At 44.5% G+C, this 141,350-nt stretch overlaps 6 protein-coding genes and 1 non-coding gene across 10 annotated transcripts; 3 read left to right on the top strand and 4 right to left on the bottom strand.

The window, feature by feature from the left end:
* Window positions 1-1,245: 1,245 nt before the first annotated feature.
* Window positions 1,246-21,239, top strand: CLTB (clathrin light chain B). Of its 2 annotated transcripts, XM_047730035.1 has the most exons (6): window positions 1,246-1,640; window positions 7,356-7,402; window positions 15,676-15,793; window positions 16,041-16,152; window positions 17,824-17,877; window positions 20,782-21,239. In XM_047730035.1, the coding sequence occupies exons 1-6, from the start codon at window positions 1,454-1,456 to the stop codon at window positions 20,951-20,953; spliced, it is 690 nt and encodes a 229-aa protein (XP_047585991.1). In that variant the 5' UTR covers window positions 1,246-1,453; the 3' UTR covers window positions 20,954-21,239. The 2 variants fall into 2 exon arrangements, with proteins under 2 accessions (XP_047585991.1, XP_047585992.1); XM_047730036.1 differs by lacking the exon at window positions 17,824-17,877 and having other exon boundaries at window positions 1,253-1,640.
* A 2,132-nt stretch (window positions 21,240-23,371) lies between these two features.
* On the bottom strand, window positions 23,372-24,399 carry HIGD2A (HIG1 hypoxia inducible domain family member 2A). Its single transcript, XM_047730034.1, has 2 exons — window positions 24,158-24,399; window positions 23,372-23,786 (listed from the first exon to the last, which is right to left on the bottom strand). The coding sequence occupies exons 1-2, from the start codon at window positions 24,309-24,311 to the stop codon at window positions 23,620-23,622; spliced, it is 321 nt and encodes a 106-aa protein (XP_047585990.1). The 5' UTR covers window positions 24,312-24,399; the 3' UTR covers window positions 23,372-23,619.
* Window positions 24,400-24,493: 94 nt separating this feature from the next.
* Window positions 24,494-28,971, top strand: NOP16 (NOP16 nucleolar protein). 2 transcript variants are annotated; one of them, XM_047730037.1, is made up of 5 exons: window positions 24,494-24,712; window positions 24,803-24,911; window positions 26,248-26,317; window positions 27,874-27,980; window positions 28,541-28,971. In XM_047730037.1, the coding sequence occupies exons 1-5, from the start codon at window positions 24,606-24,608 to the stop codon at window positions 28,682-28,684; spliced, it is 537 nt and encodes a 178-aa protein (XP_047585993.1). In that variant the 5' UTR covers window positions 24,494-24,605; the 3' UTR covers window positions 28,685-28,971. The 2 variants fall into 2 exon arrangements, with proteins under 2 accessions (XP_047585993.1, XP_047585994.1); XM_047730038.1 differs by having other exon boundaries at window positions 24,522-24,712; window positions 26,232-26,317.
* A 1,962-nt stretch (window positions 28,972-30,933) lies between these two features.
* Window positions 30,934-40,542, bottom strand: ARL10 (ADP ribosylation factor like GTPase 10). The gene is made up of 4 exons (XM_047730686.1): window positions 40,249-40,542; window positions 39,391-39,592; window positions 35,855-36,030; window positions 30,934-34,500 (listed from the first exon to the last, which is right to left on the bottom strand). Exons 1-4 carry the CDS (start codon window positions 40,429-40,431, stop codon window positions 34,327-34,329), a joined length of 735 nt encoding a protein of 244 aa, XP_047586642.1. The 5' UTR covers window positions 40,432-40,542; the 3' UTR covers window positions 30,934-34,326.
* A 6,568-nt stretch (window positions 40,543-47,110) lies between these two features.
* On the bottom strand, window positions 47,111-47,213 carry LOC125101432 (U6 spliceosomal RNA). The gene has a single exon (XR_007127841.1). It is a non-coding gene; the product is annotated as a U6 spliceosomal RNA (small nuclear RNA).
* Window positions 47,214-49,893: 2,680 nt separating this feature from the next.
* Window positions 49,894-64,056, top strand: KIAA1191 (KIAA1191 ortholog). Of its 2 annotated transcripts, XM_047729139.1 has the most exons (9): window positions 49,894-50,113; window positions 51,174-51,290; window positions 51,550-51,636; window positions 54,002-54,180; window positions 57,856-57,982; window positions 60,076-60,200; window positions 62,073-62,179; window positions 62,369-62,511; window positions 62,618-64,056. In XM_047729139.1, exons 3-9 carry the CDS (start codon window positions 51,609-51,611, stop codon window positions 62,824-62,826), a joined length of 918 nt encoding a protein of 305 aa, XP_047585095.1. In that variant the 5' UTR covers window positions 49,894-50,113; window positions 51,174-51,290; window positions 51,550-51,608; the 3' UTR covers window positions 62,827-64,056. The 2 variants fall into 2 exon arrangements, with proteins under 2 accessions (XP_047585095.1, XP_047585096.1); XM_047729140.1 differs by lacking the exon at window positions 51,550-51,636.
* Window positions 63,840-134,888, bottom strand: SIMC1 (SUMO interacting motifs containing 1). The gene is made up of 10 exons (XM_047729138.1): window positions 134,614-134,888; window positions 108,104-109,510; window positions 104,872-105,104; window positions 104,060-104,129; window positions 92,788-92,942; window positions 84,364-84,516; window positions 82,369-82,497; window positions 71,608-71,764; window positions 71,416-71,500; window positions 63,840-64,994 (listed from the first exon to the last, which is right to left on the bottom strand). Exons 1-10 carry the CDS (start codon window positions 134,740-134,742, stop codon window positions 64,732-64,734), a joined length of 2,781 nt encoding a protein of 926 aa, XP_047585094.1. The 5' UTR covers window positions 134,743-134,888; the 3' UTR covers window positions 63,840-64,731.
* Window positions 134,889-141,350: the final 6,462 nt, after the last annotated feature.

Genomic DNA, 141,350 nt, shown 5'->3' with positions numbered 1-141,350 from the left:
TGTGTGATGATCATGGAGTAGTATGCTTGGACGGGGTTGTGCAGGGCCTTAAGTGTTTTTATTTTTTACACTCCTCATAAACAACTATATTTTCATAAGATTGAGACCTACATCAAAGTATTACTGAGCCAAAGGGAAATTCCCTTCACCCCAACCCCATTAGGAAAACCACTACTCACAGTTTAGGGCACATCTTTTCCTTCTCTCTTCTAGTTCATAGTTGATCTTCAAGTCTCGAAATCAGAGAGAAAAATCCCCAAGTCCAAATCTGATGGTGGTTCTCTGGGTTTCCCGGGAAGAGTTTTTTAATGTGTTTAAATGTTTAATGTTGACACGTCAGAGCACCTCACCCATAATGCTGTGATGGGCCATTTGCCATCTATCGGTCCCACAGACTGTAATCTCTCCTTGACCAAGGCTGGCTTTACTACTCCATTTTGTTGCCCTGGTGCTTGGTGTGGAGCTGGCGGGGAGGAGGCAGAGACTGTTCTGAGGGCTGCTAGGTGGAGGAGTGGCAGGCTCCCTGGACAAACTACGCCTGCCCTTCTCCAGCAGTTTCATACTTCAGGGATATTTAAGGGATGCAGCCTCTAAGGTAGAGGCCCAGTCAGGTCATCCAAACTCTGGCAGTCTGATCTGAAGCCACCCTAAATGCAGAAAAATGCATAAGAAATGTGCCTTAGCAACAAGGCCCAGAGGGGACAGCCCTGGACTTGCAGGAAGGAGGCAAGAGGTGGCAGGAGACAGCGTCACCTCTCTAAGCCTCCTTCTCCACCTCCTATAGAGGGGAGGCTCACAATAATAGGATTCATAACATTTGCCCAGCTTAGGCAAAGAAACTTGTAGAATGACTCAGGAGCAAGATCCGGGCAGCGCCTCACCCTCTCGGTGCTCCCCAGGCCGGGGTCGCCGGCCCGCAGTGAATAAATTTGGTCTTTCTCAGTCCAGTTCATACTGAAGGGACTTTTAAGGGGCCCAGCCTCTTAGTAGGGGCCCAGCCGTCTCATACAAACTCTGGCTGGCTGAGCTGTTCGTGTCCCCGCCACCTCGCCCCGGCCAGCTTGCCCCTAGACGCAGCGGGCGCTGTGTCTCATCCTGGTGTCCTGGCAAAGAGCTGCCCCGGCCTTCGGGTCCCCCGGGCTGCGCCGCCGTCCTGCTGCCGCCCTCCTGTGGCCGCTGCGAGGCGACCTCCGGCCGCGCTGCGGGCCCCCTCCCTTGGCCGGTGACATCACCGCATTCCCGTCCCGGCTCCTCCCGCCTGCAGCTGCAGTGACAGGCGAGCCGGGCCCGGTGGCGGAAAGGAAGTGTGGGGCCGCCGCGCCGAGCCCGTCCCAGCCGAGGCCGGCTCCCCGGGCGGCTCGGGTGACAGTGTCGCGGCCGCCGGGCGCAGCGCGGGGCACGCGCCGGGCAGAGCCGAGCGCCAGGAGGACGCTTCAGTAGAGACGCGGGGAAAATGGCTGATGACTTTGGCTTCTTCTCGTCGTCGGAGAGCGGGGCCCCCGAGGCGGCCGAGGAGGACCCGGCGGCTGCCTTCCTGGCCCAGCAGGAGAGTGAGATCGCGGGCATAGAGAATGACGAGGGCTTCGGGGCACCTGCCGGCAGCCATGGGGGCCTCGCGCAGCCGGGACCCGCGAGTGGGGGTGAGTCAGTGCAGGGGCCTGGGAACTGAGGGGCCTGGGGATCGCACCCGGGTACCTGGCGGCGCAGACCCGGCCTCAGGGCCCTGCGGGGGAGTGAAAAGGGCCTGGTGTGGCGGGTCAGGTGCAGGCCTGGGGCTGCGTGTGTTTGAGAGGGACCTGGTGGAAATGGGGAGGAATCTTCTTGGAGAGCTTCATCTGAGGCCCTGCCTGGGGCTGTGAACCTCGTGGCTCTGCGCACAGGAATTTGTCATGACATTTCAACCCAGGGCCAGCTCCACCGCTGCCTGGCTCTGAAATCCAACAGAGTCCAGCTCTCAGAGTCCCTCCCCAGCTGTGCCTTGGTCTGGTCGTCCCAGGCCCCCACCTAAGCCCTTTGGGTATGGGCAGAGCCACAGACCTCCCAGCACCTCAGTTTTAGCTCTTTCCTACAGCTGGCAAAGCAGGGGACGGGACACTGGGTGCTCCAAGAACTCACAAACCTTCCTTGGGAGACCACCTGCATCCTGCTGGACTAGGCACTTTATTTACATTTAGTCACTTCATATGTGTCATTAAACCCACTTCAGAGAAGGCAAAACCGAGGGTCAAAGGGTACACTACTGAAGCAACTAGTAAGTGGGCAGTGAGGATTTAACCTGTTTCTGTCAGACCAGAAACTCAGTCTCCTCTTGACCACACTGTCTTCCATATGCCTGGCTCTGGGTTAGAGACCAAGGCCGGGGGATGGGGGGGGGGGCAAGGGCACAAAGGGCTTCAGTTAGATGTGGTCCTGCCCTCCTGGGGTTTCTAACTGTCCATTAATGGTTGTCTAAAGGTGGTCCAGGGCTACTGTGGTTAGCTTTAGATCCGGGCTCAGGGCCTGCTCCCTGTGATACCATGTTTATCAAGGATTTTCCTGTTCTGGTTCTGGCTTGAAAGGACAGTTTCTTAAAATATTTAGTTAAAGAGTAGATACCTTCATGGGTGCACCCAAAACAGCCTGTGCTTCTTGTTGATGTTGTTGTTTTGGTGGGTGTTTATGGGCCTGTTGGAATGAGTGATAGCTTACATATTTTTTTAAAAAAGTTTATAAGTTAGGTTCCTTATAGTCATATTTGTATTTATTCAACCTTTATTGAGTGCCTACTGTGTGCCAGGACCCCTGGGGATACAGAAATGAATATGACAGTTTCTGTGGCTTGAGGAGTTTGATATATCTTTATATCCCTTGATAGAAGAAATGTAACAAGTGTGGGCGCCTGGGTGGCTCAGTCAGTTCGGCGTCTGCGTTTGGCTCAGGTTATGATCCCGGAGTCCTGGAATCAAGCCTCGTGTTGGGTTCACCGCTCAGCGGGGAGCCTGCTTCTCCCTCTCCCTCTGCCTGCTGCTCCCCTGCTTCTGCTCTCTCTCTCTCTTTCTCTCTGTGTCAAATACATAAATAAAATCTTTAAAAAAGAAAAGAAATGTAACAAGCTTTTTGTAACATCTAAGAAATTAGAGGCGCAGAAAACCTGAGTGTCTTACTCAAAGTCACACAGCCATGAGTGACAGATCTGGGACTTCAGCCTAGCCTTCCCAACTCAGGGCCCCACGCTCTTCCAAACGCTGTAGCAGTCACCCTAGGAGGTGATGGGCAGGAGGGGTGGCTTTTGCTACCCAAGCAAGCCAGAAGTGGAGAGCTTCTGTGGCAGCAGCTCCTGGACCCTTAGCACAGATCTGCACACATCCCAGGGAATTCGGAGGAAACGCCTGCCTCTATTCATTATTCACTGGTCCACACTGCCTCTGTGAAACCACCAGCTTTCTTGGTCTAGCTTGGCCTCGAGGAGGCCCCACTGAGAAGAACGGATACCAGAAGCCCTTGACAGAGACGGGCAGGTAGAGCTTAGGCCGAATGCAGCCAGAGGCATCTGAGAGTTTGAGCAGGTTGTGGCCTCTCCCAGGACAGTGGGGTTCCAGGGGGTGACAGCCTAGATGGGAGTTTCCCTCTGTGGCAGGATTGGCCCCAGACCACAGACGGCAGGGGGAGAAGCAGAGACATGGCCCTCTGAAGGTCTTCCAGACCTATACCTGCTGAAGCTGCCAAAGTTCCGGGTCAGGGAGGTATTACAAGATGGTGGCTCAGTAGGTGGTCAGACAGGATGGAATTGATCTGACCTACCAAGGCCTCGATGGTGTTGAGCAAGTAATCTTCCCTGACCAGTGGTGAATGCCAGAAGCTCAGATGGGGTGGAGAGACAGTGCCTTGGCCTGCTGGGAGCTGGGAGAAGCTGGCTTCCAGAGCTGCCGCCCATCAACATGTCTGAGTCTGTTCTCCTAGATGATGCTCCCGTGCCAAGTGCCCCCCTATGGGGCTCCCTGCTACCCTGGGGTGTGGGGAAGAGGTATCTGGTCTAGATCTGAGCCTGAGCGGCATTGAGTCTCTCCTCTGAGGCTGTATCTGGTGCCAATCAAAGCAATGGACACTTTGTTTCCATTCATCAGCCTTGGGGAGGGCCTAGCAGGTTTACATTTTCACACCCAGATTTCTGAGCCCCAGCCTGGCTCTGCCTCTGACTTGCCCAGTCAGTTCCTGGCAAGCCTGTTTCCCCTGCTGGGCCTCAGTAAGCTCCCAGGAATGTTCTGGACCCTGTCTGCCCTTGTTGCCAAAAGGGGTCAGGAATCTGAGGGAAGCAACGCCCAAGGGGTTATCCATGGCACTCGTATCTGCCGCGGTCCTGTTCTGCAGGCCTCTGACTGCGGACGTGTGATTGTAAATGTGCAATAATCAGAAAGCACTGTGGGAACAGATACTCGATTCTATGTGTGGGTAGATGTGGATTCTCAAAGCGGCTGAGATTTCATCTCCAGAGGAATGTCCACAGGACTGAGAAACCGAGGCAGAGAGACTTTCTGAAGACCAGGGGAGGCACCGAGACTGTGGACCAGGGGCCCAAGACTGGTCCGGTCAGAATGGGGTGGGGTAGGGCAGCTTGCACTTCAAAGAAGGCTAGGCGTCCCACCTGGCACATCATCATGAATGGACACTGATAATTTTAGGCCCTGAGGAGGCGCCCCAGGAGAAGAAGCCCCTTTGCAGATGTTGCCACTAAAATCCCATGGTGCCCCCCTTTGCCCCCTGACTCAGGGACTGGGCCACCCGTGCAGGAGTAACCCCAGCTGAGTGAGCAGGGATGACAGGAGACATAGTTGGTCAGAATCAATCACTGTTTGAAAATTTCTATCAACCGGGGATTATTTCCATTAGATTAAGGATCCCTCCCTTCAGTACCCAGGCTGAAATCAGTGTAACTCCTGCTCACAGCCCTATCTGGCTGGAAAAGGGGTGCTTGTCCGTCTGTCGGAAGCTCATGTCACTTCCTGTAGCTCTTTGCTGGGAAGCATCACAGTTTCTGAGAGGCCTTAGGCAGGCCTTGCAGGTCACGGTAGACTCCCAAAGAGCTGTTCATCGTCCATTTAGCCAGCATGCCCTGCTCACCTGTTCTGCACAGAAGCCCTTAGGAACTGCATAGGATACAGAACCCGGCTTGATAGGGAGTGTATGACCTTTGGGAGGTCACAGATAATTGCCTAAGAGGGTGGGGAAATGCTGTGCCATATTGTGGGATATCCCAGAGGTGAGGCCTTTCTTCAGGGCCTAGAGAAGCAGGGGAAGTAATGGAGGGCTTCCCAGAGGAGGTGACTTGTGAACTGAATCTTGAACAATAACTGATGCCAAAAGAGCATTGTGTTGAGAGAGGAGAACAAAAGCCATGGGGAGCAGACTGGTGTGTTTGGGGAAGAAGGAAACCAGAATAGGTTATTGTTGTTGTTGCTAAAGAGTTTTTTGAATTTATGTATTTGACAGAGAGAGAGAGAGCTAGAGACCACAAGCAGGGGGAGCAGCAGGCAGAAGGAGAACCTGGCTCCCCGCTGAGTGAGGAGCCTGATGTGGGACTCGAGCTTAGGATGCTGGGATTGTGACCTGAGCCGAAGGCAGACACTTAACCAACTGAGCCACCCAGGCACCCCCCAGATTAGTTGTTGTTTTTTTTTTTTAATGATTTATTTATTTACTAAAGAGAGAGAGAGAACATGCACGCTTAGCAGGGAGTGGCAGAGGGAGAGAGAGTCTCAAGCAGACTCTGCCCTGAGCACAGAGCGGGATGCTGGGCTTGATGAGCTCAATCTCACGACCCCAAGATCATGACCCCAGCCGAAACCAAGAGTTGGATGCCCAACCGACTGCACCCCCCCGAGCCTCCCCAGGATAGCTGGTGAGAGGGACTTGTGGGAAGCGAGGCAGGAAAATGGGCAGGGCCAAAGGGTAGAGGTTCTCATGTGCTATAGTTTGAGGTTTGATGTACTCGTTCAACAAGTATTTATTGAGCCCAGCTATGTGCCAGGCACTGTTTCCGATGCTGGGCACTAGCACTGAGTGAAACTAAGTCCCTGACCCTCACGAGGGGCCATTCAAGTGGGGAGGATAGATAGTAAGCCCGTACACAAATAAGCATACAAGCCAGTGGTAAGTACTATAGAGAAATACTGCAGGGGCGGGAGGGAGGGTCCCGGAGCAGCAGGTGTCCCAGAGGGTCAGGGGAGGCCTCTGCTGAGACAAGGTTTGAGCAAAGGCAGAAGGGAGTGAGGGAACAGCCCACGTGGTGTGGGTAGGAAGGCCTTCCAGGCCGAGGGAAAGTACCTGCTGGTCCCCAAGGCAGGAGCCGACCCTAAAGGCCACTGTGGTCCGTGGGAAGTGGGTTTCTTTTTGGCTTGCTGTAGTGCCATAGGTAACTGTACGCTTTACAAAATATCAGTGCTGCTGGTTGGTTTGAAAGAGGGCTGGGAGAGGGCGAAGTTGGAGTCAGGGAGGGCTGTGAGTGGATAAAAGCCGTCCTTTCTTTTTCTGATGTATTTATTCATGTTTATTTAACACATACGTTTCCGAGCTTTTACTGAGTAGCGGGCGCTGGGTACGCGTCTGGGAAGGGCAGTGGTGAGGAGCAAGGACCCAGGTCTGGCCTTCTAGGTGTCTGCCACTAGCAGGGTAGACAGACTGGACAGGGGACAGAGAGCAGAGGGCAACCTGGAGGGTCACCGTTGCAGCAAAAGACACAGGAATTTGTGACTAATCAGCTGCCAGGGAAAGGGACCAGGAGGAGTTATTGTTGAGGGCAAAAGAAAATCCTTTTGGGAGGAGCAGAGGGAGGAAAAATAGGCCAGGTACTGCCTGGTGGGGGCTGCCATTCCTGCTCTCCCAGGCGGAGCAATTGCTTGAGGCACGGCAGGGACAGGCAGCAGAGCGCTAGGCCCCTCTCCATAGCGCACGCAGACACCGCCCTGAGCCAACAGTCCTCTGCCGGCTCACTGGGCCCAGGCTCCACACACAGTCAGGCCATTCCTAGCCATGGCCAAGCGTAAATCACTTTCAGGTAGGTGAGGGGCTGTTACTGACTGGGTGGCTATTGGCAATCACCTCGCCTCTCTGAGCCTCAATTCCAGTATCTGTAAAATGGGTAGATAACTTCATCACAGAGTAGTGGTGAAAATCAAATGTGACAATGGCTGTGAAAAGGGTTTGTGAACAGTCATGGCTTGAGCCCAGCTTATTTATGTATCCAGTATGTCTACATGGGGAGCAGATGTTATGACACGCCTGGACATAGACGGAGGTTGGCTTGGGGCACTAATGTAGGACCATCTTTGTTTGCTTTAAGCTGCGCAATGAGTAATGCCATTTCTTTGTTCTCTTTCCAGCTGTTTCTGAGGACTTGGGGACCACGGTCAATGGAGACGTGTTTCAGGTAAGCAAGATTCTGTCATAGCAGCATAGGGACTGACAGCTGGGCCTCGGTAACTTATGGCCCCATCAGTGGTAGTATTAGGGCTCCAAGTTATTCTGTTCTGCATTGGAATGGGAACATAGGCAAGGCTTTTGACATGTTTTCTTTCTTTTCTTTTCTTTTCTTTTCTCTTCTTTCTCTCTCTTCTTCCTTCCTTCCTTCCTTCCTTCTTTCTCCCTTTCTTTTCCTTCCTTCTTTCATTCCTTCCTTCCTTCCTCTCTTTCCTGTTATGTAGGGGAAAGGCACAAAGAATAAGGACCACTATAAACTGGGATTGATGCGTGTGGCCTCAGGTTGCCCATGGTGATGTCTCGCAGGGAGAGATAAAGTGGCCCAGAGTGGCACAGTGCACACTGGGCCCTGCATGCATGCATGCCACTGTTGGAAAGCAGTGGCCATGTCTGAGCATTTTAAGTGGGCAGGTCTTTGATCCAGAGATTCCACTTAAAATCTTCCCTAGGGAAAGAATTAGCAGAGGACTCCCAGATTTTTGTGGGATTATTTACAATAGCAGACAATGTGGTGAGCATAGCATGACATACACAGGAGTTGAGTCACTATGTCCTACATGCAATTAATGTAACATTGTATGTTAACTGTATTCAAATAAAAAGGTAAAAACAAAAAAAACCCAAACCAGACAAACTGCAATGACTTAAGTATCCAGCGTCAAGGGCCTGGGCAAGTAAATTGGAAAACTGCACTGCCATTCAGAAGAGCAATCAGAGCTTTCTGTATTGATGTGAAAAGATGCCCATGATATAACAAGTGGAAAAGTCTCTTGTAGAATAACTTACACAGTTTGTTTTTTTTAAGATTTTATTTATTTATTTGACAGACAGAGATCACAAGTAGGCAGAGAGGCAGGCAGAGTGAGAGAGGGGGAAGCTGGCTCCCCGCTGAGCAGAGAGCCCAATGCGGGGCTCGATCCCAGGACCCCGAGATCATGACCTGAGCCGAAGGCAGAGGCCCAACCCACTGAGCCACTCAGGCGCCCCCAGTTTTTTCTTTTTCTTTTTATTTTTTTTTAAAGATTTATTTATTTATTTGTCAGAGGGAGAGAGAGAGAGAGAGAGCACAAGCAGGCAGAGTGGCAGGCAGAGGCAGAGAGAGAAGCAGGCTCCCCGCTGAGCAAGGAGCCCGATGTGGGACTCGATCCCAGAACCCTGGGATCATGACCTGAGCTGAAGGCAGCGGCTTAACCAACTGAGCCACCCAGGCATCCCATTTTTATTTTTATTTTTTTTAAAGATTTTATTTATTTATTTGACAGAGAGAGATCACAAGTAGGCAGAAAGGCAGGCAGAGAGAGAGAGAGAGAGAGAAGCAGGCTCCCTGCTGAGCAGAGAGCCCGATGCGGGACTCGATCCCAGGACCCCGAGATCGTGACCTGAGCCGAAGGCAGAGGCTTAACCCACTGAGCCACCCAGGCGCCCCCCATTTTTATTTTTTATTGGGCCACTTTTTTATTTTAGAAATATGTTTCCGCAAAATCTCTGAAAGGATGTGCCCCAGCTGTTAACAATGGTTAAGAGTGGTTAGCCCCCAGGTTGAGGTGGGGAGGGGTGAGATAAGAAAAGGAAAAGGCTTTCACTTTCACCGGATTGGTTTAAAATTCCTCATAATGAGGGGCGCCTGGGTGGCTCAGTGGGTTAAAGCCTCTGCCTTCAGCTCAGGTCATGATCACAGGGTCCTGGGATCGAGCCCCGTATCGGGCTTGCTGCTCAGGTGGGAGCCTGTTTCCTCCTCTCTCTCTGCCTGCCTCTCTGCCTACTTGTGATCTCTGTCAAATAAATAAAATATTAAAAATAAATAAATAAAATTCCTCATAATGATCTTATACTACCCCCCCACCCTAACACACACACAACTCCTAGTAAGGCTGTTTCTAGTTAAATTACTTCTATCTGTACCCACCTCCCCCTTCCCCACATTCCTACACAAATGGATTTAAGAGTCCTTACTCTGGGAGACCTTGGACCACAGATGGCATCCCCAGGATCCTGCAGACGGAACAGTCTCCCCCTCCCCCATGCTTGGGCAGCATAAAGTCTTCACTGGATGAGGCTTACTTCCCACTGGACTGGGCTGAAGACCCTTGATGCCTGGGGCTGCAGCTTCAGGATCTCCCGAGCCCCACCCCACTGAGGAGCTGGCCTCCCAAGTCCTCAGTGGGGAATAAACAATACTTTCTTATGTAAGAGGGCTAAGCTGGTACCTTACACGGGGAACCTAGCCAAGTCCCGTTTCTGGAAAATTACTCAACTATCCGCAAGCTAGAAAAGTCAATCTCCAAGACTTTGGGGGCTTTGTGTCTCCTTAGGCCTGAGAACACCCAGTAAGCTGTGTTTACTCCTCTACAATCCCATAGATCATGGAGACCCGGGCAGCCCCTATTCTGGGCACACTCAGAAGGACTTCACTTGACCCAGAAGGTCTATATCCTAAAGTGGACCTGGACCTGGAGATACACTTAGAACTGCAGAAGTATCTAGAACATTGTGATCAACCTAGTTTCCCCTTTCTGTAGCTAAGGATCTTGAGGCGTCTTTGACCCTGACCATCCCCTGCCAGCCTCACTTTGTATTTGGTAGGTACAGGGAACCCCGTGCCTCCTTTCCAGTGTCAGTGGGAACTCTTATTCTCACGTGTGTTTATTTGCAAATCATTCCACTCCATGCCATCCTAGAATCCTTACAGGCAGGGGAGGGGTCAAGAATGAGGTGAGTCACTTGGTGACCAAGCTCAAGTTCTCTTAGATCTCCTGCCCCTGATCTGGTGCCCTCTGTCCCACCCCTTATGCTGGAACTGGCCTGCCACAGTGGCTGGATCTTTCGTAGAAAGCCCCTGCAGACTTTTGTAGGATTGACCGTAGACCCGGGTCTGGTTTGTGCTGCTGGAGGTGGGTGGGGGGAAGCCTTGAGTGAACATGCCCAGCACTTTCAAGGGTCCTGGGCAGAGCTCTCTTGCTACATTTCTTATTCTATCCTGGCAACATCTGGGCCACAAGGGGGTTCAGCTATAAACCTGGCCCTCGAGTTGTAAGGGTAAGTCTGCCTACACCTATTCCAGTCCCATCTTGCATTGCCAGGGACAGGGATAGAAAGCCCCTGCAGGCCTCCCTCCCCCTGCACAAACTCCCCCCACCCCCTGCATTGCCATCATCCCCCTCTGAGCTACTTAGGGGAATCAACAGCGCAGCTTAGCTTTAGCTGGACAATCCCAAAGACGGATATGCCTCATCCTCCTGGCTGTCTCTGGAGCTGCCAGCCTGCCCCACGGAGGCTCTCAGGGTCATGTCCAGCAGAGGGGTCCCCCAGGACGGGGGGTGCCAGGGAATTGGATCAAGATAACCCTGGCCTGACTGTAGCCTTTTGGTCCCTGCCCCCTTCCCTGTCGAGCTTGGGGGCTGAGGGGAGAGGGGGCACGGTGCTCAGAGCATTCCTGCAGTCCCTGGGGAGCCCGCCTGGGCTGCCAGCCTGTAGCTGACCCGCTTTCCTCTCTGGGGCACTGAGTGATTCAAGAGGAGCCCTGCTGTGGCCCTCGACCTCAGTGCTCACTGGCAGGGCCTGGGGCAGGAAAATGAGTCCAGCGGGGCCAAAGAAGAGGAGCCAGCAAACAGCTTCTCAGGACTCAGTGCGCCGCCCACACGGCTGGGGCTGTGTGCCTGTGTTCTTCCTAGCCCCGCTGCAACTCCCGGCCGGGCGGCCGGGTGTGCGCGGGGTCTGCCCGGGGTCTACTGGGCAAACGGTGAGCCGCACAGCTCCGCAGACCCTCGAGGTGCGCGTCCTCCGCAGCTTACAGCGGACCCCACATCTCACTCCCATTTAATACGCGATGAGACACAAGGAGCCCAGGGAAAGGACTTCTCAGAGGTCACATATCCACTTAGTGGCAGGAGGGGACCTAAAGCCCAGGCCCTCTGATGCTGTGTGCCGTGGGCTTTGCAGACAGCCGCTGGCCCATTCACTTCGTCAGCGCCCAAGACGTGAGTGCTGCGCACTGTGTTCGGGGCGGTGGATGTAGGCAAATCCCCCATTGTCCTCAAAGAGCTGGCTTCTGACAGAGGACAGAGCCCTGGAAGGAACTGATGATAGTGCAGGATGGTAAGGGCTCGGTTACCGGGGTGGTATCAGGCGCTAGGCGTCTGAGTTCTTAACAATGTGTCAGGCATCACCCAGGAGCTCTCCGCGGATGAGCTCATTGCATCCTCCCAGCACCCCCGTGATGGAGGTTCCGTCATTACCCCCATCACAGACCAAAAGGAGGATGCCCAGGGAGCTTTCATAGCTGGCTCTCATTCCGCAGCGGGGAGGAGCTGGGACTTGAACCGGGATCCTGCTCCAGGTGCCGCACTCACTCACTCAGTGAGTGCCACCGGGAGAGGCTGCTGGAAGTGGGTTTCCAGGCTGCCCAGGGGCACATGGGTAGTCTTGGCTAGTAGGAAAGCACGTGCAAAGGTACAGAGGCTCACAGGCGCTCTCTTTGGGCCTGGCCTGGGGCCAGTGGAGTGCTGGGGGATCCCAGAGAGGCCAGAGCATCACAGCTCATGTGATGCGAGGGGAGTGCCCCTCACCCCTACCGGCAGCGCTGGGCACAGCTACCATGCAGAGCCTGTTAGTGGGCCCTGCTGCTGATGCACAGATGGGGGAGGCCCATCTAGCTTGGCCAAGCTTCACACCCTGGACCTCCGGCATGGCTGCCTCTGGGCACCGTGTGCTTGAAACTACACTGAGCAGTGCTTGGGGATACGTGGTGCCCTTGGATGTGCTGCTCCAGGGCCCAGGAGAAGCACCCATGGGGGTCCAAGTGGCTCTTTGAGGCTGCCCCCGCACCCAGGCTGGGGTGCTGTGGTGGGCTGTGGCAGAAGAGTTTGGAGTGAACCAGAAGGCCTGGGCTTCAGTTTCTGGCTCTTCCCAACCAGAAGGACTACCCTTAGATTGCTCTCTGAGTTGATTTCTCACTTACCAAAAGGGGATTAGAGGCCCTGCCCGGCTGTCCCCCACTGGCTGCTGGGAAAAGTGCTCTGACGCCCAGGGAAGCTTCCTCTAAGTTATCTGGCCATGCTTCTCAGTGAGCTGAGGGGTGGTAGTGTGTGGGTGTGAGACATGGGACATGAGGCAGGGAACAGTTGGAGGAGCAGGCACCCTCTCTGATCTTGGGGAAATAGACTTATCAGGGAGACAGAGAGTGTGTCAAAAATCACATGACACAGAAGTGACTTTGGTCCCTGCTGCTATGTGGCCAGTATGTTTCACATCCGGGAATTCAGTTGGAGTCTCAGCTCTGCCAGTTCCCAGCCCGGTGACCTTGGGACTCTGGAGCTAGACTTTCTCTACCTACAAAACACTGATGATAAAACCCATCATGCAGGGTTGTAAAGATCAAAGAGAACTGTTTAATTGTGATTTCTCTGCAAGATTTAAAGCACTATAATCTGGGCATCTTAATTTTAGGGTAGGCTTTATAGGGATGGTGGGCCTGAAGGACACCAGTGTGACCAAACTCCCGCCCTTCTGGAGAAGAGACCCTTCTCCAGCCCACGTCCCCTACCCCTTTCCCTCCCACACCTGCAAACATCCTATACTCAAGAGTTTCTCAAAGGAACCAGCCCCCCGGGGTCCTTACGCTTCCAGTCTAATCTGAAATGGTCTTTCCCTGTCTCTTCCCGCCCTACTCTGCCCCAGACTAGAATGACCTTGTGCCTGCTCTTTACCTGGCTTGTTTTATAGCATGTACCCTAGCCTGGTCCTCGCTTGTGAGAGACTCCTCCTGCCAGACTCCCAGGGGACAGGTGGTCTCGTTCATCCATGGCCCAAGCCTGAGCAGATGCTAATTCATTCACGAAATGTTCTAGAGATCCTCCTACAGCCAGGCCTTCCCTGTTCTAGATACTATACAGAGACAGGTGGTCTCAGTCCTTATGGGGCTCACTTACTTGTGGCTGGGGTGGGAGGTCGGTGGAGACAGAGAGTAAACATGTAAACAAGTCATTTCAGATAGCCACGAAGAACATGAAACACAGCCCTTTAATAAACACATATACACATAAGTAATTGCAGTTGTCTGCAGATGGGACATCCTATAGGATGCCGCCCCCCCCCCCCCCCCCCCCGCCAGGGCCTGGTCTCAGGACAGGGTTGTTCCCAGAAGGGGGCAGGGTGGGGCACACTCATTGTCAGTAACCAACTTGTGTTCTCCAGATTAGAGCCCTGGAAGGGCCCCGTTGGGTGTGGTGAGAGACTGTCTGAATTGAAGTGTAGTGCTGTGCCAGAAAGAATAGGGCGGTGCTCCAACCGTCCCACCCAGGGGTGGGCCTGACCCCAGGGAGTGCCAGGCTACCCACCCTGCCCTGGGCCCACCCTTCCCTCTGCCTGGAGACAGCTGGAGACAGCAGTCCTCCCATTCCTGCTGTGTGCTCCTTCACTGGGCTGCCCATACCCCTTTGGACAGGCATTTACCCAGCACATCTGGCTCCAGGGGTATGCATCTATGAAGCCACTGCTTACTGAGCACAGGTGTGTGCCAAGGACAGTGGGGAGCATCCCTGGGTGGAGGGCGGCACCAGACACTGTCTTGTGGGGAGAGGATATTAAACACCAATGTTCCTGACTTTTTTTTTTTAAGATTTTTTTTTTTTTATTATTCATTTGTGAGAGAGCACAACTTGGGGGGAGGGGACAAAAGGAGAGGGAGAGGGAGAAGCAGACTCCCCCTTCAGCAGGGAGCCTGATGCGGGGCTCTATCCTAGGACCCCAAGATGCTGACCTGAGCCAAAGGCAGATGCTTAATCCACCGAGCCAGCCCTCAGTCCCTGTTGCTGACAGTTTCGATGAGGGATTGAAGGAGGAGCACAGGGAGTGGTGAAAGGATGGGGCAGGGGTTCAGAGGCTATAAATGAAGTCCTGCTCTGCCCACCAGGAACTCCTGGTCCAGTTGGGAGACTTGAGCAGAATGTGAAGGCTGTAACAGAAGCACAGAGAAGAAGGAGTGTGAAATCTGCTGAGGGGGATGGATATCCTAGAGCTGGCAACTCCAGACAATAGAAGATTTCATCAGCTGCAAAAGGGAGGGGACGGCAACACTTGCAGCTAAAGCAGGAGGAGCCAGAGGCTTGAGGCCGCAGGAGTGTGTGGGGTGTGTGCAGACTGGAATGTGTAGGGGGGAGCGTGGGGTGGCAGGAGATGGGGCTGGACTGGAAAGGGTCCATGGCTTTGCAAGACCAGAGGGGAGTCACAGCCTTGCTGGGTTGAGCTCTTAGTCCCCAGCTCTTAGGAGTGCCTAGCTCTGGCAGGGCTGCCCAGGGAAGTGGGCAGAGCCCCAGCCTGGGAGTCAGAGGCCTGGACACCGGCCACGACATCATGCCATCACTCCTGGCCTCAGTTTCCTCCCCTAGAAGATGAGAATGAATAATGATAATAATTCTAGCTACCACTCACGGAGCCATCACTCCACACTGGGCCCGCTTCTAGATGTCCTACAAAGACGGTCCTGCTGAACCCTCAGAACAGCTCTTAGAGGTGGTTTTATTATTATTCTCATTTGGGGATGAGAAGACTGAGGCTCAGCGAGGTGGAGCAACTTGTTCCTTGTCTACGGGCATCTAGTCAGCCGTGAAGGTGGGATGTGGACCCAGACTGTCTGCCTGCAGTCTCAGCCGTGGTCATCCTGCCTGTCCCAGGGCTGCTCACTCATGTAGCAGATGTTCACTGAGTGTCTTCTGTGTGTCAGGCTGGGCAAAGGGGACAGGGCGATGAGCAGGCTAGACAAGGACCCTGATGTCACGAAGGTAGACAGTGGACAAGCAAACATAAAGTGAGGTCATTTCAGACTGTGTAAGTGTTAGCGGGTTAATTAGACAGCAACAGAGACTTTAAGAACAGTAACACAAGGGACTCACTGTGTGCCAAGAAGTATACAAGGTTCTTTGCATATATAAATTCCTTGCCTTCTCCTATCAGCGTGAAGGGGTGGCTGTTCTTACTGAGCCCGCTTCCTGACCAGGAAGGTGAGGCACACAGAGGCCCCGTCACTCGCCCAGGTCCCCCATGGGGGAGCGTTGTTGGCAAAGGGCACAGCAAGTATAAAGGCAGGTTCCGGTCCCAGGAGGCAGCAGGTGGGAGCTGTTGGAGCCGGCTGAGGCAGCCACACGTGGGGGGTATCCGGTGCTCAGGCAGCAGTGGCAAGAGGGCGGGTGCACAGGCTGTGCACACTGCTGTGTGTTTGTGCCCTAGGAGGCCAATGGTCCAGCAGATGGCTATGCGGCGATTGCCCAGGCTGACAGACTGACTCAGGAACCCGAGAGCATCCGCAAGTGGAGAGAGGAGCAGAGGAAACGGCTGCAGGAGCTGGGTAAGGGCAGGCCTGAGGCTGGAGCGGCTTCCAGCCAGGTTGGCTGTTTGGGACATGTGGGACTGGGGCAGCCTTAGGGTACAGGGTCATCCTCCTAGCCCCCTGCTCGCACTGCCTTAATGTGGGTATTGGGTGAGCATGGGCCCTGAGGCTGCCTGCCAGGGGCTGAGGGGAGGACTAGCCAGGACAGCTGTGCCCTCACATTCCTACTGGAAAGCTGCCACTTACTCTCCTGTTGGGGTCACAGATGCTGCCTCCAAGGTGACAGAACAGGAGTGGCGGGAGAAAGCCAAGAAGGACCTGGAGGAGTGGAACCAGCGTCAGAGTGAACAAGTCGAGAAGAACAAGATCAACAACCGGTGAGAGGAGGGGACATGAGAGGAGCTATGGGGACACCAGAGGAGCTATGGGGACATGAGGGGACTATGAAGACATGAGGCCATGTGGACAGTGAGAGAAGTTACGAGATGGGGACTGTCTTGTGGATGGGTGATTTGGGGGCAAGAACATAGAGGTAAGAGAAGCTGAACCCCTCAGGGTTGCTTCCTCAGTTGCCTGTGGAGTTCAGAGCCCTTCAGAGGTGGGACACTGTTGAGCTGTCATCTCAGCATGACATAGAGAAGCAAGTTCTGCGGTCAGCAGAAGAGGTCCTGGGACCCCAGCATGGGAGCCAAACTGCCCGGGCCCCCACAGTTAGTGTCACAGAGAGCACAGGCCTGGCCGGAAGTGAAGAACCAACCCAGGGAAAGGATTTTACCGCTTGTAGAAGTGGCAACACTTCAACCCAGAGAGGCTAAATAATAAAAGGAAGTTGGTGGCCTGTATGACCCGAAAAGGCCAGGGGTAGGACTGCAGGACTAGACTTGGGGGCTCAGATGAAGTCAACTGGCACTCACTTTTACTGTCTCTCGACGCTGCTTTCCTCTCTTGTGTGGGAATGGGACAGGGGCCTGGGGGGAGAGATGGCCACCATCAGCTCCAGACTTCTGCTATACTCTTTTGGCAACCTCTGTGAAAATAGCATCTTGCTCCCAATGGCTCCACTGGAATCCTCGACCTGACTCTCACTGGTTTGGTGTGGGTCCTGTGCCTGTCCCTGTGACTATACCCGGCAAGGGACTCTCTGATGGATCCCGCCTGGGCAATGGTCCCATTCTCTGGGTTGTGCATGGGGTCAGTCTCACCCAAACCACAGGGACTGAAGTGGGGCCAGCCTGATCCTGCCAAAGGCAATGAGGTTGCCCTTCCTGGGAGGAAGGGGCTGGATGCTGGGCAGGCAAAGACAGTGGATGCCCACCAGAGAGCAATTTCAGGGAAATGGTCTCAGACCACTTCTGAGACCCTGGCCAGCAGCTCTGCCCTTGGGACTGTGTCCTTCGAGGTAGTTGGCTGGCTTGGGAAGGCAAGGCTGGCCCTGGGAAGCTGCTGTGGGCCAGGCTCTGGGTTGGGCACTGGGGAGACTGATTGGGGAAGGATGTAGTCTGTATCCGTGAAGAGCTCATAGGAGAGAAGCACACATGTGCACATGAACTCACCAGTAGGACTTTCTACAGGAAGGCTGTGGAAGCAGGGGGTGTGGGTGGGGGAGGGACCTCTGTGTCTAGGACCTGAGCTTTGAAGGATGACTGGAAGTTCATTAGGGCAGGCTTGGATGAGGGCGTTCTAGACCAGGGAACAGCATAATGTGAAAGGCTGTTGTCTTGGGCACTGGGGAGTGGTAGGAGAGAAGGCAGGAATGAGGAGTCCCGTGGGGAGGGCCTCCAATAATGGTGTTGGACAGATGGGGGTTGGAGCCTTGGAAGGCTTGTGAACAGGAGAAGTAGCATGATCAGGGCAGTTTTAGAAAAGGTGCTCAAGTTAGCCCAGGATCCCTGCTCTCCTTTCTGGGTCGTGGATGACTGCTGAGACTCACAGGACTATACTTCCTAACGCTCTCCAACTGGAAATACTAATGCTGTCTCCCTTTCTCTTTAATCCTCTGCCTGTCTGTCTGCCATCTGTCTTCCCCCACCTAACCTTCTCCCCTCAAGGATCGCTGACAAAGCATTCTACCAGCAGCCAGATGCTGATATCATCGGCTATGTGTACGTGTCTTCTTTGCTCCTCTGTCAGGGGGAGTGGGAGAGGGCGGGGGCCTCTGTGTATGCTTTGAGTGTCCTGCTTGTTGGGTATAAATGAGTGTGGCCAGGCGGGGAGCAGGGGGCGGGGATGGGGCAAAGATCAGAGCAGGAGGTAGTACAGGCACCCACCTTCACCTCTGTCTTTGCGGCAAGTGTTTATTGAGGATCTATTCCGTCTGAAGTCAGCTTTGCTGAATCAAAGCAGAGCAAAGAAAAAGAATGCACTGGCTATCTCAGGTGGGAGGGGCAAATGGCAAACAGCCCAGCTCCGTCCTTCTGAGATGCTTCTTAGGGTTGGGAGGTGGGGTGAAGGAGTCTTCTGTTGAACAAAACATCGAGTGCCAGAGGCATAAAGAAGAGATGCTTCCCCAAATACCCCACATATTCTGCTCCTAACCCCAATGCACTGCTCCTTCTCAAAGCCTCAGGCCAAGTTTGGTGACCAGACCCTGCCTAGACCATGGCGGGCCCCTCTCTCATGTTCCTGTTTTGGGGGCTAGCCAGGACTATGCCTAATCTGGATCTGAGATGGCAGATGGGGCCCCTGTTGATGGATGGTTGACAGCCTGAGGGTACGTTGGGATGGTGAAGGGGAAGGAAAAGCAGGGATGAATGAGTGATGCCCGCCATGGGTGCATGTGCCAAGTATTTGGTGTCCCTCACCCTGGGGTCACCCTTAGCAGGCCTCTGATGCTGTCTAGGCTGGCATTTCTCTCGCAGGGGCAGAGGGCCCACCAGAGAAACAGCCTTGTGTTCCTTCCTTCTGTCCACTGTCCCATCTGTCCAGTACTTAGTGGGACTTGCCCAATGCCAGTCTGTGTTGGAACAGGAATAAGACATGGCCTGGCCCCACAAGTTGCTCATGGTCAGGACAGCATTGTCCTAAGGGCCATGTGGAAGGGGACACCGAGGCCTGGGAGCCACCGTCTGCGGGGGGAGCCAGGGCAGGCTTCAGAGAGGCAGGCCCTTCAGCTGGACCTTACAGTGTGAGAAGGGATGAGCTTGGTGGTGATGGTGGGAAGAGGGCGGGGCAGCCTCTCTGAGTGGGGCATGGGGCTGTGGAGATGGCCGGGAGCTGAGGACAGGTCAGCTTGGCGCTAGTTGCAAAATGCCTGTTGGGCCAGGTCTGCCAGCTGGGGCTTGATCCTGAAGGCAGTGAAGATCTATGGGAGGCTTCCGATGGAAGAGTCAGGGTGACCGGAATATCGGTGCTGGGGAATACGCTATATAGGGGGTTCAGTGCTCTCACTGTACTTGAGGAAATAGCACCCGGGGGGGTCCTGGAGAGGGGAAGAGCCTGGACCAGTGCTTCCCAGACTTTTCTGTGCCCTAAAATCACAGGGGGACCTTATTCAAAGGAGATTGGGATTCAGTAGGGCTGAGGCAAGGCCTTGAGTCTGCATTTCCAATGAGCTCCATGGTGAGGCCAATACCACTGGTCCATGCACCACACACTGAACAGGCAGTTTAGAGGACAGTCTCCTGCTGATCTAGCAGGGACGGCTCCTAAGACAGCACCCTTCATCCCACCGGTCATCCAGCTCCACACAGTGCTTTACTCTTTCCCAAGCCTGCACACACCTTGCCACTCTTGTGAGATTCTCAGGCTGGTGAGACAGATCAGCAAGGCGGAGGCTCTGTTCCTCTCTCTACAGGTTAGGAAATGAGGACACAGAGGGAAAGGAAGATCACTAGGCAGAGGCCAGGTCACCGCCCCCCCGCCCCGACCCCAGAGCCAGCTCATCCTTGGCACAGCCTGTGCGGATCACTGGGAGAGCTCCCTGCCTGGCATGTGGCAGAGCTGATCCTGCTTGATACACAGAAGGGGCCATAAGGAGAAAGAGGCTTTCCAGGAACCCTTGCTGGCCAGAGGACACAGACCCAGCCCTCTTCATGGAAGATATTTTAATTGTTTTCCTCTTAATGAGTCCCGTATTTGGGTTTGCACTCTACGTTCTATTTCTCCATTGTTCCTTAATCAGTGGCTTCTATAACTGTCCACCAGAACTACTGATGAAGAAACCCCCAGTTTTCAGCCTAACCTGATTCCAACCAAAAGCAGATACTTCCATGGAGCATTCCCCAGGCTGTGGCTCCACGGAGATGTCATTCTGGGCTAAAAAGAGCGCTATAGCCAAATAAACTTGGAATGTGGTGGATTCTGTCTGCATCTTACAGTCTGCCTGGGAGGTTCGGGGTGCACCCTGGCACATTAGAGGCTTTGGAAGTTTTGCTTTGAAGATCCTCTTTAACTGAATTTTCCATGTGTATTTGACCACAACCCTTTTCCGGAGAACACTTACAGGGTCCACAGAACACCGAGGCAATGCTGAATCAGGTACTTCAGTTAGTAAGGTGGTTAGTTAATGTCCTACCTCTGCTAAGTTTCTGGAAATGTTTAAAATAGTTGAGGTACTGCATTAATTCTTCCAAGGGTCTTTGGGTGTTGGGATTCCCAGGTTGGGAACTCTGGCCGGAGAGGTGATGATGAGTGCTAGGCTGGGCAGGGGTAGGGGAGGGTGAAGAGACTACCATAGCTAGGCTGGCAAGGGAAGATCATTCTGAGAAGGTGAGGCCTGCACTCAGACCTGAATGAAAAGAAGTGACAAGCTATGAGCAGGCCTGGCAGAAAGCATTCCAGGGAGAAGTGACAGCAAGTGCAAGGCCCTGAGGCAGGACCAGAGTAGGCTTCCTCTGATGCCAAGGCTGTTCCTGGGGGCCTGAGGTCACAGGGCACAGGGCTAAGAACCCTGGATAGACTACCTCAGAGTAGGCCGGGCAAAGCAACTTCCTCAGTGGGAGCAGAACATCACTGATTCAGGGGAAAGGCAGACAGCAATGAAACCTCTGTCCTGTTTCTACCTGCAGGGCATCTGAGGAGGCTTTCGTGAAGGAATCCAAGGAGGAGACGCCAGGCACAGAGTGGGAGAAGGTGGCTCAGCTCTGTGACTTCAACCCCAAGAGCAGCAAGCAATGCAAAGATGTGTCCCGCCTGCGCTCGGTGCTCATGTCCCTGAAGCAGACACCGCTGTCCCGCTAGGTGCCTGTCACAAGCATGGCCACAAAGCATGGGCTGGGCCTGGGCACAGGAGGAGCAGCTGCTTCGGCCAGGGTTGGGGGACAGTGCCTCCAGCAGCTGCTACACACAGCCTATCTGTTCCCCCCCATCTCCTGGGGCTGGGAAGGGGAACCCTCCCCACTCTCACCCCATTCTCTCCTGGCCCTGTGGCCCAGCCCCTCACACCTCCTCTCAGTCCACAAAATTGTGACTGTCCCTCCTGATGTTTTTTTTTTTTCTTGGCTTAAAGGGTGTGTTGTTAACTCTTTTTACACTTATTTATTATCATTCTCATTTCTCTGGAAGCCATAACTGGTGTCAGGGCTGTTTGTGCTTAGAATTTTCCCAGCTTCATGGCCTTGAGAGAAGGTGAAGCTAGCCCCTTGGAAACCGTCCCAGCTGGAAGTAGGTGTCCCAACTTGTGTATGTCTGCTTCCTCCCTCTCCAGGAAGAAAAACAACCTCTAGTGGAATGCTTTTGCAATCTTGATCCTTTCTGATCTTTGAATAAGCCTGTGAGGTAGGGACTCTGTTGTCGTCATCACATAGCCATGGATACCAAGGCTCCCAGAGAGTAAGAAGGTTTAAGTGGGAGCAAAGAGGCAAGACCAGAGGTTCCCTGTGGTGGCTCCCTCTAAGCCCGGGTCGAGGTTGGTGAAGGTTGCTGCTGCCAGACTCCTTTCCTTGGTCTGGCCAGTACCCTCTGGATGTGGAAGGCTCAATGCTTTCCCTCCTTCAGATAGCTGTCCCCCCCCTTGTAGATCTGGGATAAATACTCAGCGACCATACCTTCTTCAGCAGAGGTTGCAAACAGGCTGTGTTTAAGTCACTGTGACCTGTACAATGTTTAAAAAGATTTGAGTAATTGCCAACTGTCTTTATTTCATTAGAGATGCCATAGCAAAGTACCACAGTGTCTGGCACAGAACAACAGAAATTTATTGTCTCACTATTCTGGAGGTCTGAAGTCCAAAATCAAAGTGTCAGCAGGGCTACATTCCATCTGAAGGCACTAGGGAAGGAGCTTCTGGCAGCCTCAGGCATTCTTCGACTTGTAGGTGAATCACTACAATCCCGAGTTGATCTTCATATCATCTACGCAGTCTTATCTTTGTGTCTAAATTTCCCCTTTTTATTTATTTTTTTAAAATATTTTTATTTATTTATTTGACAGACAGAGATCACAAGTAGGCAGAGAGGCAGGCAGAGAGAGAGAGAGAGGGAAGCAGGCTCCCCGCTGAGCAGAGAGCCTGATGTGGGGCTCAATCTCAGGACCCTGGGATCATGGCCTGAGCCAAAGGTAGAGGCTTTAACCCACTAAGCCACCCAGGCGCCCCTAAATTTCCCCTTTTTATAAGGAAACCAGCCAGAATGGATTAAGGCCTACCTTAATGACCTCATTCTAACTTAATTATCACTGTAAAGACCCTATTTCCAAATAAGATCACATTCTGAGATACTGGGTTAGGACTTCAACATATCTTTTTTAGGGGAACACAATAACACCAACAGCTAAAAATAATGGCCTTCCTCTTTAGAAGTGCCATAGTCCTCACCCCTTCCTTCCAGTTCTTGAATCCATCACCACAATGTACTGCTTCACATTTATAATCTCTGCCTTACAACTGAGAGACCATGATGGGAGCAAGAAACTTAGTGGGGCCCTACTCATACACTTCTCCACTTAGAAAGCTAGAGGGTGTTAGGGGCCCAAAAAGTGTGTCTTCCTTACTTCCTCTTTCCTTTCTGTCAGCTTGCAGCTGGTGTTGAAATTGATGGAGTCATACATGGAAGGAAACTGGGTCCCATCGAATCAACACTTTAGATCTGACCACAGTCCAGGAATACTTGAGACTTTGCATGAATGAGAAACTCACAGGTTGCCTCGTGTAGAGTTCGCTCAAGGTCTCCAGCCCCTTTTCTTCCTTAATCCTAAAACACTGGCAAGCTTTGTGACTACGTTCTTACCACTCCACCATGCTGCCTTCTCTGAGGCTCAGTTTCCTGTTCTTTAAGATGCATCAAGAACCAAGTGGGGGTAGTCTACATCAGTGGAGCCTAGATGCTCTCAGGAGGTGGGAGTGGGGTGAGGAGCAGAAACAAAGTGGAGGGCAGAACCTCCCTTCCTGGGACAGGGCCATGGCCAGCCTCATCTGAACAAAGGGTTTCCTGTTGAAAGTCTGAAGATTGTTGGAAAGATCATTTTTCCCCCCCAAAATAGCATCACTCTACCGAACCGAATATCTACCTTTAACAAGTTCCCCCAGGTGACTGTTACCACAAAAGTTTGGTAATCATTAGACTATAGGATTTCTAAGGGCCCCTATAGTCTTTAGACAACCTCCTAAAACCAAAGACCAAAAACCCTGGGGGTGCTAGATTGAGAATGAAATCACCAAACTACAAGTGGTCAGTTTATTAAGTAGGAAGTGAAGAGAGTGGGGCACAAATGCAAGTATGCAACACCCAAACTGAAACGAATCCGAGATTCCTGAAAAAAACATCTGTCAGTTACACAATTGGCCACTTCCTCCCCCGCTGATAGGGGGCCCTGTCAGGGGAGACGAAGGAATAAGTCAGGTAGCGGGGCCGGTGGTTGCTCCTGGGGCCGGGAACGATCTGTGTAACGTTCAAGGCCAGGTCTCGGACTCAGGATCGAGACCTCATAGCAGATGCAGCCAGACCCAGCAAGATGGCTGCGACCGTGAAGCCCTGGGCAGCGATCCGGGTGCGCATCATGAGCTGAGAGCGCCGGCTCTGACCCCGGTGGAAGCAGTAGAGGCCGTAGGTGAGGGCGGCCGCCGTGCCCAGGCAGCCTGCGGAGGGGACAAAGTAAGTGGGGGAGTAGCACGTTCCGGCGCTGGAGGCCCCTCCCCGCTGTGGGCCTCCAGTACTCGGAGTCCAGAGCTCTGAATAACAGCTGAGGCAGAGCGCGTCTAGTAGGAGGGTCTGGTCGAGGAAGGGTCCTCCCAGTTACAGGGCTCGCCCAATCTCAGCCCCCCAAGCCCAACTCCTGCTCCAATCAGGATCACCTCTCACCACCCCACCACCCCACCCCCCCCGCCTCGGCGCCACCACTCTGGTCCGCTCTCACTCCCTTCCCCCTTAGCGTTCCCGGTCCTCACCTAATTCATTCCCTCAGACATCACTATCCTCTCCGTCTACAGTTCCTACAACACCTGCTTACCTATGGGTACCATTGGGTTCTCACGGGTCTTGCGAAGAAATTTTTCCTTGAAGCTTTCCTGAGTGCTGTAGATACTGGGGCTAAAGCCCTCAATGACTGGGGGCTGTGCTGGTTCAAAGGGTGGCCCCGGAGTCACAGGACCAGGAGCCGCCATGTCCCGGGAAGCTGCTTTGGGAAAAAATGCGAACGCTAAGCTCCGCCTTCTGATGAGGTCATTGAAGTGGAGGGGGGAAAAAGGGATTTGCTGAGCTTGTACGCAGACGCCAACCCCTCGTTGCATTCTGGGAGTCGTAGTCATTATAGTAATCTGCATGATGTCTCTATAGGGTGGACTACATTTCCCGAAAATGCCCGAAAACCCTTGCGAGCATCCACAGGAAGTAGTCTGAGACACGAGGCGCTGCGTGAGAGGCATCCAGTTAGAGTTGTCGGTTCGGTGGTCAAGGAAATGCCCAAAGCCAAGGGGAAGACCAGGAGACAGAAGTTCGGTTACAATGTTAACCGGAAGCGGCTGAACCGGAATGCTCGACGGAAAGCAGCGCCACGGATCGAGTGGTGAGGGGACCGGGGTTTGGAAGGCAGGGGACCTCCGCTGGGATGGCCGGCGAGATGACGGTACCGCGATCTCTCTCTCTTTGCCTGTAGCTCCCACATCCGACATGCCTGGGACCACGCCAAATCCGTGCGGCAGAACCTGGCCGAGATGGGGTTGGCTATGGACCCCAACAAGGCGGTTCCCCTCCGTAAGAGAAAGGTACTGACATGGCAGGGTCCCCGCCCTTCTTCCCTGTTTGCCTCCATACCTAGCTGAGTTTAAGAACTTCTTCCTGTGGATTGCCACGCTTACGCCTTTCCCGGGTTTGCGACCTTCCTATAGCCAGCTCCGGCAGCTTGCACTGACTGTGGTTGAAGGGCTCTTTACTACCCCACTCCTACTTCCCAGCACACATTGGACCTGGGTTGAAGCTCCCCTCTTTTCTTCTCCACTCATTTTCTTTATCCCTCCGAAATGAACCTGTTTGGGTCCCTTGGGATCTCAATGGTATGTCTCAGGATTTATCTTTTTCTGCCCTTCACTTTCCTAGTAGGGACGCCCCAGAGTTTGGGATTTTTACTTGCTCTTACTTACACCTTCCCCCAGTCATCTAATTATCCTTGGTCTGAGGCTTCCTTAGTTTCTCCCAAATAAGTCTTTTTCTGCACCACACTTTAAAAAATAGAACTCTTTTACCCAGTAATTTCTTTCCAGCTTTAACTCATAGCACTTGTAAATACTTGATGGTGTTTTATATATTTATTTGTTTATTGCATGTGCCTCTTTCCCTCAACATAATCTTCTTGGGGACAAGGACCTTGTGTTTTGTCCAGTGGTGGTTAGAATATAACTAGTGCTCAATAGTTAACCTAATGAATGGACTTGCTGATTGGATTTGTCCCATTGCTTTTACTTACTTATTTGAATAATTTTTAAAGATTTTATTTATTTATTAGCAAGCTGAGAGTGGAGCTCGGGAAGGGCAGAGGAAGAGGCAGACTCCCTGCTGCGTAGGGATCCTGACACGGGGCTCCATCCCAGGACTCTGAGATCATGACCTAAGCTGAAGGCAGATGCTTAACTGACTGAGCCAAACAGGCACCCTGTGCCATTGCTTTTAGATAAGTTTCTTCGTAGCCCTTCATGCCAGAGGAAAATGGCACTACTGTTTCTTGATCAAATGTGAAGTTATAGCCAAGCACTGTCAGGTTGCTCCTCTTCATAGAGAAGATATCTGATATCTTTTCATTGTAAATTACAAAGAGCTTTCATGGGCATTGTTTCATTTGATTAGCACACATGAGGTGAGGTAGGCAAGGAGCATTATGCCCATTTTTTAGATAGGCACAGAAAGATGACTTGCTTCCTTGAGTCCCTTTTGGAAACCATAAAGCCTCCGGGGCATTGGTTCTCTCAGTCATCTGTTCCTGCCTGAATATGTGTAGGGATTCTTATGGATAATCATTTGTGTTGGGATGGGCAGGAGCCTCTAGAATTTTCCCTCATCTAAGATTCTTCCTTTGTCTACTGGTCTCAGAGGCTCTGTTCTCTGCAGGTGAAGGCCATGGAGGTGGACATAGAGGAGAGGCCTAAGGAGCTTGTGCGGAAGCCCTATGTGCTAAACGGTGGGTGCTGTCCACATTCCTCTAGGTCACCTTGCTGCCAGTCAGGGCCAGAAAGGGCCCTCAGATGTCTTCATTTTACAGTTGGAAAAACTGAGGTTCGGAGAGAAGAAGGGAGCTGGTCCAGGGCTCACAAAGTTAAGACTGTCTCTGACTGGGATATTTTCAGTCTACTTAATAAACTCAAACATGTGAAGTGAGGTCAGAAATGTTCAGGGAGGATGCCCCCAGGTGCCCGAGAGGATAGAAAAGAAACCAGTGTCTCAGGCACATGTTCAGCTTGTCATGAATTTAAGGATGAACAGATTTTTATAGATTCCACCATCTTACTTAATCTTTTCAGTGACAAATCAGTTTCATGTTTATTAATGCTATAGAGACTGAATATTAAAACAGAGTAAATTCTGCAGGGAAGCAGGAATACTCTGAAATTCTCCACTCATCTTCCTCTTATCTGTCCAAGATGTTAGTGGTTCTCCTTAAGTTAAAAGGGTTTTAAATGGCCAGGCATTTGATAGAGAATTTCTTGAGTTCCTATCAGTGATTCTCGTAAGAATTCTCATAAGAATTACTGCAAAGGATTGCATGAATAAAATCAGGTGTATTTTCTGTCAAATTTCTAAACGTTTTACTTCTCATTTTTTAAAAGTTTTTTTTCACTTCTCATTCTTTAAAGAATTTTTTTAAATTGTGGTAGAAAACATATCACATAAAGTTTACCATCTTAATCATTTTTAATTATATAGCTCAGTAGTGTTAAGTATGTTTATGTTGTCATGCATTAGATCTCCAGAACTTTTTCATCTTCAGAAATGGAACTCTACCCATTAAACAACTCCCCATTTCCCTGCCTCCCTCCCACCCCAGCCCCTGGCAACCAAGTCAAAGATAATTTTGACTATAAGCAATTTAGCACTTATCCCCTGGATAACATTTGACCACCTTGTTTCCCTGAGCTGTTTTTCTCCTACTTGAGAAATGGGGAGTATTTGCCTACCTATTTAATTAATTAATTAATTAATTTTAAAGATTTTATTCCAGGGAGTAAGGGAGAGAGTGAGAGTGGGGAGAGAAGTAGAGGGAGAAGGACAAGCAGACTCCATGGTCAGCATGGATTCGCACATGGGGCTCAATCTCACGACCCATAAGATCATGACCTGAGCTGAAACCAAGAGTCGGATGTCTAACTGATTAAGCCACCCAGATGCTCCTGCCTAGCTATTTTAACAGTGAAGCCACGATTCGTGGTAGGCAGTGTATCTTCACCTTTGTCCCTAGGACCCAATACTAAGTGGAGATTATTAATTTGGTCCCTGCCCTTTACCCAGCTGAGACCCAAGAGAGATGACTTACCTTTTAGGTAGTTGCCACAGTGATAGATGATTGTGTCATAGGCAGGGCCTGGAATCCCAGGGGCTGAAGAGCACTGAATTTGGGGCTGGAGAGGCAAAGCCCATCTGATGGCCTTGGTTTGGGATGGGGTGAAAGGGTGATTGGGCAACTCAAAAAGTATGGGAGGCAAAACGTCATTTTCTGTGTCCTGGTTTCTCTCACTGTAGACCTGGAGGCAGAAGCCAGCCTTCCAGAAAAGAAAGGAAACACGCTGTCTCGAGACCTCATTGACTATGTGCGCTACATGGTGGAGAATCATGGGGAGGACTATAAGGTGAGTGGTTCAGGCCTGGCAGGAAGAACCATTTGGATCTGTTAGGAAGGTGCCCTGGACCGTTTGGGGTCTGATCTTGTCTCTTGCCTAAGACTGAGTGCAAATGAAGGAAAGAGAGACTTTAGGAAATTGATCTCATGGACAGATGCTTGTAGCCAGAATAGACTGATTGGCCTGTGGTTCATATTCCACTCAGACATGTAGTTTTATTTGCATGGTATTTTTAAAGAACTTGAACTAGGTGCCATTTTAATTATGAGAGTTTTCGAATTAAAGTTAATATTTTTGACTTCTCTTAAAAATTGGAGGATCTGACTGCACTGGATTCTGGTGCCCAAGTGGGATCAGTGAGCTATGGGTGGAGCATTAGCCACTCATATTTGGCCGCAGCTCCTGCCTGGTTCCCAAGGGTATTTGCACCCATTTCCCCACATACCCCATGGTTTTTGAGGTGAGGAACCTGGACTTCAGGGACACTAAGTGGCTTGCCCAGCTCAAGCAGTACTAGAATTTGAACCTTTGCCTGTCCAGCCCTCCTCAAGTGGCTTCTCCCTTCTTAGGCTATGGCCCGGGATGAGAAGAATTACTACCAAGATACCCCGAAACAGATTCGGAATAAGATCAACGTCTATAAGCGTTTTTACCCAGCGGAGTGGCAAACCTTCATTGATTCTTTGCAGAAGAACAAGATGGAGGTTGAATGATTGGCTTATGCCTACCCTAGGCTGAGGTCTCCTCCTGGACCAGAGAAGCTCAAAGCCAGGGTTTAAGGCAAGGAGGGGCATGTGGCTAGATGAGGCTGGTCAAATCTCATGGAATCAGAAGGTTACATACACATGCACATGCATGCACACACTTATACTCCCCTTTCTGAAGGGAAGGAACAGTCTCCAAGAAGCTTCTGAGTGCCCTGAGAAAAGCCAGAACCTACTGTTTTCAGAGTGGGTGGGTGGTTTACGTATAGCCTGTACATAATAAAAAGACTATTTTACTTCTCTGGTGGTTGTGTGTTCCGTTCCCAACCAAGCTCTGGGACTGTCCCTGTGAAAACCCACTCGGCCGGGCAGAGAGGCCATCCAGCCCTTAATGTGCCACAGTCCTCCTCCCCTTTTAGGTGTGGCCTCCCTCCTCGTGTCCCCTGTTCTGGTTCCATTGCTCTGCTTGGTTTCCTGCACAGCATTAAGCCTTCTACACAAGCCTGCTGCTAACCTTGGGCTGCTTGGGAGGTATGTCTCAATAGATTGGCTCAAGGGCCAGAGGGGAAGTTTGCTGCCTCCTTATGACTGGCCTTCACTACTCGTCTTGAGATTGCTTGCTCTGAAAGGAACCCGAGGCCCCCAAGTCCACTGAGACTGGTGGACTGCTGAATAGCATCTGTCTGCCAGGTACTGGGTACACACTGTGTGGCCCTTCTCTGGGGCAGGCCTGCCTAATTTGGCGATGTGAGGTGATGACACATAACATGATCACAGGCACTGTGGGGTGGGCACTGGGCATTTTCTGCTCTTGATACTTTATCTTGAGCTATTATAATACAAAACCCCTCTCATTCCTAATGTTTCGCCTAGAAGGGCACCTCAAATCTGGTTCTCCTTATTCCTCTTAAAAAAGATTTGCTGTTGGGGCACCTGGGTGGCTAGTGGGTTAAGCTGCTGCCTTTGGCTCAGGTCATGATCTCAGGGTCCTGGGATCGAGTCCCACATCGGGCTCTCTGCTCAGCGAGAAGCCTGCTTCCCTCTCTCTCTCTGCCTGCCTCTCCGTCTACTTGTGATCTCTCTCTGTCAGATAAATAAATAAAATCTTAAAAAAAAATCTCTTAAAAAAAAAAAAAGATTTGCTGTTTTTAGGGACGCCTGGGTGGCTCAGTTGGTTAAGCCGCTGCCTTCGGCTCAGGTCATGATCCCAGCGTCCTGGGATCGAGTCCCACATCAGGCTCCTTGTTCTGTGGGGAGCCTGCTTCTCCCTCTGCCTCTGCCTGCCACTCTGTCTGCCTGTGCTCGCTCTCTCTCTCTCTCTCTCTGACAAATAAATAAATAAAAATGTTTAAAAAAGATTTGCTGTTTTTATGCAGATCATTTCACATAAAGTCCTGCAGGGCGTGTGGCTTCACCATTTTACAGGTAAGGAAACCGAGGCTTGAGATGCCAGCGTGAGGTCTGAAGTCAAGTCAGTACAACTGCTAAGCCTGGGTTTTCACCTGCTATATCCTCCCCATCAGCCCCTAAAGGCAGCCCATCCGTCCCACGCTATCAGGGCAGGCTGGAAACAGGGCCCCAGAAACCCCTCCTATGCTGGCTTAGCCCCCAGCAGTGAACTGGCCCTTGTAGCACTGTGCACAAAGGCTTTGGAATCTAGTCTCCCGGTAGGGGATTCTGTATTTTCTTTCAAGTATGCTCCATGCCCAATTTGGGGCTTGAACTCGTGACCTTGAGATAAAGAATTATATGCTGTACCTACAGACTGAGCGAGCCACTAGTGAGGGCTTTTATTTGGCCTCATAATGTCCTCCATGGCATTCCAAATTCAGGCCTTTGACAGCTGTCCCTTTGTTTCTTTACCCAATTCAGGTGCCAGTTTTGGAAAGCCTTTTCTGCCACTTTCCCCCATCCTTATGCTGTGTAAGTGTCCTGTTGTCCCTATGCCCTAGCCTTCCTGTAGCAATACATACCAGTTACAACTGCTTTTTAATCAGCTTGACATCCCCTGGCCGACTGGGCTTTAGTGCAGGAATCTTCCCTGGGCATCCGGAGCTGAGCCCAAGGCAGGTGCAGGGGGAATGCTCCATTCTGACTTCTGGCCCCATCAGCTAGAACTCCCAAGGAATGGCCGCCAGGTACAGATACAAATGATCGTGTTACTGAAACTTCTGGTACCATCCCCCATACCTGCCCCTCACTGGAACTATAAGCACGCAGGATATACTCCTCAAAATCAGAATTCAAATGAAACCATATTTGAGTTTTTGGCATTTATTGTGTGTCTCAAACAGCCACTTGGTCTCCCTTAATGCAATCTGTCCTTGACAACCCTGTGGGTCTGGGTTCACAGGGCTTGGGGTGGGACAGCAAGGCCTCTTCACTTCCAGATCTTTGATGGGAATTCTCCTTATGTACCTCATGGGCCAACCTCGCAGAGGCAGCAAATGAGGAAAAGTTGGAGGTTCTTCGCACAGCTAATAGAAACAACTGAAGATGTGTGAGCCAACAAATGTGACAGGAAGATGCTCAGACTATTCCAGGCCTGAGATCTGGGCAGGTGTACCAGGATGAATACCACAGGTGAGTTTCAGCAGCTAGTTCAAAGTGCTGGCAGTTGCTATTAAGCAAGCTTAAGAACAAAATGTTTTCCATAGACAGGTGGAAACGTTGTTTTGCAATCTAGTGTTTCATCCACGCAGACAGGCAAGTCCTCAGATTTTCATCAGCACCTCTCTGTGGAGGGAGGGGAGCGCTGTGACGGGCTGATTTCACCACCCACCCCCGTCCTTACGGCTGGATACCAGTGTGTCAGTGCAAGAGGTACCAGAAGAGGCTCCTGCGGATAAGCAGCCAGTCAAGGTGGTGGTCTTGGAGCCTTCTTGCTTAGACCATTCACATGACCAAGCTTTGGGCCAAGTCGGCCTCTCCTCAGAGGGCTGGCAGCAGGTGAGAGGATGGAAAAGCAGAAGCCACATTGCATTAATTCTTAAGATCAGAAGCCGTTGGTGCCAGGGTGAATGATCAGGCATCGGTTCAACAGGCAGGCAGAAGCAGAAGCTTCTTTTTGATATGGAGTGCCCACCTGCTCTCTCAGATCCAGAGCCTGCCTTCCAGTTGCCTTCCTTAGAAAAGAAGAAGGGCTGACATTTGACCCATATCCCATGCTCAGGTAGGCTGGGAGCTATAGTGTTGGGGCAGTCTTGCGGGGAACAGCGTCACCCAGGCTAGCTCAGAAAACTCACTTTGAGATGAACTCCACAGATAATGGCTGGTTCCCAGGAGCAGGTGATCTGGGCTGGTGAATCAGAAAGTCACATTCAGGAGCAACTGGGTAAGAGCAGCACGGGCCAGGCACTCGGCTATTCATAAGAGAGGCCCGTTCTCCACTTTGCCCAGTCCTGGCAGAAACCAGAGCGGTTGAGCACTGTTGACACTCTGCCTGGACGACAGGCCAGCAGTCGCACCAGAGGAGTGCAGCAGTCAGCCACAAATGTGATGAGGCACACACACAGGTCAAGAGAACATCTATATTCTGCACAAGCATCAGGGTGGTACTCTGGACCTTCAGGCCCCCTCAGTGGCTTGTGTCTTCCAGTGTACCACTGGGACCTGTCAGTTCTGGGAGTGGTCTTCAGAGGTCACTCATGTAGAGATAACTATTCAAGGTCAGTCCCCTCACTGCAGACTTTGAAAACTGTATTACATAACGATACTCATTAGACCAAAGGGAGATCTTAATTAGAAAAGGGTCCCCTACAATGATGCTGGTTCCAGAGGTAAATGTCAAGCACTGGAGAACAAGGTGAAGTTTATAGAACAAAGACGTAAAGTTTCACAATCTTTAAATGTCAAAATGAAAAGCTGTCGGCAAAAGTTCAAAGGGTACTCTAAAAGTCAAGTCATTCCTTAAATATTTAAGATAAAAGCAGTCAAATCTCTTCTTTCTTCTGCAGAAAGTTAATTAGAATTTCAAAGGACAGTGATTCTGTCATACACCCACAGCCCAAGAGCACAGCAGGCCACTGTAACTCGTCACACTTCTGGACTTCTAGAGCGTCCATCCCACCTTCCTCCCTGTGCCTCTTCTTGTGTAGGCCACAGCATGGAACTGAGGCACACTGAGTCAATGTCAAGTGAAATGAAGGCACATCATCTCTATTCTCAATTAAAAAGCAAACTGAGTTGGCTTGGCTATCTCTGCTAAAAAAAAGTCCATCTGTGGCTACTGATTACTCAGCGCAGACAAAAGGCTCCATCCTTAGCCTGCACTAAAGTGTCAGCATATAAATAAACTGTGAGTGTGCACTGGAGAGAATAGAAATTCTGTCCAACTTTTGGCTGGGGAATCAGCAGGTCCAGAAAAACTGAAGTACCCAAAGCCTCAGGTATCCTGTTGGCTGATCTGCTAATTCCTATTTTTGTTTACCTGGATTTACATGATTGAAATGTCCTCTCCTACAGTCACCAGCTACATGGGAGGGGATTGTGTCCTTTTGACATATTGGGCCAAGTGGCAGTTTTAAGTTCATGTGGGTCAGGTAAAGGGGGATGCTGATTTTAGCTGTAAATGTTGGGGGAAAGCTAGAGCTTTGTCTCCACTGACACGTGCAGGTTATCACACGTCTCACAATTCTAGCTGTTTTCCTCAAAGACACAAATTTTCCATGGCAGTCATCTGGGGCTTTGATAACAGCACCTAGAAACAGAACCTGAGACTTTGGTCTGTTCCTTGTATGAATAAATAAATAAATAAATAATTAGAATGCAGTTCTGAGGCCAACACCGAGCTCCAGGTGACCGTCTTCTCCTCAGAGACATAGGCTCCTTCGCCAGACTTCTGTAAACATGGGCACTGGCATAGAGCTGCAGTTTCTGTCCCCAGACGAGGGGGAGGAAAGCCCTCCGTGTCTCTGCTCAGGGCTGAATACCACTTGATGCTGTAGTCTGGCAGGCAGGCCTTAGCTTGCAGAAGCAGGGAGGTTTCAGAAAACTCCTTGCTAGGATCTCCAGGTTCGTCCCAGCCCTTCTTATCTTCATGGCTGGAAAATCTATCTCCAAGTGAGAAAAAGCCAAGGAAGCCATCTCTTTAAAAATGATGGTCCCAGGGCCAGAGAGGCAGAGATAGCACAAGGCCTCGAGCCAGCCCGGTGGAGCTGGGGGTGCAGGACATTGTGGGCCCTGGAGCCAAGGCTCACTGTGTGCTGCCCAGAACCTGCCTGCGTGACGGGCATGAGGTCACCAGGAGGGAACGGTTTTAGACTGGGAGTACTTTTGACGCTGTCCCGATTCTCAGTCACTGGGACCTGCAGAGAGGAGAACCGAGCCCACTGAGCACCTTACTGTACACATCAGAGAAGGAGGTGCCTTCAGCGGTGAAAGCCCGATCCACTTCCAGCCTGGAGTGAGCCAGACACTATGCTCTTCCACTATCTGCCTCACCCGCCTCCCCACTTCAGCCTCATGGCCACCTCACCGTTGGAAGGCTTCTGTGCGGTTCCTGGCCTTGCCCAGGCCCTGCTCTGGAGGGTGGGCGGAGAGAAGGGCAGTCCTGCTACATGGCTCCTGCCTCAGGCCCACACTGGCAGTAGACAGGAGGAGTGGCAGGACTAGGGTCTTCAGGGTTGGGTGGCAAGCTGGTGATAGCTGGCCTAGGAGAGAAGCTCCAAGAGCAGTCTCCAGATATGCACGGTGCCAGGGTTTTCAAAGCCGGGTCCTGCAGGGGCGATGCTGGCTGCCAAGAGGAACACCTCCCGCTGGCTATCGATAGCCCGCAGGCCCAGCTCCTGCTGTAGCTCCACCATACTCATGGACTCACTCAGGTCCTGGGATGAGACAGAGAAGCCGGTTGGAACAGAGCTCACAGTTTCCCAGCACCCACACTGTCATCCATGAGAAGAACTGTTCTTTGGCTATCCTGGGGAACACTGGGGCCTAAGTTCCCAGAAGTGGCCTCTGGGCCTCTTGGTCTAAATTCTCTCATCTCTGACTTTCCTTCGTACCAACCTCTTTTCATACTACCACTAGCCACTGCGGTGAGAAACAGCTCTTCCTATAAGCCAGGCATTGTGAGAGGCACTTAGAGTTATCCTCATAATTATAGTTTATAAGTAGAATGATGATGTAATTCATCATCCAAACCAGGGTACTTCTGAGACTTAAAGTGGACACTATTAATAATTATACCAGAACAAGAGCCATAAATGGGGGCCATCCCAGGCAGACCAGAACATATGGTTACATGCTTATAAATGATTGTCAAGGATATCCTGATAGGCAGGGGAAACTGGGATCAAAGACATATAGCTTCTCTCCAAGTCAGGTTGGAAACAAATGCCATGGCTCGCAGGAACGTGGGCCAGGCCACAGGAAAAATGACAGAACTCTGTACTGTGGCAAAGTTTTACCTGGCATGTACTGAGAGTGGCACCTTCAGTCTGTGATGCTGAGGGTGGCTGGGCCAAAGGCCCAAGAGAAGTAGAGCATGGTTAAGAGCAGAATCTTTGAGGAAGATCTGAGTTCAAGTCCTGGCTTTGCCACATACCAGTTTTAATTTTGGGCACTGAGGATAATAACAAGGCCTATCATGGGGTTTTGTAGGATTTAAGCGAGGTCATGACTATCAGGTGCTTAGCCTGGCACACTGTAAGCACACTTACAAATATTATTTGTTATTGTTATTGGAATATGTTCCACTTATCACTTCCCAGCTTAGGTCTTTGATCTAGAGCTGGAAGTCACAAGGACATGGCAGAGTGGAAAAGGCACAAGTTTTGGAGTTAGACATTGTAATTCCACTATTTTCAAGGTGTATAACCTTGGGGAGATTACAGAACCTCTCTGAGCTTCAGATTTCCAATCTGTAAAATGGATCCTGTAGGATCAATTAGAAGCATAATGTGAAATGTCATTCAAAACCATACCTTATATATAGTGGATGCTTAGTATTTTTCTCATTTCTTCAGGATAGTGGGTGACAGGGAGGTGAGGAGGAAGACAGAAAATGAGGATCAGGGATGAGGAAAAAGCACAGGTAGAAGAGTTGGGGACAGTATCTCACCCGAGTGCTCCAGATCACAGGCCTGGGCCTGAATCTCTCCCCTGTGCTCCCTGCCCCTACCCAGGGATCAGTGATCAAGCCCAGCTGGTCTAAGCCAGCCTCCCTCCCATGGTCCTCACCTGCTTGTTGGCCACCACAACGACAGGCAGGTCAGGGTCCTTGTCCAGCAGCTTGTGCAGTTCCTGCCGGGCCCAGGGCAGCCGCAACCGGTCAGCTGAGTCCACCATGAAGACCAGCACGTCTACTTCATTCACAAACTCCTTCCAGTAGAAGCGTAGGTTCTGGCTGCCGCCGACTGAGGAGAGGCCAGGGGCCAGCTCAGAGCCTCCCTGGGCCCCGGCTCTCTACATATAGCCCCATACCATCCCACTTACAGCTTCCCAAGGCTCCACCAACCAGGGGCAAGGAAGACCACAGGTTCTGGAGCCAATCTGGTTTAGCTCTGGCTCTGATAGCTGGGGCTCCCTAGGCAACTCACTACCTTCGAGTAGCAGCGTTCTCCTCACTGAACTTACCTACTAACAGGTTGCAGGAAAACCCAAAGGTACCACACACAATGCGCCTTTCACAGACTAGCATACAAGGTGCCCATTAAATTGTACTCTCTGGTTCTTTTTCCTGAGCTGCTTCCTGCCAGTTCCTAGCTTTCTCTCCCAGACAGTAATGGTGTGGTCAGAAGCCAAGACTCCCTGCCCAGCCTATACATAACCATTCCCCATTCAGTGTTTCATGTTCAGTCTGGTCACCCCATTTTCTTTCCTTGAAAACAGCATACTCAGTCCTACCACCACATGGCTGCCCACATAGTACCCCCAACCTGGGTTGCCTTCTTGTCCCTCTGCACAGTCCCCATTAGCCACACTGCATCCTAGAGTTTCTGGATATACTTCTGACACTTGAGGACTCTGTGCTCTTTGAGAGTTAGAGCTGTTTACATCTGGATCCCCCCAAAGCCCTCAGCACAATGCCTGGCACATAGCAGGCACTCAACAAATATTTACTGAGTGCTTACTAGGTGCCAAGCACTGATCTGGGTGCTGGGGATACAGAGGTGAGGCAGACAGGGCCCTGCTCTCAAGGAGCTCCCTCTGTAACCAAGACAGACACAGCAATAGCACATAAGCACATTTCAGAAAGGAAATAAAAAAGAAAAAGTGAAAATGGCTTGGGGTGGCTTTGGATTGGGCGGTCTGGGAAGGTCTCCCTGAGGAGGCAGCATGTGAGCTGAGTCTGGGATAACGAGAAGGAGCTAGCTAAGGGAAGAGGCAGAGGAAAGCATTACAAGCAGAGTGAAGAGCAAGCTCAATGTGTCTGAAACAGAAGGCAGCCAGGGTGGCCAAGGCAGTACCAGAGGGAGAGGGGAAGAAGCCACAGCTAACAAAGCTGGCCAGGGCTTGACCACATGAGGGCTGTCAGGCTACAGTGAAACTGTGGGGGACCCACTTAAAGGTTTTATGCAAGAGTGACATGGGTTTCTGAAATATACTGCTGGCTGACAGTAGGGTACAGAAGTGAAAGCAGGAAGACCTGCAAGGAGGCTATTATAGTACTGAGATGATGGTGGCTTGGACCAAGCAGGCAGTGGTGGAAGTGGGGAGACGTGGACAGATGCAAAATCTGTTGGAAAATAAAGCTGAAAGAACTAGCTAATCAAATGGATAGGATATAGAAAGTGGGGCGAGGAAGGGAAGAGTCATCAAGGATCAACAAAGGGCTCATGCTTGGCTGGCCTCCAGGCCAGGCACTGTAGACTATAGCCAAGCGAGTGTCATGGGAAGGGAGAGTTCCAGGGCTTGAATGGGAGATCTGGGTTAGAATCCAGGAGTGAGGGACGCCTGGGTGGCTCAGTTGGTTAAGCAGCTGCCTTCGGCTCAGGTCATGATCCCAGCGTCCTGGGATCGAGTCCCACATCGGGCTCCTTGCTTGGCAGCGAGCCTGCTTCTCCCTCTGCCTCTGCCTGCCACTCTGTCTGCCTGTGCTCACTCTCGCTTCTCTCTCTATGACAAATAAATACATAAAAATCTTAAAAAAAAAAAAAAAAAAAAAAAGAATCCAGGAGTGACTCTATTGAACCTTAGACTCTTGGGTAACATGAAAACACCAACCCCATTCTCCTAGGTTTGGGGGTTACTATCTCTGCCAGAGTGGGAGTCAAGTGCAGAATCCCACTTGACCCTTCTGCATCCCTGGCACAAGAAAGGGAGACAGGTAAAGTCTTGTTTAAAGGACCAAATTCCAGGTGAATATCAACATTTGCCACAAGCAGGGAGGAAAGATATAGCCAGGCCCTCAGAGTCTGATCCCACCAGCTGCTGCTTAACTAAACCCACCTAGTCTTTATGGTCTGAGCCCTTTGGCTGGCAGGAAGTCCACTACTCTCTCACACCCAGTCTGCAGCTGGACACAGTTGGCTAAGTACTGCTGTCTTCTGAATAGCCCCTTTGCCAACCTCTCCTGGAATCCCAAGAAGCCTAACACTGAGGACAGGGGCGGCCCAGACCCTTTCTGATCACTCACTCAAGGAGTTCTCCCAGTTACTTGCTTGAGGCTGGGTGCTCGGGACCAAAGCTGGATCAGACTCATCTGTGCCCCAGAAGCCTCGTCAGGGACATAGGCTGGTATGCAGCAAATGCCAGCTCAGAGGAAGAGCCCTTAACCTAGCCTGGGAATCAGATAAGGCTTCATAAGGATATCATGTTTGATCTAAATCTTTTTTTTTTTTTTTTAAGATTCTTTATTGTTGGGGTGCGTGGGTGGCTCAGTGGGTTGAGCCTCTGCCTTCAGCTCAGGTCATGATCCTGGGGTCCTGGGATCGAGCCCCGCATCGGGCTCTCTGCTCAGCGGGAAGCCTGCTTCCTCCTCTCCCTCTCTCTGCCTGCCTCTCTGCCTACTTGTGATCTCTCTGTCAAGTAAATAAATAAAATCTTAAAAAAAAAAAAAGATTCTTTATTGTTTTATTTTTTAGTAGGCTCCACACCCAATGCGGAGCTTGAATTCATGACCGTGAGATCAAGTCGATGCTCTGTGGACCAAACCACCCATGTGCCTCTGATCTAAATCCTGAAAAGAGGTATAGCAGTTTTTAAAGGGAAGAAGGGCTTTCCAGACTGCGGGAACAGTGCAAGCACAGACAGAAGAAAGAAAACAGTAAGAACCTTTCAGAAACAAGCAATGTAGCAGCATGCTGCTTAAAATCGAGAGCCTCCAGCCAGAGAGTCTGCATTAGCAGACTGGCAAGCTGGGTGAGCCAGGATTTTATTTAACTTGCTGGGCCTCCCTTTCCTCATGCATGTAACAAGGGTAGTAACTGTTTCCAGTTTTTTGTGGAGTTGTTGGGAGGGTTTTATTAAGTAATGCCTGGCAGATGTTTGGAAACTTTAGCTTTTGGAATCTCAGTGTTAGGCATGTGAGCTTCAGTTGGGGTAAGGGACAGGCAGTGACCAGGCTGGAATTGCCCAATCATGAATGGCCCATCATGTCAGAATACAGAGCGTGGACTGTATCCTGTGCCCCAGAGAGGCAGGGGAAGAATATCATACAGGGATGTGTCCTGCTGAGATATACATGCTGGAGACACACCCAAGCAAAGACCCGGCTTGGGTCCAAGTGAGGTGATGGGGGAGACGGTGTGTGTGTGTGGGGGGGGTCTGCTCACTCTCTAACAGGTCCACCTCGAAGTCCTTGGTGGGCAGCCTCACAGAGTTGAAGCCCCAGGTGGGGATGTGGCCTTCCAGCGGTGGCTTTCCGGACAGCACGCGTAGGAACGTGCTCTTCCCCGAGCCGTCCAGCCCCAGCACCAGCACCTCACGCTGCTCCAACTCCTCCAGCGCTGGCTCTTCGTCCTCCTCGTCTTCAGGCTGTGGGCACAGGTCAGGTTGCGGCCGGCACCCTCCTGCCGGACCCCCGAAGACACCAAAGGACCCATCCCCGCCCTCCACCGGTCAACTGGCAGGAAGGCAAGGCCTGGTGCAGTGGGACCAGCGCTGCCTTCAGAGTCCTGAATCCCAAACCCCGTTCTTCTGGCTTCTCCCGAGTGACCTCGGTGAAATTTCTTCCCCCAGCGAAGCCTCAGCCTCCTCAGACTGACAGTCCCTACGTCCCAGGGTCGCAGGGGACACCGAAGGTGATAAACTCGCATCTCCGCCCCGCGCCGGGGAAGGAGGCGGCGGCCTCTCCCGACATGCCCTGGGCCGCGGGCTGTGCGCACTGCGCAGGCGCCAGGCGAGCGCGGGCTGGACCCGGCGCGGGCTCGACTGAGCTCCGGGGCCGCGCCCTCGGGGCTCCCGCGCCCACGAAGAGGCCCGGGTCTCGCGGCCGCGCAGGGCGGTGCCGCACACCCTCCGAAATGCCCACCCATCCCTCGGTTGTGGGACTCACGACGGCCCGGCTACCACTGCGCGCCCTTTCGCCAGGGTCTGCGGCGCCGAGCCCCGACCTAGGCGCTTCTGCCCTCGTGGGGCGTCACACCCCTCAGCCGCACACGCGGAGGCCCAGACCCTCGCCCGGCACTCACGTCCCACTCGTCCCACTCAGGGAGGCGGGCAGTCTCCGCGCCCCACCAGGCCTCGCCCCGGTCCCAGCGCCGCTCGCGTCCGCGCCCGAAGTAGGCCTTCCAGAGGATGAAGAGTACGGAGCCCAGCACGGCCGCGGCGCCGCCCAGCGCCAGCACCAAGGGGCTCAGCGGCCGCGGAGCCATCGGACAGGGCGAGGGGCACGGGTGCGGGCAGCACAGGCCGAACCAGCCGGCCCGCGGAAGATGGCCCCGCTGCGACTGCGGCGGCCGCGCCCACCCACCCAACACCAGCCCCACACTACAAGCCCCACAATGCACCACTGCCGTCGCGACTGGCGGCTCGCGCCCGGGCTGCTGGAGTGGGGGGCGCTGAACCGAGCGCTGGCACTTCCCACTCCCACTTGCTACGTGAGGCGGAGAGCTGAAAGATGTACCTGGGGAGGACGGGAGTCGGTGATGTTGGCATCTCCCGAGCACTTGCTGTATGCCTAGTGGTTAGCTGACCGATGTTCTCGTTTACTCCGTAAAACGGTGTTTCCTAGAATGGAAAGCGGAGGCTCAGTTCGCACCGTAGTGCATTGGTGTAGCCGGCACTCAAACCCCAAGCGATGTTTCCTGGGCATCTCAAGACTTCGGGGATCAAGTTGAGGCAAGTCACACGGCTATAGGGTGTCAGGTTATGGAGTGGCAGAGACGGAACTGGAACCCGGGTCCCTGACTTTTAGGACTCTACCCTCTCTTGGCTGCTTCTCATACCCCAGGAGCTCTGCTCCCTTGGGATCCTGGGCATGCTAATGAAGCAGGTAGGATTAGGGGTCAGTGTTCAGATCTCATCGCCTAGTCCTACTTGACTTCCAGTGGCTGCCAAGGTTTCCAGGTGTAGCAGGAGAAATAGTCTGGGGTACTTCAAAGGAGGACTAGGTAAGGGACTGCAGAATGGATAGGTGTTTTTCTTGTAAGCAAACCCAAACCATCTTGATGACCAGGAGGGACTCTGGGTTCTTTTCTGGTCATTTGCGGGTAATGCTCAGATCTCTTTTGTTTCAGAAACTGTCCTCCCTCACTGGTACTACCTTTCCTTTTCATTGCAGTCCTACTTCGGATAATGTTCATTTCCTATTCTTCACCCAGCCCACCCAGGGAAACTGCTCTCACCCGGTATCTAACAAATGCTTCCCTGTTAAATCCGTTGGTAACATCTTAGTTCTTATTTTGCTTGATCTTGCAATATTTAACACTGTTAATTCTTAGCAGAGATGCCATTCAAAACCTGGCGGGGGTGCCAGCTCATTCCTTGAGGGATCACCTCCCTGGTGAGACAGGAGTGCAGGATTCCCAAAGAGAAAAATTAGCACTAGTGAGTATCCTAAACTTTGTGGTCGGAAAATTTAAAAAAAAAAAAAAAATTAAGGGATTTAGTCTTGGCATTCATGTAAGTTTTATGTCGTTTCAAAAGACAGAACCTTAATCCCTTGAGCGCAAAAGGCTCCTGGAGATCTAATTTGGCCTTACCTTACCTTTCCTGCCTCCTGACACACAGTGGGTGATCATCCCCTTGTCTCTCAGCTGGAATTCAGTCACCCTGGTGGTCACAGTCTCTGCCTGAAGATGTCTGTCCTTCCACTTGAGGATGACAGACCAGGCCTTTGTCTTCTTGGGGGTCTGATGTGTTGAGTATAAGAATGAGGCCCAGAGTTCACACTTAACATATTTGGAGAATTGAATCAATTGCACATTCTCCTCCCTTGGCCTCTATGACACATTCTTTTCTTGATCTTTTCCCTCCTCTCTAACCCATCCCTTTCAGTCTCCTTTTGCCTGGCATTGGCTGTCATTAGCTGAAACTAACTGGACCATTTGGCAAGGAAACTCTGGAAATGGAATTGTCAGGACTTAGCCCCCTGTCATGCAGAGCAGAGCAGGTGAAGGGTGAGGAATGGAGCTGTGATTAAACAGGCATATGGCCAGCACAGTCCACTCCTTTGCATCCAGTTTTACTCTTATATCCATTTTTAACTTTGTGCTTCCACATTCCATGATGAAATATCTATTAGAAAAATAGTCACTCTTTACCTTCTGAAAAAAGAGAAGACAAAGTCCCATCTGTCAATATATCCATCTCTGGGTGATGCTAATTCCTCTTCAGTCATGAACCCATCTAGATATTCTACAAAGATTAAATTATAGGGGTGCCTGAATGGCTCAGTTGATTAAGCATCTGTCTTCAGCTCAGGTATGATCCCAGGGTCCTGGGATCGAGCTCCATGTGCTCTCCCTCTCCCTCTGCCTGCTGCTCCCCCTTCTTATGGTTTCTCTCTCTGTCAAATAAATAAATATAATCTTTATAAAAAAAGATTAAATGGGGTGCCTGTGTGGCTCAGTCGTTAAGCTTCTGTCTTCAGCTCAGGTCATGATCCCAGGGTCCTGGGATTGAGCGCCACATTGGGCTCGACAGGAAGCCTGCTTCTCCCTCTCCCACTCCCCCTGCTTGTGTTCCCTCTCTCGCTGTGTCTCTCTCTGTCAAATAAATAAATAAAATCTTAAAAAGAAGATTAAACTGTAAAGATAACTATTGCCAACTTTACTTATACAGTCCAACTTCCATATTACTACACAGCAGTCTTTACAAAAGAAAACCTGGCAATGTCATTTTCAGGTTAAAATTCCTCAGTGGCTTCCCATCTCCACCAGGATAAGTACTACAAGTCGCTGATGATGGAGCAAGAAGGGCAGCAGGGAACTGACATTTAACCAACTAGACATCAACTGTACATTAGGCTTTGTTCTGGTGTAAAATATACTGCTGTGCAAACATTTGTCTGTCTCCATCTTCTGAGAATAGTTTTCCTAATGATTGAATTAACTGAAAACCTGCCATGTTTTTGGGTTTTTAAAAGATTTTTATTTATTTATCAGAGAGAGAGAGAGAGAGAGCACAAGCGCACAAGCAGACAGAGGCAGAGAGAGAAGCAGGCTCCCTGCCAAGCAAGGAGCCCGATGCAGGACTCAATCCCAGGATGCTGGGATCATGACCTGAGCCGAAGGCAGTGGCCCAACTGACTGAGCCACCCAGGCATCCTGAAAACCTGCTATGTTTATATGACACTTGGCATGAATAATTAGTCAGTAATAATTAGATCAAGCTGAACCAAGGAGACTGTTCAATGGGATTCTTAAATGTGGTACCCAGCATCTTGAGATCCATCTGTCTTGGGTGGATTAAGAAGTAAAACTTATCAGCTATAGGTAACCATTTTCCCTGCATTTAAAAGAAGTAGGCTTGAGGTCAAAGAGGCTGAGGTAGAGCAGGAAAGGCAAAGTCAGAAGGCAGAACTGGAATCCTGGTGCCATTTGCATCCGTGGGTACTGTTATTCCTAAAGTCCAGGGTATATTTGTGTTCAACCCTTTTGTAATTCCTTCCTTCCTTCCTTCCTTGTCCGTCCATCCTTCCTTCCTTCCTTCCTTCCTTCCTTCCTTCCTTCCTTCCTTCCTTCCTTCCTTCTTCTCTCATCACTATCTGGGGAATCAAGTATGCCCCATCCACAGGGTGCAGTCAGTCACAAACAACATAGCATCCAACGAGGGGAACTGCTTTACAGTGAGAGGTGTAGGAGTGGCTCCCTGACCACGGCGTCCCCTGGTTATATCATGTGCCATGCTATTCAGGGATAGCCAGCTTCACAGAACACTGGTGTAACCTTCTGCTTTTCAGTTATTTATAACTTTGTCATGGCTTTTAGCGAATTTTCTGAACCTGGTCTTCCACTTGTTTATTTGGTCCTTGGCTATACCCACTCTGCTATTCACCCCAGCCTTTCAGGGCTTTATTTCATCTATAACATTTTTCATGTCTGGTTCTGTAGTTGGTTCCTTATAATTTCTCGTTTCCCCCTTCATCTTTCCAAAATACTCTCTCTTCTTTTTTAGAGTGATATTTTAAATGCTTATTTTCATTCGTTGTCCTGCCAAGTCCATTAACTCTGGTGTGTTTGGATAAGGTAGTCCTGTATGGCATCTTTTCTCTCATTGGGTGTGTGCCCCTCAGGCATCTCTTATCTGCCCCTGTGAGCTCCTTTCCTCGGGGCCAGGACTAAGTGCCTGGAGGAGGTGGCATAGCCCAAGTGTAGTGTATTGCTGGTGAGTTGGGAAGGAGACTCTCTGGGGCACAGTCCGCACCCCTAATTCGTACTGTGCTGAGCAGACACCTGCATTTCTAGAAAAAGTCCTTGTTCCTCGCGGCCCAGGTAAGTCTCTTACTAATTCCCATTGCCATAACTTAGTGCTTAGGGTACAGGGAGAGGGAAGAGGAGTGGTGGGAGAGGCTGCAGAGGTGCCGGCCAGTTCACTGCACTGGAGTTTGTTACTGACTTCCCCACCCAGCCACTGCCTTCTCAGCCCTTGGTAACGGTGATAGGACTGGCCAAGGTCTGCCCAGTGCAAGGCAGGGAAGAAGTAAGGGTCTATCTGTCCGAGAACCAACAGGGCCTGATTCCCGTCTTGGAGCTCTGTCTTTGGCTCTGGGTTGCCATTGTCCACACCCAAGCCCAGCCTTTTGCTGATGGCCACGGGGCTGGTCTCTCTGATCTGCCAGCTTCCCTTTGATTCTCAGGTGTCCCTGGATCTGGGGCTGGTTTGTGCTATCTGCCATCTGGTCATCTTATCTCCGTCTTATAAAAGAGAAAACCAACTTGAGAGAGGGGGTGGTTTCTCCAAGATCATTTAATGAATACATGAGGCAGCTACGATTTGAATCAGGTCTGTGTGTCTTGAAAACCATGCTCTTAATATGTTGTATCCCCCTGTACAGACCCTGGAATCTAGGTCCACTCATTTTATCAAACTCTTCTTCTGAAAAAGAAGGAAAACTTATGGGATTGGCTTTGGAGTCTCTCACATGGGTCCTCGGTTGGATTTTAGGATGTTTCATTTTCACATAGATGAGCTCTTGAGTTGTTCATCATTTTAATTAATCGGCTCTTAATGTTTTTAAAATTATTAAATGTGTCAAACAAACATGTTCAGATACCCATGTATTGACCGAAACTTGAGAATTAACCTTTTGCTGTATTTTTTTATTAAAAAAATTTCAAGCATAAATGAGATGCTATTCCTATCTCCAGAGATAATCGTGATCTCCAAGTTGATGTGTATCATTCCCATTATGTTTTTGTACTTTTATTTTATTAATACATATCAAAACGTTTTTTGGTTTAATAATATACGTAAATGGTAATGTGGCATATTCTGATTGAATGGGAGCCGGCGCAGGTGGTGAAAAAATAGACCCAAGGCAGAACCAGAGAGAGGAAGGTTGAATATACCGCAAGGGAGCAGAAGGCAGGACAGCAAAGGAGAGACTGTCTGCCACGAGGGGCTATAGTTAAAGGGCGGGGTGAAGAAGTAAGGGACTGTATGGAATTTTCCCTTTTTTTGTAGCCTCTGGAACTGCGCCTGGTTGTAATTAGTCAGTTAGGGCCTATGGTTATTTTGAGGTGGGTCGCTTGATGAGCGTGTTTCAGCTTGGTGGTCACTGTGGGCCCTTTTGCCTCGTTTATGTTTCCACTGCTCAAACGTGTTGCCTAAAAGTGACCTCTACAGGGGTGCCTGGGTGTCTCAGTCAGTTGAGTGGCTGGCTCCTGGTTCCGGCTCAGGTCATGATCTCAGGATCGTGGGATCGGCCCCACGTAGGTCTCCATGCTCCGTGTTCAGTGAGGAGTCTGCTTGAGATTCTCTCCCTCTCCCTGTGTTCCCCACCCAGCATTCACGCTTGCGTGCTCTCAATCTAAATAAATAAATAAATAAATAAAATCTTAAAAAAAAAAAGTGGCCTCTACTGGTAACATACTATTATCTTTGTTTAACACAACATAACGTTTTTGAGATTGAGCATGTTGATACCTGGAGATCTAGTTCATTCATTTCTAATGTTGTGTAGTATTCCCTTGCGTGACTATATCACAGTTTACTTTTTTATTTTTCTGTCGTCCAAATGTTTGCTCTCACGAACAGTGATGCAGTGAAGGTTGTTATAGGCGTCTCCTTGAGCACATTTGTGAGAACTTTTCTAAAGTATATTCTGGGAAGGGAGGCCTGGCTGGCTCAGTTGGTTAAGCATCTGCCTTTGTCTCATGATCCCCAGGTTCTGGGATCGAGCCCTGTGTTGGGCGCCCTGCTCAGCGGGGAGTCTGGTTCTCCCCCTCCTTCTCCCCCTCCCCTGCTTGTTCTGTCTGTCTCTCTAATAAGTAAATAAAATCTCTAAAAAAAAGTCTTTAAAATAAAATAAAGTATAACCTCAGGAGTGGAATTGCTGTCATTCTGTTGCACATCTTCAAAGTTAAGATTGCCAATTTGCTCTTCAGAACGGTTGTCCTAATTTGTAATCCATTCTAAGAACCTACTGCGTCTCTATTTCCCCATATTCTTGCCAACATATAGTATCATCAAACTTAAAATCTTTTGTAAATCTGACAGAAATGAACTTAAATCTCTTTGTTATTGGTATTTTTCACATTTGGAGTGAGGCTGAGCAACTTTTTATATACATATTTTAAGATTTTATTTATTTGACAGAGAGAGAGACAGTAGAGAGGGAACACAAGCGGGGGGGGTGGGGGTGGGAGAGGGAGAAGCAGGCTCCCACTGAGCAGGGAGCCTGATGCAGGGCTTGATCCCAGGACCCTGGGATCATGACCTAGGCTGAAGGCAGACGTTTAACTGACCGAGCCACCACAGGTGCCTCCCCAGATTTACTTGAATTTAATTACCCTTTAAAGACTTTATCTCTAAATACTGTTCTGTTCTGAGTCACCGGGGATTAAGACTTCAACATGTGACTTTTGGGAGGACACAATTTAGCTCATAACAGGCAGGGACAGTGTCCTCTTTCCCAGTGTATCCCTTGTGCAGGGGCCATGCTCATCTCTTCTGTATCATTCCAATTTTAATATGTGTGCTGCTGAAGCGACATATCCTCCCCGGTGGATCTCATGCTATGAGCATCATGCCTGACGTTAAGTAAGACACAAGAACACTTTTTCTATTTAATTAACTGCTAACTGTGTGACATTGGCCTGGTTCTTCTATCCTCTGCACCTTAGTTGTGCCATCTGTAATAATACCAGGCTGGGGAAGTTGTTCTCTAAGGACCTTATTGAGAGTTGACACAACCTCCTTTAATTAATCTCTTCAGTGAAATCTTTCCCTCTCACCACTAGAGGGAGATGTGACTTCTAGTTTTTTTCTCTGTGGGTGGTGCCTTCAACCCTCCTGTCCCTGGGATATTAAAAGTGGAGGAGCTGAGGCCAAGGACACCGGGCAGCCAAGCCATCAGCAGGGGGTTCAGCCCTGGGCTTGAATTTCACCTCTGCCGTTTCCTGGCTGAGGTATCTTTGCCAACGTTCCCTTGAGATTGTTAGTTTTCTCTGCTGCTGAGTGGGCAATGGGAATGCCTCCTCCATGATGATATGCGGGGCAGGCTTCCAGATGGAGCTAGCTCCCAGTCCAGAAACCCCAGAAATGCAAATGCCCCACTTGCTTCCTTCTCAATAAACAAGTTCCTGTCTGCTGATGGGTTATTGAGAATGTTGGCAAGTCTGTCTAAAGATTGGGCCTTTCTGAGGGCTTGGACTGGCCAGGGAGGGCAGATGTCCAGAGGAAGGCAGGCAGGCAGGTTCTGTCCTGCTGCCTGCCTCCTCCCCCATGAAGCAGGAATGTAGGATGCTTTGGCACAGGGCGCCTGCGTGGCTCAGTCGCTGAGCGTTTGCCTTTGGCTCCAGTTATGGTCCCAGGGTCCTGGGATCCAGCCTCGCATAAGGTTCCCTGCTCAGCAGGAGGCCACTCCCCCTGCTTGTGTTCCCTCTTTATCTATCAAATAAATAAATAAAATCTTAAAAAAAAAAACAAGCTGATGCTTATCATTTATATAAGGGTGCAAAGTCCTGTTTCTCCCCCTTGACTGAAACGTGCCTTGTAGCCTATCCTATTGATGGAGGAGGGCAAGGGGACAGCTTTACTTCTGCAGAATGTAAAAAATTATAGCATATTTTAAAAGTTCCAGATTAGGGACGCCTGGGTGGCTCAGTTGTTTGGACGACTGCCTTCGGCTCAGGTCATGATCCCGGAGTCCTGGGATCGAGTCCCGCATCGGGCTCCCAGCTCCACGGGGAGTCTGCTTCTCTCTCTGACCTTCTCCTCGCTCATGATCTCTCTCACTGTCTCTCTCTCAAATAAATAAAATCTTTAAAAAAAAAAGTTCCAGATTAACAAAAGTAACATTTTTAATTTTTTAAAACATTTTATTTATTTATTTTTGTGGGGGTTTTTGGTTTTGTTTTCTAAAAAAGATTTTATTTATTTATTTATTTGAGAGAGAGTGAGTGAGGGGGGGGTGGGAGGAACAGAGGGAGAACGACAAGCCTACTCTGCACGCAGGGCAGATAGGAGGCTCCATCCCACAACCCTGAGAACACGACCTGAATCCAAATCCAGACTTGGCTGCTTAACTCACTGAGCCATGCCCAAAGTAACACTTTGTTTTCCCAAAGTAACACTTAACACACACACAAAATCACACTGCAAATAAATAAATAGATAAATAAATAAATAAATAAAATAAAATAAAATAAAAATCACACTGCAGTGTAATTGTGCTTTTCATAAGCTAATTCTAGAATCATAAAAGACTTGAATTCATGGTGTGCTCAAGCACTGTGGTTTGGTAATGGCACTCAAAGTTTAAAGTTGCAGGAGCAAAGCCTGTGGGGCTTGCCAGTAGGCCCAGCAAAGGTCCCAGGCAGAGTCTAAACGAGAGATCCACCTTCAGTCCTCAGAGGCCCTCTGAGATGAGCCCTGACGGCAAGCTTTGGACGTGGGGTAGAAATGGGGATAGGGGCGCCTGGGTGGCTCAGTGGGTTGGGGCCTCTGCCTTCAGCTCAGGTCATGGTCTCAGGGTCCTGGGATCGAGCCCCGCATCGGGCTCTCTGCTAAGCGGGGAGCCTGCTTCCCCCTCTCTCTCTGCCTCCCTCTCTGCCTACTTGTGATCTCTCTGTGTCAAATAAATAAAATCTTTAAAAAAACAAAGAAACTGGGATAGATTTCTTTTTTCATCTTCTTTCACTTCCTCAACCTTGTTGTTTTGTCATATTTGTAAACACATTAGGGGGAAAAAAGATTTCTTCCTTCGGGATGTGACATTTGATATGTCGTCTCTCCAAGTGTCACTTTCCTTAGTGTAAAAAGGAAATGATATTAGGACCACGTCACCGAGAGGAGAGCAGGCGCTCCTCGGTTGTGCTGTTAGTACGAACCCTGCCTAACCCAGCTGTTTCTGGAAGGGGGTGCCTGCTCACTTCACCTCTTCTCTGTCAAGTGAGGTCTTGTCTCTCTGGGCCTCAACTTCACCTCCGCGAAACGGGTTTGAGGGTGTCACTTAGCAGTGCCATCTCCATCTTCCTCAGCCTGTCGCGGACGAAGGCAGAGGACGGTGGTAAAGGGTGACCTTTCTTCAGGGAGTTGGCCGGTTCTACACTCGGAACTGTAGTCCGCCAACTCACCCTGCAAATGAAGTCGCGGAGCCTTCCCCACCTTGGACTACAGCTCCCAAAATGCCCCGAGGGCCTCTCGGGCCAAGTCTCGCGTGATGCGACGATACCTAGGAAGGCTTTACGGGAAGGCTGCCGGCTGGCCTGGCGGCTTGTGTTCCCTTGTTGGTATCTGGGGGCCTTCGGTGTCGCCACGGGCATAACGCTGCCCACACCATGGCTTGGGTCCATACTGCGCCACAGCGTCTCGTGAGACGTGGGTCCTCAGAGCCTCTTTAGTGCCAGAGCTCGGGCCGCAGGCAGCCCCGCGGCGGCGTAAGAACAGGTAATCAGACGGAGGGGGCCTGGACCTCCTTGGGACTCTGTCCTTCGAGCATCCGAAGGGGCGCATCTCTGGATCCTTCACCAAGGCGCCGACCCGGGGCCTCTCGGTCCCCCTCCCTTCTTCCCTCTCCAGGCGCAGAGCTCTGCCCGACTTCCCCTTGCCTCTCCTGCCCCGCCTTCTGGGGTCTCCCAGTGGGACTTCTCTCTACGGGTCCCCCTGCATCCCCTGTACCCGGCCTAGCGTCGACATCCTCAGACTGGCCTAGGCCGGGACCTCCTCGCCCTCACCCCCATGCCTCCGCCTTGCCCTGCACTCGGAGGACCTTCGGCTTGTGCCAGGGCCCGGCCTTAATCTCCTTTTCCTTAGTCTCGCGGGGTGGGAGGGGGGTTGGGTCAGACCTGGCCTTTCAAATCCTGGTGGCTTTGTTCCGTATTCCGTGGAGTCGCGTGAGCTCTGCGGGGGAGTGGGAACAGGGAAAGGGAAGGGGAAGTGGAAAAGATGTATGTGGGTTGGAATGCTTCCTGGACCCGGAGGATGGCTGAACTTTGGTTTCTTCTATGCTCTTTAATGAAGAACTAACTAGTTTGTCCCCTGAACTTAATCAGGTGGAGGGACAGTGTTGCAAGCTGAAAAGCAAATAACTTGGCTTTTTCAGGGCTTTGTTTTAATACCCCTGAAAATGGGGGTGAAGCCACCGGCCTTGCAGATCGGCTACTTATCTGTGACCTTGGACAAATGACATAATCACATCTCCTGATTTTTAGTTTCCTTCTTTTAAAATTTTAGGGAATAAATAATACGTGCCTTGCAGAGTTGTTGCAAGGGTTAAAACACAAGATAAGTGTTGTCTAAAACCCTTAGTAGTATTAGTGTTAGCAACAAAGAATGGATTTACCCATTATGGTAAATAGCATCTTACAGTTGGTTAAGTAAGTCTTAACTTACTTAAAAATGATGTGTGTAATCACTCTTGCAAGGTTGTGGGGAATACATGAAGGTAGGGAAGGTGTTTGGCAGACTCTGAAGGGCTATACCAATGCTAGTTGTTTGTCACTCTTAGAACCTCTGAAATGGATGGACTCTTCCTGAGCAGCTTTACTAATGTGCAGCAGCTGGACAATGTTCCTCGTTAATACCTGTCTGTCATCATAATCAATCATCACATCATTTCACTCTGGTAAGGTGACCTTTCTACCACGTATAGTGTCTTTGTCATATCACAGGTGTTAAGATCAGCCACAGGTGAGACCTTTGATTTTCTCCTTAAAAAAAATTTTTTTTAATCTCCTTTGGCATGTTTGTCACCCATTGGCTCTTTTATGTGTGATTCAACTGTGTAAACAAGCCATAAAACTCTGTGTGCCTGTCAGAAGAACAGCACTGGAGCTATTCTTTGGTGTTCACTGTAAGAAAATGCCCTTTGTTATTTTTATTAGGTGGCAGGGACTCAGCTCCGAATTCTATATAGAAAAAGCATCTGGATCCCAGTCTTTCAATGGCTTCGAGACAACCAGAAGTGCCTGGTAAACTTAATTCTTTTTGATAAAGTCTTACTTTGCCCTTAATGTTTTAAGCTAAATAGAAACCACTTTTTTTCCTCAACCGTGTATAGTGGCTACTTTCTGCCACCAGGCAAGTATTTAAATCTAATAGATTGGCATCATTTAAATATTATTTTATTAACCACACACACAGGGTATGAACCCAAACCCTAAACTGAAAGAGAACAGTCATTTCATACTTAAAGGTATGCCAGATTTGTCATTTTCTTACAGATATCAAATAAGAATCCAGAATAAGTTGTGTAGTTCTTGTAATATGTACGTATTCATCCCTTTTTGGAGGGGATTGGGGGCTGGGCAGAACAGAGGTCTGGGCAAAAAGTCTCCAGCCTGATTGAAAGACAGATTAAACTTGGCAAATTAGGAAAGTGCTCACGGTAACGTTTAATGAATCCTGGGTCTGTGTAGGGCAATACTTTCTGCGTTACTGAAGTCATTGATCCCTCCCAGGACTGTTTTAGTCGGAAGGGCCAGTAATTTTTAATGAAATCTGCATCACTCAAATTTTGATTCTCAGTAAAGATAGTGCCTCTCTCTCAAGGTTGCTCTGAAGATAAGCATTACATACATAGAAATGTGAGTTAAAAGTTAATGATGAATGTATATTTACTGCTCAGACCATTTTTTTGGTCTCTGTCTATAGGAGTATATTACCTACTGAATTTTAGCTGGCTTTATTATTTTTAGGAGGGCTGTCAGATGGCTGCTGGGAGGAGCCTTTAGGATGTTTCGAAATTGCTCCCAAATTAAGTGGATTAATAGAGGAGTTTTCCCCATGTCTCCTGATGTGTATCCATCTCTGGTTTTTGACATCATCCATTTGTGTTTTAGTTTGTCTTTCACTGTTGCTGTGGTTACCATAAACTCCCTGTAACCCCCTGGGCCATAGGGTTGCGCTTAGAAGGTTAAAGTGTTGTAGTGTGGGGAGCATGGAGTATTGCATGTAGAATGTGAGCACTGGCTTAGATGTGTTATGCTGGGTGTCGCTTAAAACCTATGCTCAGTTTCCTGAGCTGGAAAATGGGAAGAATAACTGCTTACTGAGGATCAGGTAAGATGAGGGCTGTGGCTGGCCAGCAAGGAGGGGTATTTGGTAATCATTATTTGCTATTCTTTGTTTTAATTGAGAGAATACAAATGTCATAAAATTCCCATTTAAAGTGAACAATTTCATGATGTTTAGTATAGTCCCATGGTTGTACAACCATCACCACCATCTAATTCCAGAACATTGTATCACTCCAAAAAGAAAAGCCTGTGCCCATTAACAGTGACTCCTTATCTGTCCCATCCCAGTCCTTGGCAACCACCAATTCTTTATTTCTATGGATTTGCTAGTAATTATTATTAATAGTAGTAAAAATAATAGCTGCTTGTTCCCCTTGCTGTTTAAATGAAGGGTCTTTGCGGGTTTGGGACTTACTGCCATTGAAGTTGATGCCTTCGAGAGTTACGGTATAATTTTAAGCAGGAAAACATGCTGAAGGCAGGATCTGGACTGATGTTCTGCTATCAAAGGATTAGCGGGCAAGCAAAATGAACTTTGCTCCCTGGTCTGGCAGAACCGAGAGTGCCCTTGAAGTGGGGTGCCTGCGTCACCGTGGGACATTCCGCCAGTCCTTTCCAGTGAACTGGAATGGCAGGAGCGCCTGCCAGTGTTCTGTGAGAGTGGTTGCCAACAATTTCAGTGATGGAAATCGGCTCTGGTGTTTAAATCATACAGAATACTTGAAAGTAGAGGTGACACTGGACAGCAAATTGTTTTAAATATTTCTTGTAATAGCACTTTTGGTTTTGTGTTTTGTTTTGTTTTGGTAGAGTTAGATAGGGAAGGCGGAAGATTTGCAGTTGAGCCCCAGCTGGCTACTTTCGGTATGAGCTTTGGCAAATCACCTTATCTATAAAATGGGATCAACAACTTCATATCTTTAGTCCTGCGTGAATTGAGAACCTTGGCATTGTGTGGGGTGGCTTCTGTGGCATAAAGAACACCAGCTTTGAAGTCAGATAGGTTTAGATTTTGATTCCAAACTGTACTTTGAAGATGTATGAGTTTGCTCAAGTAAATTTAAATTACACTTTGTTATTCTACTCCGTAAAAATGGATTAGGGCTTCTGAATGGGTAAAGTGGAGAATTTAAGGTGTCATTCATAAAGAAAGGACTTAGTACTGTTACTTTTCCTTGAGTGGATTAGCTATTCCAGAATGAGCTATGGCTCTATCCAAGAATAAGAGTGTTTCAGAGCTTTCCTGCCTAGAGATGAATTCAAAGATATTAGCATGTTCAACTGCTGAACCCGTCCTGACAGGTATCTCTCTTCTTAGCTCTTGAGCCGAGTGGGCCTCTAGGCAAGATGTCCCTGCCCATCGGGATGTACCGCCGGGCATTCAGCTATGATGATGCCCTCGAGGACCCTACACCCATGACTCCTCCTCCATCGGACATGGGCAGCATCCCCTGGAAGCCAGTGATTCCAGAGCGCAAGTATCAGCACCTCGCCAAGGTATCTGATGCCACTGACTGCTTCTGGCAAGCCCGACCTCTTTGTTTTCCTTCCTTTGCTCCAGAAGCCTTCAGTGGCTCTGGCCCTCATAGAATTGGGCGGTCACCAATTCTTGTATGTTTTCAGTGCCTCAGCTGGCATTGGTGGGCCTTTTTTTTCCTTGTGAATTCAAATGAGAATGGTCATGTCTGCTATCTGAGACTCTTCTGTGTCATCCCTCTGCCAGGTGATCCAACCATGCGAATTATTTAAGATTTCTTGCACTTAAATAAAATCTTTAAAAAAAAAAAAAAGGGGGCGCCTGGGTGGCTCAGTGGGTTAAGCCGCTGCCTTCGGCTCAGGTCATGATCTCAGGGTCCTGGGATCGAGTCCCGCATCGGGCTCTCTGCTCAGCAGGGAGCCTGCTTCCCTCTCTCTCTCTCTCTGCCTGCCTCTCCATCTACTTGTGATCTCTCTGTCAAATAAATAAATAAAATCTTTAAAAAAAAAAAAAAGATTTCTTGCACTTACTGAGTATCTGACGCCTCTAAGTCTGGTGTCACACTGCTCGTTGCCTGGCATGTTATAGTCCCCATTCTGTTCTTTCAGCCCTCTTCCCACTCCAGCTGCCTGATAAGTAGTATCTTTTAAGTCTCAGCTCAGACGTCTTTTCTGTGAGGGTTTTCTTCCATCCTCCCGATAAGACTACTACCTCTCCCTTTGAGCTCTTCCCTATACCACAGACTCTTGTTGTAATCCCTACATTATTTTATCACCTCCCATTAGCTTTTTGAGGTCAGGGCCATGGCCCATTTTGTACTCCCATTGGCAGTACCTAACAGAGGACCTGGCATAAAGTGGGTTTCCAAAAAAAAATCTTTATTGGGTGACTGGGGGGAAATTGGCTCTTTTCTGAACACATGCTGTGCTTTTCTTCATGCTGTTCCTCCTGCCTCAGATGCCTCTTCCCACCGCCATCTTCCGTAAAAGCTTCTTCTTTTGGGTAACTGGGTGGCTCAGTTGGTTAAGAGTCTGCCTTTGAGTCAGGTCATGATCCCAGGGTCCTGGGATCGGGCCCCTGGGTGTTTGCTTCTCCCTCTGCATTCCGCTTTCCTGCTTATGCTCTCTCTCTCTCTCTCTCTCTCTCTCTCTCTCAAATAAATAAATAAATAAATAAAATCTTAAAAAAAAAAAAAAAAGCTGCATCTTTCCTAAGGCCCACCCCCACACACACCCCGAATTGCACCTTGATCTGCTCTCCAGCGCTTTTGTGCAGTTTGGCTTTATAGGTTCTCACATGCTCGTGGCAGACTTGCTTCCTGACTGCAGGGGCTGTGTGTCTCCCTCACCCCCGACTCTCCAGCCACCAAGCATGCCTGAATAAACTAGACCTGCCAAGTTCGGCGAGGCCATTTAACCTGCAGCTAGTTTCACTGAACTTTGAGCCCTGTGACAGCTCAGGGCATGGCAGGAAGTACACAGTAACCAGCTGCTCAAGCAGACCTGGGTGTGAGTCCCCTAAGGGACTGTGTACTAGCAATGACCTTGGGGACACAGCTTCGCCCCTGAGTCACAGGGTTTTTCATCTGAGAGCTGAGAATACTTTATGGCATGGACGTGTTGTGGGGATTACATAGAAGAGGATTAGAAAGTTTGACATACTGGGATGCCTGGGTGGCTCAGTGGGTTAAAGCCTCTGCCTTCGGCTCAGGTCATGGTCCCAGGGTCCTGGGATCGAGCCCCACATCAGGCTCTCTGCTCGATGGGGAGCCTGCTTCCTCCTCTCTCTCTGCCTATCTCCTCTGCTTACTTGTAATCTCTGTCTTTCAAATAAATAAATAAAAATCTTTAAAAAAAAAAAAAAAGAAAGTTTGACATACTGGATGTGTAGCTGGTAGTGTGACTCCTGGCTCCTTGCTAAACTTTCACTTGGTAGAGCTGTATTTAATCCTTCCTTTCCAATGAGGCCCCCTTCCCTTGCGCATGAAGCTCTCAAAATAGGGAGCTTCTTTCTACGAAAGCATCCCCTACAGCTCTGGGGCAAGTTTTCCGGATCAGTTATCTACCTAAATCTGACCCAGTCATTTGTTGAAGAGAAACCATTTAGTGTTGAAAGTCCAGGTAGTGCTAAGGAGAAGGGGCCTGGCAGCCTGGCTGCGAGACCAGAGCAGCAGACTCAAGGGACAAGGGCAGAAAACAAGCATGGCTTCTTCCTTTTTTTCCCTAAAGATTTTATTTATTTATTTTAGAGAGAGAGGCACGAGTGGGGAGAGGGGCAGAGGGAGAGTGTGTTTCAAGCAGACTCAGTGTTGATGGAGCTGGACTTGGGGCTTGATCTCGTGATCCCGAGACAATGACCTGAGCCGAAACCAAGAGTCAGATGCTTAAGCGACTCAGCCACCCAGGCGCCCCAAGCATGGCTTCTTAGAGTGCTTTGGTGGAGCACACCCATTTCATGGTAAAGGCTGCTGCTTATTCCACTGGGCAAGGGATGGGCTTCCAGTTTTCTCTCGTGCCCTAGCTGGAACCGTTGACAGTTTGGAACAGCTGCTCTCTCAAAGGAAAGCTTGGCTTGACTCATTACATGCATTCTTTCATTTGTCCTGATGCTCCATTCCCAAACTCAACCATGCTGCAAGTAAGGAAGCAGAGATCCCTTTTATTCAAGTAGGGTTACAGCTAAAAGATGTAAATCCTATTTTGTAACAGGGTTACAGTACTTTCTTCTGCTGTCCTCCTTTTGGACCATCTTTCTCCTCAGTTCCTTTGGAGAAGCAGAGAACGGAATAAACACAGTTTTTTTCCCCTGCTACTCCTGAGCCTGGTGTCCAGTGTTTAGATGACAGAAGGTGCTATGTCTCAGCTCTCTCATGTGAAAGATTGGGAGCTACTTAGAGGATGATGATGATGATGATTATCATTATTTTGGTTTGTTTTAAAAGACCATTACTTGAACCTTTTGATCTTGGGGACCAGCAGCATTAACATCACCTACGAATTTGTTAGAAACATGAATTCTTGAGCTGCATCCTCCCCCCTCACCGAATCAGCTCTGGGCTGCGGCCAGCAGTCTGTTTAACAAGTCCTCCTGTGGGATTTTGATGCTCAGCAAACTTCGAGAACCACTTAGTAAATGCAGTGTTGAAGCAAAAGCCAGACCTGGTACATGGTCAGGGCTTAGTAATAAGAGTTTCTTCTGCATTCTTAGGGACACAGTAGTATAGGATATTGGACAGACAGGGGCTGGGAAGGTAGTAGACCTCAGAGTTTCAAATTCTGGCTTTCCCACATTTATAGATTCACACTGTGCGTATAATGTCTTTGTGTGTTGTCACTTAAGATAATACCTATGTAATTAGGTGGAGACAGCCAACCCCCCTTCAGATAATTTCCTTATGTATCAGATGAAAGGTAGTTCAGTACTTTTTTTTTTTTTTAAAGATTTTATTTACTTATTTGACAGAGAGAGAGATTACGAGCAGGCAGAGGGGAGGGGAAGCAGGCTCCCCGCTGAGCAGAGAGCCCCATGTGGGACTCGATCCCAGGACCCTGGGATCATGACCCGAGCTGAAGGCAGAGGCTTTAACCCACTGAGCCACCCAGGCACCCTAGTTCAGTACTTCTTCCCCAAAGGAGTAAATCTGGTTGTGTGACTCCCCTGCCCAGCTTAAGCGCCTCCTTACCTCTCTTGAACAGGCGGAGGAAGGGGAGGCCAGTGTCTCCTCCCCTGCCGTGACCCTGTCATCGGCCACTGACGGTGCGGACAAGGCCCCTGTGGTGAAGGCTAAAGCAACTCATGTCATCATGAACTCTCTGATAACAAGTAAGCACTTTGCATCCTCAGAATAGAGGGCCGTGGGGGTGGGAGGAGTTGGGGCTTCCTGCAAGCTGGCTCTGGGGAATGGCATAGTGTCTGCGCCTTTGCATGGCATGGACTGACAGCCTGGCGCTTGTCGGTGTGGTCGCTGATGCACTGGTGCTGGAGATGCATTTAGGTGGAAGATTGGCTCAATATGAAACATCTCGGTTAATTTAAGTTCCCTCCCGTTGCTCTGTCGGTGATGGTCTTATTTTCCCGTATGTGTTAGTGTGGCATTGGACAAGTGACTTAACTCTTGAGGCTGTTTCCCTCTCCATGAAATAAGGAATCTGGTGCTTGGTGGCTGGGAGCCACTGCCATGACTCCCAGTCCGTCCTGGAGAAGGAGACACACCGTAGCATCTCCCATCTGCCCTGCCTGCACTACTACTACTTCTTCTTCTTTTTTTATTTTTATTTTTTTTTGTTTGTTTAATTGAAAGGCTCCAAATTGTTTCTCTTTCTGAACCTGAGGCAAGTTTGGTGCCTCAAGCGTCTTTAGCCTTAAGAACGTGTGGTTTGCGGTTCTAATGAGACCAGGAATAAGAGAGCTTGCTTTTCTTTTTCTTCCCCTTTTTTTTTTCTTCCTCTCTTTTAAAACCTTGTACCAAATTAAGGGAACTTGTCAGTTCTGGAGGGCGCTTCTGGAGGCTGTGGGAAGTTACCATCTATCAGATGCACAGCCCTGCCTGTCCGCACTAGCTCGCACGGCACGTGGAGGTGCTTTAGTTGGCTCAGTTACCAGGTCGGAAGCTCTTGTTCATCTGCTCCAGGAGGGCATCTGCTCATCTCGGGCGGTTCTGGAGAATTCACTGAAAAACTGAAAGTCCAGACTCTTACTCACTCTTGTTTTTTCCAACGTAAAGGACTGTTGGACTCGGCAGATAACTCCCTGTGTGTTGCCGGCTTGAGGACATACCGTGGCAGGGCTCGAGAGCTCAGCCTGCGCTCTCTTAGCACAGAGTCACTCGGTCATTGAAAACACTGTCCCTCACTGTACGGAATGTGCTGGCAGCCCAGTGTGCTGTGTCACTCAGACACTTGCCTGGTCTCGTCGCTTCCACTTTTAAACGTATTTTATATGGTCACAGGTAGAGTAGACATACCATCCTATTTTTCTTAACTAGTATTTCCATGAACTTTGTTGCTCTGATCTTAAATTAAAAACAAAACAATAACTTGAATTTAAAATCCTGGCACTCATTAAATCCTTTCCTGCTTTTTACATCTTTAGGTGGCTACCTGGTAAGACTGGAAAACATCTTTATGTATTTTTTTCCCTTTGCTTCGATTTCTAATGATCATAAAAGAGTTCCTTAGGAGGGGAATGACTAAGTCATAAAGGACATCTAGCATCTAGGCTTTGGGTCCACAGCCGCCACATTCCTGTGTGAAGGGGTGGATTACGTAGTGTGGGTGCCGTGGAAGCAAAATTGCAGCTGTCCGCCGTTCCACACGCTCGCTCACTTACTGGTGCGCTGTCAGGCCAGACTGAGCTAACACTGAGTTCGGCCCGTCTGTTACGCCAGGTGCTGGGATGGCAGAGCGCATACGTGAGAAACGTTGGCTAGTTCAAGGCATGTTCTCTGTGGTTTGGATCTCCTTGTCATGTTGGTGCCACGCAGCCGAAATGTGGCCCGTTTCTCTTTGGTGGAAGTCTGGGTGTGGGTGGTGAGTTGAAGCTGAGGAAGCTTTGCGCTTGGAGAACTTGGACTTTCCGGAATGTCAGCTGCCTTCTCCATGCTGCGTTTCTCAGTACAAAGAAAATATCAGTGCACACATAAAGGAGGGTGAGGAGTATTTCCCTGGAGGTTACCTGACACTCCCTTTAGAGTAACCTGTTCTTAGCATGGTGTAGGGAGGGCTTCCTTCTTGTTAGAGAACTTTTGTACGAGGTTCAGCATTACTGCTGTGATGCTTGTCTGGGGGACCCGTCTTCCTCAGGTGGTCAGTGTGGTTGGTCTCTTGCTTCTGGGGAGAAGAGTGGCTATCTGTTGAACTCCCCCAGTTTGTGGTGGGAGGGGGGATGGGTATGACCATCATCTCCTCTGTTCCCAGAACAGACCCAGGAGAGCATTCAGCGTTTTGAGCAGCAGGCAGGGCTGAGCGATGCTGGCTACACACCCCACAAGGGCCTTACCACCGAGGAGACCAAGTACCTTCGAGTGGCAGAAGCGCTCCACGTAAGCTTGTTTCTTAGGAACTTTAAAAAAGCCCTCCCTGTTCATAGCTTGAGGTGCGGTTGAAGCTTAGACGTTATGGGCTCGCTTAGCTGGGGGATGTGGAGAGCAGTGGAAAGAATTAGGCGAGCAGTTCAGATCTGGTTTAGTCCCACCGTGGGGGTGCTTTCTGGTTGAAAGCTCCAGGGCTCTTAGCCTGTGGTTTCCGCTTACCTGTCTATAAAGTGAGGGGATCTGCCTTGTTTCCTTATGGTTAGGAGGAGCAGCTGAGACTTGGAGCTTATATGTATGCTACGTGTGAGCACATTAGGGCCCACAAAGCGGGTACTTGGTGTACCAGAGTGACCAACTTTGAGGGAGAAAGGAGAACCAGGTAATGTTAACAGAGGTAACACTTTAGCGGGAAAGGAAGATCATGCTCTGTGTTTCCTTTTTACAAAATTAAAATCAGATGTAGAATGGAAATGTTTCTGCCTTTTCATTTCCAAAATTGTAAACGAGTGAAGAATGATTTTTGGTAAGGTTAATAATGACCAAGCAGTCGATGGATGACATAGTTTCAAGGCATTTTCTGTTGCGGAATGCCAGTTGGTACTTCATAGTGACCTGTGAGGCATTTGCGTTCACTCAATCTTTGTATTGATCCTGGAGGGAGATACTATTGTTTATATCTTATAAATGCAGAGACCAATCCAAGGTCATATATTTAACCAGTCATAGTACTAGAACTCAGGTCTCCTGTTTCCCTATTTCCTGGTGTTTTTCTCCCCATATTCCAAAGTCATCTGAGAGTCTGGCTCCTGAAGGGGCTCCCAATACACAATACATTGCAGGCTCTGCAGTAATACAGATCTGGTGGCCCACGGCCAAGAATAGAAGACATTGTGGACTGTTTGCATTTCACAGTGAGCATCTCAGATGATTCTTTGCATTCTAAGTTTAAAAACCACTGCCGCAGGGGATCAGGGTTGGGTTGGTGACCAGCTCAATCTCTCAGACAAGACAAACTTCTGGAGAGGGGCATTCTCAGTCTTTGAGAACTTCGCAGGAGAGGTGTGAGTCAGAATTCCTCAGTTGGGCAGTTCACTCTGTATAATGGTAGAGTTGACTTTGGCTCATTTTCTGCATCTTGGCCACACGAGTAGAACATGAGGATGGCTGAAATGCCAGCTCACGTAAATTGTTATGGTGCATGTTTGAGAGCATTTAGACATGTTCATTTGTTTGAAATATAGCTTGGGCTTACTAGACATGGAGCACAGAGACAGTGGTGGGGGGGCTTGATCTAGAAGAACTGAGAGGTTGACTTGTCTCTCTCTTTCTAGACAGCCAGTCTGTATGTCAGAGGCATGTTTACAATGCCCAGGGAACCCAGAGTCACTGGCTGTGGGAGGGAAGAGGGAGAGAAGGGGACAGGCGCCACAGAGAAAGCATTTAGCTGGAGAGGAATAGCATGCCTGAGTCTTCTTGGCTTTAAGACACTGGGAAGGTCAGCGCTTGTACCTGGTAGAAGCAGCCTAAGAGCTCAAGGCCCTACTTAAAAGGCCTGCAAAGTCTCCAGTTTGAGTTCTGGTTCTTCCATTTACTGGGCAAGTATGGAAAAATTATTTCTCCAAAAGTAAAAGCTCTAGTGTGATATTTAGTACAGAGCTGTTTGAGATATGTTGTAGAATGAATAGATTTTCTTAAAGATGGAATTTTGTCTAGTATGGCAAAATCAAGGAATATCTGTTCTATAATCCAAAATTATTCTACGTACTAATGTGGTTCCTTTTGCCTGAAGTTGAAGTGTGAACCAAGTTATTTACACCCAAAGGAGCTATTTTATATTTGCTTTCATTTTAAAAGAGTTTCTCTTCTTACCCATCTGGACAGAAACTAAAGCTACAGAGTGGAGAGATAACGAGAGAGGAGAAGCAGCCCGCCTCAGCCCAGTCCACCCCAAGCAGCAGCCCCCACCCTTCCCCTAAGCAGAAGTCCAGGTGAGCCCTTCTCATGAGCCTCCCGAGCTGCAGTGTGCTTCTAGAAAAGCCAGTGCTGCATACAAAAGTGGACTTTAAGCCTAGTGGTTCAGCGGAAGAGGTCGGTGGAGTTCTCACTCTCTCAGCACGAAACGCTTCTAGAGGCATAGGAAGAGGATATAACGATATGCCTTATTCTTTGTCTTCCAGAGGCTGGTTCAATTCTGGTCCTTCCACAGCCTTACCTGGCCCAAATCCTGGCACCATGGATTCTGCAGGTGGGGACAAGGACAAAAACTTGGCAGATAAATGGAGCCTCTTTGGACCAAGATCCCTCCAGAAGTCTGATTCAGGTAATGCAGCTCCTTCCAAAAACACCCACGTGGATGGCATTTTACCATGTCCATTGGGGGTTGCCTACTAATTTGAAATAATTTGCTTTTTGGTTTACTTCTGTAGGAGGTTTTGCCACCCAGGCTTACAGAGGAGCCCAGAAGCCTTCTCCAATGGAACTGATCCGTGTCCAGGCCACCCGAATGGCCGAAGATCCAGCAACCTTCAAGCCACCAAAGATGGACATCCCAGTGATGGAAGGGAAGAAACCACAGGCACGGACCCATAATCTCAAACCCCGTGACTTAAATGTGCTCACACCCACTGGCTTCTAGAGCTCTTTGTATTCCAGGGACTCTGGATAGAGGGTATCTTGTATCCAACTCCCCTTTTACCTTGGCCTTGACATAGGAAAGGTTTTTTTTTTGTTTGTTTGTTTTTTTCTTTTAAAACCTCTTAAACCAATGCTAGCTGGAGATATACTTGGTTTTTGAGAAATGGTAGTGCAAAGCTTATCCTTGTGTGGAAGAAGCCATGTTATATGGTGTAAAGTTAAATAATCCTGGCAGTGATGTATGGGGGATCTCATTACTCATTTTTGTATCATTTACCTTAGACAAGAACTTTGATCATTGCTTACTAGGTAAATAACGTTTGTGTTGTTCCAGAACTGAGGTTTCTTAACTTCTTTACCACTGTAAACATGTGCGTGGCCTAGTCATGGAGTAGAGCTGTGCCCAAACTAGCTGAGACTTTGACCCTCTGGACTGTGCACTTCTGTGTGCTCCAGTCTTGTCAGCTGGGGGACCTGAGGTCTGTTTGGTGGCCAGACTTGGCAGGGACCCCCCCCCTTCCTGGGCCAGAACTGGAGCATTCTTGTGTTTGGTAGCCTTTCGGGTCACTTCGCCTATAGCCACTTCTAACAAGAGCACTTCTGGCCAGTGCTATTGGAGGGATGCTTCGTTTTTCTGTATCACAGAATAAACACTAGTCTTGCATATCCTATTTTGCACTTTTAAAATGAAAATAATTTATCTCCAATTTGATTGAAAACTTCCTAAGGGAGAAAATTCAGTCTACTGGTTTGGTATAGATAAATGTTAAACTTTTTTCAAGTTGCACAAGGCGGCACCTACATTTAGATGGTAGTCTTGAGGTTCACGTGAAACTAGCGTCACCCTATTTTGATTTTCTTGTTCAGGTCAGGCATAAAACTTTTTTTTCTGGGAAGTGCAAGAATTTAAAATTTTTCTGTATGAAATCATTGCCCCCAATAAAGAGCTGCATACTTCTATAAATATGTAAGTTACTGAGGGAAGGAACTAAGGAAGCCACTTTATTTCTCTTCACCATGTATGTGTTCAGTCATTGTCTTAAATGCGGTCTCAAATTCCCACTGTTGTTTTTTTTTTTTGGATACTATCATGTCTACATAAGGAGCTGAGCTGACCTTTCCATAGGGAAGCCTTGGCGTCTAAAATGATCAGAATAATTAACTTATTTGTGTCTTCTGTTATGCTTGTATCTCTTATTTGTTTTGACAATAAACAAACTTCTTAAACTGCTTTCTCAAATGTGGATAGCTTTTTTTTTAAATTTAAGAGTTGTTCTTACATTCTGCCTACTCATAGCCATAGAACCTAAGCACAGTAAACTTGGTATTTTGAAAAACCATTGCCTTTTTATTGTATCCTTTTAACATTAAATTATTTGTAATACACTCAGTCCTTTTGTTTCTACCCCCCACCCCCATTACATTAGATCTTAACAGACTGGCCACAAAGTCAAATTCATAGGCAATATAACAGCTCTAATACAGGATGTTTGTGTTTCATCAGGGAGAAATGAGTCTATCTTTCTCTTCTGAAACAGGTTGTACCTCAAATGACATACACTGATGTCCAGAATTTGTTCAGTAGAGGGCTTCTTTTTTCACATATTGAATGGAAATGTTAAACATATAGTGCATATAGTATTACCTGTTTCAAAAAAAGTATAGATAAATAATTTATGAAAAAATATATACACCTTGTATATTTAAGCCGTATCTGAGAATGGGCTAGGATAGAATATCAAAACAAGATATTTACTAAAGAGTTAGAAAGTCGTTATAACCTACAGATAAATAAGACAGGTTTGGTCCTGTAAGATTTTTAACTACTTCAGATACTTCTAGAACTTCCAGGTAGCTGGAGCTAGAGTTCCGGAGGTATTCTTGGTGTTCAGTGCTTCGAAGGACCTCAGGGGCTGCTCCAGTTCTTCGGAGGAGGCTCTGTGTCAGGGTTCAAGTCGGCGGCATAGAAGAGCAGGAGCTTCAACAAGTGCACCTTGTCCTGGAGTTGGGGTGCCAGCGGCTCCCCCAGCATCTGCGTCAGGCGGCCACGGAAGGCCTCGATCTGCCTCTCCACGTCCACCGCTGTGATGTCATCCCCTTGTTGGGGCTTGGGCTTAATCCTTTTGATGATTAAGTCTTTCCGATCAATCACTGAACTCCGCAAGTGCTCTGCAAGAGGGGAAAAAGTGGAATCTTCTGAACTGCTTTTTATTCCTTTATGACTTACAATGAATTCCAATTTTAGTAGGTAGGGTCTAGGCAAAGACTTAACTGGTGGTTACTGGAGTATAAGTCAAAGGCCATTTGAATATCTGTGGTCACTCAATTTCTAAAAGGTCTCTGTTCTTGGTTCTTTCTGGTCCTCAAGCTTTACACATTAAAATTGTACAAATTAAAACTCTTAGTTTTCTCCCTTTGTCGACTTAAGCAATGAACCTAGATTAAACAATGCAACTATACTTCAAGTTAATATAACCACTTAAAAAAACCCACATGAGTTTTTAACATCTTCTGGGAGACTGATTCTAAGTATAAAAAGAATTGCAAAGAAATATTGAATTAGCTTTTTAGTTTACTGTAGTGTTGGTCTATCATAAAAATACACAAAATTGTTTCTTTTAAACAGAATTACTACAATATGTGTATGTTGTATGAGAGACCAAGTAAATATATCCATGTTCAAAATAGGGGTTCTTGCTGTGGGAGAAGAGTGATTCAGTTATGGAATAGGAGGAGAGGAAGAATTCTGAGGGAGTGGAAATTGAGGTATTGTTATGAGCATCTAGTTCTTTAAAAATTATGTAATTTATAGGGACGCCTGGGTGGCTCAGTTGGTTAAGCAGCTGCCTTCGGCTCAGGTCATGATCCCAGCGTCCTGGGATCGAGTCCCACATCGGGCTCCTTGCTCATCAGAGAGCCTGCTTCTCCCTCTGCCTCTGCCTGCCATTCTGTCTGCCTGTGCTTGCTCTCTCTCCCTCTCTCTCTCTCTGACAAATAAATAAGTAAAATCTTTTAAAAAAAATAATAAAAATAAAAATTATGTAATTTATTAGCTTTGTTGTCAGAGGGCCTAGAAGCAGGTACCCCAGTAGTAATCAGCATACTTAGCACCCAGACCTTGATTCTTGATTTCTAAAATGCTTTTCCTCACTCCCTACCAAGAGAAACCAGAATTTTTTGGGAGGAAAGGGTGATTCTAGGACCACAGAAAGGAAATTATACTGTGAACCTGGAACATCTTTTATAACAAAGTAGGAATGCTTAAAAAGGTGGGGGGAAAGCAAACACACACACACACACACACACACACACACACAGGGGAACACGTCAAAAGGATAAAGAAGCCAGCACGATCATGGTTGGCTATGTTTGGGGCATGATCATAAAAAATAACGACAAATACGGGTTATACACATTAAATTCTAAAAAGTGCCGAGTCCATAATAAATAAAAAAGGAGGGGAGGAAGAAGGGAAAGTGGACTTCAGCCGTTCTGCTCCAGTTGGCAAGGCCTTGGATTTAATGCTTCGGTAGGCATGCGAGGTCTTAACATACAGAGGCTGTTGGTAATACTGTGTGAGGTGATTTATGTAAAGGGTTTAGCACAATGCCTTACATAAGATGTTCTGGTTCATAGTATTACTGTTAGGTTCCTGGATCAGGTTACCAGGGGTAACTATTATTATTACCATTTAAAAATTAGATTATTTATTTATTTGTTTATTTATTTATTTATAGCAGGGGGAGAGGGAGAGGGGCAGAGGGAGAGGGAGAGAGAGACTCTCAAGCAGGCTCCATGCTGAGTGCAGAGCCCAGTGAGGTGCCTGAGCTCACAGATCTGAACTCAAGACCTGGGCAGAAACAGAGTCAGAAGTTCAACTGACTGAGCCACCCAGGCGCCCCCCAGGGGTAACTATTATTATTTTATCATCATCATCACCATCACTATAGGAATCTCCAACACAATAGCCACACCCCACTTCTCTGTAGATCTGTATCTTCTTTATCTTCGCTTATCTTCTCTGTAGATCCTTTGGCAGAACCTTGGAGCCACATTTCAGACTCAGTCACCCAAGGCCTGAGAAACTGATCTTCAAAGTGCTTCTGTCCCATTCACTGTGTTCCCTGCTGCACACAACCCACACCCTCACCAACATGATCCACACCCCACCCCCACACATCTCTGGTCTACCAAACTACTCAGCCTGAGGGCAGAGCAACATTATGCAAAACCACTTTGATGGCTTCTCTTCACTCTTGGAATTGAGTTGGCATTTCTTAACATGGCCCAGAAGGCCCTACTACTATTCTAGTTTCATCGTGCTATTCTCCCCTTGCTCTCTACATTCCAATCTTACTAGCTTGTTCTATGTTCCTTAAACTCACTAAATAACTTCCTGCCTCAGGGCCCTTGAACATGCCATTTTTAATTTTTTTGGAAAACTCTGCCCTATGTGTCTGGCTAACACCAGTACTGGTTTTTTGTTTTTAATTTTTTTTAAATTTTATTTGTTTATTTGAGATCATAAGTAGGCAGAGAGGCAGGCAGAGAGAGAGGAGGAAGCAGGCTCACCGCGTAGCAGGGAGCCTGACACGGGGCTCCATCCCAGGACCCTGGGATCACGACCTGAGCTAAAGGCAGAGGCTTTAACCCACTGAGCCACCCAGTCACCACTGTTTGTTTGTTTTAAAGATTTTATTTATTTATTTGAGAGAGAGAGAGAACGTGAGTGGGGGTGGAGGGGGCGGGGGCGGGGCAGAGGCAGAGGGAGAAGCAGATGCCCCACTCAACAGGAAGTCCATGTGGAACTCCATCCCGGGACCCTGAGTTGAAGGCAGGTGCTTAACCGATTGAGCCACCCAGGTGCCCCACCAGCACTTCTTAGCTCAGCTGAAGTATCACTTCTTCAGAGAGGCCATTGCGGGTCCCTCTGAAAATAGATTAGGTGCTCCTATTTTGTGCACTTCTTCTTTCCTTCAGATCATTTATTTTAATTGTGATTATATGTTACTTATGTGATTATTTGTTTAGAGTCAATCTCTTCACAGTGAGCTCTGTGAGGGCAGGGGCCATGTTGGTCTTATTCACTGAAGTTTTCCCAATGAGCCAGGCACCCAGAAGGCATTTTGTAAGTATCTGTTGCCTGGATGAATAGGACTTGACCAGATCTTGCCTGCATTTGCTTTTTTCTCCTCTCTGGATAGGGCTCCTTGTAGAAAGGCTGTGTGTGTGTCTCTCCTCAAAATGAACTGAGGTCTGACTTCTGTAGGCCATCCTGCCCAAGTTGTCTAGCCAAGTGGAATACAGGAAAAGCAGATGTTTTTCTTCCTTTAAATACTGTATGTTAAAATTCCTAGCATTCATAGTTTAAAAATAAGAGGCATTAATAATTCACAAATACCAGGAAAACTGATGGCATAAAGCAATTCGCAATTTTGCTGAGGCTCACACTTGAGCTGCATGGCTGTGGAACTGAGGTGCAGTGGGACTGCTACTCTCAGCCAGAGAATGTGAGCTTATCTGGCAGCCTAGCATCTATGCCTCCACGGGGCTGCTCTGCCTTCTTTGGAAATATTTACAAAGTATGGGGCTTCGGGATATAGTTTTCCCCATGCAAAAGTAGTTTAACCATGTACAGAGAGTTTAGAAAACAGGGAGTTGGAAATTCCTTAAACTCTCACCTTCTAATCTCATCCAGTGATTTCATAGAACAATAATTCCTTCCAAGTGTGTTTTCACTGCACACAGACTTTGGCAACAGACCTAGGTTTGAATCCTGGCTCTGCACATACTTTTCTCTCAGCCTTTTGTTTCCCCTTCTATGAAAAGGGGATGATACCTTCACCAGGTAACTGAATTACATACACCAGGGTGTGTGAATTTCCCTAGCCTTTCTTCTTCTCTTCTTTAGGGGAACAAGTTAAAGATGTTCCCCTAAACAAAGGACAAGCTTGGGCTGCCCAACCTCTTCCCTTCTTCTCCTTCCTGTGGAGCTGGACAACTCAGGCTGACCCAAAATGCCTTCAACAATGTCCTTAGGCCACTTGCAGAGGGCAGGGATGACTAAGGAGCCCTCGCAGTTAAAAGCCTACTGACAGGGATACTGATGATTTCAGGGTACCATTTAGCTGTCTTCTTAGGAGGACACTGTTTCCAAACTATTGGCTCTAAATATTTTTTCTCCTTCTTAACTTTTGGTTTCCAAAGAAAGTGGAGAGGATGGTAAGGCTAAAATAGCATTGGAACACACCTATTTATTCTTGGCGAATGTACACTGGTCTAAGGCTTTCCTCTCCCTTGTTAGAAGCATAAAAATATTCTGGAATGAAAGTGGATCCCATGTCCATGTTAAGTCACTATTGCCCAAGGACCAGCTGTATTCCCTGGGAAGCAAAACAGAAGTAAACAAGGAGTGTTAAAGGTGAACTTTCAATGAAACCAGTCTGCTTTAATATTAACCTTTCTGTTTGATTTCCAAAAGAACAATTATGTAAACTTTGATGAGGTTAAGTACAACATGGAATTTGCCTCTGGGGCTTTGCTCTGAGAAGGACTTGTACCTTTCTTTGAGGGTGCTAAAAAATGCACAAACAACACAACCACAAATGTCATGGCCTTGAAAATGCACTTTCAAGTTTTAGTTACAAGAGCCTGAAATGTAAAGATCTCGTAGCTTACTCCGGGCTGGGCAAAAAGGCAGTCTGAGATTTCACTAACACCGACTGAGCGCTCACTATTTTTTCTCACATCTATTAACAATCAGTCTTTAAAAGTTCTATATTACCATGCCCACTCCACAGAAGAAAATGAGGTTTAGAGACATAAAGTTAGCAGAGTGGTAGATTTGGGATTCAAACCCAGACCTCTGTCTTAAATTCAGTGATGTATTTTTTTATTTCTCTACAAAAGCTTCCTCAGTTCTAGGCCCAAAAGGGTATAAGGGCCATTGTACCTTCCCCAGTGCCATTACTGAGCTAAAATCAACCTCAACATGATGATGGCAAGTAAATATAAAATGTGGGGGCACCTGGATGGCTCAGTGGGTTAAAGCCTCTGCCTTCGGCTCGGGTCATGATCCCAGGGTTCTGGGATCGAGCCCCGAGTTGGGCTCTCTCCTTGGTGGCGAGCTTGCTTCCCCCCCTCTCTCTCTACTTGTAATCTCTGTCAAATAAATAAATTAAAAAAATATATATATAAAATGTGGATTATATAGAAATGCATAAATTTACATATAGTTACATATAAATATGTACTGTCCCTCCTCACTGTTTGAGAATAAGTTGAACATTGTGCCCTTCTACCTCTCAGTACTTCACTCTGGATTTCCTAAGACTGAGGACGATTATTTTCATAGCCAGGTTTGTTATCAAGAATAGGAAATTTAGTATTAGTATAATATTATTTAATCTATTTAAATTTCATCAGTCGTCCCAATAACATACTTCATAGCTTCTTTTCCCTGGTTCAGGAGCCCATCTAGGACCATGTTTTGCATTTAGTATTAATGAGCTTTAGTTTCTTTCTAATTTGGAACAGTTTCTTGGTCTGTCTTTGTTTTTAAGACACTGGCACTTTTGAAGAGCACAAACCAATTATTTTATAGAAGGTGTCTCCCGTGGGAATTTGTCTGATGCTTCTTTGTGATTAGATTCAGGTCATGGATTTTTGGCAAGGACACTGCTTAAGTTATGACGCGTCCTTCTCAGGACATCACATTGAGAGGAATGTGTTTTCTCCCCTAAAAAGTTACTATCTTTTGGGGCATGTGGGTAGCTCAGTTGGTTAAGCACCTGACTTGGTTTCAGCCCTGACTCATGGGAATGAGCACCACTTTGGGCTCCGTGCTTAGTGGGGAGTCTGCCGGAGATTCTCTCTCTCCTTCCCCCTGCTCATGTGTGCTCTCAAGTAAATAAAAATATCTGTTAAAAAAAAAAAGTTACTATTTTTCCTTTTGGAATTAATAATTACATCAGTAATTGGGAACTGGGGTCTTATTAATCTTTGGCTAATAAAATCATTCTCATTTGAAGCAGCTATTCCATTATTACCCTGGTCAATATTCGCTTCCTGAGTGTTAATTAGTCTAACCCTCCTGGATCCCCCTTGATCACTGGCTCCGCCTGGGACTGAAGCAAAGCCACTTTCACAGTCTATAGAGCGCCTTACAACTTCCGCGAGGTGTATGCTTTTCCCTTCCCACTGATTGGCTCTGGGTTTGTATCCTACTGACCAATGTTTATAATGTCTACAGTCACTGAGCAAACAACCCAACAATGACGTCACAGTGATGGGCCAGGGTAAAATGCTAGGTCTAATCAGGTCATTACAAAGTACTTTGACCTGATAGGTATGATGGCTGCTGCTTGCCGGTACAGCCCAATAATTGCAAGGACCACCATATTATCTGCCATGAAAAATGTACGTGGTTTCTTCTGTTTTAGAACAATGATTCCAAAGAAGTCATTCCTTGCTCCTACAGTTATAACCAAGGAATGATGCTTTCCTTAGGCTAACAAATTAGAATCCCCCGTGTAACTTCAATTCATGACAGTGGCCACTGTGAGACTCCCCTACAATCTCGGCTGCTTACCTCTTAACACATGCTGATAGCTGGACAACAGGAACTGCAGGTGCTCAACCAGCTCGTCCCATGTCTGCCACTGGGTTTTATCCGACTGTGGAGAAGCGAAAGCAGTTGGTAGGGGGTGCCTTCTTCAGTTACATGCTCAAGGGTGAGGGGGGGAAGGTGTTTTAGGCCTGCCCGAGACAGGGAAGCTCGTACCTGACACTTGAGCAGTGATGTGGAATTGTTCAGAAAGTAGAGGGCCTGGGCCAGAGACAAGGGCAGGCGGGTGGGCGTCTCGCAGCTATGGAGGAATATGATTTCTAACACTTTGCAGCGCAGAAGATGGCTTTCCATGGTAGTAAAGAACATCTCCCTGAGTGGGGAAGAGAAAGAGGGTTAACTACCACCTCTGTCACTTCAAGAAATACACACCACAGTTCCCTCTGAAAGCTCTAACCTTTGCCCTAAACCAGAAGGTCAAGAAGGAATATGATAGAGACCTACAAATTTGCAAACCTTGTGAACAGGACAGAGGTGGGTTTGTTCATGAATGAACAACTGCCAGAAGGAGGGAAGGGTCCTTGATATTTGGAAAAGAAAAGTTTAGGACACATTAAAAAGATTAACTTCCTATTAGCAGAGAATTAATACTGGGAATAAATATTTCTAAATGTCCACAATGTGCCAGACACTGTTTGGCACAGCAAAGAATATGAAGATAAGTAAAAGAAGGGATTTCTCTCAAAAAGCTGACTGTTGACCAGAAGCAAAAGGTATGCAGTGGGAACTGAAATAAAGTGCAGGCCCGGGCACATGGGCTGCCTGTGGTGCTCCAGAGATACGCACGGGAGAGAGTACATTTGGTCGGGGGACCAGAAGGGGCCTTCTAATGGAGGAAGAGGCACGGGATGGTGGTCTAGGAGGAGAAAAGGCTCAAGGCAGGAGGCATTTCACCAGAGGGGGAAAAGCCTGGACAAAAAGAAATAAGTAAAAAAAAAAAAAAAAAAAAAAAAAAAAAATACACAGCTGTGGGCATTGGACCTTCTTAAATTTCAAGTCTAGGACTTGAGAGTCCCAGAGGGACTCTTGCCCTTGACTTTGTCACTTTACCCAGTGCAGGACTTGACCAGCAAGTGGTGGGCTGAAGTATATTCAGTATATTCTGAACCTCAGAGAGGAAAAGCTACAAAACTGCAGCTGTGCTTCAGGAAGGTTAATCAAGCTCATTGTTCTAGGGTCTTTTAATTATTTTTTTCTTAAAGTAGGCTCTATGCCTGGCTCGGAGCTTGAACCCCTGACCCCAAGATCAACACCTGAGCTGAGATCCAGAGTCAGTTGCCTAACTGACTGAGCCACCCAGGTGGCCCTCAAGCTCCTTGTTCTAAAAGCAATGTTAGCTTCCAAAGGAATGTTAGAAATCGTGCATCTCTGGACTGCCCGAAGGTGTAAGCTTAAAGGTCTGTTTGTCAGTCCTTGTCAGGTCTACTGGTCATAGCAGTTCCAGGAGCAGATAGCTTGTGAGCACATAAGGAGGTGCAGCGATGAGGAACAGAGCTAGCCCTGATCCAAAAGGTTTTTTTCCTGTAACATCTTGCCCCTTTGTAGTTTTGGAACATCTGGAAAAATAAGGGGTTCTTTGTGCCACTGCCATTTACAAAAATGATAAATCGTAAAGTATCTATTCATTTCTCTTTTCTCCCTTTCCCTTTGCTTTTGCACCAAGCACATATATTATTTGTAGAAAAGCAAAGTTTGGGGCGCCTGGGTGGCTCAGTGGGTTGGGCTGCTGCCTTCGGCTCAGGTCATGATCCCAGGTCCTGGGTTCGAGCCCCACATCGGGCTTTCTGCTCAGCGGGGGGAGCCTGCTTCCTCCTCTCTCTCTGCCTGCCTCTCTGCTTACTTGTGATTTCTCTCTGTCAAATAAATAAATAAAATCTTAAAAAAAAAAAAAAGAAAAGCAAAGTTTATAAAGCAAAATGAGTATTTTTAACCTTTCCCTCTTACTATTCAAAAGTTTTGAAAAGTCTACAATTTTGTGAAAATCCATTTTACTTCTTTAATGATGCAAAAACCACTGTATACTTTCTCTGACAAATTTTCTTCTTCTTTTATTAGTAGGCTCCACACCCAGTGTGGAGCCCAACACAGGGCGTGAACTCACAACCGCAAGATCAAAACCTAGACTGAGATTTGCAAGATATTACCCAAATTCTTTTTAAATTTCAATTTCTAGGGGCATATGGGTGGCTCAGTTGGTTAAGCATCCAGCTCTTGGTTTTGGTTCAGGTCATGATCTTGTGGGTTGTGGGATCGAGGCCCACACTGGGCTCCATGTCCAGCGATAAGTCTGCTTGAGATTCTCTCCCTTTACCTCTCCCCCTACTTGTGTGCTCTTGCTCTCTCTCTCAAATAAATAAGTGAAATCTTAAAAAAAAAAAAAAAAAAAAAAAGTCAAATTTCGGGGCACCTGGGTGGCTCATTGGGTTAAAGTCTCTGCCTTTGGCTCAAGTCATGATCCCAGGGTTCTGGGATAAAGCCCCAGTTGGGCTTTCTGCTCAGCGGGGAGCCTGCTTCCCCCTCTCTCTCTGCCTGCCTCTCTGCCTACTTGTGATCTCTGTCAAATAAATATTTTTTAAAAAAGTCAAATTTCTATTCTGTATTTGGCCTATTTCTCTCACAGGACAGTTTTTCTATTCAATAACATTTTATTTCAAACTGTATTTTATCTTCTAATTTTATTTCCAGTGCCTGTGTTTGTCTTAGTTTTTTTTTTTTTTTTAAGATTTTATTTATTTATTTGAGAGATAGAGATCACAAGTAGGCAGAGAGGCAGGCAGAGAGAGGAGGAAGCAGGCTCCCTGCTGAGCGGACAGCCCAATGTGGGGCTCGATCTCAGATCCCGGGGATCATGACCCAAGCAAAGGCAGAGGCTTTAACCCACTGAGCCACCCTGGCACCCCGTTTTTCTTAGTTTTATAATCCACAGGTGGCAAACTCAGAGATATACAAAGGACAAAAAAGTAATTTTAGTGCATTGGTCATAGTAGGAAATGGAGTTACAAAATCCATAGCAATTCAAATTTGAGTTTCAAAAACAAGATATAGAGGAAGGCCAACATCCAGATGTACAGAATACTTGGCATTGGATTTACCCTCCTGTCATAAACAATTATAAAACTGGAGAAATATATGCAATAACCATTTTCAGGCATTGGACCAGCTGCTTTAAAGTACTGTTGTTCTTTTTTTTTTTTAAGATTTTATTTATTTGTCAGAGAGAGAGGAGCGAGAGTGAGCACAGGTAGACAGAGTGGCAGGCAGAGGCAGAGGGAGAAGCAGGCTCCCTGCCGAGCAAGGAGCCCGATGTGGGACTTGATCCCAGGACGCTGGGATCATGACCTGAGCTGAAGGCAGCTGCTTAACCAACTGAGCCACCCAGGCATCCCAAAGTACTGTTGTTCTTAAAAGGGAAACAAAAGGGGCAAACCCCACATTTATCCCAGATTTCTTATGGGGGGGGTACTTTCCAAGGCAGAGGAAAGTGTGGGTCCCAAACACAAAGCAGTGGGCTTGCTGGGCAGAGCAAAAAGAGACTGATGGTCAAGACAGCTGAGGCTGGAATTAGTGGAGAAGGAGCTCGAGAAATGTGTGTAAAGGGGCCCTTGGCACATGTGCAGGAGGAAGCTCAAAAACCTGAGAGAGAACAGCAACTGGAAGGTGGGAGCCGAGAGGAGATTCTGGAGATCTTCCAGTGCGAAGAGACACTGGGGTTTCGGTGAGCCAGAGTGGAGAAACCTCACTGAACACCTCGCCCCTCCAGTTGAGGCCCCAAAAGGACTAGGCCTCAAGACTCAAGCCCTTTAATAAGGGCTGCTTTAGACGCACCCTTACAAATCCTAGAAACAAGCCTCAACAGGAGAAAACTACTCTGCCAACAAATTGATCGCCCGCCAGAATAAAACTCAACACTCTTTTAAAAAAAAACAGGCAGCATATTTCAGACCCTCAACAACACAGCATTTATAATGTCCCGCATAGAACAAAAAAATATTAGCCAAGGGAAAAAGCAGGAAAATATGACCCATAACCAGGAGGAAAATGTCCAGAGAAACAAACAAACAATATCCAGAGATGCTGGAATTAGTAGACAAGGCCTTTAGAACAGCTATTATAAACATGTTCAAGAGTAACCAACCAACCAACAGACCAAGACGTATATAATGAGTGACTAGGTAGGGACTATCAGCAGAAAGAAACAGAAACTATAAAAATGAACCAACTGGAAACTCCAGATCTGAAAAATACAATATCTGAAATGGGGGAAAAAAAAAAGACCACTGGATAGGCTTAACAGCAAATTGGGCACTGTGAAATAAAAGGTCAGGAATCCTGAAGTCTATTCAAACTGAAATAGAGAAAAAAAATAGAGAGAAAAAAAAAAGACAAAACAAAACAAAACAATAGAAAACATCAGAACCTTAGTGATCTGTGGAACAGTAACAAGCAACCCAACATACATGTACTCGAATCCCTGGAATAAGGTAGGAGTTTGGGGCAAAAAAACCATGGCCAAAATGTTTCACAATTTGGTGAAAAATATCAAGTCACAGATTTAAGAAACTTAATAAACCCCAAGCAGAATAAATGTAAAGAAAACTACATGTAGGTATCATAATCAAATTGTTGAATATCAAAAATAGAGCAGCCAGAGAAAAAAGACACATGACATATGGGGAAACAACAGCAAGATATTCTAATAACTTCTCATTAGCAAGCCAGGAGGAGATGGAACATCTTTAAAATAAATAAAGAGGGATGCCTGGATGGCTCAGCAGGGTAAGCGTCTGCCTTCGGCTCAGGTCAAAATTCCAGGATCTTGGGATCAAGTCCCGCATCAGCCTCCTTGCTCAGTGGGAAGCCTGCTTCTCCCTCTGCCCCTTCATACTTTTCACCAACTGCTGATCACATCTTCTCTATCCTTCTCTTTGTCTTTCAACTGTTTTCTCTGAACCACCTGAGAGTAAGTTGTAGACATGATGCCCATTCACCCCTAAAAACTTCAGTGTATAATTCTGAAAGCAAGGACATTCTCTTAGATAACCAGATACAATGATCAAAATCAGGAAATTAACTTTACTACAATTCACTACTATTTTATTATCCACAGATTTAAAGCAGATTGTTTTCATTGTCCGCATGATGCTATTTATTGCAAAAGAAAATCGAAGATTACACATTGCATTCAGTTGTCCGCTTTTGTAAGTCCTTTGATCTGGGACAGTTCTTCAATTTTACTTTGTCTTTTATGACATTGACATTTTTAAAAAGTGCAGTTCGGTGTTTTCACAGAATATTTCTCATTTGGGATTTGTCTGATATTGCTCCACGATTAGATTGAGGTTATACATTTTTGTATAACCATTTTGTACTGTAAGAACTATATTTTGTTTTTCTCAGTGCATCATATTAAAAGGGAGATGATGCCAACTTGTCGCATTGTTGGTGTTAACTTTGAACACTTAGTGATGAAGGTAGTGCCTTCACCATAAAGTTATTACTGTTCCTATTATAATTAATGAATATCTTGTGGCAATATACTATGAGATTATGAAAATACCTTGGTACTCCACGAACTTGCACCATTTTAATATCCACTCATACCTGAATGAACTATCATGATAGTTATCAAATGGCATTTTTTCTGAACTCGTGATTTCTTCTTACATTTATTAGTGGGCTTTCAACTGAAAGGAAGAGCGTCCCTTCTCTTCCTTCCTTCTTGTATTAGAACCGTAGTTTCTTATTTAATAGTTTATTGTCTTTTATTGTCCATATTTGTTTTGATGCTCAAATTATCCCAGATTTGGTCAGCAGAAGCCCTTTAACTTGACATGTTCTGAACATTCTTTGAACATTTTCTTATTTTCTTAGCACGAGATGTTCTGGGTTCATCTTGTACTTTTCCCTACCTCACCTGTGCAAATATCCTTTTCTTCAAGGAACTCTGGTTCCTTTTAGTGTAAACTGGTATTTAGAAACAAATTCTGGGTACAAGGTGAGCTTATAAGGTGTAATTATTTCTATACTCTCTCAATGGGTTGTAGAAGGAACAAGATATATGAATAAATTCCTTTATTTACCTATATTTATTAGAAACCCCAAGTTCATATTATCTCCAATCCCAATCCAGCACCACAGGGTTCCTTCTATCCTTCCCCCTTTTCATATGCAGAATTCTCTTCTCTGACAGTGAGAAACCTGGTTCTCATTATCCACAATACATTTATTTGTTTAATCCTAGAATACACATAAGGTAGTTTTTGAATTGTTAACTCGTACCTCTGTGAAAGAGAAATCCACTAACTAGAGTTCAATATTTATTTACAGTCCATTTTCTCTTTAGCCTGAGAATACTCAGTCCAAATACTGTGTTTTAAGTTACTTGGACAGGTTAGTGGTTGCCAGGGATTGGGGAAGATGGATGGTGTGGCCATAAAAGGAAAGGGTTCCCTGTGGTGATGGAACAGTTTTGTATATCTGGATTGTGCTGGTAGTTATATGAATCTACACGTGTGATCACACTGCACACAGATGAGTGCATATAAAATGGGTGAAATCGGTATATGTTCTATGGATTCTACCAATGTTAATTTCCTGTTGGTGATACTGTACCATAGTAATGTATGATGGAATCACTGGGAGAAAACAGGGTGAAGGTAAATAGATTTCCCTGTATTAGTTTTTGCAGCTTCCTGTGAATCCATAATTATTTAAAAATAAAAACTGAAAAAAAAAAGTTACTTGGGCTTGTTCTCCCTCATACCCCTTCCCTTACCCCAGTTATGTTATTTATTAAAGCACAGGTTAATTTGCATCTGTAGTAAATGTTAGGCCCTCCCTTGATAGACCTTTCAACTCCCTTGTTGATTTATTTTCCTTTTTTTGAGACTATAAACACTTACATGGTTCCCAAATTCTAAAAGTTGTAATTATACAAAGAAGTACACTTGGAAGTATTATGCCATCATTAGTACCATCACCACTTCGGCCCAGTACCTTTTCTCCTTTCGAGGCCATTCTCATGTACCCCTTGTATGTAGGCAATTTGATTAGTCTGCCATTTATCTAAACTTTGTTTCTTTTTTCACAGCTGATCATAATTATGTACATGTTTAAATTCTTTCATATAAAAAGATACTCGTATTGACTATACATATTCTTTTGTATTTTACTTTTTTGACTTAAGAATATGTTTTGGAATCAGCTCAGAAATTTTACTCCTATTAAAAAAAATTTTTTTTTTACAGCTGTGTAATACTCCACTGTGCAGATATACTATAGATATTCAACCACTGCCCTATGGGTGGGCATTTGGGTAGTTTCTAATATTTTACAATTACAAATAATGCTGTAGTGAATATCCTACATATTGTATTCTCATACTGTTAGAAGGGTGTCTTCAGGGCAAATTCCTAGAAATGAGATTGCTGGGTCAAGAGGTAAATGTACATTTAATTTTCCTGATAGGTTTGTACCACTTTGCATTCCTATCAGCAATGTGTATCTGCTTTCTTAAAACCTCTCTGATGGAATGTATTTATTATTCTTCAATATTCTTACTATTTGGATAGGTGAGAAATGGTATCTCACAGTTTTAATTTATATTTCTTTAAAGATGGATGAAGTTGAGCATTATAAGAAAAGGACATAATAGATCAATATCTCTATAAACACAGATATAAAAGTTCTTAACAAAATATTAGTAAATGGAATCTGTCAATACACAAAAAGGGTAACATATCACAATGAAGTATAATTTCTTTATTCCAGAAATGGAAGATTTAGGAAATTAATCAGTGTAATTAACCATATCAATGGAATAAAGGGAGAAAAATTATGATTATCTCAACAGGTGCAGAAAATATTGTATTACACAAATTTCAATACCTATTCTTCATAAAAACATTCCACTCAGTAAACTAGAAACAGAAGGAAGCTTCCTCAATCCGACAGAGGACCCCTATGAAACGTCAACAGCTAACATTATACTTATTGGTCAAAGACTGAATGATTCCCCCCTAAGAGCAGGAATAAGGCAAGGATGTCTGCTCTTATCACTTCTTCAACATTCTATTGGATTACTTGTCCATGTAATAAGGCAGGAAATAAAACAAAAGGCATACAGATTGGAAAGGAAGATGTTAAACAGTTTTTATTTGCAGATAATATGATTGTGTATGTAGAAAATCCCAAGAAAACCACAAAAAATTCCTAGTAGATATAATAAGTGAATTTGGCAAGGCTTCAGGGTTTCCATGTACTATCAATAAGCCACTGGAAAATAATAGGTCACATGGGTTATGCATTTGTCAAAATCCATGGAATACTTATGTAAATTAGTCATATGATTTAATCATATGTACATTTACCTAAACTTAATAAAATTTTATTTTTTAAAAGATTATTTATTTATTTATTTATTTGACAGAGAGATCGCAAGTAGGCAGAGAGGCAGGCAGAGAGAGAGGGGAGGAAGCAGGCTCCCTACGGAGTAGAGAGCCCGATGCGGGGCTCGGTCCCAGGACCTTGGGACCATGACCTGAGCCGAAGGCAGAGGCTTTAACCCACTGAGCCACCCAGGTGCCCCAAAACTTAATAAAATTTTAAATAAACCAAGGCAAAGGGTATATAAAGTATATTCCAGTATAATTTGGGTGCTTGCCAATTTGCCCTGAGTTTATTTTTTTAAAAAAGATTTTATTTATTTATTTGACAGAGATCACAAGTAGGCAGAGAGGCAGGCAGAGAGAGAGAGGAAGGGAAGCAGGCTCCCTGCTGAGCAGAGAGCCTGAAGCGGGGCTCGATCCTAGGACCCCGAGACCATGACCTGGGCCGAAGGCAGAGGCTTAACCCACTGAGCCACCCAGGTGCCCCGCCCTCTCTGAGTTTTAAAATAGGGCCAGGCTTTATTTAAATTATTTTTGTCAATGTTAAGTCTCAATGTGTTTATAGTTACCCATTCCTTAGATTTCCCGTCTTTCATAAGAATCTGGGCTTGAATGAACAGTATGGGATTGGACCCAAATGAAATATTCATGACAAAGTGACAGAACAAGCATGACATTTATGTACACTTCTTTTGGTCTGACTACTATAGCATATTTCTCCCTTTGAATACTGAATTTGGGATTAAAAAGTCCTGGCTTTAAATTTGGATTATGAATCTAATTAGCTATGCAAACTTGGATTAATTGTATCACAATTTTGAGTATTTTTCTAATTTGTTCAATAGGAATAACATCATAGTTTCATGAAAATATGAGAGTTTAATGTGACAATGACAGCCACACAGCAGAGACCCAATAAATGTTTTTCTTAATCTTAGTGGGGGTATTTTCATTAAATCTCTATTACAGTACTATATAATTTGACATTTTCTTCTACTAGAGGAACCTGAACTATATAATAGTCTTGGCTGCCAACTGGGAGTTTAGGGGATGGGTGTGAGAAGTCTAACATAGAGCTGACGGTGATAACTTCCTTGAGGGTCACTATCGTACAGTGGCTTTCTCATAGTTATTTCCTGTGCTAGCAACTATTCATGAATTCATATTCATTTATTTTCTTCTCTAGATTCTAAAATTACTGGTTAAAAGGAGGAATCATTGGTTAGAACTCTGTTTCTTTATCTCCTAAGAAATCTGTTTCTTAATCTCCTAAGGGAATACTTTATATTAATTCACTGGTAGAGAAACTGGGTTCTGTAAGGGCCTGGTTGGCCAGAGGGGGCCATTTCGTTGCTTTGAACTTAGATTGACCCTGCCCCTCCCAGAGGACCTTACTTGCAAAGCCTAGATACAAGGGTGAGTCAGGCCAGGTGAAGACATCCAATCAGAGGGGCGTGCATATATTTACTGAGGTGAGATCCCATTGGCCACCTGTGTGTGGGCGGGGCTCAACCACCCCTATAAAGGTTAGTCTGCGAGGCTAGGCTGGGGAGGAGTAGAAGAGTCGTCAGAGCTCTTATAAGAGCTGTAAGAGCCGTTAGAGCTCTTGTAAGAGCTGTCAGAGTTGTCAGAGCTCTTGTAAGAGCTGTAAGAGCCATCAGAGGCCACCCCAAGCCATGACCTCAGGGAGCGGCCTCGCCGGAGCAGCCCCTGTCTGGGGAGCAGCCTCGTCCAGAGCGGCCACGTTGGGAGCGGCCTTGCCAGGGTTGTCATCGTCACCTTTTCGTAAGAGACAGCCCTGACCAGTCAGTTTAATTCTTGATGCTTGGCGTGAAATAAAGCTTTGCTTGACCTTTGCTTTGTATCAGTCTCATTCCTTTGATCACGGACCCTAACAGGTTCCTTCTTCTTAAGCTCCATCTGCTTTCACTCTTGGCTCACCACTTCTTCCCCTAATATGGGACACGCCTATTTCATTCACCCATCAAGACTTTAATGAACATTTATATCAGGCTCTGTAGTTGTGGATCAGGGAATAGATCAAACTTGTGGGATGATAAAGTTTTTAGCCAAATGAATAAAGAAACTGTAGGCTCCAGTTATGGTATCCAGCCTGTTTCAAGAAATTATGCAATTATGCCTTGGTTGCAAATAATTTGTTGAGAACCTTTTTTTTTTTTCAAAAGCTTAAAGAGACAGAAACTCTCTCTCCACCTCTTTTTTTTTTTTTTCCCCAATTTAACTACTGTTGGGAATTTTCTTTTGAAATTCTGTTCCCAGGGGCACCTGAGTAGTGCAGTCGGTTGGGCATCTGACTCTTGGTTTCAGCTTAGGTTGTGATCTCGGGATCATGGGATCAAGCCTCCAGTTGGGCTCTGCGCTTAGAGTCTGAAACTCCCTCTCCCTCTGCCCCTACCCACCACCCTGCTCACTCTCTCTCTAAAATAAGTAAGTAAATCTTAAAAAAAAAGGAAAGAAAGAAAGAATTTCTGTTCCCAGAACGTAAAACAGAAACAAAACTAAGACTCACCTCTGACTCCTTTCAGGAATGTCCAGCACAAACCCAAACATCATCTCGGCAATTTTATTGGAGCTGCACGTGGGGGTCCTGTCCACCTCTACAGCTATGGACAGCATCCTCTGCAGCTGACACACAATCCTGTGTCCAGAACACAGAACACAAGTGAGTGGGAGAATCTGGCAGGAGCCACCCGGCCAGCTTAGAGTTTCCCACCCATGTACTAAATGATCTTGTGAAGCACACACTAGGTCACAAAGAACTACTCAAGCCATCAGCGTGCTTTTATTTAGCAGTTTCACCTACCTGAATCCCTCTTGCCAGATCATACTATCTGAACCTCTCAGAACCTGTGGTTGAGCTGGAAAAGCAAGCTACTTTTAAATTCAAAAACAGAAACATCTGATCTTAAGGACCGAGAGAACTTTAAGGATCATCTAGTCTATAACTTTTCTATTTTCCAGATGAAAAAACAGGTCCAGAATGACTGTTATTCACATTTCTTTGCTACAGAAGAAAATACATATTTACCATATGGTTTTCCTGTCCCTGGTTCCTTTACAATTATCTCTTACTAAGTTCAGTCTCAGAGCTTCAACTGGTAGACTGTGACCCTCTCTCTCATCAGACCTAAATATGGGAGAAAGCCAGGCTGATGTGGCAGAAAGAATCTAGGCTACCCCTCAGAAAGGTGGGCCTGGCCTGAAGCCAGCCTTTTTAAACATGCATTATTATCTGTGACAGAAGAAAGGGCTTTGTTTTCAGAAAATCTGCAGTCAGTAACACAATAGGTGGCCCAGGGGCTTTGGCATCAGATTGTGGCTCTGCAATGACAAGCTGGTCAACTTTTGACAAATTACTAAACTGCTCTGAGCCCAAGTCTTCTCCTCTCTAAAAAAGGGAGAATAATACCACCTAGTCCATAAAGTTGTGAGCGCTATGTGAGATATTGGCAGATACGCACTCATTAATAGTAAATGGTAGTGTCTATTGTTGTTAACATCATGATAAATTGACTTTTAGAGGGCCTTATTTTTATTTCTTGTAATATTTACTTATAATAAATAAAAATATTAATTTAGATTATAATAAAATAATTTAGATTATAATAAAGATTTTTCTCCCATTGAAGGAACAGTGTCTGTTTCTCTCTTGGGTCTATATACTGAGGTTCTAGAGATAACCCAACTTTAGGGCCTCCCCCACTCTGTCAAGCAGATGCTTTATTGTTCTAAACATTCTCCTTTTACATATGAGATTGTCTCTTAAATTAGTTAAAACCAATAGACCTTATATGAAAATCAGTTTGGTGTAACTAGATTATAAAACAGTGCTGTGCATTTAGGCACAAATGCTGTATTTGAAATGCCAAGTGTGACTGGCTTTTAACAATATGACTGACATGGCATAGTAGGTTACTTGTGCAAGGACACAGGTCTGGATCCTACAATCCTGGCATCTCTCAAAAAATGCCAAAACCACTCTCAACCCCCAAAAGAAATGCTAGGAATCTCTTTTCAGTGTGGTCTAAAGTGATGGGACCTTCCCTGGTCTGAGCCATTGCTGTTATAATCTGTTAGAATCTGCAGGTTAAACTGCTATTCTTCTCCCAGGACTGGAGGAGAGACCCGAAGGTCCTTGAGGACTAGAGGCTGCTAGCACACCCACTGTCCGTGACTCCTCCTTTTCCATCAGTGGTCAGCTGAAGTGATGAGCAGCTGTGAGCTGGTACTGTCTCATGGAATCCCCCCTTTTTTTGTTTCACTTTAACTTTGTAAACTTACGTTCATTTTGTTAAGTCCTATTCATCTGAGAGGGAAAGCATCTGCTTGTTTAACTTTGGATTAGAATTGAGCCTGTAGCCAAACTAAGATAGTTTTTAGTAAGAACCAGCCTATGTTACAAGAGCTTGTTAATTTTGTGGAAACTTCTTTAAGGAATGCTGCTGTTCTCTAAAGCAATAAATCCCAACAGCCCTGGGAAGGAAAACTTGTGCCTGCCCCTTACAGCTGATTGGTGTTCTTTGTCAGGTTGGGCTGGGGAGAAGGATGGCTACTGCTGGCCTTTAAGACTCCTGTTCCTGAAGAGGTTTGATTCCCATTTGGGGGCTGAGTTAATCCGTCTTCAGTTACTACTTTGACCAGCCACTTGATGACATCCCTGCAACAGAAAAAAGATACAAAAAAAAGTTTAAGCTTCTGTCCTTTTTTAAAAAAATAAAATAAAATAGGGGCGCCTGGGTGGCTCAGTGGGTTAAGCCGCTGCCTTTGGCTCAGGTCATGATCTCAGGGTCCTGGGATCGAGTCCCGCATCGGGCTCTCTGCTCAGCAAGAAGCCTGCTTCCCTCTCTCTCTCTCTCTGCCTGCCTCTCCGTCTACTTGTGATCTCTCTCTCTGTCAAATAAATAAATAAATAATCTTAAAAAAAAAAAAAAATAAAATAAAATAAAATTTATTTATTTATTTGACAGAGAGACACAGAGAGAGAGGCAACACAAGAGGGGACAGAGGGAGAAGCAGGGTCCCCGCCAAGCAGGGAGCCTGATGTGGGGCTTGATCCCAGAACTCTGGGATCATGACCTGAGCCAAGGGCAGACACTTAACGACTGAGCCACCCAGGCGCCCCTTAAACTTCTGTCTTATTGTATGGTGCTCAAAACCACAGCCTTAACCTGGGCTCTGAGGCCCTTAGATTTCCCCAGAGGCAACAAAAAGGGTTCTGAGGTGATTTTCAATATTTAAACAGTCTAATGGAAACCCCACATTTAGTTGTAGTAAGGTTACAAAAGCTAAAGAAATTTCAACATTTTTCTGAGTTATTAACTGAAAGGTACCTCTGGGGTCAAAGAGTACTATCTGTGGCTTCCTGATTAGGAACATGCATTGAGTAGACAGTTAGACTGGATGACCACAGAGATCCTTCCTTGCTGGCTTTCTATGATTAGGTGTCATCTACTAATGCTAATAACTGAAGTTTACAGTATGTGCATTGGAGTCATACTTTATGCAGGGTGAAGACTCTAAGAGTTAGTAAGGTAAAAACATCTCATATAGTCAAAATTACTTTTGAAGATCATTTAGGTAGCCCAGGTAAAAATGGTGGATTTAATACACACTTCTAATTTTGTTCCTTCCTAAAATCCCACTGATTCTTTTAAAAATCCACAAGGAAGAAGAGAAAAGGAAGAGAGACAGTAACAGTGAAATTTTAGAAGATGGAATGGAAATGAAGTATAATCACAATAGAATATTACATAGTACTGAAAATGAGTATGCTACAGTGATAAGTAACAGTATGGACAAACCTTAGTACTCTATAATATAAAGTGAAAAATAAAAGTCCCAACAGATTACATATAGCATGATATCCTATAATATACAGTAGGAAGTAACTAAAATATAAACATATACTTTATAGGCACTTAGATATAATAAAACTACGTAAAAAATGGAAAGGAAATGATGAACATACAGAATGCTGATCACTTTGGATGCAGGAAGGTGCAAAAGTAGGTGATGGGGGATGGATGTGTGGTTAGATGCAGGTAATTGTCAAGGTCCCAGCCTCTAATTTGGAGGGTGGCTTAAGAGATGCTGATTACAAAACCAGGAGTGAGCAATTAACTAGATAAGGCAAGTATGTCATGTTTTAAGGATGATCTTTTTTTAATTTATTTGACAGACAGAGATCACAAGTAGGCAGAGAGGCAGGCAGAGAGAGAGAGGAGGAAGCAGGCTCCCCAATCAGCAGAGAGCCCGATGTGGGGCTCGATCCCAGGATCCTGGAATCATGACCTGAGCCGAAGGCAGAGGCTTTAACCCACTGAACCACTGGCGCCCCATGTTGTTTTGTTTTGTTTTGTTTTAAGAGAGGGAGAGAAATGGGATGGGGGCAGAAGGAGAGGGAGAGAAAGAATCTTAAGTGGGCTCCACGCCCAACACAGAGCCCGATGTGGGGCTCAATCTCACAACCCTGAAATCATGACCTAGCTGAAAATCAAGAATCAGATGCTTAACCGACCTTGCTACCCAGCTTCCCCTTTAAGGATCATTTTTATTTTTTAAGTTAACATATAATGTATTATTTGTTTCAGGGGTACAGGTCTGTGACTCATCAGTCTTACACAACACCCAGTGAGAGACAGCAAGAGAGGGAATATAAGCAGGGGAAGAGGGAGAGGGAGAAGCAGACTCCCTGCTTAGCAGGGAGCCTGATGTGGGGCTTCATGTGGGGCTTGATCCCAGGATCCTGGGATCATGACCTGAGCTAAAGGCAGATGTTTAACCGACAGAGCTACCCAAGTGTCCCTAAGGATGATTCTTAATCGAAGTCTGTAACTTTAGCAAAGGGATGGATTTTAACTGACTTAGCAGAATTGAGAAAGCTGAATCCTAAATCAGCAATAGAGAAGAGCAATTCTATTTAGTCCTATTTACCAAAAAAGAAAAAAGAAAAAAAAAGAATCTTCAATAAGCTGTGCAAATGGCAGTGCAAAGCTTCTTTGAAGGAGAATGAAAGGATATAAGGGAAAATAAGCATGGATGGTTTGTACGCTCTTTAAGAACATTTTAGACTCTACACTACAGGTTAACACTGTGGAGCAATAAAACAGAGGGTCTTTGGACTAGGACACCAGGCACAGCTGGGAAGCAAGGGCACCAAAGCAAAAGAGCAGCACGAAGTGAACACACACATGCTGAACACAGAGACCCTTGCTATTTCCCCACACTTATCTTCCAAAAACCTGGCATCCCAGTCTTTACCCTTTCTGTAGGAGACTGGACGTCTTCTCTGAAAAACCCATCCAGCCCAAGAGGAAAGACCTAGACACTGAAGGTATTTTCTAAGAAACGGGCAGTCAGTTCCACCTACAGGGAAGTACAGAAATGACAAGTCCTCCCATGTACTTGCAGCTTTCATCAGCGGTTGAGTCTGTCACCCTTAAACTTGGATAGACTACCAAGTTTTACCAGACATATATGGAAATGTTCTACTATGAGAGACAAAGACCAAAATAACCAATGCCAACTCTCCTCTCCCCCTAAAAAAGCAACTTGGGAGAAAGTAAGACTATGCAGAGAATAAACAAAAACAAAAGCCATCATTAGTATCATTGAAGATATGAGAACATATGGATCCATGAAAGAAGAAAGAAGAGAGTACTATTAATTAATTTTAAAAAGGAACATTTAGAGGCAAAGTAAAAAAAAAAAAAAAAAAAAGCCCTTGGAAATTAAAAACACAATAATGGAAATAAAAACTCTATTTTCAGGAATAAAGGATGTTTCTAGACTGAATGCCCAGAACAATGGATGAATTACAGACATACAACAAGCATACTGGGCAAAAAGATTCTAAAAATTTTCAGAGTTAAAAATTAGGGCATATACAAAAAATCAGTAATCAAAGTAACTTACGACTTTTTTTTTTTTTAAAGATTTTATTTATTTATTTGTCAGAGACAGAGGGAGAGAGAGTGAGCGAGCACAGGCAGACATAGAGGCAGGCAGAGGCAGAGGGAGAAGCAGGCTCCCTGCCGAGCAAGGAGCCCGATGTGGGACTCGATCCCAGGACGCAGGGATCATGACCTGAGCTGAAGGCAGCCGCTTAACCAACTGAGCCACCCAGGCGTCCCAACTTACGACTTCTTAACAGCAATTATGGAAGCTAGAAGAAAATCAAAGATTTCCTTCACTGTTCTGTAGAAAAACTATTTCCATCCTAAATATCTATACTGTCATCAATCAACATATGAGAAGATAAATATTTTCAGCCATATAAGATCTCAAAAATTTTACTTCCCACATCCATTTCTTTTTTTTTTTTTTTTTTTAATTTATTTGACAGAGAGAGATCACAAGTAGACGGAGAGGAAGGCAGAGAGAGAGAGAGAGAGGGAAGCAGGCTTCTTGCTGAGCAGAGAGCCCGATGTGGGACTCGATCCCAGGACCCTGAGATCATGACCTGAGCCGAAGGCAGCGGCTTAACCCACTGAGCCACCCAGGCGCCCCCACATCCATTTCTAAGAAGCTACTGGAGACTGGGGCACCTGGGTGGCTCAGGGGGTTAAGCCTCTGTCTTCAGCTCAGGTTATGATTTCAGGGTCCTGGGATTGAGCCCCGCATTGGGCTCTCTGCTCAGCAGGGAGCATGCTTCCCCCTTTCTCTCTCTGCCTACTTGTGAACTCTGTCAAATAAATAAATAAAATCTTAAAAAAAAAAAAAAGAAGCTACTGGAGACTGATCCATCAAAATGAGGGAGTAAACCAAGAAAGAGAAGATATAGGACAAACACACACAAAAGATGCAACTTTAGAAACAAGTAAAGGAAATTCTCACATTTATGATAAAAACTGGCAAAGAGGACAACCAATACAGACTGAAGGAGGTCTTTAAGAAGAAGATGACTACCCAGTGCAAATGTACATCTTTAGGGGAGATTTAGACCAAACAGAGAATTTGGGGTTGACTTCCAATATGCACAAAGAATACAGGGGAACTAAAAGTAAGGCAATTATTAACTCTAAGGAAACACAAAGGTATAAATGAAAGGAAAAGTAATCATAGTTTAGTACTTGGCTCAACTCTGACTAGCACACATAGTCCGGTAATAGAAACATTGAATATCGATCTGAAGAAAATTATGATATAAATCAATTAATAGTATGGGGGCTGGGAAATGTGTATGTCAGGGAGGAGGTAGGGAGGAAAATGAGCTAACTTCTTATCCTTCACGTAGAAAATCAACAAATAATAGCTAATAATGAAAAATAAAGAATTAGCAACACAAGCACGTTATTTAGTCATACAGAGGTAAATATCCAAAAAATCACTTAAACGAGTAAAGTGATTACCCTTGTGGGAAAGGAAAATGCAGGTGAAGGGACTTGGGAACTAGTGTATTTCTTAAATCTTATAGAACTAGTTTACTCTTTGTATGCACAGTTAAAAAAGAAAAGAAAGCCCCATATGAAAGGGTACTACAGGGACTGACTTGCTATCTCTCCCTCTTTTTAAAAACTACTATCTTTGAGATAAGAAATAACAAATGCTCGCGAGGTTGTGGAGAAAAAAGAATCCTCATGCACTGCTGGGAATGTAAATTGGTACAACCACTGGGGAAACAGAATGGAGGTTCCTCAAAATTTAAAAATAGACATACCATTATGATCTAGTAATCCCACTACTGGGTATTTAAAGAAAATGAAAACATGAATTCAAAAAGATACATACACCTGTTCTGTATGGATAGATGTTTTTGTGATTTCTCCCACATAACCGACCATCTGGACATGCATGTACACAGGCAGGCTAAGGAATGTTGTTTGTGAGACTTATGCTATGTGAATAGCCTTGGGAGCCTGGTTGTTTGACATACATTTTCTGGCCTCTGGGTCTGTTCTGGACACCAAGGGCTACAATTCTTGTCTCACATGCCCTCCTACTCTATGCTGGGTTGGCTTCCTGGAATGGAATCCTGGAGGGGAGGCAGACGCACAAAGCCCAGGTTCCTTGAAAATATAGAAATACGGTAACATGGAAATGCAGCTTGCTCCAAACCGCATGTAGGCAAACAAATATTTAACTTCAAACCCTGTTATTTACCCTATAAATATGGCCCTTATGGGAATGGTCAGTTAGAAGTCTCACCCGAGGGGAGGATGCTCTGCCCAGGATTCTCAGTCAGGACTTCAGCCTGGCTGTTTCCATGGGGCTTCCCCAGCTGATGAGGCTGGATGTTGTTAAGTACCTGATTTGATGTGACTTTGCCTTATTCTCATGTTTTGTCTATTATTACCTTCATCTATGCATAGGTCCATTTCCTTTTCTGTTTCTACTAGGCTTCTATAATAATAAAAATAATAATAATAATAATCTTTCTTTCCTTTTTGAGAAGGAAACATGGCTGCTGTGAATCTTTTGTTCAGAACAGCACCCCTATGTTCTATGTAGCATTATTTATAGTAGCTAAGACATGGAAGCAACTCAAGTGTCCATCAACAGATGAATGGATAAAGGAGAAAGAATGAGATCTTGCCATTTGTGAGAACATGGATGGACCAAGAGGGTATTACGCTAGATGAAGTAAGTCATAGAAATACAGATATCATTTGATTTCACTTATTTGCGGAATCTAGAAAACAAAAGAAAAAACCAGAAACAGACTCATAAATACAGAAAACAAATTGGTGGTTGCCAGAGCACCAGGGGTGGGAGGATGAGGAAAGCGGGTGGAGGGGGGTGAGGGCATACGGGCTACCAGTTATGGAATGAATGAGTCACATGGCTGAAAGGTACAGCATAGGGAATGTAATCAGTGATATTACAGCAATGTAGTGTGGTGACACATGATGGCCACACTGTGGTGACCAAAGCACAACATACAGACGTGTCCAATCAGTACGTTGTACACCTGAATCTAATACAACATGTATCAGCTATATTCCAATTAACAAAAACTCATCTTTGAGGTTTATGTACTATAAATTGCACACAGGTTTTTACTTGATAAGTTTTGATAAATATATGTATACATCTGTGTAACTACAACCTCAATCTAATATCCATCTCTTAGTGAATCAAAAACAAGTTTTTCTTCCATCTGAACAGATGATTATGCTCGTTGATAAAAAGCAAAATTGAGGATCTGGCTTGACTATGAAGCCACAAATGCCTATCTTTAAACCTTAAACCTAAGATCACACTCTGCATAGTGCAAGTAGAAACGAAAGCAACTGACATGACTGGGTCAAGTAGGTCTGTCCCTCGTCTTCCACTCAGTCCAGTGCCCATGCTCACAGAGCAGAATGGTTGCTAGAGTTGCTCTCATTAATTAAACTGTCATTTTTCCATTCAAAACACAACTATGCTATTCTGTGCTTTTTGTAGATTCTCTACTTACTGGTTTTCTATCCTACAATCATTAACATTTAAGCTACATAAAATGCCACGTCTCGGAAAATGAATACAGCCATGCAAACTAAGCAGGGAAGCTGGATGATGCTCAAAACAATATGAAGGTTCCTCCTTTTCTATTAAAGTAGTTATAATAGTTAATATCCTACATTGGCCCATAGAATACTATTTTTAACAAACATGCAAGAACATACGGGAACATAAACATGAATGGAAGAGTTTCAATGATGCTGGTAAAGGAAAGGATGCTGGTACTTTAGTCTGGTGAAAACTATTTCCAAAAAAAGCAAGAGTTGTAGTTTGCAGAGGAAAATTCCAGCCTGAGATCACCACCCCAGAAATCACATTTTCTCCCACTGATATAAGGATATGGTGTCTCCCTGCTCTGAAACTTCCAGAAGCTCTCTCTTGCCCTGATTCTACATGCTTCCCAGCTGCCATTTCGTCCTGGATTGTTAGCCACATGACCGATTACCATATATTACTTTTCAGAAACTAGTAGTGACAAATAAGTTATTTTGAGTTACTCAGGAATATGGAAATAAATCGAGGCTTATGAAAGCTGTGAGAAGTTTTGCATAGTTAACATCTCCCCTTGGGTCTCCTGAGGCTGTCTGGACAATTCTGAAATACACCAAAGAACATCTGATGGTCTTGAGAAAAACCACGAAGGCTGAGGTGCCTAACATAGAGCTGGTACAGAGAGATTTTTCTTTTAGGATCACCTATAGGTTTTGTTTTGTTTTGAAAAGATATTTACTTATTTATTTCACAGAGAGAGACACATACAATGAAAGAGGGAACAGAAGTAGGGGGAGAGGGAGAGGGAGAAGCAGGCTTCCTGCCGAGCAGAAAGCCCAATGCGGGACTCGATCCCAGGACCCCAGGATCATGACCTGAGCCAAAGGCAGCTGCTTAATGACTGAGCCGCCCAGGCACCCGATAGGATCATCTATAGTTTTTTTTTTTTTTTTTAAGATTTTATTTATTTATTTGACAGAGAGAGACACAGAGAGAGAGAGGGAACACAAGCAGGGGGGCTAGGGGAAGGAAAGCAGATTTCCCGTTGAGCAGGGAGCTCGAAGCGGGGTTCGATCCCAGGATGCTGGGATCATGATCTGAGCTGAAGGCAGATGCTTAATGACTGAGCCACCCAGGCGCCCCAGATCATCTATAGTTTTTTTTTTTTTTTAAAGATTTTTTTTTTATTTGACAGACAGATCATGAGTAGGCAGAGAAGCAGGCAGAGAGAGAGAGGAGGAGGAGGCAGGCTCCCCCCTGAGCAGAGAGCTCCATGCAGGACTCGATCCCAGGACCCTGAGATCATGACCTGAGCTGAAGGCAGAGGCTTTAACCATTGAGCCACCCAGGCGCCCCTCATCTATAGTTTTAATAGCTATCCCTGTTATACTATCAAGTGACTCTAGTCTCATCCCCGCAATGTTCTCGAGGCTTGAGTCGCTGCCCACCTATGCTCCCAACCTCTTGTCAGCCCCGGGGCTCAGACGCTGGTTACCTGACATTGTGGGGTTGCTTGTCGCAGGACAGCACGGTGCTTGCAATGGACTGCTGCAAGTGCTGTCGCTGCCTCCTCAGGATCTGCTGGAAGTCATCTTCCAGGGTCTGTACCACATAACGCAAAAAAAGGACTCGCCCAGGAAGATTCTGTCCCTGCAGGGGGAAAAAAAAGAGAAGTATTTCCTCTCCATTTCCTGATGACAGTGAGTATTGGGCTCTCATAAATATGAAGTCCAAGGGAAGGCCATGCGGCAACAAGTTTGTACCTAAAAGAAGTTCCTGAGATCAGGCAGTCCACATCATTAGAAAAAAGGGAAAATAGGGCAGTCTTGGGAGCCTGGAGCCTTAGGACTGTAGGCTTCCTAATTTTAAGAGACAGATAGCCATGAGAAGTCAGTCTCTCGGGGTGCCTGGGTGGCTCAGTGGGTTAAAGCCTCTGCCTTCAGCAGGGATCAGGTCATGATCCCAGGGTCCTGGGATCGAGCCCCGCATTGGGCTCTCTGCTCAGCAGGCAGCCTGCTTCCTCCTCTCTCTGCCTGCCTCTGCCTACTTGTGATCTCTGTCTATCAAATAAATATATAAAATCTTAAAAAAAAAAAAAAAAAGTCAGTGTCTCACTGAACTTGACTATCAGTCTCAGGATAAACCCCAAACTGTGGCTATCAGAACAGAGAGACAAAAACTAGTTCCTAAATGACCCTACTGGGCTGCTGATCAAGCAGTCAAGATGTCCATACCACTGCTAAAAACTTCTAGTAATGTGAGCTGATGCATATCTTCATTGTTCTAGCAAGTCTAAGTTGGGTTTTCTGTTACAGTGAAATGATCCTAACTGAGAAAGCCCAATTGATGTAGGTAAGAATGTGGGCTTTGATGGCACACAGACCTTACGTATTTATTTTTGCCTGACGTTTTTAACTCAGATCCACACCTTATTCAACTTGTCCTTCTTAGTCTCAGTGTCTCTGTGATTTACGTGGTGATAACCATAACCATACCAAAACCACTGTAAGGACCTGCGACACACCAGGCAGACATACACCATTTGTTGGTTTCCCTTTACTGGGAGACAAGTGCTGGGACCCAGGTCCATGAGCTCAGGCTTTGAAAATTCAAAGAACAAGGCCCTAAACCATTGCTGGACTCTTAAGAAGCTTTTCAAACACTACGGGATAGGTGCATACTCTGAGAATATATACTCAGGGACTAGGGTATGGTTTAGTTAGCAGGCATGGTAAGCACAAATAATTTTTTTCTTTTTAAAGAGGAGGTGGGGATGGATAACCTTGTCTTCCAAATGTGTGTATTTTTTCTCTTATCTTTATTAATTGGTGCAAATGATTTTTTTAAAATCAAGTACTTGTATGATGGAAGTCTTCCACTAACACCACTCACTCTCCACTACTGCTTGCCCCCCTGCAGTACCTTAGAGGGAAATTTTAAACTCTTTCTTCTGAAGTTAACCTAATCATCTCTAAAAAGACCCTCCTACACTGTTGGTGGGAATGTAAGCTGGTGCAGCCACTCTGGAAAACAGCATGGATGTTCTTCAAAAAGTTGAAAATAGAGCTACCCTATGACCCGCAATCGCACTACTGGGTATTTACCCTAAAGATACAAATGTAGTGATCCGAAGGGGCACGTGCACCCGAATGTTTATAGCAGCAATGACCACAGTAGCCAAACTGTGGAAAGAACCTAGATTTCCATCAACAGAAGAATGGATAAAGAAGAGGTGGTATGTATGTATTTTCATATACATATATATACACATACACACAATGGAATACTATGCAGCCACAAAACCCCCTGAAACCTTCCTATTTGCAACAATGTGGATGGAACTAGAGGGTATTATGCTAAGTGAAATAACTCAATCAGAGGGCGACAATTATCATATTATCTCACTGATTTGAGGAATTTGAGAAACAAGACAGGGAAGGGAGGGAAAAATGAAACAAGATGAAACCAGAGAGGTAGATAAACCATAAGAGACTCTTGGTCTCAGGAAACAAATTGAGGGTTGCTGGAGTGGAGAGGGGTGGAAGGGATGGGGTAGTGGGGTGATGGACATTGGGGAGGGTATGTGCTATGGTGAGTGCTGTGAATTGTGTTAAGACATGACTCATACTGAGCTGTTCCCCTGAAACAAATAATACATTATATGTTAATTTAAAAAGGGACAATGTCAAATAGAAAAAGAAAAAAAAGATGCTCTTATCACTATTTCTTGATTTATTAACTTTAGACATTACCTATTGGCTTCTGTTGTGCTAGATAAGGATTTAACTCACTATGTCACTTTCCTGCTTCTCTTCCTAAAATAACTATCTCAACTTATGTTCCAACATCTATAGATAGTATCTCTTGACTCCCCACTTGGGATAGAGATAAAGATGTTGTAGCAACCCTACTATTCTCAGAGATCCTATCCCTTTACATCCCCTAATCTTTATCTTCTACGCTTTTCTGTTTTCCACTGTCAAGGCTAATAAAATTCCTTTATGCCTTGTATATAAATTGATTCTAGTGTTTACAGTATGAATACTATGTTAAAATTATTTACTATGGCACAGGAGAGAGACTGCTGGCTATGCTTTTGAGAGAGAGAAACATCTGGGTTACAAGGCTCTTTATGTGGGGACTAGCAGTCTTCCATGGACTGATGATGGAAATCCATATAATGGTATACTAAGAAAATCATTCTTTTCTTCTGAAGCTTTTTGTTTTTCCCAAAGTTTCTTTCTTTGTTCTCTGTACACTGCCTACAGTGAACACTTTGCTCCTCAAGAATGGTGTTGAATCTTGAGAATACCTGTCTTTTCCAATTTTTTTCATTTTTAAAAAACTTTATTATAAAACCTCAAAAATTTACCCATTTTAAAAGTACAATTCAATGATTTGTTGTAAGTTTATTGAGTTTGGCAGCTACGAGCATCAATTTTTAGAACATCCTCATAGGGGTACCTGGGTGACTCAGTTGGTTAAGTGTCCAATTCTTGGTTTCAGCTTAGGTCATGATCTCATGGGTCATGAGATTGAGCCCCATGATGGGCTCCATACTCAGTGTGCAGTCTACTTGAAAATTCTCTCCCTCTGCCTCTCCCCATACTCATGAGTGCTCATTCATTCTAAAATAAATAAATGTTAAAAAAGAACATCTTCGTAACTGAAATAAGATCCCTCATGCCTGTTTACAGTTAATTCCCATTCCCACCTCTAGCCCCAAGTAAAAACACTCCTCTACTTTGGGCTCTATTGATTTGCCCTCCTGGACATTTCATATATGCAGAATTATACAGTTATGTGACCTTGTGTACGTGGCTTCCTTTTACTTAGTTTAATATTTATTTTGAGGTTTGCCCATGTCATAGCATGTATCAAGAGCTCATTTTTTAAAATTACTGAATAGTATTCCCATGTACAAATACAGCACATTTTGCTTACCCATTCAACTGTTGATGGACATTTGGCCAGTTTCCACTTTTTGGTTATCATGAATAATGCTGCTATGAACATTCACATGTTAGCCTTTATTAGACATATATTTTCATTTGGCGGGGGGTCAGTATCTGGAAGTGGAAGAGCTAGGTCATATGAAAAGCTTATGTTTAATTTTTTAAAGAAACTGCCAAACTGTTTTCTGAAGTGGCTGTACCATTTACATTCCCACCAGCAATTTACATGAGACTTCCTGTATCTCTACTGTCTTGGAAACATTTATTTCCTGTTTTCTTTGTAAATTTTTTTAAAATTGTGGTAAAAAACATGTAACAAAGTTTACTGTTATAACCATTTTTAAGTGTACAGTTTAGTATTGTTAAGCAAATTCACATAATTGTGCAACAGATCTCCAGAACTTTTCCATCTTGCAAGATGAAACTCTACACGCATTGAAAAATAACACGCAATTTCTCCCTTCCCCTAGACCCTGGTAACCAACATTCTATTTGCTTAAAAAAAATTTTTTTAAATTTAAGTAGGCTCCACGACCAGCGCAGAGCCCAACATGGGGCCCAACAAAGGGCTTGAATCCACAACCCAGAGTTCAAGACCTGAGGTGAAAGCAGCAGTTGGGACACCCAACCAAGTGAGCCACCCAGGTGCTCCCATTTCTTTTTTATATTAATATAAGTACTATAGACAGTTCAGGTACCTCAAATTATATACTTTTTGGAACTGGCTTATTTCACTTAGTATTTTGTCTTCATTATGCTACCATCCATGTTGTAGCATATGGGAGGATTTCCTTCCTGTTTAAAGCAAAATTATTGTTTCATCTTATCTGTATAAACCACATTTTGTTTACCTAGTCATCTGTTGATGGACACTTCAGTTACTTCCACTTCTATTGTGAATAATGCTGCTATAAACATGGGTGTGCAAATATCTCTTCAAGACCCTTCTTTCAATCCTTTTACATATATACCCCTGTGGAAATATATGAAGTGGGATTAATGGATTATATGGTAATTCTATTTTAATTTTTTGAAGAAATACTATATAATCTTCCACAGGGGCTATACTATTTTATAATCCTACCCACAGTGGGCAAGTGATCTAATTTCTCTACATCCTTGCCACTATTTTCATTAAAAATTTTTGTTTTAATGGTACGCTTTCTGATGGGTGTGAAATGATATCATCATAATTTTGATTTGCATTTCTCTGTGATTAGTAATGTTGAGCATCCTTTCACATGCTTATTGGCTATTTGTATATCATCTTTGGAAAAATGTCTATTCTAGTCCTTTGCCCATTTAAAAATCAGGTTAGTTTGCTGTTGAATTTTTCCTTTAACTCTGTCAGTTTTGTATTGAAATGTTTAAATGTTGTTGAGTTATAGGAGTTCTTTGTATATTCTGGATATTAATATCAGATGTGATTTTTAAAAAATATTTTATTTATTTGAGAGAGAGAGAGAGAGCGTGCGAGCACAAGCAGGGGCAGTAGCAGGCAGAGGGAGAGGGAGAAGTGGGTTCCCTGCTGAGCAAGGAGACTGATGTGGGCTCGATCCCAGAACCCTGAGATCATGACCCGAGCTGAAGGCAGATGCTTAACCAACTGAGCCACCCAGGCACCCCCAGATATGTGACTTTAAAATATTTTCTCCCATTCCATAGACTGCCTTTTCACTCCTGACTGTGTTCTCTGATGCACAGAAGTTTTAAACTTTGTGGGCTCGATCCCAGAACCCTGAGATCATGACCTGAGCTGAAGGCAGATGCTTAACTAACTGAGCCACCCAGGCACCCCCAGATAAGTGACTTTAAAATATTTTCTCCCATTCCATAGACTGTCTTTTCACTCCTGTGTTCTCTGATGCACAGAAGTTGTAAACTTTTAAATAGCTCCATTTGTCTATTTTTTTATTTGCTCATGTCTTTGGTGTCATACCAGAGAAAACAAAGCCAAATCCAATGTCATGAAGCTTTCTGCTATATTTTCTCCTAACAGTTTTATCATTTTTGGTCTGATGTCAGAGATCTTCATTCCCTTTAGAGTTAATTTTTGTATATGGTATTAGAGAAGGGTCCAACTTCATTCTTTTGCATATGGCTATCCAGTTTCCCCAAAACCATTTGTTGAGACTATCTGTTCTCCATTGAATGGTCTTGGCACCTTTGATAAATATCACTTGGCCATACTCACAAAAATTTTTAGGGGGGGGGTTTCTCCATTTTATTCCATATGTCTGTATGTCTGTCTTTACGAGAGTACCACACTATTTTGATGACTGTAGCTTTATATTTAAAATCAACAAGTATGAATAGTCCCATTTTGTTCTCCTTTTTCAAGGTTGTTTAGGCTACTCAGGGTCCTCTGAAATTCCATATAATTTAGGATAGATTTTTCTATTTCTGCAAAAAGTCCTGTTGGGATTTTGACAGGGACTGTGCTGATTCTGTGGATTACTTTGGGTACTACTGACATCTTAACAATATTAATTCTTTCAGTCTCTGAGCATGAGATATCTTATCATTTATTTATGTCTTCTTTATTTTCTTTCAGTAAAGTTTTATAGTTTTCAGTGTACAAATTGTTCATCTCTTTGGTTAGGTTCACCCCTAAGTCTGTTCTTGATACTTTAGTTAATAGAACTGTTTTCTTAACTTCCTTTTCAGATTGCTAGTATACAGAAATGCAATTGATTTGTGTGTCTTGATTTTGTATCCTGCAACTTTGCTGAATTTGTTTATTGGCTCTAACAATTTTTCTGTGTCGAATCTTTAGGGCTTTCTTCATATAAGATCATGTTGTCTATGAATAGAGATAATTCTGCTTCTTGCTTTTCAATTGGGATGTCTTTTATTTCCCTTCCTTGCCTAACTGCTTTGGTTAGAACTTCCAATACTATGTTGGATACATAGAGACAAAAGTAGGTATCCTTACCTTATTCCTAATCTTAGAGGAAGAGCTTCAATATTTCAACACTGAATATGATGTTTCCTGTGGGCCATATAGTACTTTTATGAGATAGTTTCCCTCTATTCCTAGTTTGTTGGGAGTTTTTATGATGAAATGTGTAGAATTCTGTCAAATGCATCTTTTGCCTCAACTGAGGTGATCATGTGGTTTTGTCCGTAATTGTTAATGTAGTATTTCATTGATTGATTTTTGTAGATTGAACCATCCTCGTATTCTCAGATAAATCCCACTTGATTATGATGTATAATCCATAGAATATGGTGTTCAATTTGGTTTATTAATATTTTGCTGGAGATTTTGCATCCATGTTCATAGGCATATTGGACTGCAGTTTTTTTCTAGTGTCTGTATATCTGGCTTTAATATCAGGGAGATTGCTGGTTTCATAGAATGAAGATACTTTATATGATATCTATCTTTTAAAATCTACTGGGACTTAATTAGTGGCCTAACACATGGTTTATCCTGGAATATGTCCCATGTGCACTAAGAAGAAGGAGCATGCTGTTATTGGTAGAATATTCTGCATATAACTGTTAGACCTGGTTGGTTTATTGCAGTGTTTATTTAATTTTTTCTCTTTCCTTACCTATCTTCTATTCTGGTTATTCTATTCATTAATATGAGTGGGGTATTGAAGTCTCCAATTATTATATAGAACTCTATATTTTCCCCTTCAATTCTGTCAGTTTTTGCTTCATATCTTGATTGTCTATCATTAGGTACATAAATATTTACGATTGTTATATCTTACAGCTGTATTAAATCTTTAATTAATACATAATGTACTCCTTTGTCTATTGCAACATTTTCTGATTTAAAGTTTATTTTGTCTCATATTAGTACAGCCACCTACTTGTCTGTTTTGGTTACTGTTTTCATGGAATATCTTTTCCCATTCTTTCACTTTCAACCTACTTATGTCTTTTGATGTAAAGTGAGTTTCTTGTAGAGAGCATGTAGTTGGATCATGTGTTTTTATCTATTCTGCTAATCTATGTCTTTTGACTGGAGAGTTTAATTCATTTACATTTACAGCAATTACTGATAAGGAAGGATGCACTTCTGTCATTGTGTTGTTTTCTAAATGCCTTATAGCTTTTTTGTTCCTTATTTCCTGCATCATTGTCTTTTGTCTTAGTTGATATTTTTATAGTAAACGTTTTAAATTCTTTTGTCATTTTCTTTTGTGTATTTCTATAGCTGTTGTCTTTGTGGTTACCATCATGACTGCCTTTAATATTCTGATGCTCTAATTTGAATTCATACAAGTTTAACTTCAGTAACATAAAAACTGTTCCTTTATAGGTCTGTCACCCTTTTAGTTGTTGATGTCACATAATTATATCTTCATACAAACAAATTAGTAATTCTTTTAAATGATTATCTTAAATTATGTAGAAAGCAAAATGTGGAGTTTCAAAGTTTTAGTAATACTAGCTTTTAGACTAATAATTATGAAACTTGAATTAGTCACTTAACCATATACAAAACCAAATGCTATAAAATGTTGTTATAATAATAGGAGTTTTTATAATTGCCCATATATTTACCTTTACTGACATCTTTATTTCTTCATATGGCTTCAAGTTACTATGAGTGTTTCATTTTACTCTGCAGGACACCCTTTAGGCTTTCTTGCTGGACATGGCTGGTGGAAATGAACTCCCTCAGCTTTTGTTTATCTGGGGATGTCTTTATTTCTGTTTCATTTTTGAAAAATAATTTTGTTGAATAAAGCAATCTTGGTTGAGTTTTATTCTTTAGCACTTGGACTGTATCAGTCTACTACCTTCTGGCTTCTGAAACTTCTGATGAGAAATCTGCTGATTATCTTATTGAGATCCTGTATGGGATGTGTTGCTTCTCTCCTGCTCTCCCTCATTTTTGAAGGATAGCTTTGCTGGATATAGTATTTTTGGCTAATAGCTTTTTTTTTTTCTTCAGCACTTTGAATATATCATTCTATTGCCTTCTGCTTGCAAGGTTCTGCTGAGAATCTTCCGAGAATCTTATGCAAGCTCTCTTGTATATGGTAAGTCACTTTTCTCTTGCTGTTTTCAAGAGTCTGTCTTTAACTTTTGACACTTTGATTGTAACATGTCTCGGTGTGAGTCTCTGGTTTAACCTCACTGGAATTGAGCTTCATGAAATTGTATGTCTATTTCTTTCCTCAGATTTGGGAAGTTGAGGGTCACTCTTTTTTCAAATAAGCTCTCTGCTTCTTTCTCTCTTCTCTTCAGACTCCCATAATGCATATATGGTCCACTTAATGATGTCCCATAGTCCCTTAGGCTCTCTTCAATTTTCTTCATTTTGTTTTCTTTTTGTTCCTCTGTCTCAATGATTTCAAATGACCTTACTTCAAGTTCACTGACTGTTTTCTTCTGCCTGTCAAGTCTGCTGTTGAATCCCTCTAGTGAATTTTTTAGTTCAGTTATTATACTTTCCAACTCCAGAGTATTTTTGATTCTAATAGTTTTTTAATATTCTCATTTTGTTCATGCATCATTTTCATGCTCCAGTTAGTTGTCTATCCCTGTTCTCTTTTAGCTCCTTGTGCATTTTTTAAAAAGATTTATTTATTTATTTTAGAGAGTGAGAGTGTGTGCACACGTGTGCATGCGTGAGAAGGAGGGAAGTGCAAGAGCAGAGGGAGAGAAAGAATCCCAAGCCAACTCTGTGCTGAGCACAGAGCCTGTTGCAGGGCTTGATCCCATGACAACTTGAGCCAAAATCAAGAGTTGAACGCTTAACTGACTGAGCTACCCTGGCGCCCCTCCTTGTACATTTTTGAGATAGTTTAAAAACATTCTTTGTGAGGGAGTTGAGAGATCTGTGTTACTTTATGGTTGGTTTCTGGAGTTTTATTCTGTTCCTCTGACTGGGACATAATTTCCAGTTTCTTCATATGCCTTGTAATCTTTAGTTGAGGCTTAAGCATTTGGAAAAAACAAACACCCTTCTCAGTCTATTCACTGAGTTCATGCAGGGTGAGATCTTCACCAATTAGCCTGAATAAAGGTTCTGGATTTTCTCAGAACTTTCCTGGAGATATGTTTTCACTGGGCTTGTATCTGTGCTTTTATCTGTCTTAATTTCCTAAATGGCTTGCCTTTGTTTCTTCTCAGGAATGCCGCCTCTTGCTCCCCTGGTACTTGCCTGTGGAACTACAAAATCCCTGAAGCTCTAACATGTGGCAGTGCTCACCTCTCTTTTCAGCAGCTTTCAAATTATACCACTATTCCCATCAGTGATTTGAGTCATGAGAGACAAAAACTATCCGTTGGGCAGCTTCCTAACAAGCCAGGGCACTGGACTCAAAGTCCACTCTTTTGTTTCCACCCTGAGGGAGGAGCTGGGGTGTGTGAGGTTTCCTACCAGTTGCACCATGCTATAGTGTGTAGAGGAGGGGCATGGACACACAAAATAACCCTGATTTCCTACTCTTTTCATTGAGTCCTTTATTGATTATGCATTTTCTTGGGTACTAGAGATTCTCAATTATCTCCAGAGTTTTCACAGAAGTATACTGGTCCATATATTTTTCTTAATTTGGCATTTCCATTGGAGAATAGCAGCCTGGAGCAACTTTGTCTTGGTGATCTTGGTGATGTTTCCCAGATAATTCTTGAGGTCCCACGTTACTTTGTTCTAATCTGGACTGAATGCTCTCTAGGTCTACTATCAACATAATTTTAGGAGAGAGCTCGTGTTCTCTGGATCCTGTGCCTCCCTCTTTATTACTCCTCCATTCTCATTCTTTTGATGCATACCTTTAGGTAACCAAAGAAATGGGGCGTGGGGGTATTTTTTCAAGTTCCTACATGTCTTTATGTTACACTCACACTTGAATAATAGTTTGGTTGAGTTTAGAATTCTAAGTTGAAAGTAATTTGTTCCATCCAAGTGCTTTGGGTGAGCAGACAGAAAGCTGGCAATTAAGTTTAAGGATCCCTAGAAATCAGAATGCAGGAGTTTTTCTGGAATACCAACTCTATACTAGGTGCCTTCGTTTATGACAAATGGTTCATTCAGTGTTTTTGATCCTCTGACTTTCCCCCTGAAATTAAGTAGCCTGATGACTGAAATTTCTGTACTCAAGAATGGAGAGGTTGTCAGTTCTATCTACAAACTTTTAACAAAGTTTAACAAAGTTTAACAAAGTTATGGCCTATCTCTGAATTCAACCCTCTTATATATATCGTGTTTCTGAGTTGAAAACTCTCTGCTCTAAAGGGTAGATTTCCTCACTCCTTGGCTGCATGTATTATAGCCTGTGGCTTTCTCTGCCTAGCTTCACCAGTGACAATCTTACATTTCCTTTAGTTCTTTTAGTTTTCTTTCAGATCTGTTGCCCTTCCCCTTATCTTCATTGCCATGGATTTATATCTTTATCTATTCCTTTACTATTCTTTTTAATGGAATCTTAAGAACTGGAGGGATAAGTGAATGTACTTAATTTTGAATTAGAAGACAGCATATAGGGGCGCCTGGGTGGCTCAGTGGGTTAAGCTGCTGCCTTCGGCTCAGGTCATGATCTCGGGGTCCTGGGATCGAGTCCCGTGTCAGGCTCTCTGCTCAGCAGGGAGCCTGCTTCCCTCTCTCTCTCTCTCTGCCTGCCTCTCTGTCTACTTGTGATCTCTCTCTGTCAAATAAATAAATAAAATATTAAAAAAAAAAAAAAGAAGACAGCATATACCATTTTAATAGGGATTTTTTGGTGGGGATGGGAGTACAAGGAGGGAATAAGGTCAAAGACTTTACTACTAGATTTGCCATCACTTCTGTTTCTAATTAAGACTTGTGCAGAAGACACACCTTCATAATTATTACGTTACCTCTTCCTCCATGACATAAGTGAGCAGCTTCCAGTCCCACTCCACTGTCTTGGCATTAGCTGGATGTAGCCTGAAAGTCAAATGACACCAATTAGAATTCTGGAGAGTTCAGTGGAAGAGGGGATAGGATGTGGAAGATGACAGAAACAAGAAACCTCCTTTTATTCTCACTACTCTTGCCCTTCCTTTGACATGATACCATGTCACCTGAGGGTAGTGGAACTTTCACTAACCACTTCTCTTTTGGAAGGCACTAGTAACCCAATTTTGCCTTGAAGAAATCAATACTTTATTACTCTAGCCCATTAGCTTTATCTACTAGGATCCTATGATGAAGCCTATGAAGCATATTTAGCCAATCATGATATTCTATCCTTCAGTTCACAGTGATTGGTTTAAAAAAAGAGCTCATGTCCTATGTTATGGCAAATAAAGCCTACAAGACTCAACTTCAGAAATCTTGTGTGATTATAAAGGAAGTGGACTCTCTGTCTCATAAAAGCTAGAAGCTGAAAAGACTACTAAGTAGATCCTGAAAAGGAGAGCAAAGCAGGGCTGAAAAATGGATCCTGGTAAAAATTTTGAACTGAATTAAATCTTATTCCTAGGTTTCTAGTAACATGAATAATCAAATTCTCTGTTATCCGCTGTTGAAGCTAGTTTGGATTGGGTTTCCTGTCACTTGCAACCCAAATAACACTGACATACTAAGTCACACTCTTGAATGGTTAGCTGAGTCAAGCTTAGGCAAGAGAAAGCTGTGCCCTGAGTCCAGGTTCCCTAGGAGAGTCACCAACATCTAAGGTTCATACTGTTGAATTTTCATGAGAAGCATATAGGCCTCCTTTAGGACATCCACGGTCTCGGAGCCACTGAGCAGGATTTTCTGGATGATGTGAGCCACAATTTCTCTGGGTGGGTAATGCTGGGGTGACACAAAGTCCATCAAAAACTGCACAGTCCCCAGGGGAAAATTTTCTTCAATGGTGTTTGTTACCATTCTTAGTCTTCGATGAGGAATGGGTTCTAATTTTTGACCCTTACTCTGTAGAGATAAAAAGAAAGAAATTAGGATAGGTTTCTACAGATATAAAAACAAAAGGTTCTGAAACAGGTTGAAGACAGCAAAATTTTCTATGCATTTGAAATATTCATAATTTAAAAAGAAAAAGACTGAAAAGCCTTATCTAAAAAACTTTTAAGGACATGGGAAAATACTTAATATTAAGTTAAAAAATAAGAATTTGAAGTTGTACATATAATATGATTGCATCTGTGCTAAAATATAGCATAGAAAAGAAAGTACAAAAGAGTCAAGAGCTAGCCTAAGTTGATTTCGGAGCGAGGGTGAGAAGATAGTTAGGGGTAGTTATGATACTATATCAGATACTGAAATAGAGAGTGAAGAAAGGTGTTTTAAATATGTTTTATTGTTAAAAAAGAATCTCATTTAGTTGATTTACTGTCAACAGTAAATGTTAAGTTACTTCCCCTACACCCCCTAAAAGTAAGTATCTAAAAAGATTGGTAAAGAATATGTGAAAAGTGGTTTTCTATTTTCTGGGTGGTGGGTGGAATAATGACTTTCCTTTATATGCTTTTTTGCATTTTTCCATAATAGATACATATTAGTTTCATAATCAGAGGAAAAAAGTTAAAAAGTTTTTTGATATTGGAATATAATAACAATTAAGAATAATTTTTGAAAAAAAAAAAGAATAATTTTTGAACATCTGACTTACCCTCACTTAAATTCTAACAACCTAATAAATACATATTATTATTCCTATTTTATAGATAAGGAAAGAGATTTAGAGAGTAACCATTTGGCATGTAGCAAATGGCAGAACCTGATTTCACATATGGGGTGATATAACCCCAGATCTACCCTCTAAATTCACACTTCCTTTTAAACAATAAAATAAAATAACTATATTTTTGTTAAAAATCCCCATTATTAAAATATTTAAAATGCTTATGTGTAAAAAGGCAACTTAGCAGGAAATACACCAAAATTATTAACAATAATAAATGCTGACTGATAGCACAATAAGTAATTATTTGTTTTAAAATGTTTTATATTAAATAAGCATTATTTTTTTAAATCTGAGAATAAGTATTAAATTTAAAACATCAACTAAAGATTTGACAGCTTATATATAACAGTAAAACAGTGATGGCTAGAACTGTCCATTCAGAAAATCTGCAGAAGTCCAGTGAGCTTTCCTTATGTCTCAAATCACCTGAAGGTAACCCTGATCTCACTGACCAAAGACCAATACTGTATCTGGCAGGTAATGAAAATTAAGAGCCAGAGAAGAGAAAAACAAAAAAATCTTACTTTGGTGACTATTTTACTTGTGAGGCACTTTACCTATATTTGAACTTTTTCATTTCTTGCCTACAAATGGGGACATCTACAAATAGATAAAAGTTTACAAAATCTTTTGATGCCCATATACTTAAGGGGCACGAATACTTATAAAACATTTCTTTAGGCCTTGAAAGGCGACTTTGTGTTTTATGTGTTTTTGGTTTTGTTTCTGTTTTTTTTAAAGACTTTATTTACTTGACAGAGAAAGACAGCGAAAGAGAGAATGCAAGCAGGGTGAGTGGAGAGGGAGAAGCAGGCTTCCGGAGAAGCAGGGACCCCAATTCAGGGATTGATCCCAGGACCCCCAGATTATGACCTGAGCCAAAGGCAAACACTTAATGACTGAGCCACCCAGGCGACCCTGTGCTTTATGTGTTTACTTTTAAGTCAAACAACTTTATGATATGCTCATTATGACTTATTTTAGAGCTTAACCAAGACTCAGAAGATTTAGAGGCAATTAATGGTATGTGGCAGCATGGGGACTGGCTAAGAAGTTCTGGGCGAAAATGACCTAGTGAAGAAGTACTTATTAAAAGCCCAAAAGAAATCGTGGGAGAGACAGAAAAGATTTACAGGTGAATGCTAGATGGCCAGGGTTCTTTAAAGTAAGAAACTGAGACAAAAAAAATCCCTTTTGTTTGGCCTAACTGCCATCTTTTTACCTAAGCTATGTTTACATAGAAAGGGAATGTGGTATCCCCATTTACATCTACTGGTGGCTTCTCTAGTTGTGCAGCACCTACAAAGCACTACAGCCTTGACTAGGGAAACACTACCTCTCTCAAATCCCCCAAATGCTCTTTATAATGTCCTGATGTATCACCAGGCATACCCACAGGAAAAAAGAGAATGAGCTAGTGGCTGGGGAGAGTCATTCAGAAGAAGACCTAAAACATATCAGAAGATGTAACAACAATAAAAATGAGAGAAAAAAATTCACTCTTCAAGGCCAAATCGACGTGAATGCCTGATACATACTATGCCGGATTGCTGACTGCTCCAAGAATGCACCTTTTGAATTCTTGTCCTACCTCAAGCCAGTCTTCTTAATGTTGACAATAAGGTTATGAATAATGAAAAAAATAGCTTCATATTGTAGGACTCAGCCACAATTTTTTTCCTTACATCTGCTAAGACAAGCATCTGGTTTAGTTCTCATAACTAAATAAAGACCAATGCATTCCCGTTAAAATCTTAAAATTGAATTTCCTCCTCCAAATCAGAAAGTAATGATTTTGGAGGCACCGAAGTATCCAGAGTATCACTATCTCTGTAATATGGGAGTGGTAATAAGGGCATCAGGAAGGGGAAGGCAGAGGAATTGAAGAGAAGTAATTGATGAAGGCCTAGAAGGAGCCAGACACTCTAATAGGCACTTTATATATGTTATGTCATTTAATCATCCTGTGATGTGTGTTCTTATCTCCATTTTACATCTAAGAAAGCTAGGGCTCAGAAAGGTATAGTGACTTCTACAGTGCCAGTTGCTACCTGAAATTTGAACCCAGGTCTGACTCTACACTAGATGATTCCACAAGAGGAAAGATAAAAGTTTCAAATTTATCCTGGGCCTGTTCTCTCATGCATGGACTCCTTACAGCATAATGACTTCATGCAAGGCCTATACAGAGGACACCTAATTTCTTGGGGAAGATATGTTAGCTCACCTCTCTTGTGTCTTTATCTGGTATTAGTGTCTGGAAGAAGAGGTGATGCACTGGAGGTCGTAAGAAGTACTTCAGTCTATGCAGGCATGGTCTGTTGTATAACCCACCTTGTGGTGTTCGTGCTTGTACCTGGGCAGACCCGGGGTTAGCAGGCTCTGACAGTGATCTCTCTTTTCTGCCTGGAGTTTCCGTGATGGGGAGCCAAGGAACTTTCTGTAAGGAAGTTTCAGTCTGTGGAGATTGTGGGCTAGGAGAGAACCTTGGTGAGGATGGAGCTGAGACTTCCATAGGAGTGTCATGGTTCTGTATATCATTTTGGAGAGAGTAAGACCTGTCTTGTGGTAAGTGAGGCAAGTCTCCAAGTGAGTGTGGCATGTCTCCTGGCAAGCATGGCATGTCTCCAGGTGAATGGACCATATCTCCTGGGAAGTCTGGGACTTCTCCAGGGGAATGCGGCACACTTTCTGGTGACTGTGGCACATCTTCTGGTGACTGTGGCATGTCTGCTAATGACTGTGGCATGTGTCTTGGTGACTGTGGCACATCAAATGATGACTGTGGCTCATTTTGTAAATGTGCCACATTTTGTGGATAAGGTATGCTTTGCACTGGGCCTGGTACATCTTGAGGTAGGCCCCGAGAGTCTTGAGGTGGGCACAGTGAGGCTTGAGGTGGGTCAGGTGAGTGCTGAGGTTGCCACGATGAGTCTGGAGGTGGGCTTGGCACATTCTGCTGGCATGGCCTATCTCGAGAAGGGCATGGAACTTCTTGAGGCAGGTGAGTCAAAGCTTGTACTTGGCACTGCACGGTTTGTGATGGGCATGACAAAGCTCGTGGTGGGCATGAGGAGGCTCGTGGTGGACATGGTGAGGCTCGCAATGGGCACGGCAAGATTCGCAGTGGGCATGGCAAAGCTTGAGATGGGCAAGGCACATCTTGCTGTGGGCATGGCAAGGGTGCTTTCTGATTGCTTGCTGGGGAGAGGGAGCAAATATCTGAAGATAGCTGTAGGCTTGCCAAGAAGCCAAGGTCACCTTTGAATGATGTTGAGCTACAATTTGGCTCTGCTGGATAAACAGAGTCCCCACTGATGGATGTAGGGAGTTGTGGACCTTCAAATGTGGTTTCTTCCAAAAGGTCCAAATCCACAGGATCGCTATTAATGATTCTCCGTGCTGTAGGCCAAGAGCTTCTGTCTACCCGCCCTTCTGTCACCTCTTTGCTGGAGAGGCTGGCACATGTCTGAAGACTGGCTGGCTCTTTCTGGGAAGGAGCAACAGGTTCTAGAGTCAAGTCAAGAGTGGCGATAGGTCTGTTTTCTTCCTCAGTTCTTGTCAGGTCAATCACACAGAGTCCATTGCGATCCTTTGCCCTTGGTCTGGTTTCTCTAGTTAAGTCAATGAAGTCCTGTTAAAGGATTGTGAGAATATAAGAGGTCAAGTATGCTTTGCTTTATCTAAGAAGATTTACATCTGAGATTTTAAGGATAATCATATTTTACCTTTTCAATTCATTGATAATTTATACATTTTATATAACATAAGCATTAATTTATTTCCTTTGGTCGAAATTTTGCTACTGTCAATTTCTATACCTTCCTAAATTATCCAAGTGCCACATGCATATAATTGAGGGCATAGTGGGAAATTTTCTCTGATCCAAAGTAAACAGGGGAGAAGTTGGGAAGATTTCAACCTTAAGTCACAAGGGAAAAAGCAACCTTTGTTTTGAAAACCAAATACACAGGATAATTTGCAACAGGGACTAAAGAAGGAGGTAAGCTAACATAAGAGAAATCTACTATGTACTAAGAACATACTGCGTGTTTTCATCTTTAATTTTCGTAATATTCCTACCAGGTAGGCATTATAATCTCCATTACACAGATGGGGAAAAGAGATCAGAGGGGTTAGGTCATTACCTAAGGATTATATAATTAAGTCACAAAGACAGACATTCAAATCCAGGTCTGTATCCTTCTTTCTCTGTATAATTTCATTCAACATATAACCAGTCAGATATATAGAATAGTACAATAACTGTTGCAAAAACCAACAGGTAAGTCTGAATCCTAACTAGGTTAATTACTGGAAAACCTCCTATCTTTACCTCCATTCCTTGCCAAAATGATTAAGCAGTTCATAAATCCTGATGATGCCAGCCAACAGTACTATAACCAATCTCTATGCCACAAGCCTGGAAAAAATATTATACTCCCTTTCATTCTCAAAATTGTCTCAGTGTGGATGACAAATAATATCACCCTAATTACTGATCAGTCTCATCGACAAATATGAATGTAAATATCCTTCATAAAGTATTAGCAAATTGATTCCAGTATTTTAAAAAAAAGAGCTCCATTTCTGATCAGAAGGGCTAGCTAGATACTCTGATTACCAACCGAATAAAAGCTAGAATTGATATATAAATGTAAAAACATAGGAGGAGATATAACAAGAAAAAAACAACCAAAAAAAAGCCAATATAGCTATATTAATATCAGACAAATTAGATTTCAATGAAAACAGCATTACTAGAGATAAAGAGGCCACTGTACAATAAGACTTAGTTCATCAAGATATATTAATTTCAAAACTGTAAGCCTAGGGGCGCCTGGGTGACTCATTTGGTTAAGTGTCTGCCTTCTGCTCAGGTCATAAACCCAGGGTCCTGTGTAGGGCTCTCTGTTCAGCAGGAAACCTGCTTCTCCCTCTCCCTCTGCCTGTTATTCCTCCTGCTCATGCTCACTCTCTCTCTCTCTGGCAAATCGATCAATCAATCAATCTTTAAAACTGTATGCCTAATAACATGATCTTCATAAAACAAAAATAGATACAGATACAAGGAGAAAAAGGAATATCCATAGTCATTGTGAGAAATTTTTACATGTCTTTCTTGATTGCTAGATCATGCAAATAAAAAAATTATTATGGATACAGAAGATTTGAACACATTTAACAAGCTTCATCTACAGGACTCAGATAGTTATTCATAATTACATCAAACATTTATAAAATTTACCAGATACCAGGAGTCAAAGTACATCTTAATCAGTATCAAAAGATGATCACTCAGATCATAATACTATTAAGTTAGGAAGTAATACAAAAAAGTAACTAGGACAAACTCCATATTGCAAATTAAGAAGTATGACCAAATAACATACAGGTCAAAAAAGAAATCATAGAAATTAGAAAAATTTTAGAACTGAACAATAACAAAAATACTAGGTATTAAAATGTTACATTCAGCAAAATAACTGTATAGAAAAAATTTACACTTAGACATTTAATTAGAGAAGGAAAATGGAAGAAAGTTAATGTTCTAACCACACACCTTTAGAGAGCGGAAAAAGGACAGAATAAGCCCAAAGAAAGCAGAACAGAGGAAATAATAATAGTGCAGAAATGAATGAAACAGAGAACACAGAAGAAAAGTGCAACAATGTCACAGGTTTGTTCTTTTAAAAGATTATTAAAATTAGCAAAATTAGCAAACATGATAAGAAAATTAAGACAACAAAGGCACAAATAACCAATATTAAGAATGAAAAAGGGACAAAATTACATATGTTTTTAAAATAAAAAAAGATGAGAAGATGTTATGAACAATTCTGTCAAAAAAGCTTCGGATCTTGGATGAAATAGATAAATCCCTGAAAAAATAAAGCTTACCAAAACTGACTCAAGAACTGGATGATGGGTATGTGGGTGATCATTATATAGGTTGCTTTATTTTTCATGTTTGAAATTTTTCATAGGGGAAAGTTATTTTTCAAGTTGGCTTAAGAAGAAAGAAAAAATCAAAATAGCCTTTTAACCAATAAAGAAATGAAATCAGTAGTTGAAATTTTTTCCTTCAAAAAATTCCAGACCAAGGTGATTTTAAAAGGAGAGTTCTGCTAAAAACTCAAAGAAAAAAATGATTCTACTTTACATAAGCTATTTAAAAGAATTTAAAAAACGAAGGGATACCTCCAACTCATATTATGACTTAGCATAAACTTGATCCAAAATCTGAAAGTACAAGGAGGAAATATAAGCCAATATCACTTCTGTACACAGACATAAAAATCTTAAACAAAATACTATCAACTTGGTCCAGCACAACCAACGTGAGTCTACCTAGGAACCATACCTAGTTTAGCATTAAAAAAATTAATATAACTTGCCATATAAAGGAGAAAATCATATGATCATGTGAAGAGGCCAAAAAAGTATTTGATAACAAATTCAAACTCCAGTCTTAAAAGGAAAAAATAAATTCTTGGGGCACCTGGGTATCTCAGTCATTTAAGAATCCAACTCTTGATTTTGGCTCAGGTTGTGATCTTGGTCCTGAGTTAGAGCTGTGCACTAGGCTCTGCACTAGGCGTGGAGCCTGCTTAAAATTCTCTCTCTTCTTCCCTCTCTAAAAAAAAAAAAAATCTCGAAATAGAAACAGAAAAAAACATCCTTAACTATTAAAATTTACTTACAAATCATACACAGTAAACATTATACTGAAACACTGAAAATATTCCCTTTAGGAGCACAACAAAGGTGCCTACTGTCACTAATTCTATTTAGTACTGTACCAATGCTATACATACAATACAGGAAAATAAGAAAAGATATAAAAAGTAGAAAGAGTAGAAAGACTAAAAATGTCCTTCATGAATAAAATGATTATTTATATGGGAAACTCAAAATAATCTATAGAGAAATATCAGAATAAGAACATTTATCATGACTGTTGGATATAAAAATTACATTTTTTTACACTTCCAACAACAGTACCACCATGTTGCATAATTTCTACATCACACAACTTCAGGGGAAATCATTCCTATATTCTATATGAATTGCATCCTCTAGGGCAAAATTCTAGGCAATCCACACAGCAACAATACAAAAATCTTCATATACATGCATACATGTGTTTTTAAAAAGATTCTTATGTATTTATTCATTTGCTAGAGAGTTAATGAGTCCAACAGGAGGAGCAGCAGGCAGAGGGAAAATCAGGCTCCCCTCCGAGCAGGGAGCCCAATGTGAGACTTGATCCCAGAACTCTGAGATCAAGATCTGAGTCGAAGACAGACACTTTAACTGACTGACCCATCCAGGCATTCCATATGTTTGCTTCTTTTTAAAAGATTTATTTGTTTGAGAGAGAGAGAGAGAGAGAGAGGGAGGGAGGGGCAGAGGGACAGAGAATTTTAAGCAGACTCCATGAGAAGCATGGAGCCTACCTGGAACGTGATCTCACAACCCTGAGACCACCTGAGGCAAAATCAAGAGTCAGTTGCTTAACCCACTGAGCCACCCAGGTGCCCCAATATGTACACTATATATATTTTTGAGTGTTTATGTATATACATCTATGTATACACACGCATGCATGTACATGGGTACATATACACACACACACACACACTACATGTGGCAGTTATTTTTGTGGGTTGCCAAACATTTCCAGTTATTTCCTTAATGGTACATGTTAGACTGTACTTCCTGAATCCTATGATTAGGTGGGGTTATGTGATTAATTCTGCCCAATAAATTATGAGTTCAAGTAACATGTACTACTTCTGGCCTCAGCTTTTTAATTTCTGGATGCAGACACAGCAAAGCCTTCTTTTCCCTCTGATAGGTCTCATGCCCTTGTTTAAGATAGTGGCAGCTCTGTCAGCCTGTGTCCCCACATGACTATGATATGCAGACATACTTCTTCCTCTAACCAACGTGTAAAGGACATGTGGTAATGTAAATGAAAATAAACCTTGTTTTAAGCCACAGTATAACCTAGCTTATCCTGACACACACAGTACTTGGGAATAAACTTAAGAAGAGATGTGTAGGACCTGTGTGAAAAAGTATTACAGAAATGTACTGAAGAACACTAAAGTAGGCCTAAATAAAAGTATATACCATTGTTCATGAATTAGAAGACTCAGTGTCATAAATATTCCAATTCTCTCCAAATTGATGTATGAATTCAATACAATTTCAAAGTCCAAATAGGTTTTATTGAGGAACTTGAGAAATTAACTCAAAATTTGAATGGAAAAACAAAAGACCAAATATAGCTAAGACATTTCTGAAGACGACAGTGTGGTAGTGGCACTAGACAGTCAAACAGATAAATGGCACAGAAGAGCAAGTTCACAAATAGAGCCATACATATAAGAAAATTTGATTTATGTCAGAGGTGGTATTAAAGATTAGGAAGAAAAGATGGAACTTTCCATTAATGGTACTGGTTATGCATTTGGGGAAAAAATGAAATAAGATCTTGACTTCATGCCAAAATCATAAATCAGTTTCAGATTTAAAGACTTAAAATAAAAAAGACCCAACTAAAAAATTTTTAGAAAAAAATCTGAGAGAGTATCTTTATAATCTTTGTGTAAGGAAGAATTTCTTAAAATACAAAGTAGTACCATAAAAGAATAAGTAGCTACATTAAAATTAGGAATTTCTATTTATCAAAAGCACCATGAAGTTGTAAAACAAGCCACAAACTAGAAGGTTCTTGGTAGCCTGATTTGGGAATACTATGTAGAGAAGAAAATAATTAAAGTCACATGCAATAACACTGATTAACTTTATAAGCTTAATATTGAGGCCAAAAGAAAAACAAAAGAGAATAACGTACAACATGATTCTGTGATACTGGACTGCAGGGGATACATTCCAAGACCCCCAGTGAATGTTTAAGACCACAGATGGTACTGAAGCCTATACATACTGTTTTTTCTATACATACATACCTAAGATAAAATTTAATTTATAAATTAGGTAAAGTAAGAGATCAACAATCATAACAATAAAATGAAAAAAATTATAACAATATGTTGTAATAAAAGTTATGTGAATGTGGTTTCTCTCTCAAAATATCTTCTTGTACTATCCTCATCCTTCTTGTGATGGCGTGACAGGATAAAATGCCTGTATGAAGATGAAGTGAGGTGAGTGACAAACATAGGCATTGTGATGGGAATGTTAGGCTACTATCATCCTTCTAATGATATGTCAGAAGTGGGTCATCTGCTTAGAAATGGCAGTTGACTGGGTCACTGAAACCCTGGAAATTGAAACCACAGATTAAGAGGGGACTACTGTCTTGGTCTTCATCCTTGGCTCCAAGCAAAACTCCAGTAAACATAATTTGCTGAGTAAAAGAGGAGGGTCTTTTGTTATTGATAAGCCCCTTTCAACCATACCTCAGTTTGCTAATGACTGATGACTGAAAGCCCCTCTATAGCTTCAGGATTGGGGCTGGTTGTTACAGGAACTAACCATGTGTTTAGAGGATTAGAATTTTCAGGACCACTCCAATCTCTGAGAAGGGGAGAGGAGGTGGAGACTGAGGTAATCACCAACAGCTAATGATTTTAATCAATCTGATGCATGTCATGGAGTATTCATAAAAATCCGAAACAACAGTTTTGAGAGTTTCCAGATTGGTGGATGCATCTATGTACCAGTAGGGAAGTGTACCCCAAACTCCAGGAGGACAGAAGCTCCTGCACTCAGCACCCTTCTGGACCTTGCCCTATGTCCCTCTTCATCTGGCTGTTCATTTGCATCCTTTGTAATAAAGTGGTAATAGTGAGTAAAGTGTTTCCCTGAGTTCTGTGAGCCGCTATTATCAAAACTAAGGAAAGGAGTCATGGGAACCCCCAATTTATAGCCAAGTTGGACAGAATGGTGGGAACGAGGGCCCAACTACTCACAACTGGCATCTGAAGTGAAGCCACCTGGTCCTAAACTTTTGTTTTTGTTTTTTAGGAGTTTTTTGTTTATTGATTCAACTTCTTTGCTGGTTATCAAGTCTGCTCAAGTTTTCTATTTCTTTCTGCTTTAGTTTTGGGTTTTGCATATACGTTATAGGTTTCTAGGAATTTATCCATTTCTTCTAAGTTGTCTAATTCGTTGGCATATAGTTTTTCATAATATTCTCTTGTAATTTTATTTCTGCAGTGTTACTTCTAATTTACGATTTTGTTTGAGTGATTTCTCTTCTCTTCTTGATAAGCTGGCACTAGAGTTCTATCAATTTTATTGATTTTTTTCAAAGAACCAGCTCCTGGTTTCACTGATCTGTTCTACTGGTTGTATTGTGTTTTGTTTTTAGTTTCTGCATCACTTATTTCTGCTCTAACCTTTGTTTTCTTCCTTCTGCTGGTTTTGGATTTTGTTTGTTCTTTTTCTAGCTCCCATAGTATAAAGTTGGGTTATTTATTTCATTTTTTTCCTTGCTTCTTGATGTAGTCATGTATTGCTAATTCCCTCTTAGAGCCACTTTTGCAACATCCCAGAGGTTTTGGACCACTGTGTTTTCACTTTCACTTGTTTCCATGTAATTTTTTATTTCTCCTTTGACTTCCTGGTTAACCCATTCATTGTTTAGTAGCATGTTGTTTAACCTCCATGTATTTGTGGTCTTTCCAGACTTTTTTCTTGTGGGTGACTCCTAGTTTCATAGTGTTGTGGTGAGAAAAGATGCATGGTATAACTTCAACTTTTTGAATTTGCTGAGGTTTGTTTTGTGGGCTAATATGTGATCTATTCTGGAGAATGTTTTGTGTGCACTTGAAAAGAATGTGTATTCTGCTGTTTTAGGATGGAATGTTCTGAATATACCTGTTAAATCCATCTGTTCCAGTATGTCATTCAAAGCCATTATTTCCTTGTTGATTTTCTGTCTAGATGATCTGCCTAATGATCTAAGTGGGGTATTAAAATCCCCTACTATTATTATATTATTATTAGTTCCTTTACATCTGTTACTTACTGTTTTATGTATCTGGGTGCTCCTATGTTGGGTGAGTTACGTGATTTTTTTACAGAAATGTTCATTTTTACTGCTTTCATGTTTCCTACCTTTACACTGTCATTTTTGGGACTTACTTTCTACTCAGAGTCTCCTTTAATATTTCTTGCAGGCCTGGCTTAGTGGTCATGAATTCCTTTAATTGTTATTTGTCTGGGAATGATTGATCTCTCCTTCTATTCTGATTGATAGCCTTTCTGGGTAGAGTATTCTTGACCACACATTTATCCCATTCAGTACTTTAAATAGTATCATGCCACACCTTACTGGCTTGGAAAGTTTCTGCTAAAAATTCCCCTACTAGCCTTACGGATTTTTCCCTTGTAAGTTACTGTCTTCTTTTGTCTCACTGCTTTTAAAATTTTTTATCACTATATTTCGCCAATTTAATTACAGTATGTCTTGCTTTGGATCTGCTTTTGTCGATCCTGTTGGGTGTTCTCTATGCCTCCTGGATCTGGATATCTGTTTCCCTTCTCAGATTAGGATAGCTTTCAGCTATTATTTCTTCAAAAAATTTTCTGTCCCTTTTCCATCTCTCTTCTTCAGGGACTGCTATAACATGTTATTATGTTTGATGAAGTCACTGAGTTCCCTAAGTCTGTTCTCGTTTTGCATAATTCTTTTTTTCCTCTCTTTTGTTCAGCTTGATTACTTTCCATCACTCTATCTTCTAGGTCATTAATTCTTTCCTCTGCTTCTTCCAGCCTGCTGCTCATTCCATCAAGGGTGTTTCTCATTTCATTTATTGAGCCTTTTATCTCTGCTATGTTATTCCTTATCTCTGTGTTAAGGGTCTCAGTCATGTCTTCCAATCTCCTCAAGTACAGTGAGTATTGTTATGATCATTACTTTAAATTCTCTATCAGGCATGTTGATTTTATCTGTTTCACTTAGAACTTTGGCAATGGCCTTGTCCTTGTTCTGTTCTTTCATTTGGGATGAATGTCTTCTCATTTTGTCTAAGTCTCTGTGCCTAGTCTTACCTAACCTGTGTGTTAGGTAAGGCAGTTATAGCTCCCGTGAGGACCTATGTCTCCTGAAGATAATGGCCTTATGAAGAAGAGGTGCTATAGTGTCCTGCCATGTAGCGTGCCCTGTCCCAGGGCCTCGGGTTTCTGGGGTTGTCTTTACCATGTGCTGTATATGCTCTGCTGTTTTATCTGGCCACTTTATCCTTCAGGCCAGTCATCTGCAGAGGCTCTCTTTGCCTGTTGTGGGCAATGTTTTGTCCGTGGCCTCAATATGGCTCATTTTAGCTAGGTGTGCTCTGTGGTCTGTTTGTGAGATAAGACCTGTCACCACTGGCACCAAAACTGAGGCTCTGCAAAACTTCTGAGTTGGGAGACACAGTGTAAAGAGGGGTTTGGCCCAGTCTTCTTGGGGAGGGAGCCCACTGTGCTGGCAGTGAGCAAAGTGTGACTGGAAGTGGTGGTTCCACTGGAGTGTGTGTGGGGGGGGGGGCTTGTTGTAAGCAAGTTGCGTAGTGAGTGTTGGCACTGCTCTGGTTCTTCCATGTGGCTCTGTGTTTATGTTGAGGGGCAGGGGAGGGAAATGGTACCAGCCAATTCCTTTGTTTCTGGAGGGGTCTCTCCACTGACAGTCTCTCTGGGATGCACTCTAAGATGAGCAAATAACATGCCACTGCATGCCCCAGGTGCTCTTCTGATTGCTGTTTTCATGCTGTAGGTCTGTGGGTTTTTTTGCCTGCTTTATCTCCAACAGCAGAGCAATGGCCTCTGGGTTCTATCCCAGACAAACCTGCTGACCTTAAAACCCCAGGCTTTAAGCCCCATTGGTTGCAAGAACTCATGAAATTTGGACCTCTCACTTTCTAAGTCAATTGCTAACTATGGGATTCGTTTTCCCTGTGTGCTTTCCTGTGTCCTAGGCAGTTGCTCACCCTTCTCTGTGACCATGGCTCCCTCCCCACTATAGCAGCTACTGTTTCTATCCCAAACCAAGTATTTGCACTTCCTACCTTCTTCAATTGTTGCCCCTTCTCTAATTTTAGTTGTGGAGATTGTTCTGCCAGTCTTCAGGTCAATTTTTGAGGTTTTAGGATCATTTCATAGTTATCTAGTTTTATTCATGGGATGAAGTTGAGTCTAGGGTCCTCCTACTCTGCTGCCATCTTCCCTATCCCATTTCTTTCTTTCAAGATTTTATTTAAGTTCAAGTTAGTTAACATATAATGTAGTATTAGTTTCAGGAGTAGAATTTAGTGATTCATCACTTACATATAATACCCAGTGGTCATCACAAGTGCCCTCCTCAATGACCATACCCATTTAGATCATCCCCTCACCTCCCTTCCAGCAACCCTCGGTTTGTTCTCTACAGTTAAAAATCTCTTATGGTTTGCCTCCCTCTCTGTTTTTATCTTATTTTTCATTCCCTTCCCCTATGTTAATTTATTTTGCTTCATAAATTCCACATATGATAAATTCTATGGTGTATGTCTTTCTCCGACTGACTTTTCTCAGTTAACATAATACACTCTGGTTCCATCCATGCCCTTATAAATGGCAAGAATTCATTCTTCTTGAAGGATGAGTAATATTCCATAGTGCATATACCACATCTTATAGTCTTACAAGAGATGGATAGAAATACATCTTATAATACAAAATGACATTTATTTTTATGTCTTTTGCACATTTCTTAAACTCAATTATTTATTTTTTGGGTGTTGAGTGTGATAAAGTCTATAGATTTTGGATTTTAGCCCTTTATCTGATATGCCAATTGCAAATATCTTCTCCCATTCCACAGGTTGCCTTTTAGTTTTGCTAATTGTTTCCTTCTCTGTGCAGAAGCTTTTTATCTTGATGAAGTCCCAATAGTTTATTTTTGCTTTTGTTTCCCTTGCCTCCAGAGACGTGTCTTGTAAGAAGCTGCTACGGCTGAGGTCAAAGAGGTTGCTGCCTGTGTTCTCTTCTAGAAGTTTGATGGATTCCTGTCTCACATTTAAGTCTTCATCCATTTTGAATTTATTTTTGTGTATGGCATAAGAAAGTAGTCCAGTTTCACTCTTCTGCATGTTCCTGTCCATCTTTCCCAACACCATTTGTTGAAGAGACTGTCTTTTTTTTCCCTTGGATATTCTTTCTTGCTTTGTCAAAGAATAGTTGACCATATAGTTATGGGTCCATTTCTGGGTTCTCTATTCTGTTCCATTAACCTAGGTATCTGTTTTTGTGTTGGTACCATTCTGTCTTGATGACTAGAGATTTGTAATATAGCTTGAAGTTCAGAATTGTGATGCCTCCAGCTTTGGTTTTAACATTACTTTAGCTATTTGGGGGTCTTTTGTGGTTCCATACCAATTTTAGACTTGTTTATTCTAGCTCCATGAAAAATGCTGGCACTATTTTGATAAGAATTGCACTGAATTTATAGATTGCTTTGGGTAGTATAGACATTTTAACAATATTTCTTCTTCTGATACATGACTATGGAATGTTTTCCTATTTCTTTGCTTCTTCTTCAATTTCTTTCATAGTGTTCTATGGTTTTCAGAGTACAGGAATTTTACTTCTTTTGTTAGGTTTATTACTAGGTATTCTCTTGTTTTGGTGCAATTGTAAATGGGATGGATTCCTTAATTTCTCTTTCTGTTGCTTCATTATTGATGTATACAAATGCAACAGATTTCTATATATTTATTTTATATTTTACTGAATTCATGTGTCAGTTCTATTAATCTTTGGGTGGAGTATTCCAGGTTTTCTACATAGAATATCATATATATATTCTACATAGAATATCATGTTGTCAGTAAAGAGTGAAAGTTTGACTTCTTCCTTGCCAATCTGGATGCCTTTTATTTATTTTCGTTGTCTGACTGTTGAAGCTAAGACTTCCAGTAGGATGCTGAACAACAGTGGTGAGACTAGACATCTCTGTCATGTTCCTAACCTTAGGGGAAAAGCTCAGTTTTTCCCCACTAAGGATGATATCACTGTGAGTCTTTCATATGTGGCCTTATGATGTTAAGGTTTAAGTTATGTTCCTTCTATCCCTACTCTCTTGAGGGTTTTTTACAAAGAAAGGATGTTATATTTTGGCAAATGCTTTTTCTGTATCTGAGAGGATCATATTGTTCTTATCCTTTCTTTTATTAATGTGGTATATCACTTTGATTGATTTGCAGATACTGAGCCTCCCCTGTAGTCCAGGAATAAATCACACTGGATTGTGAATAATTCTTCTAATGTACATTTGGATTTCATTAGTTAGTATCTTATTGAGAATTTCTGCATTGAAGTTTGTCAGGGGTATTGGTCTCTAATTCTCCTTTTTAGTAGGGCCTTTGTCTGGTTTTGGAACCATTCTTCATGGAATGAATTTGGAAGTTTTCCTTCCACTTCATTTTTAGGAATAGTTTTAGAAGAATAGGTATTAATTCTTTAAATGTTTGGTAGAATACCCCTGGGAAGCTGTCTGGCCGTAGACTCTTGTTTGTTGGGTGATTTTTGGTTACCGACACAATTTCTTTGCTGGTTATGGGTCTGTTCAAATTTTCTATTTTTTCCTGTTTCAGTTTAGTGGTTTATATGTTTCTAGGAATTTGTCCATTTCTTCCAGATTGTCCAATTTATTGGCATAAAATTGCTCATAATATCACCTTATAATTGTTTGTATTTCTGTGGTGTTGGTTGTGATCTCTTCTCTTTCATTCATGATTTATTTGGGTCCTTTCTGTTTTCTTTTTGACATGTCTGGCTAGGGGTTTATCAATTTTATTAATTCTTTCAAAAAACCAACTCCTAGTTTTGTTGATCTGTTCTACTGTGGTTTTTGTTTGTTTTTGGTTTCTATATCATTTATTTCTGCTCTAATCTTTATTACTTCCCTTCTTCTGGTTTTTGGCTTTATTTGCTGTTTCTTTCCCAGGTCCTTTAGGTGTAAGGTTAGGCTATCTGCTTGTGACTTTTCTTGCTTCTTGAGGAAAGCCTATAGGGCTATATACTTCCATCTCATGACTGCCTTTGCTGCATCCCAAAGGTTTTGCACTGTTGTGTTTTCATTTTCTTCTGTTTCATGTATTTTTAAAAATTTGTCTTTTTATTTTTAAAGATTTTTATTTATTTGACAGAGAATAAGCAGAGGGAGCAGCAGAAAGAGAGGGAGAAGCAGGCTCCCCTCTGAGCAGGGAGCCTGATGTGGTAATTGATCCCAGGACCCCAGGATCGTGACCTGAGTTAAAGGCAGATGCTTAACTGACTGAGCCACCCAGACATCCCTCTTTATTTATTTTAAAGATGTTCCATTTTCTCCTGGCTTGCTAGTGAGAAGTTATTAGAATATCTTACTATTGTTTCCCTATATGTCATGTGTCTTTCCTAAGTACATAAGACTAGTTCAATATCTAAAAATCAATTAAGGGGCGCCTGGGTGGCTCAGTGGGTTAAAGCCTCTGCCTTCGGCTCAGGTCATGATCCCAGGATCCTGGGATCAAGCCCCATATTGGGCTCTCTGCTCAGCAGGGAGCCTGCTTCCCTCTCTCTCTGCCTGCCTCTCTGCCTACTTGTGATCTCTCTGTCAAATAAATAAATAAAATCTTTAAAAAAAAATCAATTAAGAGTGGGAGGAGTTAAGATGGCGGATTAGTGGAAGGGACCCTGGGCTTGCCTCCTCCCTTGAACACAGCTAGATTGGCTTCAACATATCTTGAACAACTAGGAAATCAATATGAGGATTAAGAGAACAGTCTCTTGATTGAGAAGAGTTTTTTTTTTCCGCATCATTCTAGATGATTAAAATGTTAGACTATTAGATTTGGCACAAATCTAATTAGTTTGAGAATATCCAGGTTGGCCACAGTATAAGAAAACAGGTATTTTCATATACAGTTTGTATAAGAATATGCGTTATAACCTTTTTGAAGTGTAATTTGATGGCTATGTATCAATCAGTAATTTTAGCTGCAAGCATAAAACAAAACAAATCGCCCCCCACAACCCCTCTAATTTAACCACAAAAGGAACTTATTAGAGGATAATGGGTAGAACTTAGAATCCAGACAAGAGCCTAAAAATTAAGCTTGGAATCTACATGGCCAAAATCTGGTACTCTGAACCATGCTGCACAACTGAATACCCCATTATCACGGTCACTGGGCATAAACACCCCAGCTTGTATGGCCAGCAGCACAGTGTTGTACCCTGCCACCAGAACCTTTATAACTGCTACATGTCATTGCTGATGCCATCTCACCAAAATGGAGTGCACTGACTCTGCTTCTTCTCATCACCAATCTCTAATTTAAAATTTGGAGTAAGTATGTCTGACTGGTGTCTGAGACTGATGCCTAAGAATGTATCTGGCATTTCAGCTTCTTTAGAAAGAAACAGACTGTATCTCTAAAGGTGGGAGTTCTGCAAACATAGTTGTGGGGTTCTGATATTAGAATCCCACAAAGAATGACACGATATCCACAAAAATGGTATACATTAAAATTATAAATACATACTACTCTTTAACTCCAAAATTCTGCTGTAAGGAACTTGTCCTACAAACATGTAGAGAGCTCATCACATCATAGTCTATAATAGCAAAAAAATTAAAATCAGTAAGAGGCTGGTCCCATAAATTATGGTATTTTTTAGAATATTAGAAAACAGGAAGCTCATAAAATATTTATTAAATGAATACTATGTGTCAAGAATCATATTATACACTAGGAATACCACTGTAAGCAAAATGGGCAGTAGTCTGAGTGAGGTACTAATATTTTTACAATTTATTTATTAAAGATTTTATTTATTTGTCAGAGAAAGAGAGAGAGCACAAGCAGGGGGAGCTGCAGGCAGAGGGAGAAGCAAGTTCCTGCTGAACAGGGAGCCCAAAGCAGAACTCAATCCCAGGACCCTGGGATCATGACCTGAGCCAAAGGCAGAAGTTTAACAACTGAGTCACCCAGGTGTCCCTTTTACTTCATATTTTTAAAGATTTTAATTGTTTATTTGAGAGAGACAGAAGTAAGGGCAAGCAGGGCAGGGGGCAGAGAGAGAGAGAGGGATAAACAGACTTCCTGCTGAGCAGGGATCCTGTTATGGGGCTGGATCCCAGGAACCTGAGATCATGACGTGTGCCTAAGGCAGCCACTTAACCAACTGAGAAACCCAGGAGCACCCCCCCCTTTGTAAAGATTTTATTTATTTGAGAGGGAGAGAGCATGAACAGCGGGAAGGGCAGAGGGAGAGGGACAAGTAGACTCCTTGCTCAGCAGGGAGCCCAACAGGGGGCTCTATCGTAGGACCCTGAGATCATGACCTAAGCTGAAGTTAGATGCTTAACTGACTGAGCCACCCAGGTGCTAAAACCTATGTATTTTTTAATGCCTAAAATATATTTAGAGGTAAAAAAAAAATTAGTGTAACTTTATTAGGAAAAAAAGACATTTATGTATTTTTGTGTACACAGAGAGAAATCTTCTGGAACAATACACAAAAACTGTTAAGTTATCCCTGGAGTAACAGTGGATGGGGGAGGTTTTTTTCTGATACCCTGAATTTTTTTTACCTCTATTTAAAATTTTAAAAATCTTTTATAATTTAAAATGGGGAAATTTTATTTTTCAAATGATATGATTGAGTACCTTCAAACAAACAAACAAAAAAAAGAGAACCCATTGGAGAATATAAGGTTTCTTTCTGGCGTAAGGAAAATGTTCTAAAATTAGACAGTGGTAAGGCTTAAACAACTCAGGGAATTTTATGGGTGATTTTTATGTAAGGTATGGAATTATATCTTAATAAAGCTGTTAATGGAGAATGGGGGAAGTGATCTTCAGGCTTGTGTGGGAGCTGACCCTGATTTAAGATTTGAATTAGTTTGGCTTTTGATGTTTTAAATTCAAAATGTAGGTGAACTTTGCCTTTTACTCTAGACATATACATATTTTTTGTTCCAAAAATCTTTCTTAGTCTGGGGAAAAAATTAGCCTGGGATAGGTTCCATATTTATCCTTTGGCTTTCCCACTACAGAAGGTTATTTTGATATAATTGTAACAAAACTTACCAGGAGAAAAAGATTCCTCAGAAAACCAGTAATAAGAATTCTGTTTCTCCTTGAACAGTTACTGAGCACCTATTCTGTTCAAGGCATTAAGCTACTTGCTGGGGATATGGATGTGTCCAACAGTGAACTTATTACTTAGGGGGAAGAGACTGAGAAAAAGATGACGATTTAAAAAAATATTTTCAAGGGGTGCCTGGGTGGCTCAGTGGGTTAAGCCGCTGCCTTCGGCTCAGGTCATGATCCCAGGTCCTGGGTTCAAGCCCCACATCGGGCTTTCTGCTCAGCGGGGAGCCTGCTTCCTCCTCTCTCTCTGCCTGCCTCTCTGCCTACTTGTGATTTCTCTCTGTCAAATAAATAAATGAAATCTTTAAAAAAAATTTTTTTCAAGTAGATAATAGAGTTTTAAAAAACAATTTTGGATTAAAAAACCCCAATGGTGGGCAACTGGGTGGCTCAGTGGGTTAAACCTCTGCCTTTGGCTTAGGTCATGATCTCAGGGTCCTGGGATCCAGTCCCGTGTCGGGCTCTCTGCTCAGCATGGAGCCTGCGTCCCTCTCTCTCTGCCTGCCTCTCTGCCTACTTGAGATCTTTCTCTGTGTGTCAAATAAATAAATAAAATCTTTAAAAAACAAACAAACAAACAAACCCCATTGGGTCTATTCTTACAAAATGACACATTTAAAGAATAGAATTATATTTTGTAATTCGCTTTTTTCAACTATCCATTTATTTCTAGCATCTCCAGAGAATATGCCCTTGGAAACCTGGTAAGAGGTTTGCAAGCTCACCCCGGGATTTTCAAGATTAAGAGTAGTGGTGGTAAACCATCTCTACCAGTTAGCACCTGGTCGACCCTGCCTCAGATTCTTCATCTATCAAATAGGGGTAACAACAGTATCAACCTTCTGGGGCTGCAGTGAAGATTACATGAGTTAATCCATGCAAAGTACTTAATTAACATGCTTCCTCGCATAAATGCTATTCTTACTATGTGAGGCTCACCGTGATTAACATGTTCAACCCTAAGAGGCAACCAGTCATTCAGAATCAAAACATTAGCTCCAGGAAAAGAAAGGCACAGGATTCAAAGAAAGTTTTACTGATTGCCAAAAAGTAAACCCCATAAAATAAAAGTTAAACCATGTTTCTAATTAGGAAAACAGTATTATAAGAATATTAGTTCTTTCTTAATTAACTTCTGAATCTAATGTAGTGGTTCTGAACCAGTGGCAATTTTGCCCTCCAGGAGACATTCGGCAGTGTCCGGAGACATTTTTGGTTGTGACAAGTGAGGGGAGAGAAGGGCCGCTGCTGGCTGGCATCTAGTGGGCAGAGACCAAAGTTCCTACTAAACATTCCACAGTGCACAGCACAGCCTCCCACAGAAAAGAATTATCTGACCCAAAGAAACCCTGATCTGATGTAATCCTTGACAAACTGATTCAGAAATTCTTTTGGAAGACTAAATGGGCACAATCACCAAGAAATTTTGGGTAAAAAAATAGGGAGAGGTAATTGCTCTATTAGATAACAAAAAATATTATCAAACTACAAAAATAAAACATTAAAATTCTGTCACTGAGAATAGACAAATCAATGAAACATACACAAAAAAACCCCAAGAAACAGACACAAGTGTGTAAAATAATTTGGTGTTAAAAATGTGTTTCAGGGTTTGCCTGGGTGGTGCAGTTGGTTGAGCGGCTGACTTTTGGTTTTGATTTAAGGTCATGATCTCAGGGTCCTGGGATGAGCCCTGAGTTGGGCTCCAGGCTCAGCATGGAGTCGGCTTCAGGATTCTCTCTATCCTTCTACCCTACCCCACTTACTCCACCCCCTGCTCGCTCACATACTCACTCTCCCTAAAATAAATAAATAAATCATTAAAAAAAAAAGATTTTATTTATTTACTTGACAGAGAGAGACAGCAAGAGAGGGAACACAAGAACGGGGATGGGAGAGGGAGAAGCAGGCTTCCTGTTGAGCAGGGAGCCTGACTAGGGGCTCGACCCCAGGATGCTGTTATCATGACTGGAGCCGAAGGCAGGCATTTAACGACTGAGCCACCCAGTCGCCCCTAAATAAATCTTTTAAAAATATGTGTTTCAAATAAGTGGAGAAAAGATAATTATTTGAGAAATTATTCTCAGACAATTGATTAACATCATATATTATAAACTCTAACATCTAGAATGTTTCCCCCTACATCTAGAATCAGGCTACATCTAAGAGTTGCTCTCACATTTCATGTGTTAGTTTCTTTTTTCCTGAAAAGCTGTTTATCTTAAGTTGACAGCAAATCTTAGATTTGGTGCTATCTTAGAAATATGGTAATACAGTATGTGGAAAATGGTGAGTATACTTCACACCATCTAAAACATTTCAGATGAATTAAAGACCTAAATGTTAAGAATGAGATGGTAAAGGAACAATAATAAGGAAATAAAAGGAAAGTAATCTCGGGACAACAAAAATCTCTCTAAACATAAAACAAACAAACAAAAAAGATAAAAGATGCACAAATACATACATAAAAGTGTAAAACTTCATTAAGTAAAACACCACAAACTATGGATTTCTCAATTTAGTGTAATCCCAATTTTAGAAGTAGAAATTGTTTGGAAGTTGACAAAAGGACTTTAAAATTATCTGGCAGAGTAAATATATAAAAACTAGTCAAAAAAATTCTAAAAAGAACAATGAAGAGTTTTTTCTATTTATTATTATCATTATTATTATTACTATTAACCCTGAGATCAGGAGTCATGTGCTCTGTTCACTGAGCTAGCCAGGTTTTCTAAGTCCCTCTTCTGCTTATTATTAAAGCAGCACTGGGGCACCTGGGTGGCTCAGTTGTTAAGTGTCTGTCTTCAGCTCAGGTCATGATCCCAGGATCCTGGGATGGAGCCTCACATTGAGCCCCACATTGGGCTCTCTGCTCAGCAGGAAGCCTGCTTCTCCCTCTAACACTCCCCCTGCTTATATTCCCTCTCCCTCTGCCAAATAAATAAATAAATAATATTAAAAAAATAAAGTAGCATGTACCAAGGCCAGAAGAGAAGGTCCAAAAATAGATATAAAATATATAAAAATTTACCATTTGATAAAGGTATTATTTCAAACCACTGAGTAGACAGAGTAAAAAATCCAATAAACAATGTTGGGACAAATAGCTAACCATCTGGAAAGAAAACTATTAGATTACTGTTCTCTTTTTTGAAACTAATTCCAGGTGGATTAATAAATTAAATGTAAAAATACCTTTATAATCTTAAGAAAAAAGCCCTTCCAAGGAAAAAAGTGATAAAACTGACTACATAAGAACTTAAAACTTCTATAAAGGGATGCCTAGGTGTGGCTCTGTTGGTTAAGCATCTGCCTTTGGCTCAGGTCATGATCCCAGGGTCCTCGGATCTAGTTGTGTATTGGGCTCCTTGCTCAGCGGGGAGCCTGCTTCTCCCTCTACCTGCCACTCTCCCTGCTTGTGCTCTCTCTCCCCACAAATAAATAAATAAAGCCCTAAAAAAAAAAAAAAAAAACTTCTGAAAAGAACCAAAAAGAAGTCAAAAGTTGCGGGGGGGGGGGGGAGCTGTCACGTGGTGTTCTTCCCCTATCTTCATGTCTTCTCATAAGGGCAGCAGTCATATTGGATTAAGGGTCCACCCTACACTGTATGATCTCATCTTGAATTATAACATCTGCAACTACCCCATTTCCAAATAAGGTTACATTTCTGTAGTGGTGGTTAGAACTTCAACATTATCTTTTTGGAGGACCCAAGTTAACCCATAAAAAGTCTTTAATATGTAAGGAAAATGTATAAATAACACCCCAATAAGACAGCAGGTAATTTTCACATGCACACACCATCTCCACTGCCATGTATGTGTGTGTGTGTGTGTGTATATCCAACATGTCTATTGGCAATAGAACTATGCAGCTCTACTACGTGCTGAGCACACTCTCTGATCTCCGACCTCACTAGCTGCTCCTCCTTTCCTTGCCTTCACCTGAGGCAGACACTGTGGTGTGTCCTACCACTGGGTCTAGGATGCTCTTCCTCTTATAGATTCTTAGCCTAGATGATCTCACCCAGATCAATGATTCTATTACAGTCTATGTGCCAATGACACCAAATTGTGTCCCAAGTCAGAACTTCTCCCCTGGTCTCCAAACTCAGTACAAACAATATACCTTGCATCTCCAGCTGGCTATTCCGTAAGCATCTTAACTTATAACACCTTTAAAACAGAACTCTTGAATCTATCTTCCAATCCTGTTCCTCAAGTCTTCTTCATTTCCGTTAATGACAACAACATGCATCCAGTGGCTCAGGCCAAAACCAGGGCATCATTCTTGATTCCTCCCTTTCCCTCACTATCCCCATCCAAGTTCTCAGGACTTGATTTTACTTCCTAAATATCTACTAAATACTTCCAGTAACCCAGCCCACTCTATTCCAAGCTACAATTATTTTTGGTCTGGACTATTATAGCAACCTCAAAAAATGATTTCGCTGATTCCACTTTGGTCCACTTACAGGAACATGATTATACTTCTGGTTTGTTTGGGGAAGTTCCAGTTTTTACCTGTTGCTTGACATTCCCTCCAGTCAGCACCCGCTTCATTTTCAAAATGATTCCCATTTGAATACTACATGATATGATCACCTTACCTTACAGTCCTATCTTCTCACAGTAGCTAAAGTCACCTTTTAAAAATACAAATCAGATCATGTCATTCTAGTGCCTTGAAACCCTTCAAAGACTTCTTATTATATAAGGATAAAATTTGAATTCCTTATTGTGGTCTACATGACCCCAAATGACCTAGTCCACCTATTTCTCATCTCTTCGGACTCTGTTGTGCAACCATTACATTCAAGCCCCACTGGTCTTCTGATTCCTCCAACTGGTCATGTCATTTCTACTTCCAAGTCTTTGCTTTAGCTGCACCTTTTCCTGCTACCTTTTTTTTTTTTAATATTTTTATTTATTTATTTGACAGACAGAGATTACAAGTAGGCAGAGGAGACAGAGAGAGAGGAGGAAGCAGGCTCCCCGTCGAGCAGAGAGCCCAATGTGGGGCTCGATCCCAGGACCCTGGGACAATGACTTGAGCCGAAGGCAGAGGCTTTAACCCACTGAGCCACCCAGGCACCCCCTTTCCTGCTACCTTATTCCCTTAGAACTTCTCATAACAAATCTGTTCTGTCATTTTGTTCTCAGATCAAATATTAACTCTTCAGAGAGAGGTCTTCTTTGAAAACACATCAAAATGTTCCCAACCCCACCCAAGTTACTATTACATTGTTCACTTATTTAATAGTTGTTTATTACTTATATTTCCCCACTAGAATGTAGGTCCCTTGTTACCTTGTTTACCTCTGGTCCCCAGGGTCAGAGCATGTGCTCAGTAAGTATTTACTGAAAGAATGACTTACAACCAAAGAGAAAAATTAAAACCGTAACAGCTCAAAGAATTTGGCTATCATATCAGCAAAGATTAAAAGAACAAAAATGCCTATTTTCCTTTCTAATGCTTTGCATATTGTCTGAAATTACATTTATGTGATTATTTATTGTTTGTCTTCCCCTGACTAAAACAGAACCTCCACAAGGCCAGGGACTTGGTTTTATTCACATCTGTATTCTTAGCACCTACAAGTGCCTGGCATATAATAAGTGTTCAGTAAATATTTACCCAAAAAATTGACAATATCTGGGGTGACTAGATAGTAGAGAAAAGGGTATGGTGAGAATATAATTGGTGCATAATTTCTGTAGGAAATTTGGCAATGTGTATCAAAAGCTCTCAAAGGGGGCATACCTCTTGACTTCACACTTTCACTTCTAAGAGGAACTTATCCTCAACAAGCAAATGAACAAGGGTACAAAGATTACTTATGAGGGACTTTATACTGTGTTGTTTATGACACAGAAAATTTAGAAATGTCAGCATGATATCCTTTAATAGGAGGTTATAAATATAATTATAAATCTGTACAATGAAATACATTAAAAATATTTCAGAGGAGGGGCACCTGGATGGCTCAGGTCATGATCTCAGGGTCCTGGGATCAAGCCTCTATTGGGCTCCCTGCTCAGCAGAGAGACTACTTGCCCCTCTGCTCCTCCCCCTGCCCCCGCTCATGTTCTCTTTCGCTCTCAAATAAATAAATCTTCATAAAAAGGTTCCTCCTTGTTAAAAAAAATATATTGGGGAGGCATGTTATGTATTGGTGCAGCAAGAGATAAAAAGTATATTAAAAGGCAAGCTAAACAACCCCACAGGTAGCAGCACCGGGGTGGCTCAGTTGGATAAGCATCCATCTCTTGGTTATGGCTCAGGTCATGGTCTCAGTGTCCTGAGATGGAGCCCTGTGTTGGGCTCTTCGTTCCAAGTGGAGTCTGCTTGCAATGCTCTCCCTCTCCCTCTTCTCCTTCCCCTGCTCTTTCTCTGTAAAACTATGCAAATAAAATCTTAAAAGAAAACCCCACATGTAGAGCAAAATTTCATTTTTGCAAAAACAATGTATGGGGAAGATACATGGCATTATGTATGAAATGTACACAGGCACTTACAGGTATGTTTGGACAGACAAACTTCAAAATGTCAACACTGGTGATCTTTTGGATGGTGAGAGTAATGGCAATTTTAATTTTCTTCTACTCTAAACTTTTCATAATTAGGTCAATAAAAATTACCTATGTTCTGCTTTTTAGGTGGGAAACAAAAAGCAATTAAGTATTGTGGTAAACACAGACACACTTCATAAACTTAATGAAGACTAGAGCCCAGGTTTAAAACCATGGGTTCAGGGGCACCTGGGTGGCTCAATGGGTTAAGCCTCTGCCTCAGCTCATGATCTCAGGGTCCTGGGATCGAGCCCCGCATCGGGCTCTCTGCTCCGCGGTGAGCCTGCTTCCCTCTCTCTCTGCCTACTTGCGATCTCTCTCTCTCTTGCTCTCTGTCAAATGAATAAAAATAAAAATAAATAAAAAAATAAAACCATGGGTTCAGAAATGTTAACTACAGTATTGGAGATGATTTTCTGATTTCCTGAGTTTAAGCAAGTTGTTTTCTCCATCAATATTTGTAAAAAAGAAATAAAATAAAACTTGTTTATTTCATTGCCTGCCAAGCTTGAGAAGGTCAGGCTTGATTGAGAAATAACACAAAGTGTAGCAAAAGCTACCATTGATAACTAGGCATTTTCCTTGCATTACCTCATTGAAAACCTTCTAATGGTCCTGCCAGGTATCAACATTCTCAAGTGCAAAAGCTGAGAGAGGCGACAGAACTTGTCAAAGTTCTCCCAGCTGCTATGTGGAAGACCTTGATTTGAAGAGGTCTCTCTGGGGGCACCTGGGTGGCTCAGTGGTTAAGGGTCTGCCTTCAGCTCAGGTCATGATCCCAGGGAAGCCTGCTCCTCTCTCCCCCACTCCCCCTGCTTGTATTTATTCCCTTTCTTGCTGTCTCTCTGTCAAATAAATAAATAAATAAATAAATAAAATCTTTAAAAAGAAGAAGAGGAGGTCTATCTGACCTCTAGGCCTTCAGGGAAAAGTTAGACAAAGGAGCTTTAGGCTTTAACCTTGCAAGTCTCTTAATGCCTCTGATCGTTTACCTGGCTATCCCACTGCCCTATTTAATTTGCAAGAACAATAAAAGGAGAACGAGCCTGGTGTTTTTAAGAAAATTGGAGTAAATATATGGAGAAGCAAGATTTACAGTGGGTACTATTCAAAAGGCTCAAGGTCAAAATGCTTGGTTGGGTAGTTACGGGGAGGGGAGCAGTTTGAGAGTGTACCCACGTATGTGTGTATGAAGGGCCACAAGAGACACCACAGAATGGGATAAGGATGACATCTATGCACTTAAAGGGAGCTGGGCAACGACGAGGGAAGCTGGACAGTACCTGGGAGGAAAAGGAGTTGGTAGACTGACAAAGTGTAAAGGGGGATTGAGAGAAGGAGCAATAGGAAAGAGGAATAACTAGGAGGAAAGGCAGTTTTAAGTTACTCTGCAGTATTTTTTCCTCCCCACCTTTTTTTCTCCCTTTAGTCTCTTCCTTGCTGATCTCAGTCACAATTCGGCCCTCAGTGGTCTTTTCTATCTGGATGATTACCAAATCTCTCCAGTCCTGATCTTCCTCGAGATTTCCAGAGTCTCCTCCTCTGAGGTCCAAAATGAATGCAGCATCCCTTTTACCTCAAGCCTGCTCCTACCCTTGTACTTGCTCTCACTTAATCAAACGTGTTCTCTCTCCTCTCTTCCTTCAACCGTTCTTCCATCCAACAAACATTTACTGTGGCTCTATCATGTCCTACACGCCACCATTAACTTACCAAGTTGGCTCACTTCGACTTTGAAAATCTTGTCTGTCCATCTCATCTAAATTCTTACCTGAGATTTACTGAGAAATCCTTCATACTTGAGCCCTGGCTACACAGCACTCTAAGTTAATTGCTTTTGTATGGCCTTCATTTTGTAATGACCACCTAGCGCGTAGCATTATACCTGGGACACAGAAGGGGCTCGCAGTGGAGACTTACGGACTGCAAACTAGTTGGGATTGGAGGAGCAGAAGCTAGGAGATTTGGCTTGAAGGAGTATTTACATATGAAGAAAGATGTCTTCCTTAAACTCTTGGTTACAGATCTGTACAAATAACAGCAGCGTCAGAATTCTTTTATTTCTGGGGCGTGGCCATAGGAGGCTGGGAAGACCACTTAAATCTGAGGTTGAGAGTCTTCTGACAGAAAGCCTGTCCACCTCCCATTCCTTGAATACTCAATAGTTACTTGTTGAATCTATCACCTTCCATGAGAGGGACCACGGATGTTGTGTTCTCCTTTGTATCCCCAGCGCCTAGCACATCGAGCCCACATTAGGGGTTCAGTAAATATCTGTGGAGGATTCGAGAAAGGCACGGACCATAGATATTTCATTCATCGTCTCAGGAAGAAGGACAAAGACTAAGGGGCTCGAGGGAAAAAGAAACAGTGCAAGATATTTCCCTCCCTATTCCTTTAGAGATTGGTAAATGTTTGCTAAGCGAAATGAATCGCCCTCTTGCACAGCTCCAAAATCCGGCCCCTCGCTCAGCTGCCAGGCCCTGGAGCGCGGCCACCATCTGGCTCAGGCTCAGGCCCGCGCTTCCCTCTCTCCCAGCCCAGTCTCCGGTTACCTCCCTGCACACATCTGTACTCACAACAGGCCCAACAATTACACGCTCCCGTGGCCCTGCCTCGAGATCCGGAACAGCCCCCAGGACCGCGTCCCCTCAGCCCCCCGCCCCCCACCCTCTGTCTGGGGAAGCCCGCGGCCGGGCCTGAGGCAGCCTCCTGCAGCGGGTTCCCGCACCCGCCGCCGCAGGCGCGCCAGACGCGGTCCATGTGCTCGGCCGCCGTCGCCAGCCCCGGCCCGCTGCGGCTGGAGCTGGGAGCCCGGGAGGCCCGGCGGCCGCGGCCCTGGCCCGCCGCGCTCCTCCGGGCGGGAGAGGCCGGCGGGCGGGGAGGCGGGAACCGGCTGCAGCTGTGAGGCACCAAGAGGCGGGAGGCGGCGGCGCAGGGGACAACGGGCCAAGCCGGGGTGGGGGGCGGCCCCCCCCCCCCCCCCGCGGTGGGGCTTGGCGAGCGGCGGCTAGCTCACTCACCACTGTCCGGCGGGGCAGCGCGCCGGGGGTCCGGGACAGGGCCCGGCGGAGCCTCCGTGCCCTGCCTGAGCGGGCCCCCCCGGAACTCTCGGAGCCGCTGTCGTCCGAGATCACGATGAAGTCCTCCATGGCTACGGGCCCTAGCCGAGGGAGCGCGCGGGCCGCCGGCGACCCGGGCGGCGGCGGCAGCGGCGGCGACTTCGGCTCCCGCTGCGGAGGCGACGGTGGCGGCGGCGGCAGCGGCAGCGGCGGCGACAACCGGAGCCATCACCCCGCCGGCCCCGCCCCTTCCCGCCCCGAGCCCCGCCCCCCGACCGGCCCCGCCCCTCCTGAGCCCTCCCTGACCCGGCCGCCCGCCCTCCCTTCCCGGGGAGTAGAAAAAGAGAGAGAGAAAATCAAGTTGCAGCCGGCTTGGGCCAGTGTTGCGGTTATGCCTGTGTGACGCTAAGGCTGGGAAGGCTTCCCCACCTGCTTCCAACCGACCCAAGTGTGAAGTGAGGTGTGAACAGGCCTCTGACTGAGCCCGAGTCCCACGGGAGGGACTTGGCCTCCTGCAGACGGGGTGAGAAGCCCCTGACTGACTGAGGGTAGGTGGCCTGGCTTGTGGCCAGGTGGGGTACAGAGGCCCCACTTCCTTATGCAAATGTGCAGTAGGTCTGTAGGATAAATTCCTAGAGTGGAATTAGAATTACTGGGTCAAAGGTGATGTTTCTGCTGTTTGGCTAAATGATGCCAAATTACTCCTAAGTTGTACCAATTGGCAGTTTCAACAACAATCTGTGTCACTCAGGAATTTACGCTGTGAGATCTAGACACTTGTACAGTTGGTAGCAGGATCAGAAACTTGAAAAAAGGCACAAAGGGAAGCCATGAGGGGGCACACATCAGGAATAATAAGGGGTTAAGAATGAGCAAAGCTATAAAGAAAGATATACCCCGGGGTGCCTGGGTGGCTCAGGGGGTTGGAGCCCCTGCCTTCGGCTCAGGTCATGGTCCCAGGGTCCCAGGGTCCTGGGATCGAGCCCCACATCGGGCTCTCTGCTCAGCAGGGAGCCTGCTTCCCTTCCTCTCTCTCTGCCTGCCTCTCTGCCTACTTGTGATCTCTATCTGTCAAATAAATAAATAAAATCTTAAAAAAAAAAATTAAAAAAAAAAAAAAAGAAAGAAAGATATACCCCATAGAGGGCGAAGTGGTAGGTAGTTGGCTGGTTGTAGGTTACCGACGTTAAAATCGAGATAGGATCTGTGTTACAAGAAATGTGGGGTATTGACAAAAATCCTGTGGCTCATGCACCAGCAACTTGGTAATATATGTTGACAGATCCGATGGGAAATTGTATTTACCTGAAGAGGATTTGGTTCTCAAAGGAATGGTTGTCATGTGCTACCTGAGCAGTGTCTAGGGCAGTGATTCTAAAACTTTAGAGAGCATCACAATCACAAAGGAGACTTGCTCAAACACCAATTGCTGGGCCTCACTCCAGAGTTTCTAAATCTGGGGTAGGAGGTATATGAGGCTCTCAATTTGTATTTCTGAAATTTCCCAGGTAACGTTGATGCTGCTGTTCTGGGGACCATGCACTGAAAATCACAGGTCTGGTGGGTGAGGAGTCCACGGCCAGTGGATTTCAAGTTCTGGTCACATGACTGAAATCATCCCTTTTGTGAAGGGCTTCATTAAATTGTCTTCACCAAATGCCATTAGACATTTGGTTTATTTAACACCCTGTTTCTTTTTTCTTCTTCAAAGTTTTATTTATTAGAGTGAGAGAGAGCATGAGAGGGGAGAGGGTCAGAGGGAGAAGTCTACTCCCTACGGAGCCCAAAGCCGGACTCATCCTCCATTCTTGGACTCCGGAATCATGACCTGAGCAGAAGGCAGATGCTTTACCGACTGAGCCACCCAGGTACCCTTAACTCCCTTTTTCTTTTTTTTTTTTTTTTTAAAGATTTTATTTTATTTATTTGACAGAGAGAAATCACAAGTAGGCAGAGAGGCAGGCAGAGAGAGAGGAGGAAGCAGGCTCCCTGCCGAGCAGAAAGCCCGATGCGGGGCTTGAACCCAGGACCTGGGATCATGACCTGAGCCGAAGGCAGTGGCTTAACCCACTGAGCCACCCAGGCGCCCCTTAACTCCCTTTTTCTTGAAACACTGTCTTCACAAGGCTTCTGTGACTCTGCATCTCTCTTACCACTTCTTTTTAGTCTCCTTAGATGACTCCTGCTCCACCACTCACTCCTTAAATCTTGATGTTCCTCAGAGGTCTGACATAGGCCACCCGCACACACCTCGCCCTACACAATGTCAATTATTCTTGGGGCTTTAAATGATAATTTTCATGTCGATGACTCCCTAGGTTTAACTCAGGCCTGTTCTCAAAGCTCTAGATATATATATCCAAATGTGTATTAAATCTCACAGGCAACTCAAGTTGAAAACCGAACCCTGTCCACTCAAAAAAACCCTGCTTCTTCTTCTTTGTTCCCCATCTCATTGCATGGTGGTACTACCAGCCAGCAAATGCTCAAGTGAGAAATCTGAGCATTATGCTTGATTTCTACTTCTTTCTCACCAACAAGTCCTGTCTCTTTTTATCTCCTAAATATTTTTTGCACTCCTTCACTTCTTTTGGCCTCTACTGTTAGGACTTTCGGCAAACTAAGAGATCACCTTTGGCCCAGTCTACTATAGCAGCCTCATATCTTGTCTTCCTGAATCTATTCTTGCTCTCTTTCATTCCTTTTTCCACATTCAGCCGAAGTGATTTTTTTTAAAAGATTTTATTTATTTATTTGATAGAGAGAGATCACAAGTAGGCAGAGAGGCAGGCAGAGAGAGAGGGGGAAGCAGGCTCCTTGCTGAGCAGAGAGCCCGATGTGGGGCTTAATCCCAGGACCCTGGGATCATGACCTGAGCCAAAAGCAGAGGCTTTAACCCACTGAGCCACCCAGGCACCCCAGCCAAAGTGATCTTTAAGAGAGTATGTAATCAAACTGCCTTTAGTGGGTTCCTAATAACACTATGTCTAGCTTTAAGTCTTAGTTGGCTTACGCTGCCCTAACAAAATGACATGGTCTGGGTTAATTAAATAAGAGGAGCTTATTTTCTCACAATTCTGGAGGCTGGGAAGTCCAAGATCAAGGTGCTGGCTGGTTTGGTTGCTCTCTCTTTGGATTGCAGATTTCTTGTTATGTCCTCACATGGTTTTTCCCCAGTGGGTGCATACAGGGAGAAAGAGAGGGAAAATGAGGGGAGGGAGGGAAGAAGGGGGGGGAGGGAGAGAAATCTCTTCTTTATAAAGCCACTAATCCCAGCATGAGGGCCCCATCTCCATGTCTAATCTAACCTTAATTATCTCTCAAAGATCCCATCTCCAGGGGTGCCTGGGTGGCTCAGTGGGTTAAAGCCTCTGCCTTCAGCTCAGGTCATGATCCCAGGGTCCTGGGATTGAGCCCCGCATCGGGCTCTCTGCTCAGTGCAGAGCCTGCTTCTCTCTCTCTCTCTCTCTCTGCTGGCCTCTCTGCCTACTTGTGTTCTCTGTCAAATAAATAAATAAAATCTTAAAAAAAAAAAAAAAAAGATCCCATCTCCAAATACCATCACATTGAGGGTTAGAGTTTTAACATATGAATTTTAGGGGAACACAAACATAATACTATAAACTTTTAAAAAGAAAGATTTTATATATATATATATATATATATATTTGCAAGTTATGTGTTATATTTATACATAGTAAATATATGATTTCACTGTAAGTAAATTTTACCTGAAAAAAAAGACACGGAAAAAATTTTGAACTCTATGATATGTATGCTATAGTGAAGGGATGAAGTATACTGATGTCTGCAAGTTACTTTGAAATGCATCTAAAATAAGATAGGTGAATGTGTAGATGGATAAATATGGATAAAGCAAATATAATAAAATGTTAACATTGTCAAATCTTCATGGTAGTTATATAGATGTTTAACTTTTATGTAAATTTGTATGTTTTTGTATTATGTTGAGAAAAAAATCTAAAATTAAGAATGTGAGTTATGATATTCCCACAATTTAAAAACTTTTTCTAAAAAGGTGAGAGAAGGGGTATCTGGGTGACTGTTTTGGTTAAGTGTCTGCCTTTGGCTCAGGTCATGATCCCAGGGTTCTGGGATCAAGTGCCACATCAGGCTCCCTGCACAGAGGGGAGCTTGCTTCTCCCTCTCCCTCGTTGCTCCCCCTGCTTGTGTTCCCTCCTCTCTCTCTCTGTGTCAAATAAATAAATAAAATATTTTTTTTTAAAAAAGGAGAGAGAAGATTATAGTGAACCCTCTGTGTCCATCATCCAGCTTTAAGAATGTACAATCTTATTCCACTTATATTCTCACCCACTCTCTCATCGCTGCCTTCCTGAATTATTTTAAAGTAAATGCAAGACATCACACTGTTTATTCTAGAGACATTTCAGTTTCTAGCTTTAAAAGATAAGGAATCTTCATTTAACAATTTGTCGAGTGCATATGCTGTACTCAAGGGATACAGTGGTGAACAAGGTAGACATGGTCTCTGGTTTATGGCGATTATAGTTCATAAGGGAGACAAACAATAAACTAGTAAACTGATAATAAACTAGTAAACTAGTAAAATATGACAATAACTGCTTTGAAATATCTTAACTTGTGAGATATAAATATGAACGATTTTATTGTTTCTCCAATAACCATTACCACTGTCTTTAGAAATCCTCTTGCTCTCTGACAGTGAATTTCCTTAAGAATATCCTACTCTGGGGGGCGCCTGGGTGGCTCAGTGGGTTAAGCCGCTGCCTTCGGCTCAGGTCATGATCTCAGTGTCCTGGGATCGAGCCCCGCATCGGGCTCTCTGCTCAGCAGGGAACCTGCTTCCTCCTCTCTCTCTGCCTGCCTCTCTGCCTGCTTGTGATCTCTCTCTGTCAAATAAATAAATAAAATCTTAAAAAAAAAAAAAAAAGAATATCCTACTCTGGGGGCACCTGGGTGGCTCAGTGGGTTAAGCCTCTGCCTTTGGTTTAGGTCCTGATCCCAGGGTCTTGGGATCAAGCCCCATGGCGGGCTCTCTGCTCAGCAGGGAGCCTGCTTCCTCCTCTCTCTCTGCCTGCTTCTCTGCCTACTTGTGATCTCTGTCTGTCAACTAAATAAATAAAATCTTAAAAAAAAAAAAAAAAAGAATATCCTACTCTGGGGGCACCTGGGTGGCTCAGTGGGTTAAGTGCCCAATTCTTGATTTTTAAAAAAATTTTTTTAAGATTTTATTTACCTGAGCCGAAGGCAGAGGCTTTAACCCACTGAGCCACCCAGGTGCCCCCCAACTCTTGATTTTGAGTTAGGTCATGATCTCAGGGTCATGGGCTCTAGCCCCATGTGGGGCTCTGCACTCAACTTGGCATCTGCTTGTCCCTCTCCCTCCCCTTCTGTCCCTCCCCTGTGGTCTCTCTCTCTAATAAATAAATAAATAAAATCTTAAACAACAAAAAAAAGAATATCCTACTTTGGTCCTATATCTATGAAGTCACTTTCAGTAACTAATGCAGTCTTAATTCTAAATATTATGTCTTAGTCATGCCCATTTAAAATCTTTAATCTCATATTTAATTCATAGCTCTTCCCATTCTCCTGGTGCCAGTGGACTGGAATTGTGGTTATAAGAGTGATTATTGGAGGGAGTGGTAATAGCTCCTTCTTCCTCCATGGCTCTTGTTTCCTCCCAGGCAGGGATGAGGAGGAGGAGAGAGAATGTCCTCTGCAAGACTGTCCAGAGTTGTTTGTTCTCTCTCTGCTCGTTGTAGCTACTTCAATAGCAGTTCTCTCAGTGTGTCAGGAGTCCAGAGGCCAGCAGTCTTACTTGGACTGGCCACGGTTGCTCTCTGGAGCCTGCCTTGCGCCTTCCCAACATAGAAGTCAGTATCATCCTCTTTCTCCCAGACATCCCCTCCTGTCCTTGCCAGGGCTAATCTAATATACAGCCTTTTGTTTTGGGGGGATCCTTGTCTGGAAGGGCTTCTTTGGGAGTGCCAGCAAGAGCCTTAAGCCTCAGTGATCTTCTGCACTCTCTAGTTGACTCACACATGGAGAATTTACATGCTTGATGCAAGAAGGAGGAAAAAGCAGGTAGCTCTCATCCTGATGACCCTATCTCAGCATCAACTAGCTCCTTTCTCTCTTCCTTCACACCCAGCAACAACAGGGGCTCATTCAAGTCAGTGGTTCAGCAACTTTCAGACAAGTTCTCAGCTTGGGGAATGGGAACAGATAGTTTGCTGCACTTTCATGGGAGGAACAAATTGAATGGCCCTATCTTCTCAGCTAGGGAGAAGTAATGGGTGGTTGCCATCTGTCATAAGTAATATTCTTCCATGGATATTTGAACTAATTGGAAAAAAATTTGAATTCTATTTTGTTGCAGAATTTATGATAAGTGATTAATATTAGTAACTAACTTTCAAGCATAAAAATAGAGATAGGACTGGGGCACTTGGGTCAGTCAGCTAATGCCTCCAACTTTTTTTTTTTTAAAGATTTTATTTATTTTATTTGACAGACAAGAGATTACAAGTAGGTAGAGAAGCAGGCAGAGAGAGGGGAGGAAGCAGGCTCCCTGCTGAGCAGAGAGCCCGATGTGGGGCTTAATCCCAGAACCCTGGGATCGTGACCAGAGCCGAAGGCAGAGGCTTTAACCTACTGAGCCACCCAGGCGCCCCAATGCCTCCAACTCTTGA

This window comes from Lutra lutra, chromosome 5 (assembly GCF_902655055.1).
Source record: "Lutra lutra chromosome 5, mLutLut1.2, whole genome shotgun sequence".
In the NCBI taxonomy this organism is placed as follows: domain Eukaryota; kingdom Metazoa; phylum Chordata; class Mammalia; order Carnivora; family Mustelidae; genus Lutra; species Lutra lutra.
The sequence above is the reverse complement of the archived record's forward strand: the minus strand, read 5'-3'. Positions and strand labels throughout refer to the sequence as shown.

Coding starts and splice junctions, on each gene's coding strand:
- ARL10 (XM_047730686.1), bottom strand. CDS start 40,431: ATGGCTCCGCGGCCGCTGAGCCCCTTGGTGCTGGCGCTGGGCGGCGCC. Junction 39,593..40,248: donor CTGAGTGGGACGAGTGGGAC/GTGAGTGCCGGG, acceptor CTGTGCCCACAG/CCTGAAGACGAGGAGGACGA. Junction 36,031..39,390: donor CGAGGTGGACCTGTTAGAGA/GTGAGCAGACCC, acceptor GCCTCTCCTCAG/TCGGCGGCAGCCAGAACCTA.
- HIGD2A (XM_047730034.1), bottom strand. CDS start 24,311: ATGGCGGCTCCTGGTCCTGTGACTCCGGGGCCACCCTTTGAACCAGCA. Junction 23,787..24,157: donor GAACCCAATGGTACCCATAG/GTAAGCAGGTGT, acceptor TCCCCTCCGCAG/GCTGCCTGGGCACGGCGGCC.
- SIMC1 (XM_047729138.1), bottom strand. CDS start 134,742: ATGGAGGACTTCATCGTGATCTCGGACGACAGCGGCTCCGAGAGTTCC. Junction 104,130..104,871: donor CTTCTCATGAAAATTCAACA/GTATGAACCTTA, acceptor TTTGACTTTCAG/GCTACATCCAGCTAATGCCA. Junction 84,517..92,787: donor AAGCAACCCCACAATGTCAG/GTAACCAGCGTC, acceptor TTTCTGTTGCAG/GGATGTCATCAAGTGGCTGG.
- CLTB (XM_047730035.1), top strand. CDS start 1,454: ATGGCTGATGACTTTGGCTTCTTCTCGTCGTCGGAGAGCGGGGCCCCC. Junction 15,794..16,040: donor GAAACGGCTGCAGGAGCTGG/GTAAGGGCAGGC, acceptor TTGGGGTCACAG/ATGCTGCCTCCAAGGTGACA. Junction 17,878..20,781: donor GCTGATATCATCGGCTATGT/GTACGTGTCTTC, acceptor TTCTACCTGCAG/GGCATCTGAGGAGGCTTTCG.
- NOP16 (XM_047730037.1), top strand. CDS start 24,606: ATGCCCAAAGCCAAGGGGAAGACCAGGAGACAGAAGTTCGGTTACAAT. Junction 24,912..26,247: donor TTCCCCTCCGTAAGAGAAAG/GTACTGACATGG, acceptor TGTTCTCTGCAG/GTGAAGGCCATGGAGGTGGA. Junction 26,318..27,873: donor GAAGCCCTATGTGCTAAACG/GTGGGTGCTGTC, acceptor CTCTCACTGTAG/ACCTGGAGGCAGAAGCCAGC.
- KIAA1191 (XM_047729139.1), top strand. CDS start 51,609: ATGGCTTCGAGACAACCAGAAGTGCCTG. Junction 51,637..54,001: donor GAGACAACCAGAAGTGCCTG/GTAAACTTAATT, acceptor CTCTCTTCTTAG/CTCTTGAGCCGAGTGGGCCT. Junction 60,201..62,072: donor GAGTGGCAGAAGCGCTCCAC/GTAAGCTTGTTT, acceptor CCATCTGGACAG/AAACTAAAGCTACAGAGTGG.